General features: G+C 39.4%; 3 protein-coding genes and 1 non-coding gene across 4 annotated transcripts; 3 read left to right on the top strand and 1 right to left on the bottom strand.

Annotated features, from left to right (window-relative positions):
• Positions 1 to 44,268: 44,268 nt before the first annotated feature.
• Positions 44,269 to 45,003, top strand: LOC127094538 (uncharacterized). The gene has a single exon (XM_051033362.1). The coding sequence runs from the start codon at positions 44,269 to 44,271 to the stop codon at positions 45,001 to 45,003; it is 735 nt and encodes a 244-aa protein (XP_050889319.1).
• Positions 45,004 to 55,733: 10,730 nt separating this feature from the next.
• LOC127094537 (uncharacterized) lies at positions 55,734 to 56,468 on the top strand. The gene has a single exon (XM_051033361.1). It carries the CDS (start codon positions 55,734 to 55,736, stop codon positions 56,466 to 56,468), a length of 735 nt encoding a protein of 244 aa, XP_050889318.1.
• A 1,586-nt stretch (positions 56,469 to 58,054) lies between these two features.
• Positions 58,055 to 126,159, bottom strand: LOC127094536 (GTP-binding protein At3g49725, chloroplastic-like). Its single transcript, XM_051033360.1, has 12 exons — positions 126,057 to 126,159; positions 67,487 to 67,630; positions 67,344 to 67,408; positions 67,182 to 67,244; positions 66,440 to 66,529; positions 66,193 to 66,305; positions 65,700 to 65,768; positions 65,004 to 65,148; positions 64,856 to 64,911; positions 64,711 to 64,761; positions 64,555 to 64,609; positions 58,055 to 58,087 (listed from the first exon to the last, which is right to left on the bottom strand). Exons 1-12 carry the CDS (start codon positions 126,157 to 126,159, stop codon positions 58,055 to 58,057), a joined length of 987 nt encoding a protein of 328 aa, XP_050889317.1.
• Positions 114,213 to 114,319, top strand: LOC127099628 (small nucleolar RNA R71). Its single transcript, XR_007794110.1, has one exon. It is a non-coding gene; the product is annotated as a small nucleolar RNA R71 (small nucleolar RNA).
• Positions 126,160 to 144,179: the final 18,020 nt, after the last annotated feature.

Genomic DNA, 144,179 nt, shown 5'->3' with positions numbered 1-144,179 from the left:
CGTCATTCTTTGAGAATTGATCTAGCTCTTCTTGCATGGCTAGAACCCAGTCATCATCTTGAAGTGCCTTATCACAGGAAGTAGGCTCAATCAGAGATACTAGTCCTAGAGGAATTTCTTCAGGTACCTTGAATGTTGACCTAGTTCGGATAGTGTTATACGGTGAACTGGCTTTGTGTGTTTTTGCTTTGGAAAGCAAATGTCGCGGATAGCAAGAGTCGCCACCGACTTTTCTTTTATCCAATAAGGAAAGGTGGAAAAGAACAGGAAAGACCTTGATTAGATTTTGGGTTCGGGAGGTACATTATACAAAGGGAAGGTGTTAGCACCCTTTGTATCCATGGTTATCCATGGGCTCTTAATTGCTGGATCACTTATGTTTTTCTTGTCTGAAAAAAGTGTTTGTGAACTGCTTAGAAAATGTTTTGAAAAGAGAGTTTAGCCTTGTAATGATTCTTGTCCGAATGTATACAAAGTATTTATCTCATTTGATTTTGAAAGTTGTTTAGAAAAATATAACTTGGCAATGATTCTAGTATGAATGTATACCAAGTGGTGATTTTCTAGTAGATGTTTTGCAAAGTGTGATGTATGAAAAATGTTTTAGGTTGTGAGTCAGCAATTAAGAGTTATACCTACCCAAGGTTTTTATGGGTATTTCCTATCCTTATGAGGGTAAAACTGTCCTTACTATTGAGAAGTAAGTAGTTTTATCCTTTGGATGTAAAAGGGACATCGTAGGGTCATCGATTGGTCATTGAAGGCAACATTTGTAAGGATACTTTAGCATTCGAAGGGACAATCATCATTTAACCGTAGGCTACAACGACGGGTCATCGAGGGATAAAATCATATATTCGTAGGCAACATCCAAGGGACGATGATTTATTTTATAGGGACATGATGATTTAATCGAAGGGTCTTTGCTAAATGTATCCCCATATTCGCGGGACATGACCATAATACCGTAATACCGTAAGGCAACAAAGAGAGGTCCAAGATCACATATTCAAAGGCAATATTTTATAATCAATTAGGTAATTAGGATGAATCTCCACATTAAAATCAATTAAGTAATTAGGATGAATCTCCACAAGGGTATCCCACAAATAAAGTGGAATACCTAGCCAGCTACCTTTTCCGGGAATATGGGAACCCTTACAAAATTCAACAAACAGGTCAGAATACCAAATCAGGGTGCAATCGAGAATTGCACCAAACAAAAGGGATCACAACAGTAATGATGTCAGGTAAACAATGCATGGTGATAATAAAACATGTTAGATGAGCAAAGATCAGAACAGAAAAGTCAGCGACTGTCATGTTCGCTGCTGCCTCGCCTAGCGAAGGCCTAGCGAACACTCGCTACATGTTCGCTTAGCGATGTGCTAGCGAACGGCTGCGGGTTTTGAATTTTAGAGCAGTACGATTTCAACAAGCTCCAAACCCTATGGCATTCACTACAACAATTACATGGTTAAACATTCAGGATCTCTATGCATACTTAAATTCACACGCAAAACCTCAAATATACTTATGAATTTAATTATAATATCACATGAAAATTGGGAGCATAAAGCGGTAATAGTAATGCAAACCTGTTTGCAATTGAATTGCAACCTTGAATTGGCAAGTCACTCTTAGGGTTGGCGCCGGATTGAGTTGGGCGAAGGTAACCTTTGTGCAGATGAGTTTCCTTCAGGGTTTCCTTTAGGGTTGCTCTGAATTCTCTGGGTTAGCCTCCAGGGTTTGATGTTCCTTCTCTCTGTCTCCGTCCGTCCGTCCCTTTTTTCTGACTGAAGTTGTGGTATTTATAATGATTTTTTTGTGACCTAATGGGCTCAGAATGAAGCCCAAAATTTCTGGTATTCGCAAGCTTCGCTAGGCGAGTGGTGTAGCGAAGGGTTCGCTAGGCGAAGGATTTTGCTCTCCTAGCGAGCAAGCCAGTTTAAGTCCTTTTCGGGATTGGGCCACCTGTGTGCTGGGCCTTTGTTCCTTTAAGATCAATGTCTTGAAAAATGTGTTGAAAGATTAACGGGCAAATTTTGGGGTATGACAGCTGCCCCTGTTCAGTATTCTTAAACCGAGAGAGTTAGAATGGTATGTATGCCATTCGTGATCTGGAGGTGGAAGATTATTGAACACTTAGAATGCCCAAAAATTTGCGCTTGCTAATTAGAAGTTAGTCCTGATGGAGATGGGCTTAGAGATGCCATCCGGGAAGTTTGATGATGAAAGATCGGAATGTATCATACGCTGCTGGGGATAAAGGATCAGAATGGATCATACGCTAGATCGTATCTGAATAGCAGAATGAGTCGTCCGTTAGGCTGTATCTGGAGAAATAAAGGTCAGAATGGATCGTACGCTAGATCACATCTGAGTAGCAGAATGAGCCGTCCGTTAGGCGGGTGACTTCGCTGGGGATGAAAGATCAGAATGGATCGTACGCTAGATCGTATTTGAGTTGCAGAATGAGCCGTCCATTGGGCTGTATCTGAGGATGAAAGGGTAGTCGTACGCTAGACCACGTTTCAGAATGTACCGTACGCTAGGTAGTATCTGAGGAATAAAGATCAGAATGGATCGTACGCTAGATTGTATCTGAGTGGCAGAATGAGCCGTCCATTAGGCTGTATCTGAGGATGAAAGGGTAGTCGTACGCTAGACTACATTTCAGAATGTACCATACGCTAGGTAGTATCTGAGGAATAAAGACCAGAATGGATCGTACGCTAGATCGTGTCTGAGGGGATGAACATCCAAATGGGTCGTACGCTAGACCGTATTGGAACAGTTGGAGGAACCATACGTTAGGCGGAATCAGAATGAACCGTACGTTAGGCTATATCTGACAATATTTGTATATGTTGTATTTGCAATAAATGTCTGGGATGGGCTTAAAGATGCCATCACTAGGAGGATATCAGAATGCTTGTCAGAATGAATGTTCATATGGATTACATCTGAAAGATGTATCTGAACCTTGAATGTAATCAATAAGAGTATCCGTCTGAATGGATCTTTATTTTGACTGTACCAGGAGGATGATTAACCTGAAAAGTAAAGTTAGCTTCATGCCATGTCATGATGCATGAGATGTGTTATGCTTTCGAAAATAAATGTGAACATTATATGCCTGCATATGCTGTGAAATGATGTAATGAATGAATTATGCGTCTGGGAAGTTCTGCCAGGGGAAAATAAATCCCGAGATTCCGGTTGGAGACATTTGTGTTGATGACCCTTTCTCAGCTGGGGGTATTTGATTTCTGTCTGATGGTAAAAACATTCAACCGGACCTGGCTGGGGATAAACAGATGACCAATTGTCTAGTAATGCGGTAGAATTAGCAACGGATTCATTGGGAAGCATGGTTAGACCTTATCCTCGATCCTGAAGTCTTTTAGTAATTGTGATCTCTATTTTATGTATGTATTTTTGGTAAACATCGATCATATTCAGATGCATATATTAATTCAAATTAAATCAATGGACGTTTACGCAAACAAAACAGAGAAAGTAAAACAAAAGCATCTTTTTGGAAATAAAATTGTATTGATTTTGAAAGAGGGCCTATAAACAGGCAATTTGAATACAAGGAGACAGAAATCCTAGTAAGAGGAAATTTTCAAGAAAGCAAAGAACAAGCTATGAAGGAAAAGTCCCATTGATTTTAATTCTGCTACTGTCATTATGTCTTCAAGCGTCTCATCTCCTGCCGTCGGATAGAAGTGATTGGCTTGTTCAGTCCCTTTGACTTGGGTGAAGCTGACTGAGAACGGGACATAGTCATACGCTTTAATCCCTAATTTTTGCCTGGACCGCCTTTTCAGGTTTTCAGTCCACCAGGATACCCTTTTTTGCCCAAGCCGCCTTTTCAGGTTTTCGACTTGCCGGGTGTACGTTTTTATATGTTTATCCCTAATTTTTGCCCGAACCCTTTTGGTTCGCCGGGATGCCCTTACTTTTGCCTAGATACGTCGACCTAGCGGGTCTCTTTTATGCGTAGTATTTTTTAACTATGTCCGCGTTCACAGGATGCGGGAAGTCTTCGCCGTCCATTGTAGCAAGTATCATGGCTCCACCAGAGAATACCTTCTTAACCACAAATGGCCCTTCGTATGTGGGAGTCCATTTGCCTTTGGGATCACCTTGCGGTAGAATGATACGTTTGATCACCAAGTCGCCAATTTGATACACCTGTCTCTTGACCTTTTTGTTAAATGCCTGGGTCATGCGCTTCTGATATATCTGCCCATGACAAACAGCCGCAAGTCTCTTTTCATCAATCAAATTTATCTGATCGAGTCGAGTCTGAATCCATTCATCCTCATCTAAGCCTGCCTCTTTCACGATTCTTAGAGAGGGAATCTGAACTTCCACTGGTAACACGGCTTCCATTTCGTAGACCAAAGAGAAAGGAGTTGCCCCTGTCGAAGTGCGCACTGAAGTGCGATAACCATGAAGAGCAAAGGGTAACATCTCATGCCAGTCTTTGTATGTTACTGTCATCTTTTGTATGATCTTCTTGATATTCTTATTAGCAGCCTCCACGGCGCCGTTCATCTTCGGCCGGTACGGAGAAGAGTTATGGTGTTTTATTTTGAACTGCGTGCAGAGTAATCATCTTGTTGTTCAAATTGGTGCCATTGTCCGTGATAACTCTTTCAGGGATGCCATATCGACAAATAAGACTATTCTTGATGAACCGTGCCACCACATTCTTGGTGACAGAAGCAAATGAGGCTGCCTCTACCCACTTTGTAAAGTAATCAATAGCAACAAGAATGAAACGATGTCCATTAGAAGCAGTAGGTTTAATCTCTCCGATCATATCAATGCCCCACATTGCAAAGGGCCAAGGGGATGTCAACACGTTCAATGGAGCAGGAGGTATATGTACTTTATCCGCATAGATCTGGCACTTGTGACAAGTTCTGGAGTGAGTGGCAATCAACTTCCATGGTAGACCAATAATACCCTGATCTCAGAATCTTCTTGGCCATTGTATGTCCACTAGAATGAGTCCCAAAGATACCGTCATGCATGTCTTCCATGATCTTTTCTGCTTCCTTTTTATCCACACAGCGAAGCAAAGTCAAATCATGATTACGTTTGTATAATACTCCATTACTCAAAAAGAACTTAGCGGAGAACTTCCTCAGAAATTTTCTGTCATTGATGGATGCCCCTTCCGGGTATTCCTGAGTTTCTAAATATCGTTTTACTTCGTGGAACCAAGGTTTCTCTTCTACTCCCTCAGTATTAAGTTCATAACAATAGGCTGGTTCATCTAATCGTTCAATAGTGATCCTGGGAGCCTCATCATCCCATCTGACTCTGAACATAGATGACATGGTAGCCTGTCATACCCCAAAATTTGCCCGTTGGTATTACAAAGCATTTTCCAAGACCCTCTGACTTGATCTGCAAGGCACTGATATCAAATGGACAAAAGCCCAGCTCACAACAGGCCTAATCCACAAGCGGCCCAAAATAGCTTGCTCGCTAGGCGAGCATTCCCTTCGCCTAGCGAATATCTCAGCATGCCACTCGCCCAGCGAAGAATCAGGTCCAGAAAAAGCCCAAACCTAGCTTGCTCGCTAGGCGAGCAATTCCTTCGCCTAGCGAAGCTTGCGAGAATTTGAATTTTTGGACCTCATTTTAAGCCCATTAGGTCACTACTACCACTACTATAAATACCTGCTCTTCTGCCACGAAAAAGAACACACAGAGACGGACTCACCCACACGGAGACACTCACACAGAGACCCGGAGGAAACCCTAGCACCGAAACCCTGCTGATCCAAAGAGTTCAGAAGGCGGAAACCCTGAAGGCCGCTTACCCGCTCCGAAGCTACCGCCGCCCAACTCAATCCGGCTCGCCAATTCAAGGTTGCAACTCGATTTGCAAACAGGTTTGCATCATTATTATCGCTTTAGTTTCTTAATTGGCATATGATATCACTTTAGGGTCTTAATCTACATATGATTATCACTATGTGTTCTTATTTTGCATGTGGTACCGCTTTAGTGCCTTAATTTGCATGTGATATCGTTTTGTACCCTCATTTGGCATATGGTACCACTCCATGTTCTTAATTTGTGGAGGATATTATAATTGAATTCATAAACATTTTGAAGTTTTGCATGAGAATTTAAATGTGCTTGAATATTGTGAAATTGAACCATATAATTATGTGTTGGATGCCATAAGCCATGCTGCAGGTTGAGGTCATAATGTTCTCAAATTTCAAACCCGTGGCCGCTCGCTAGCTCATCGCTAGGCGAGCCCGCAGCGAGCCTTCGCTAGGCGAAGCAGAGGCGACCGGGCCAGGGGCTGCTTTGCCTTTTTGCTGCCCATTTCATGTTTACCTGATGATGATTCTGCATTATTTGGCTTAAAGTCCTGGCTGTTATATTTATCTTATGGTGCAATTTCCAATTGTATTTTACCTCGATGCTTTAATCAGTGTGTTCATGGTGTAAGGGCTAGCATACTTCCGAAGAAATAGCCGGCTAGGTACTCCGCTTTATGCATGGGAAGCCTTCATGGAGAGGGATTCTAAATTATTTCACTTGAATGTGAAGATTCTTATTGATTGCCTAATTAATTTTAATGTAGTGATCCTTAATGTGTTGATTTTAATGTATCGATTTAATGCGGTATCACCATAATTACCTAATGAACTTAAAACATGGACTTTAAATAAATGATATCGGACCTCTCTTTATTACCCCACGATTACAATATTACGGTCGTGTCCCGCGAATATGGGGATATCCTTAGCAAAGACCCTTCGGTAAAATCATCATAGTCCCTCGGACGTTGCCTTCGAAAATACGATTTTGCCCCTCGATGACCCTTCGGTGTAGCCTACGGTTAAATGATGATAGTCCCTTCGAATGCTAAGGTATCCTCACAACTGTTGCCTTCGATGACCTATCGATGACCCTGCGATGACCCTTCTACATCCCCAGGATAAAACTACTTACTTCTCAATAGTAAGGACAGTTTTACCCTCATAAGAATAGGAAATTCCCGGAAAGACCTCGGACAGGTACAACCCTTAATTGCTCATTCATAACAAAAAAAATATACTATTCACACCTCACACATTTCAAACATCCTTTTTAGAAAATCACCACTTAGCATACATCCGTACTAGGATCATTGCCAAGTTATATTTTTCTAAACTATTTGCAAAATTAAACGAGATAATCACTTTGTATACATTCATGCTAGAATCATTACAAAGTTAAATTCTCATTTTCAAAACCTTTTTATACATTTTTCAACCACCTTTTTCAAACTAAAAAACATAAATGATTGAGCAATTAAGAGCCCATGGATAACCATGGATACAAAGGGTGCTTACCCCTTCCCTTTGTATAAAGTACCTCCCGAACCTAAGAATCTAAATTAAGGTCTTTCCTGTTCTTTTCCGCCTTTCCTTATGGGATAAAAGAAAAGTCGATGGCGACTCTTGCTAACCGCGACATTGCGATTACAAATCCAATAAGGTCCAGTTCACCGTATGACAGAACTGGCGACTCTGCTGGGGACTAAAAAGAGAGGTCCATCTTAAAAAAAAAAAATATCATTTATGTTTTATTATTCCTTCTTTTAAGGGGGGCTTTGAGTGAAAGATCCTACACCCGAATCTAGTGTACCTTAGGTAAGTAGCAATAGATCATCGCGACTATCCGGCGTATACTGGAATGGTTAAAATGATAGCTACGGTTAATGCGACACTTTGGTTGTCCTGATGTTCCTCATGTTACTTGAGGAAAAATTTGGCTTCCGCGTGGTGTCATCAAAGCATTAACCAGACCTTTAGAACCCTAATTGACTCATCCTAGCCATTAGAAAGTAGTGAGATAACTGACTTCGGTTCCGACTGAGGTTGGTTGATACTCGATACTACACTCTTTGAGATTGGACTTTAGGAAAGCTTCGGTCAACCACTTGGTGTTGCACTGAAGTGGACCTAAAGAAAGGTCGATGATCTGAGATCCTTCTAGAACCCGGTTACTATTCTAGGACAGGTTGAACCAACCAAACTTCAGTGGGGAGGGTACTTACCTATGGAACTCATGCAAGCCTTAAAACCTAGGAGGAATTGTTGTGTGACATGCTTGCGCTTGCATAACATCATGACATCATAGCATCATCATACTAACCATTTCAAGGACTTAGGGATTTAGCTTTGCTCTGTTGAACAGGTTATGGCTTCCAGGAAGACTATCCAGATCAATCTTGTAGCAATCTCTCCTCAACTCAAGGATTTGGTGTCAGAACTCCCCGATCATGCTCAGTTCAACAAGAAACATGGTCATCTTCTCAACTTAGTTACCACTGGTTTCAAGGAAGATATGATGAGAGTCCTATTCCAGTTCTTCGATCCTAAACATCATTGCTTCACTTTCCCAAATTATCAGTTGGTACCCACATTAGAAGAATTCTCCCAGCTGCTTGGGATACCTATCCTGGATCAAATACCTTTCAGTGGTCTGGAAAAGATGCCAAAATCTGAAGAAGTTGCCGCAGCTTTACACATGACAAAGTCCGACATTGAAGCTAATTGGGTAACAAGGAGTGGAATGAAAGGTTTACTGGCCAAATTTCTGATAAGTAAGGCCCGAGAATTCCTAAAAGTTATGAATGTCCATGCTTTTGAAGATGTTCTAGCATTGCTGATCTATGGTTTGGTGCTATTCCCTAATCCGGACCAATTCATAGATGTGAATGCTATTAAGATATTCCTCACTCATAACCCTGTGCCTACCGTGCTTGGAGATATTTTGCATTCCCTTCACACTCGTACTATGAAGAGGCAAGGGACTCTCATGTGCTGCATACCTCTATTGTCTAGGTGGTTTATTTCGCACCTTCCTCAATCAGTCTTCAAGAATGATCAAAATCTGAAGTGGTCTCAAAGGATAATGGCACTCTCCCATTCAGACATCCGGTGGTGTTCTAACCTCAGAGAAAATGGTATCATCATCGACCGTTGTGGAGAATTCCCTAATGTACCACTCATGGGGATAAGAGGAGGTATTACTTATAATCCTGCCTTAGCCCTACGTCAGTTTGGGTATGCTCGAAGGGATGGTCCACATGAAATGATTATTCAAGGTACAGCGTTCGATTATGACAATGACCCTCAAGGTCTCCGCCAAAAGTTTGTACGAGCTTGGGGCATGGTGAAAAGAAGCAATTTAGGGAAGAAAAATTCTATTCCTTTGGAACCTTATCTCAGATGGGTGCGCGCCAGAGCTCGCGAACTTGTCATGCCATATCTTGCAGTCGGACCATTGATTGTTGAATCAGAGGTCGAAGGAGGTACTTCCCAGATCATTCCTTATCCAGACATGCCTACTGATGCTGAGGAATTGAAAAGATCCTGGACCCAGTTGAGAGAGGAGAGAGATACTTTCGAAGCTCAGTTCAATGCAGAAAGGAAGAAAGTACTAGAGCTCACCAGTCAGCTTAATGAGGAACGAAGACTCAATGCATATCTTCGCCCAAAAAGAAGTCGCCCCTGGGAGACTTGAGCTTTCATTGTATTTTATTATTATTCCTTTTGTAATGAACATTGATCAACAAAAAAAAATTTAGCAATAAATATTTCTCTCTTGTTGGCAACTTACGCAAAGTTAAATTCCAAAAGTCCTTGAAAACATTTCATGCATTGCATCGCATAACATAACATCGCATAACAGGTATTCCAAAGGACCATATTCTCACGGTCTGCCTCTTAAACAGAAAAATGGATCTCGAACAAACTGTCAAGGATCTCCAGACTCAGAATGCTCAATTCAAGGAGATGATGCTGAGCTTATCCAAGGGGCAGGAGGAACTGAAGGCTCTTTTGGCCGAAAAGAAGAAGGACAAGAGAGCTGTGAGCTTCATTAACCCGGGCAGAAGGCGTAAAGGACAGGCTACGGGAATCAAATTTGGAATCCCGAATGGTCCAGAAGAGGGGGCGGAGAATGATTCAGAGGAGGAGAATGCTGATTTCTCTAACCCTGAGGATGATGATGAAGAGTATGAGAATGAGCAATACTCTCCAAGAGATGATAAGTATAAATTGCTAGAAGAACGCATGCTAGCCATGGAGGGTCAGAAGACACCTGGTCTGGATTTCGAAAGTCTGGGTCTGGTCTCCGATGTGACCATTCCCCGCAAATTCAAAATCCCCACTTTCACTAAGTACGATGGTGCGTCTTGTCCTCAGATGCATCTAAGGGCTTATGTGAGAAAGATTCAGCCGCATACCACTGATAAGAAACTGTGGATCCATTTCTTCCAAGAAAGTCTGTCTGGCACCCAGTTGGAATGGTATTATCAGCTCGAGAGCTCTGACATCCGCACCTGGACTGACTTAGCAACGGCTTTCTATAAGCAGTACCAGTACAATTCTGAATTAGCACCTACTCGGCTACAGTTGCAGAATATGGCTATGGGATCTAAAGAAAGTTTCAAAGAGTATGCCCAGAAATGGAGAGATTTGGCCGGCAGGGTCAAACCCCCTATGACTGACCGAGAATTAGTAGACCTGTTCATGGGTACCCTGACTGGCCCATTCTACAGCCACCTACTGGGGAGTTCTTCATCAGGCTTCACTGAACTTATACTGACAGGTGAACGGGTGGAGAGCGGCATTCGAAGTGGAAAGTTACAAGCGGCTACTTCTACAAGCGGTAAAAAGTCCTACCATGGGAAGAATGAATTGAACGCTGTGTATGGTCAAAAGAATCATAGTAAGAAAAATGGTGACCATGCCGTTGGAGCAGTGACAATCGCAGCCCCGCCAGCTCAAAACTTCCAGCAAAGACAAGACAGACCAAGAAGGCAGTTTACCAAGCTCAATATGACTTTAGCACAAGCACTGCAAAGCATGCTGAAGGTAAATTTAATCACTCTCAGAGGTCCTCCTGCAAATGTCAACATTGCTTCGCCTCGTTATAATCCCAATGCCAGGTGTGCATATCACTCCGATAGCCCCGGGCATGATACAAACGATTGTTGGCTGTTAAAGAATAAAATTCAGGACATGATCGACGCTGGGGAAATTGAGTTCGAGCCTCCGGAGACTCCTAATGTCATCACTGCTCCTATGCCTAATCATGACAAGGCTGTTAATGCTCTCGATGACGATTCTCTCATCACTACTATAGCGGACTTAACATCTCCTCTCCCGATCATAAAGAGGAATTTATTGCGAGCTGGTTTATTTCCAGGTTGTATTGAAGATTGCAATCTCTGCATACTCCGGCCCGAGGACTGTCTGAAGTTGAGGAATGGTATTCAACAGCTGATGGACGATCGTACAATTCTCTTTGAAAGGGTTTCTAAGACGGAAAACCCTGTTGAAGAAGTATCTGTGATTGCAAGGTCCAAGGTGCCAGTGAAGATTACTGCTCCCAGAATACCTGTGAAGATTATTGCTGAGCCCAGAGTAGCTCCCCTGATCATTACTGCACCTGGCCCGATCCCGTATTCCTCAAGCAAAGCTATTCCGTGGAATTATGGAGGTGATGTTTATGTCCATGGCGTAAAGCAAGTTGGTGATCCTGCTAATCCTAATGACATTGTTGGGACTAGTAAAGTTACTCGAAGCGGAAGGATCTTCTCTCCAGAGATCTCACCTCCGGTTCCCGAAAACCGAGGAAAGGAACCAGTCAACCCTTCTCAGTCAGAGACACCGATCGAAGCTACTACTGAAGATGTTGCCAAACGAGAAATGGAAGAAGTGCTGAAAATCATCCGCAAGAGTGATTTTGATGTGGTAGAACAGTTGGGGCATACCCCGTCTAAAATCTCGATGTTGTCCTTGTTGTTATCCTCTGAATCTCATGCCCATGCCTTGATAAGATTCTTGAAGACTGCTCATGTACCTCAAGAGACCTCCGTCGATCAGTTCGAAAACTATGTTGCTAACCTGACTGTTGACGATGGCCTAGGTTTTTCCAATACTGACCTGACATCAGCAGGAAAGAACCACAATAAAGCTCTGCATATCTCCATTGAGTGTAAGGGGATCACCCTGTCTCATGTGTTGATCGATAATGGCTCTTCCTTGAATGTGCTACCGAAAGCCGTGCTCGATAAACTTGACTGCAAGAGCATTGAACTGAAGCCTAGTGACATTGTGGTGCGTGCTTACGATGGTGCAAAGAGTGTTGTCCACGGTGAAGTGGTTCTCCCTATCAAGATAGGGCCTCAAGTCTTCAATACTACCTTTCATGTAATGAACATTCGCCCCGCCTATTCCTGCTTGCTGGGACGCCCTTGGATTCATGGGGCAGGTGCTGTAGCTTCGTCTCTCCATCAAAAGCTGAGATATCCAATAGAGGGAAAGATTGTCACTGTGTGTGGGGAAGAAGAATACATTGTCAGTAGTGTGCATACCTTCAGATATGTCGAGATGGATGGTGAATTCTTCGAGACTCCGTCTCAGTCATTTGAAGTGGTTCCTCCGCCCAATCCTGTCCTTAAGCCGACTCCCCTTGTGCCTGAGGTTATTCGAGCTTCTCCTGCCATGGTTTCCCTGAAGGACGCTCAAGCTGTGGTTGAAGATGGTGGCTGTACTGGCTGGGGTCAACTGATCAACATACCCTACAAGTCTGATAAATCTGGTCTGGGATTTAGCTCTGAAAAGATGGTCAAAGATCAAATCAATGCTGTAGAGGATGCTGACGGTGATTGCGACCTGGATAGCTGGATCTACCCAACAATTGGCGACGGACTCAATAATTGGAGGGCTGAAGACACTATCCCGATCTCCTTTAGTCAGGAGTAATTGTTATTATCCATTTAGTATTGCAAATTTTAATTTTTCAATTGAACTTCTTAAAGCATTGTGTCTACGCCCGGGGCACAATAGCTAATTTGTTAAGGGTTTTGTCATTTCATAAGCATATTCATATTCAATAAATCAATGGACTTTTTCGCATTCAAATATTGCGCTCTTTATTTTTCCTGTCGTCTTTCAAACAAGCTATGCATTCTTACACACACTCACGTCAGAAATCGCAGATCCGTATCCACTCTGGATCCTATTGACAATAATTCCGCTACTGTTCATTATGACTTTGAAAATCCGATCTACCAAGCCGAAGATGGAAGTGAGGAAGATTGTGAAGTCCCTGGAGAGCTTGCCAGACTATTACTGCAAGAGGAAAGGACTATACAGCCGCATGAAGAGTCACTCGAAGTCGTAAATCTAGGTACTGAAGTGGAAAGAAAAGAAGTCAGAATAGGAGCAGGATTGGAAAACAGTGTCAAAGAAAGATTGATTCGGATGTTACATGACTATGTAGAGGTTTTCGCCTGGTCTTATGAAGACATGCCCGGATTGGATACTGACATAGTAGTGCATCGTCTGCCCATGAAGGAAGACTGTCGTCCCGTCAAGCAAAAGGTTCGCCGCATGCGTCCTGAAATGTCTGAGAAAATCAAAGCCGAGGTTATGAAACAATTCAATGCCGGTTTCCTAGCCGTTACTTCTTATCCTCAATGGGTTGCTAATGTGGTGCCAGTGCCAAAGAAGGATGGTAAGGTGCGAATGTGCGTAGATTACAGAGATTTGAATAAAGCGAGTCCCAAAGATGACTTTCCACTCCCGCACATTGATGTTCTGGTAGATAACACCGCTCAACACAAAGTATTCTCATTCATGGATGGATTCTCGGGTTATAATCAGATTAAGATGGCACCTGAGGACATGGAGAAAACTACGTTTGTGACGCAATGGGGCACTTTCTGTTACAAAGTAATGCCATTCGGTCTAAAGAACGCCGGGGCAACGTACTAGCGTGCTATGGTGGTTTTGTTCCATGACATGATTCATCATGAGATAGAAGTATATGTGGATGACATGATAGCCAGATCTCATACTGAAGAGGAACATCTCGATCATTTATACAAACTGTTCGAGAGGTTGAAGAAGTACAAGTTGAGATTGAATCCGAACAAATGCACCTTTGGGGTAAGATTCGGTAAACTCTTGGGCTTTATTGTCAGTGGTAAAGGAATCGAGGTTGACCCAGCTAAAGTAAGAGCTATTCAAGAAATGCCAGTTCCCCATACGGAGAAAGAGGTCAGAGGTTTCTTGGGACGCTTGAACTACATTGCCCGATTTATCTCCCACTTGACCGCTACCTGCAAACCCATCTTCAAATTACTGAGGAAGAATCAAGCGATGATATGGAATGACGAATGCCAAGAAGCTTTTGACAAAATCAAGAAATATCTCCAGGAACCTCCAATTCTGATACCACCAGTTGAAGGAAGACCTCTGATCATGTATTTGACCGTGCTAGAAGGTTCAATGGGGTGCGTGTTGGGGCAACATGAAGAGTCTGGTCGAAAAGAGCATGCCATATACTACCTGAGCAAAAAGTTCACCGACTGTGAAACAAGATACTCACTGCTCGAGAGAACTTGCTGTGCTTTGGCCTGGGCTGCTCGCCGACTAAGACAGTATATGTTGAATCATACCACTTTGTTGATTTCTAGGATGGATCCCATCAAATACATGTTCGAGAAGCCTGCCCTCTCCGGAAGAATAGCGAGATGGCAGATGATCTTAACAGAATACGACATCCAGTATACTACCCAGAAAGCCATCAAAGGAAGCGTGCTCGCTGATCATTTGGCTCATCAAGCGGTGGACGATTATCAATCTATGAATTTTGAGTTCCCAGATGAGGATGTCATGCTTGTTACGGATTACGAAAAGCCTGAACCAGATGAAGGATCTGAATGGGGATCCCGATGGACTATGGTCTTCGATGGATCTTCTAATGCACTGGGCCATGGTGTTGGGGTTGTACTCATTTCTCCCGAGGGTTACCATACGCCTTTCACGGCTAGACTATGTTTTCATTGTACCAATAATATGGCTGAGTATGAAGCATGTATTTTTGGACTCAAAACTGCTATAGATTGGCGAATCAAGTTTTTGAGTGTGTACGGAGACTCAGCATTAGTAATCAGTCAGATCAAAGGAGAATGGGACACCAAACATCCGAATCTCATCCCTTATCGAGAGCGGGTGATGATATTAATCCCATACTTTGAAGAGATTACATTTGAACATATTCCACGAGAAGAGAATCAGTTGGCAGACGCATTAGCTACCATGTCATCTATGTTCAGAGTCAGATGGGACGGTGAAGCTCCCAGGATTACCATTGAGCGACTAGATGAACCGGCATACTGTTATGAACTTAACACTGAGGGAGTACGGGAAAAACCTTGGTTCCACGACGTAAAAAGATACTTAGAAGCTCAGGAATACCCTGAAGGGGCATCCATCAATGACAGAAAATTCCTGAGGAAGTTCTCCGCTAAATTCTTTCTGAGTAATGGAGTATTATACAAACGTAATCATGACTCGACTCTGCTTCGCTGTGTGGATAAAAAGGAAGCAGAAAGGATTATGGAAGATATGCATGACGATATTTTTGGGACTCATTCTAGTGGACATACAATGGCCAAGAAGATCCTGAGATCAGGGTATTATTGGTCTACCATGGAAGCTGATTGCCACCATCACTCCAGAACCTGTCACAAGTGCCAGATCTATGCGGACAAAGTACATGTGTCTCCTGCTCCATTGAACGTGTTGACAGCACCTTGGCCCTTTGCAATGTGGGGCATCGATATGATTGGAGAAATTAAACCTACGGCTTCTAATGGACATCGCTTCATCCTCGTCGCTATTGATTACTTCACCAAGTGGGTAGAGGCAGCCTCATTCGCTTCTGTCACCAAGAATGTGGTGGCACGGTTCGTCAAAAATAGCCTTATTTGTCGATACGGCATCCCTGAAAGGATTATCACTGACAATGGTACTAATTTGAACAACAAGATGATTACTGAACTCTGCACGCAGTTCAAAATTAAGCACCATAACTCTTCTCCGTACCGGCCAAAGATGAATGGCGCCGTGGAGGCTGCTAATAAGAACATTAAGAAGATCATACAAAAGATGACAGTAACGTACAAAGACTGGCACGAGATGTTACCATTTGCTCTTCATGGTTATCGTACTTCCGTGCGAACTTCGACAGGGGCAACTCCTTTCTCTTTAGTCTACGGAATGGAAGCCGTTTCACCAGTGGAAGTTCAGATTCCCTCTCTAAGGATCATGAAAGAGGCGAGCTTAGATGAAGATGAATGGATTCAGACTCGACTCGATCAGATAAACTTGATTGATGAGAAGAGACTTGCGGCTGTTTGTCACAGACAGATATATCAGAAGCGCATGACCCAGGCATTTAACAAAAGAGTCAAGAGACAGGTGTATCAAGTTGGTGACTTGGTGATCAAGCGTATCATTCTACCACAAGGGGATCCCAGAGGCAAGTGGACTCCCACGTACGAAGGTCCATTTGTGGTTAAGAAGGTATTCTCTGGTGGAGCCATGATACTCGCTACAATGGATGGTGAAGACTTCCCACATCCCGTGAACGCGGACACAGTTAAAAAATACTACGCATAAAAGAGACCCGCTAGATCGACGTATCTAGGCAAAAGTAAGGGCATCCCGGCGAACCAAAAGGGTTCGGGCAAAAATTAGGGATATATAAAAAAAAATGTACACCCGGCAAGTCGAAAACCTGAAAAGGCGGCTTGGGCAAAAAAGGGTATCCTGGTGGACTGAAAACCTGAAAAGGCGGTCCAGGCAAAAATTAGGGATTCAAGCGTATGACTATGTCCCGTTCTCTGTCAGCTTCAACCAAGTTCAAGGGACTGAACAAGCCAATCACCTCTATCCGACAGCAGGAGATGAGATGCTTGAAGACATAATGACAGTAGTGGAATTAAAATCAATAGGACTTTTTCTGCATAGCTGTCTCTTTGTTGTTTTGACAATTTCCTCTTATTAGGATTTCTGTCTCTTTGTACACAGATTGCCTATTTATAGGCCCTCTTTCAAAATCAATACAATTTCATTCCAAAAAGATGCTTTTGTTTTACTTTCTCTGTTTTGTTTGCGTAAACGTCCATTGATTTAACTTGAATTGATATATGCATTTGAATATGATCAATGTTTACAAAAAAAATGCATGCCTAAAATGGCAATAGCAATTACGAAAAGACTTTAGGATCGAGGAGAAGGTCTAATCACGCTTTCCAATGGATCCGTTGCTAATTCTATTCCCCAACAAGAACCAGCTATTTCCCAGCAGAGGTCGGCATCATCAGACATATTGGGCATCTCTTCTATCCCCCAGCCAGGCTTCTGTTGAACATTTCTACCATCAGACAGAAATCAAGAATCCCCCAGCTGAGACAGGGTCATCAATACAAATATCTCCGACCCGAAGACTGAGATTTGTTTCCCCAGTAGAGTCCCCTGGAAGAACGTTTCAGACACATAGTGCATTCATTACATCATTTCACATCGCATACCTACATACAATTTTCGTTCCGCATCACATTCATTACATCATTTCACATCACATACCTACATACAATTTTTGTTCCGCATCATATACATTACATCATTTCATAACATATACATGTATACAATGCTCTCATTCATTCCAGACGCATAATTCACTCATTACATCATTTCACAGCCCACGCATGCATACAACATTTGCATCTCATGCATCATGACACGGCATGAAGCTAACTTTATTTTTCAGGTCAGTTATCCTCCTGACACAGTCAAAACAAAGGTCCATTCAGACGGGCATCTTTATCCATTACATTCAAGATTTAACTATATCCCTCAGATACTGCCTAGCGTACGGTATATTCCGAGGTGCAGTCTAGCGTACGACTACTTTCTTCTTCAGATACATCTTTCAGATACACTCCATGACAACATTCATTCAGACATCCTCCTAACGATGGCATCTATAAGCCCATCCCAGACATTTATTGCAAATACAGCATACACAAATACTATCAGATATAGCCTAGCGTACGGTTCATTCTGATTCAGCCCAACATATGACTCCTTCCACTCAGATACGATCTAACGGACGATCCATTCTGATCTTCAACTACTCCCAACACGGTCTAATGTACGACCCAGTTGGACCTTCATTTCCTCAGATGCTACCTTCGGACAGGTACATTTCTGAATGGTAGTCTAGTATACGACTACTCCCTTGCTCAGGTGCTACCTTCGGACAGGTACATTCCTGAATGGTAGTCTAGTATACGGCTACTCCCTTTCTCAGGTGCTACCTTCGGACAGGTACATTCCTGAATGGTAGTCTAGTATACGGCTACTCCCTTTCTCAGGTGCTACCTTCGGACAGGTACATTCCTGAATGGTAGTCTAGTATACGGCTGCTCCCTTACTCAGGTGCTACCTTCGGACAGGTACATTCCTGAATAGTAGTCGGGTATACGGCTACTCCCTTGCTCAGGTGCTACCTTCGGACAGGTACATTCCTGAATGGTAGTCCGGTATACGGCTACTCCCTTGCTCAGGTGCTACCTTCGGACAGGTACATTCCTGAATGGTAGTCTGGTATATGGCTACTCCCTTGCTCAGGTGCTACCTTTGGACAGGTACATTCCTGAATGGTAGTCTAGTATACGACTACTCCCTTTTCAGCAAATTCAGCCTAACTGACGGCTCATTCTGCTCAGATATGGTTTAATGTACGACCAAGTTAGACCTTCATCCCCTCAGATGCTACCTTCGGACAGGTACATTTCTGAATGGTAGTCTAGTATACGACTACTCCCTTTTCAGCAGCTTCAGCCTAACGTACGGCTCATTCTGCAACTCAGATACGATCTAGCGTACGATCCATTCTGATCTTTCATCCCCAGCAAAGTCATCCGCCTAATGAATAACTCACTCTGGTATTCAGACACGGTCTAATATACGGTCCATTCTGATCCCTTATCCCCAGCAGTATATAACATACTCTGACTCCCCAACGAAGTCAACAGCAGGATAGATGATTCACTATACGGTCTGATGTACGACCCGGTGTGACACCCATGTCTCCAGATATCGTCTAACGTACGACGCAATCTGGTAATCTCCTCATCAAGTTTCCCGGATGGCATCTCTAAGCCCATCTCCATCAAGACTAGCTCCTAATGGACAAGCGCAAATTTTTGGGGCATTCTAGTGTTCAATAATCTTTCACCTCCAGATCACGAACAGCACATACCATTCTATTCTCTCGGTTCAAGAATATTGAACAGGGGCAGCTGTCATACCCCAAAATTTGCCCGTTGGTATTACAAAGCATTTTCCAAGACCCTCTGACTTGATCTGCAAGGCACTGATATCAAATGGACAAAAGCCCAGCTCACAACAGGCCTAATCCACAAGCGGCCCAAAATAGCTTGCTCGCTAGGCGAGCATTCCCTTCGCCTAGCGAATATCTCAGCATGCCACTCGCCCAGCGAAGAATCAGGTCCAGAAAAAGCCCAAACCTAGCTTGCTCGCTAGGCGAGCAATTCCTTCGCCTAGCGAAGCTTGCGAGAATTTGAATTTTTGGACCTCATTTTAAGCCCATTAGGTCACTACTACCACTACTATAAATACCTGCTCTTCTGCCACGAAAAAGAACACACAGAGACGGACTCACCCACACGGAGACACTCACACAGAGACCCGGAGGAAACCCTAGCACCGAAACCCTGCTGATCCAAAGAGTTCAGAAGGCGGAAACCCTGAAGGCCGCTTACCCGCTCCGAAGCTACCGCCGCCCAACTCAATCCGGCTCGCCAATTCAAGGTTGCAACTCGATTTGCAAACAGGTTTGCATCATTATTATCGCTTTAGTTTCTTAATTGGCATATGATATCACTTTAGGGTCTTAATCTACATATGATTATCACTATGTGTTCTTATTTTGCATGTGGTACCGCTTTAGTGCCTTAATTTGCATGTGATATCGTTTTGTACCCTCATTTGGCATATGGTACCACTCCATGTTCTTAATTTGTGGAGGATATTATAATTGAATTCATAAACATTTTGAAGTTTTGCATGAGAATTTAAATGTGCTTGAATATTGTGAAATTGAACCATATAATTATGTGTTGGATGCCATAAGCCATGCTGCAGGTTGAGGTCATAATGTTCTCAAATTTCAAACCCGTGGCCGCTCGCTAGCTCATCGCTAGGCGAGCCCGCAGCGAGCCTTCGCTGAGCCTTCGCTAGGCGAAGCAGAGGCGACCGGGCCAGGGGCTGCTTTGCCTTTTTGCTGCCCATTTCATGTTTACCTGATGATGATTCTGCATTATTTGGCTTAAAGTCCTGGCTGTTATATTTATCTTATGGTGCAATTTCCAATTGTATTTTACCTCGATGCTTTAATCCGTGTGTTCATGGTGTAAGGGCTAGCATACTTCCGAAGAAATAGCCGGCTAGGTACTCCGCTTTATGCATGGGAAGCCTTCATGGAGAGGGATTCTAAATTATTTCACTTGAATGTGAAGATTCTTATTGATTGCCTAATTAATTTTAATGTAGTGATCCTTAATGTGTTGATTTTAATGTATCGATTTAATGCGGTATCACCATAATTACCTAATGAACTTAAAACATGGACTTTAAATAAATGATATCGGACCTCTCTTTATTACCCCACGATTACAATATTACGGTCGTGTCCCGCGAATATGGGGATATCCTTAGCAAAGACCCTTCGGTAAAATCATCATAGTCCCTCGGACGTTGCCTTCGAAAATACGATTTTGCCCCTCGATGACCTATCGATGACCCTGCGATGACCCTTCTACATCCCCAGGATAAAACTACTTACTTCTCAATAGTAAGGACAGTTTTACCCTCATAAGAATAGGAAATGCCCGGAAAGACCTCGGACAGGTACAACCCTTAATTGCTCATTCATAACAAAAAAAATATACTATTCAGACCTCACACATTTCAAACATCCTTTTTAGAAAATCACCACTTAGCATACATCCGTACTAGGATCATTGCCAAGTTATATTTTTCTAAACTATTTGCAAAATTAAACGAGATAATCACTTTGTATACATTCATGCTAGAATCATTACAAAGTTAAATTCTCATTTTCAAAACCTTTTTATACATTTTTCAACCACCTTTTTCAAACTAAAAAACATAAATGATTGAGCAATTAAGAGCCCATGGATAACCATGGATACAAAGGGTGCTTACCCCTTCCCTTTGTATAAAGTACCTCCCGAACCTAAGAATCTAAATTAAGGTCTTTCCTGTTCTTTTCCGCCTTTCCTTATGGGATAAAAGAAAAGTCGGTGGCGACTCTTGCTAACCGCGACATTGCGATTACAAATCCAATAAGGTCCAGTTCACCGTATGACATAGCCAATGCGTCCGCCAACTGATTCTCTTCTCGTGGAATATGTTCGAATGTAATCTCTTCAAAGTATGGGATTAATGTCAACACCCGCTCTCGATAAGGGATGAGATTCGGATGTTTAGTGTCCCATTCTCCTTTGATCTGACTGATTACTAAGGCTGAGTCTCCGTACACACTCAAAAACTTGATTCTTAGGTCTATAGCAGCTCTGAGTCCCAAAATACATGCTTCATACTCAGCCATATTATTGGTACAATCAAAACATAGTCTAGCAGTGAAAGGTGTATGGCAACCCTCGGGGGAAATGATTACAACACCAACACCATTGCCTAATGCATTAGAAGATCCATCAAAAACCATAGTCCATCGGGATCCCAGTTCGGGTCCTTCATCCGGTCCAGGTTGCTCATAATCAGTAACAAGCATGACATTCTCATCTGGGAACTCAAAATTCATAGATTGGTAATCATCAACTGCTTGATGAGCCAAATGATCGGCTAACACGCTTCCTTTGATTGCTTTCTGAGTAGTGTTTTGGATATCATACTCTGTTAAAATCATCTGCCATCTTGCTATTCTTCCGGAGAGGGCAGGTTTCTCAAATATGTATTTGATAGGATCCATCTTAGAAATCAATAAGGTGGTACGATTCAACATATACTGTCTTAGTCGACGAGCAGCCCAAGCCAAAGCACAACAAGTTTTCTCGAGCAATGAGTATCTTGTTTCATAGTCGGTAAACTTTTTGCTAAGGTAGTATATGGCATGCTCTTTTCGACCAGACTCGTCATGTTGCCCCAACACACACCCCATTGAATTTTCTAACACGGTCAAATACATGATTAGAGGTCTTCCTCCGACTGGTGGCATCAGAATTGGAGGTTCTTGGAGATACTTCTTGATTTTGTCAAAAGCTTCTTGACATTCATCATTCCATATCATCTCTTGATTTTTCCTCAGTAATTTGAAGATGGGTTTGCAAGTAGCAGTGAAATGGGAGATAAATTGGGCAATGTAATTCAAACGTCCCAAGAAACCTCTGACTTCTTTATCTGTACTGGGAACTGGCATTTCTTGAATAGCTCTCACCTTAGCCGGGTCAACCTCAATTCCTTTACTACTGACAATAAAGCCCAAGAGTTTACCGGATCTTACTCCAAAGGTGCATTTGTTCGGGTTCAATCTCAACTTGTATTTCTTCAACCTCTCAAACAGTTTATATAAATGATCGAGATGTTCTTCTTCAGTATGAGATCTAGCTATCATGTCATCCACATATACCTCTATTTCATGATGGATCATATCATGGAACAAAACCACCATAGCACGCTGGTATGTTGCCCCTGCATTCTTTAGACCGAATGGCATTACTTTGTAACAGAAAGTGCCCCATTGCGTCACAAACGTAGTTTTCTCCATGTCTTCGGGCGCCATCTTAATCTGGTTATAACCCGAGAATCCATCCATGAATGAGAATACCTTATGTTGAGCGGTGTTATCTACCAGAACATCAATGTGCAGAAGTGGAAAGTCATCTTTGGGACTCGCTTTATTCAAATCTCTGTAATCTACACACATTCGCACCTTACCATCCTTCTTTGGCATCGGGACCACATTAGCAACCCATTGAGGATAAGAAGTAACAGCCAGAAAACCTGCATCGAATTGTTTCATAACCTCGACTTTGATTTTCTCAGACATTTCAGGACGCATGCGACGAACCTTTTGCTTAACAGGACGACAATCTTCCTTCATCGGCAAACGATGCACTACTATATCAGTATCCAGTCCTGGCATGTCTTCATATGACCAAGCAAAAATCTCTACATAATCATGTAACATAAGAATCAATCTTTCTTTGATACTGTTTTCCAAGCCTGCTCCTATTTTGACTTCTTTCTTGTCTACTTCAGTACCCAGATTTACAATTTCAATTGATTCCTCATGCGGCTGTATAGTCTTTTCTTCTTGCAGTAACAGTCTGGCAAGCTCTCCAGGTACTTCACAATCTTCCTCACTTCCATCCTCGGCTTGGTAGATCGGATTTTCAAAGTCATAATGAACAGTAGCAGAATTATTATCAACAGGATCCAGAGTGGATAAGGATCTGCAATTTGTTACCTGAGTGTGTGTAAGAAAGCATAGCTTGTTTAAAAGATGACAGGAAAGATAAAGAGCGCAATATTTGAATGCAAAAAGTCCATTGATTTATTGAATGTGGATATGCTTATGAAAATGACAAAACCCTTAACAAATTAGCTATTTGTGCCCCGGGTATAGGCACAATGCTTTAAGAAGTTCAATTGTAAAAAATTAAAAATTTGCAACACTAAAATAGACAATAGCAATTACTCCTGACTAAAGGAAATCGAAATAGTGTCTTCAGCCTTCCAATTTTTGAGTCCGTCACCAATTGTTGGGAAAATCCAGCTATCCAGGTCGCAATCGCTATCAGCATCTTCTACAGCATTAATCTGATCTTTGACTATGTTTTCAGAGCTAAACCCCAGGCCAAATCTATCAGACTTGTACGGTACATTGATCAGTTGACCCCAGCCAGTACGACTACCATCTTCAACCACGGTTTGAGCGTCTTTCAGAGAAATCATAGCAGGAGGAGCACGAATAACCTTGGGCACACGGGAGGTTGGCTTAAGGACAGGACTAGTCGGAGGAACTACTTCGAATGACTGAGAAGGAGTCTCAAAGAACTCTTCATCCATCTCGACGTATCTGAAGGTATGCACACTACTGACAATATACTCCTCTTCCCCACACACAGTGACGATCTTACCCTCTATTGGATACCTCAGCTTTTGATGGAGAGACGAAGCTACAACACTTGCCCCATGAATCCAAGGGCGTCCCAGCAAGCAGGAATAGGCAGGACGAATGTTCATTACGTGAAAGGTAGTGTTGAAGACTTGAGGTCCTATCTTGATAGGGAGAACCACTTCACCATGGACAACACTCTTCGCACCATCGTAAGCACGCACCACAACGTCACTAGGTTTCAGTTCAATGCTTTTACAGTCCAGTTTACTGAGCACAGCCTTCGGTAGCACATTTAAAGAAGAGCCATTATCGATCAATACATGAGATAAGGTGATCCCCTTACACTCAATGGAGATATTCAGAGCTTTATTGTGATTCTTTCCTGCTGGTGTCAGGTCAGCATCGGAAAAGCCTAGGCCATTGTCAACAGTCAGGTTAGCAACATAGTTTTCGAACTGATCGACAGATGTCTCCTGAGGTACATGAGCGGTCTTCAGGAATTTTATCAATGCATTGGCATGAGATTCAGAAGATAACAACAAGGATAACATCGAGATCTTAGACGGAGTATGCCCCAACTGTTTTACCACATCAAAATCACTCTTGCGGATGATTTTCAACACTTCTTCCATTTCTTGTTTGGCAACATCTTCGGTAGTAACTTCGACCGGTGTCTCTGACTAAGAAGGGTTGACTGGTTCCTTTCCTCGAGTTTCAGGGGCGGGAGATGAGATTTCTGGAGAGAAGATCCTTCCACTTCGAGTAATTTTACTAGTCCCAACAATGTCAACGTCATTAGGATTAGCAGAATTATCATCTTGCTTTGTGTCGTGGATGTAAACATCACCTCCATAATTCCACGGAATGGCTTTGCTTGAGGAATACGGTATTGGGCCAGGTGCAGTAATAACTAGGGGAGCTACCTTGGGCTCAGCAGTAATCTTCACAGGCACTCTAGTAGCGGTAATCTTCACCAGAATTTTGGACCTAGCGATCACGGATATTTCTTCAACAGGGTTTTCCACCTTAGGAATCTTTTCAAAGAGAATTGCACGATCATCCATCAACCGTTGAATACCATTCCTCAACTTCAAGCAATCATTGGGTCGGAGTATACAGAGATCGCAATTTTCAGTGCAACCTGGAAATAAACCAGCTTGCAATAAACTCTTCTTGATGATCAGGAGAGGAGATGCTAAGTCAGCTATATTAGAAATGTGGGAATTGTCATCCGCAGCATTAACAGTCTTGTCATGATTAGGCATGGGAGCAGTGATGACATTAGGAGTCTCCGGAGGATCAAATTCAATTTCTCCAGCGTCGATCATATCCTGGATCTTATTCTTCAACAACCAACAATCGTTTGTATCATGCCCGGGGCTATCGGAGTGATATGCACACCTGGCATTGGGATTATAACGAGGAGAAGTAGTGTTGGGATTTGCAGGAGGATCTCTGAGGGTAATTAAATTTGCTTTTAGCATACCCTGCAGTGCTTGTGCTAAAGTCATATTGATCTTCGTAAACTGTCTTCTTGGCCTGTCTTGTCTGTGTTGGAAGTTTTGAGATGGCGGTGCTGCAATCGTAACTGCTCCAATGGTATGGTCACGGTTTTTCTTGTTGTGACCCCTTTGACCATACACAACATTTGATTCGCTCTTCCCCTGATAGGACTTTTTGGAGCTTGCAGAGGTAGCCACCTGTATCTTTCCACTCCGAATGCCGCTTTCAACACGTTCACCTGTCAATATAAGTTCAGTGAAACCCGATGAAGAACTTCCTAGTAGATGGCTGTAGAATGGGCCAGTCAGTGTACCCATGAACATGTCCACTAATTCTCGATCAGTCATAGGGGGTTTGACTCTGCCAGCCAAATCTCTCCATTTTTGAGCATATTCTTTGAAGCTTTCTTTAGATCCCATAGTCATACTCTGCAATTGTAGCCGAGTAGGCGCCAATTCAGAATTATACTGGTAGTGTTTGTAGAAAGCTGTCGCTAAGTCAGTCCAGGTGCGGATGTTAGAGCTCTCGAGCTGATAATACCACTCTAACTGTGTGCCAGACAGACTCTCTTGGAAGAAATGGATCCATAGCTTCCTATCAGTGGTATACGGCTGAATCTTTCTCACATAAGCTCTCAGATGCATCTGAGGACAAGACGCACCATAAAACTTAGTGAAAGCGGGGACCTTGAATTTGCGGGGAATGACCACATCAGAGACCAGACCTAAGCTTTCAAAATCCAGACCGGGCGCCTTATGACCCTCCATAGCTAGCATACGTTCTTCCAGCAACTTATACTTGTCATCTTTTGGAGAGTACTGTTCGTTTTCATAATCTTCATCGTCGTCCTCAGGGTTGAAGGGATCAACATTCTCATCTTCCAAATCATTTTCTGTCTCGTCTTCTTTATCCTTCAGAATTCCAATCCTGGCTCCTGCGGCCTGTCCTTTTAGTCTTCTTCCCGAGTTAATGTAACTCACAGCTTTCTTGTCTTTCTTCTTCTCGAGCAAGAGAGCCTTCAGTTCATCCTGCCCCTTGGATGAGTTCATGATCATCTCTTGGAATTGAGCATTTTGAGCCTGGAGATCTTTGACAGTTTGTTCGAGGTCCATTTTTCTGTTTAGAAGGAAGACCGTGAGAACAATGATCCTTTAGAATACCTGTTATGCAATGTTATGTTATGTTATGCAATGTATGAAATGTTTTCAAGGACTTTTGGGATTTAACTTTGCGTAAACCACCAAAAGGGGAACTTTTATTAATAATTTCTTTAATCGATGTTCATTACAAAAAGAATAATAAAAATACAATGAAAGTTCAAGTCTCCCAGGGACGGCTTCTTTTTGGACGAAGGTATGCATTGAGTCTTCGTTCCTCATTAAGCTGGTTGGTGAGCTCTAACACTTTCTTCCTTTCAGCACAGAACTGGGCTTCAAAAGTATCCCTTTCCTCTCTCAACTGGATCCAAGATCTCTTCAATTCTTCAACATTGGTAGGCATATCTGGATAAGGAATGATCTGAGGAGTACCTCCTTCAACTCCTGGTTCAACAATCAGCGGTCCGACTGCAAGATATGGCATGACAAGTTCACGAGCTCTGGCGCGTACCCATCTGAGATAAGGTTCCATAGGAATAGAGTTTTTCTGTCCTAAAGTGCTTCTTTTCACCATGCTCCAAGCTCGTACAAATCTTTGACGGAGACCTTGGGAATCGTTGTCATAGTCAAACACAGTGCCTTGGATAATTATCTCATGTGGGCCATCTCTTCGAGCATAACCAAACTGACGTAGGGCTAAAGCGGGGTTATAAGTAATACCTCCTCTTATCCCTAGGAGTGGTATGTTAGAGAATTCTCCGCAACGGTCAATGATGATAACGTTTTCCTCGAGATGAGGACACCAACGGATGTCTGAATGGGAAAGCGACATTATCCTTTGAGACCATTTCAAATTTTGCTCATTCTTCAAGACTGATGGAGGAAGGTGCGAAATAAACCACCTGGATAATAAAGGTACGCAGCACATGAGAGTCCCTTGCCTTTTCATAGTACGAGTGTGAAGGGAATGCAAAATGTCTCCAAGCAAGGTAGGCACAGGGTTATGAGTGAGAAATATCTTAATAGCATTCATGTCTATGAATTGGTCTGGATTAGGGAATAACTCCAAACCATAGATTAGTAATGCTAGGACATCTTCGAAAGCATGGACATCCATAACTTTTAAGAATTCTCGGGCCTTATTTATCAGAAATTTGGCAAGTAAACCCTTAATTCCACTTCTTGTTACCCAATTGGTTTCAATGTCGGACTTCGTCATGTGTAAAGCTGCGGCAACTTTTTCAGACTTCGGAATCATTTCTAAACCACTGAAAGGTGTTTGATCAAGGATAGGTATCCCAAGCAGCCTGGAGAATTCTTCTAATGTGGGTACCAACTGATAATCTGGGAATGTGAAGCAATGATGTTTAGGATCGAAGAACTGGAATAGGACTCTCATCATATCTTCTTTGAAACCAGTGGTAACCAAATTGAGGAGAGAACCATGTTTCTTGATGAACTGAGCATGATCGGGAAGTTCTGACACTAAATCCTTGAGTTGAGGAGAGATCGCTACAAGATTGATCCGGATGGTCTTCCTGGAAGCCATAGCCCTGTTACAGAGCAAAGTTAAATCCCTAAGTCCTTGAAATGGTTAGTACAATGCCATGATGTTATGATGTCATGATGTTATGTAAGTAACAAACACAAGCAAGTCGCACAACCATCATTCCTAAGTTTTAAGGCTTGCATGAGTTCCATAGGTAAGTACCCTCCCCACTGCAGTTTGGTTGGTTCAACCTGTCCTAGAATAGTAATCGGGTTCTAAAAGGATCTCCAATCATTGACCTTCCCTTAAGTCCACTTCAGTGCAACACCAAGTGGCTGACCAAAGCTTCCCTAAAGTCCAATCTCAAAGAGTGTAGTATCGAGTATCAACCATCCCCAGTCGGAACCGAAGTCAGTTATCTCACTACTTTCTAATGGCTAGGATGAGTCAATTAGGGTTCTAAAGGCCTGGTTAATGCTTTGATGACACCACGCGCACGCCACATTTTTCCTCAAGTAAACATGAGGAACATCAGGACATCCAAAGTGTCACATTAACCGTAGCCATCATTTTGACCATTCCAGTATACGCCGGATAGTCGCGATGATCTCTTGCTACTTACCTAAGGTACACTAGATCCGGGTGTAAGATCTTTCACTCAAGCACAAAATACCCAAGCAATCCCTTAAAAGTAAATCAGACAATTCAAATAAGTGATCTTGTTTTTAAGGTAACCTCTCTTTTTAAGGCATCTCCCCAGCAGAGTCGCCAGTTCTGTTATACGGTGAACTGACTTTGTGTGTTTTTGCTTTGGAAAGCAAATGTCGCGGATAGCAAGAGTCGCCACCGACTTTTCTTTTATCCAATAAGGAAAGGTGGATAAGGAAAGGTGGAAAAGAACAGGAAAGACCTTGATTAGATTTTGGGTTCGGGAGGTACATTATACAAAGGGAAGGTGTTAGCACCCTTTGTATCCATGGTTATCCATGGGCTCTTAATTGCTGGATCACTTATGTTTTTCTTGTCTGAAAAAAGTGTTTGTGAACTGCTTAGAAAATGTTTTGAAAAGAGAGTTTAGCCTTGTAATGATTCTTGTTCGAATGTATACAAAGTATTTATCTCATTTGATTTTGAAAGTTGTTTAGAAAAATATAACTTGGCAATGATTCTAGTATGAATGTATACCAAGTGGTGATTTTCTAGTAGATGTTTTGCAAAGTGTGATGTATGAAAAATGTTTTAGGTTGTGAGTCAGCAATTAAGAGTTATACCTACCCAAGGTTTTTATGGGTATTTCCTATCCTTATGAGGGTAAAACTGTCCTTACTATTGAGAAGTAAGTAGTTTTATCCTTTGGATGTAAAAGGGACATCGTAGGGTCATCGATTGGTCATTGAAGGCAACATTTGTAAGGATACTTTAGCATTCGAAGGGACAATCATCATTTAACCGTAGGCTACAACGACGGGTCATCGAGGGATAAAATCATATATTCGTAGGCAACATCCGAGGGACGATGATTTATTTTATAGGGACATGATGATTTAATCGAAGGGTCTTTGCTAAATGTATCCCCACATTCGCGGGACATGACCATAATACCGTAATACCGTAAGGCAACAAAGAGAGGTCCAAGATCACATATTCAAAGGCAATATTTTATAATCAATTAGGTAATTAGGATGAATCTCCACATTAAAATCAATTAAGTAATTAGGATGAATCTCCACAAGGGTATCCCACAAATAAAGTGGAATACCTAGCCAGCTACCTTTTCCGGGAATATGGGAACCCTTACAAAATTCAGCAAACAGGTCAGAATACCAAATCAGGGTGTGTCATACCCCAAAATTTGCCCGTTAATTTTGCAAGACATTTTTTAAGGCACCCCAACTTATTTTCCAAGGCATTGACCTTAAAGGAACCAAGACCCAGCTCACAGATGGCCAAATCCAGAAAATGGCCCAAACTGGCATGCTCGCTAGGCGAGCAAATCCTTCGCCTAGCGAACCCTTCGCTACAATACTCGCCTAGCGAAGCTTGCGAATACCAGAAAATTCTGGGCTTCATTCTGAGCCCATTAGGTCACAAAAACTATTATAAATACCAAGGACTTCATTCAGAAAAGGGGAACGAAAACGGAAGGAAAACCGAAGATAGAAAGAAGGCACAACAAACCCTGGAGGCTAACCCAGAGAATTCAGCGCAACCCTAAAGGAAACCCTGAAAGAAACTCATCCGCACCGAGGTTACCGCCGCCCAACTCAATCCGACTTGCCAATTCAAGGTTGCAATTCAATTGCAAACAGGTTTGCATTACTATTACCGCTTTATGTTCTTAATTTACATGTGATATTATAATTGAATTCATAAACATATCTGAGGCTTTGCATGTGAATTTAAGTGTGCCTGAATATCCTGAATGTTTGACCATGTTATTTCTGTAATTGAATGCCATAGGGCGTGCAGCATGCTAAGATCGTACTGTTCTGAAATTCAAAACCCGCAGCCGCTCGCTAGCACATCGCTAAGCGAGCATGTAGCGAGTATTCGCTAAGCCTTCGCTAGGCGAGGCAGAGGCGAACGTGACAGTCGCTAATATTTTGGCTGTTCCGTTCTATGCTTGTCTGATCTGTTCTATTTTAATCATGCGTTATTTTGCCTGACATTCCTACTGCTGTGTTTCTTTTGCAGTGTAATCCTCGATTGCACCCCCATTTGGTATTCTGACCTGTTTGCTGAATATTGTAAGGACTCACATACTCCCGAAGAGGATAGCTTGCTAGGTATCCCACTTTATTTGTGGGATACCCTTGTGGAGATTCATCCTATTTACTTAATTGATTTTAATGTGGAGATTCATCCTAATTACTTAATTAATATGGACCTAATTACCTAATTGATTACAACTACCTAATCGATTGTAGAATATTGCCTTTGAATATGTGATCTTGGACCTCTCTTTGTTGCCTTACGGTATTATGGTCATGTCCCGCGAATGTGGGGATACACTTAGCAAAGGCCCTTCGGTTAAATCATCACGTCCCTATAAAATAAATCATAGTCCCTCGGATGTTGCCTTCGAATATATGATTTTGCCCCTCGATGATCCTTCGTTGTAGCCTACGGTTAAATGATGATCGTCCCTTCGAATGCTAAGGTATCCTTACAAATGTTGCCTTTAATGACCAATCGATGACCCTACGATGACCCTTTTTACATCCAAAGGATAAAACTACTTACTTCTCAATAGTAAGAACAGTTTTACCCTCATAAGGATAGGAAATGCCCATAAAGACCTTGGGTAGGTATAACCCTTAATTGCTTACTCACAACTTGAAATGCTTTTCACACCTTTTCAAAACATCTTTTAGAAAATCACTACTTGGTATACATTCGTACTAGAATCATTACTGAGTTATATTTTTCTAAACAACTTTCAAAACTAAACGAGATAACCACTTTGTATACATTCGTGCAAGAATCATTACAAAGTTAAATTCTCCTTTCAAAACATTTTCTAAACAATTCACAAACACCTTTTTTCAGATAAACATAAGTGATCAAGCAATTAAGAGCCCATGGATAACCATGGATACAAAGGGTGCTAACACCTTCCCTTTGTATAATGTACCTCCCGAACCCAAAATCTAATTAAGGTCTTTCCTGTTCTTTTCCACCTTTCCTTATTGGATAAAAGAAAAGTCGGTGGCGACTCTTGCTATCCGCGACATTTGCTTTCCAAAGCAAAAACACACAAAGTTAGTTTACCGTATGACAGAACTGGCAACTCTGCTGGGGATCCTTAAAAAGAGAGGTTGCCTTAAAAACAAGATCACTTATTCAAACTGTCTGATTTACTTTTAAAGGATCTGCTTGGGTATTTTACGCTTGAGTGAAAGATCCTACACCCGGATCTAGTGTACCTTAGGTAAGTAGCAAAAGATCATCGCGACTATCCGGCGTATACTGGAATGGTCAAAATGATGGCTACGGTTAATGTGACACTTTGGATGTCCTGATGTTCCTCATGTTTACTTGAGGAAAAATTTGGCTTCCGCGTGGTGTCATCAAAGCATTAACCAGACCTTTAGAACCCTAATTGACTCATCCTAGCCATTAGAAAGTAGTGAGATAACCGACTTCGGTTCCGACTGGGGTTGGTTGAGACTCGATACTACACTCTTTGAGATTGGACTTTAGGGAAGCTTTGGTCAACCACTTGGTGTTGCACTGAGGTGGACTTAAAGGAAGGTCAATGATTTGAGATCCTTCTAGAACCCGGTTACTATTCTAGGACAGGTTGAACCAACCAAACTTCAGTGGGGAGGGTACTTACCTATGGAACTCATGCAAGCCTTAAAACCTAAGAATGATCGTTGTGTGACTTGTTTGTGCTTGTTATTTATTTAACATCATAACATCATAACATCATAACACCATAACATTGTACTAACCATTTCAAGGACTTAGGGATTTAGCTTTGCTCTGTTAAACAGGTTATGGTTTCCAGGAAGACCATCCGGATCAATTTTGTAGCCATCTCTCCTCAACTCAAGGATTTAGTGTCAGAACTTCCTGATCAGACTCAGTTCATCAAGAAACATGGTTCTCTCCTCAATTTGGTTACCACTGGTTTCAGAGAGGATATGATGAGGGTTCTATTCCAGTTCTTCGATCCTAAACATCATTGCTTCACATTCCCAGATTATTAGCTGGTACCCACATTAGAAGAATTCTCCAGGATGCTTGGGATACCTATCCTTGATCAAACACCTTTCAGTGGTTTAGAAAAGATTCCGAAGTCTGAAGAAGTTGCCGCGGCTTTACACATGACAAAGTCCGATATTGAAACCAATTGGGTAACAAGAAGTGGAGTTAAGGGTTTACTTGCCAAGTTTCTGATAAATAAGGCCCGAGAATTCTTAAAGGTTATGAATGTCCATGCTTTCGAAGACGTTCTAGCATTACTAATCTATGGTTTGGTGTTATTTCCTAATCCAGACCAATTCGTAGACGTGAATGCCATTAAGATATTCCTCACTCATAACCCTGTGCCTACCTTGCTCGGAGACATTTTGCATTCCCTTCACACTCGTACTATTAAAAGGAAAGGGACTCTCATGTGCTGCATACCTTTATTGTCTAGGTGGTTTATTTCACACCTTCCTCAATCAGTCTTGAAGAATGAGCAAAATCTGAAATGGTCTCAAAGGATAATGTCACTCTCCCATTCAGACATCCGTTGGTGTCCTCATCTCGAAGAAAATGTTATCCTCATTGACCGTTGTGGAGAATTCTCTAACGTACCACTCCTGGGGATGAGGGGAGGTATTACTTATAATCCTGCTTTAGCCCTACGCCAGTTTGGTTATGCTCGAAGAGATGGTCCACATGAAATGATTATCAAGGGCACTGTGTTTGACTATGATAACGATTCCCAAGGTCTCCGTCAAAGATTTGTACGAGCCTGGGGCATGGTGAAAAGAAGCACTTTAGGACAGAAAAACTCTATTCCTATGGAACCTTATCTCAGATGGGTACGCGCCAGAGCTCGTGAACTTGTCATGCCATACCTTGCAGTCGGACCGCTGATTGTTGAACCATAAGTTGAAGGAGGTACTCCTCAGATCATTCCTTATCCAGATATGCCTACCGATGTTGAAGAATTAAAGAGATCCTGGATCCAGTTGAGAGAGGAAAGGGATACTTTTGAGACTCAGTTCGTTGCAGAAAGGAAGAAAGTATTAGAGCTCACCAGCCAGCTTAATGAGGAACGAAGACTCAATACATATCTTCGCCCAAAAAGAAGCCGTCCCTGGGAGACTTGAGCTTTCATTGTATTTTTATTATTTCCTTTTTGTAATGAACATTGATTAAAGAAATTATTAATAAAAGTTTCCCTCTTTTTGGTGGTTTACGCAAAGTTAAATTCCAGGAGTCCTTGAAAACATTTCATACATTGCATAGCATGACATAACATTGCATAACAGGTATCCCAAAAGATCAATATTCTCACGATCTTCCTTCCAAACAGAAAAATGGCTCTCGAACAAACTGTCAAAGATCTCCAGGCTCAGAATGCTCAATTCCAGGAGATGATGCTGAGCTTATCCAAGGGGCAGGAAGAACTGAAGGCTCTCTTGCTCGAGAAGAAGAAAGACCAGAAACCTGTGAGTTACATTAACCCGGGAAGGAGGCGTAAAGGACAGGTTGCAGGAGTCAAGATTAGACTTCCGAAGGATCAAGAAGAGGAGACAGAAAATGATTCGGAAGATGAGAATGTTGATCTCTTCAACTCTGAGGACGACGATGAAGATTATGAGAAGGAACAGTACTCTCCAAGAGATGGCAAGTACAAGTCGCTGGAAGAACGTATGCTAGCTATGGAGGGTCAGAAGGCGCCCGGTCTGGATTTCGAAAGCTTGGGACTGGTCTCAGATGTAGTCATTCCTCGCAAATTCAAGATCCCCACTTTCACTAAGTACGATGGTGCGTCTTGCCCACAGATGCATCTGAGAGCTTATGTGAGAAAGATTCAGCCGTATACCACTGATAGGAAGCTATGGATCCATTTCTTCCAAGAGAGTCTATTTGGCACACAGTTGGAATGGTATTATCAGCTCGAAAGCTCTAACATCCGCACCTGGACCGATTTAGCGACAACTTTCTACAAACACTACCAGTACAATTCTGAATTGGCGCCTACTCAGCTACAGTTGCAGAATATGACTATGGGATCTAAAGAAAGCTTCAAAGAGTATGCTCAAAAATGGAGAGATTTGGCTGGCAGAGTCAAACCCCCTATGACTGATCGAGAATTAGTGGACATGTTCATGAGTACATTGACTGGCCCGTTCTACAGCCATCTACTGGGAAGTTCTTCATCGGGTTTCACTGAACTTATATTGACAGGTGAACGTGTTGAAAACGGAATTCGAAGTGGAAAGATACAGGCGACTACCTCTGCAAGCACCAAAAGGTCCTACCAGGGGAGGAACGAATCAAATGCTGTGTATGGTCAAAAGAGTCGTAACAAGAAAAATCGTGACCATACCATTGGAGCAGTTACGATTGCAGCACCGCCATCTCAAAACTTCCAGCACAGACAAGACAGGCCAAGAAGGCAGTTTACCAAGATCAATATGACTTTAGCACAGGCACTGCAGGGTATGTTAAAAGCAAATTTGATTACCCTCAGAGATCCTCCTACGAATCCCAACACTACTTCTTCTCGTTATAATCCCAATGCCAGGTGTGCATATCACTCCGATAGCCCCGGGCATGACACAAACGATTGTTGGTCGTTGAAGAATAAGATTCAGGATATGATCGACGCTGGTGAAATTGAATTTGATCCTCCAGAGACTCCTAATGTCATCACGGCACCTATGCCTAACCATGACAAGACGGTTAATGCTGTGGATGACAATTCTCACATTGCTAATGTAGCTGATTTAACATCTCCTCTCCTGATCATCAAGAAGAATTTATTGCAAGCTGGTTTATTTCCAGGTTGTGCTGAAAATTGCGATCGCTGTGTACTCCGACCCAACGAGTGCTTGAAGTTGAGGAACGGTATTCAACGGCTGATGGATGATCACACAATTCTCTTCGAAAAGGTTCCTAAGGTGGAAAACCCTACTGAAGAAATATCTGTGATTGCTAGGTCCAAAGTTCCAGTGAAGATTACCGCTACTAGAGTGCCTGTGAAAATTACTGCTGAGCCCAAGGTAGCTCCCCTAATCATTATTGCACCTGGCCCAGTACCGTATTCCTCAAGCAAAGCCATTCCATGGAATTATGGAGGTGATGTCTACATCCATGGCGTAAAGCAAGTTGGTGCTCCTGCTAATCCTAATGACATTGTTGGGACTAGTAAAGTTACTCGAAGTGGAAGGATTTTCTCTCCAGAAATCTCACCTCCCGCCCCTGAAACCCGAGGCAAGGAACCAGCCAACCCTTCTCTGTCAAAGACACCGGTCGAAGTTACTGCTGAAGATGTTGCCAAGCAGGAAGTGGAAGAAATGCTGAAAATCATCCGTAAGAGTGATTTTGATGTGGTAGAACAGCTGGGGCATACTCCGTCTAAGATCTCGATGTTATCCTTGTTATTATCTTCTGAATCTCATGCCAAGGCATTGATAAAATTCTTGAAGACTGCTCATGTACCCCAGGAGACATCCGTCGATCAATTCGAAAACTATGTGGCCAATTTAATGGTTGACAATGGCCTAGGCTTTTCCGATGCTGACCTGACACCAGCAGGAAAGAATCACAATAGAGCTCTGCATATCTCCATTGAGTGTGAGGGGATCACCTTATCTCACGTATTGATCGACAACGACCCTTCTTTGAACGTACTGCTGACAGCTGTGCTCGATAAGCTTGATTGTAAGAGCATCGAATTGAAACCTAGTGATACTGTGGTGCGTGCGTACGACGGTGCAAAAAGTGTTGTCCATGGTGAAGTGGTTCTCCCTATCAAGATAGGACCTCAAGTCTTCAACACTATCTTTCACGTGATGAACATCCGTCCTGCCTATTCGTGTTTGCTGGGACGCCCTTGGATTCATGGGGCAAGTGCCGTAGCTTCATCTCTCCATCAAAAGCTGAAGTATCCAATAGAGGGTAAGATTGTCACTGTGTGTGGGGAAGAAGAGTATATTGTCAGTAGTGTGCATACCTTCAGATACGTCGAGATGGATGGTGAATTCTTTGAGACTCCTTCTCAGTCATTTGAAGTGGTTCCTCCGTCCAGTCCTGTCTGTAACACCCTTCTAAAATACCCCAAATATTTAATTAAAATAGCAATATGTCAATCAGAGTAATTATGCAACTAAGGGTGTCACACAATCATTTCACACCAATTGACAAAATATCCTGTCATGCTCATTTATTTACTCAAAATAAAACATTCGCATAATACGCAGCGGATACAAACTAACAATATTCAAACCATGTAATACATTACATGTAAAGTTGTTCAACAATCAAATGAAAACATAATAAAACATCCCGTCCCGATGTTACATCTACCAGAGCATGACCCACTAAGGAAATTACACTAGACTCCAAGGACTAGCTTCTACTCAATCACTGCTCGCTACCTGAAAAATAGTTGTAAGGGTGAGTTCCTCAATCGATATAATAAGCATTATAAAACATCATGTAATGCTAAGTAATTTAACACATTAATCACCCTAATCACATCACACGTTCGGTAACGGCACATCAATTCAAATATCATACTCAATACCAATACAATTCATGCTCATACTCAATATCAACACAAACACACGTATAATATCGGAATACATCCATTCATATTATACGCCATACACATATTATGCAATGAGACTCCATGCATGCGGTACCGACTATTTGTGAACATATAGTTCACCTCACCGTCCAAATCCAGGCACGGCTACCAAGCCCACTAGTCCCACTCATTTGAGACCTAGTGACTCACTCACTAATTCCTCACCATGGGAATTAGCTACCACCCCAAGGGCTATGATATGCACGCTAATTCACCTAGCATGCAAACATCAACAACAGTCCAAAATGACTAACTCACTAATTCCTCACCATGGGAATTAGCTACCACCATAAAGGCCACAATATGCATGCTAATCACCTAGCAATGCTAAATCATCAACCACAATTCAAGAATAGACATATGCTCACACTCTAAGCCATAAAACAGTCTATTCACAAATGCACACATAACTGATTCATTCACAGCATCATGCATACCATCACACATAATCAATATTTTATCACATAAGCATATCATATCATGCCAAATAACAACCACAGTATTAGCACACTCTACTAATACCTATACTACTCAAAACAACGGGAAATGATCCCTAATATATCATACATCAGCTGAATTACGTTACCCAGCTGAACAGTGAAAAACTGCACAACAACAGCTCAGGAAAATCACAATCCTGCCCATACGCGTAACACCATCTCATACGCGTATGCTACGCGTACTACTTCCTCATACGCGTACCAACAGAGACCAAACCACGTTCAAAACCTCATCTTCCTCATCCATACGCGTATTGCCTAGTGCCATACGCGTACCAGGCCATCTCATACGCATATTGCCTAGTGCCATACGCGTATGACCAGAAACCAGAATTTCCAGATCTGCAATGGCTTTCTCTGCTACGAAATCTATCCAATTCAACCTTCCACAGTCCAATTTTACACATTATTCGTTATATCATCTAACACGAATCATACTCTATTCGATTTCACAAATCCTAACACTATTACCTCTAATTCCTACGAATTTCCTTCGATTATGATCCAATTTCGTTCATCCCAAAAGTTCACAATTTTCAGCACAATTACTCCAATCAGAGGTAAATCAATGGTTTATCACTACCCATGACATATTATCCCATAATACCTATTAAACGATGATAAACCCCCCTTACCTGAGTTAATCCGGCAATCTCTGAGCTCCAAGCTTTTCCTTCCTTCAACCTTCGTTCTCTGGCTCTTTGCCCTTTTCCCTTTTCCACTTTTCTGTCTCTTTTCCCTTTTCACGTGAAAATACTCTTTTTACCAAATGGAACCCTTTTTACTGATTTCTACTTTTATTCCAATAATAATAATAATTCCAATTATTTAAGTAAATTAATAAATATATTATTAACTCAATTTAAATAATTATCTTATTTTATCGAGGTGTTACAACTCTCCCCCACTAAAAGAGTTTTCGTCCTCGAAAACATACCTCAAGCGAACAACTCAGGATAAGACTCCTTCATCTGACTCTCAAGTTCCCAAGTCACATTGCCACCTGCTGGTCCTCCCCAAGCTACCTTCACCAAGGCAATCTCTTTACCCCGCAATTGCTTCAACTCTCGATCCTCTATCCTCATAGGTGATGTTTCAACCGTCAGGTTATCTCTCACCTGGACATCATCTACTTGGACCACATGCGACGGATCATGAATGTACCTCCTCAACTGAGACACATGAAAAACCTCATGCAAATTCGCAAGTGACGGCGGTAGAGCGATACGATAGGCTACCTCTCCTATCCTCTCCAAAATCTGATAAGGACCAATAAATCGAGGTGTCAACTTCTTCAACTTCAAAGCTCGACCAACACCAGTTATCGGAGTAACACGGAGAAACACATGGTCTCCCTCTTGAAACTCAAGTGACTTCCTCCTCTTATCGTGATAACTCTTCTGACGACTCTGAGCAATTCTCATCTTCTCCTGAATCATCTTAATCTTTTCCGTAGTTTATTGAACAATCTCCGGTCCAATCACAGCACTCTCACCGGACTCATACCAACATAAAGGTGTCCGACATCTCCTACCATACAAAGCTTCAAACGGTGCCATACCAATGATCGAATGAAAACTATTGTTGTAGGTAAACTCAATCAAAGGTAAATAACTATCCCAAGCACCTCCCTTTTCCAAAACACAAGCCCTCAAAAGATCCTCTAGTGACTGAATCGTCCTCTCAGTCTGACCATCAGTCTGCGGATGATATGCAGAACTCAATCTCAGCTTAGTTCCCAAAGCCTTCTGCAAACCTTCCCAGAATTTCGATGTAAATCTAGGATCTCGGTCCGAAACAATACTCGACGGAATACCATGCAAACTTACAATCTTCTCAATATACAGCTCGGCTAATCTCTCTAACGGATAATCCATTCTGATCGGAATGAAGTGAGCTGATTTTGTCAATCTGTCTACAATCACCCAAATGGCTTCAAAATTCTTATTTGTCCTCGGTAACCCAGACACAAAATCCATACTGATACTATCCCACTTCCACTCTGGAATAGTCAACGGTTGCATTAGCCCAGACGGCTTCTGATGCTCAATCTTTGACTTCTGACAAGTCAAACAGGAATAAACAAAACTCGCAATTTCTCTTTTCATTCCCGGCCACCAAAATAACTTTTTCAGATCATGATACATCTTCGTAGCTCCCGGATGAATACTCAGGCCACTACGATGTCCTTCCTCCAGAATACTCTCCTTAAGTTCGGTAACATCCGGAATACACACCCGATTACCAAATTTCAGAACACCCTTCTCATCAACTCTGAACTCACCACCTTGACCTTGATTTACTAAAGTCAACTTATCAACCAAAAGCACATCGGATTTCTGACCCTCTCTAATCTCATCCAGAATACCACTCGTTAACTTCAACATTCCCAATTTAACACTATTGTGAGTACTCTCACACACCAAACTCAAGTCTCTAAACTGCTCAATTAAATCCAATTCCTTAACCATTAACATAGACATATGCAATGATTTCCGGCTCAATGCATCAGCCACTACGTTTGCTTTACCCGGATGGTAGTTCAAACCAAAGTCGTAATCCTTCAGAAACTCTAACCATCTCCTCTGTCTCATATTCAGCTCTTTCTGATCAAACAAATACCTTAAACTTTTATGGTCACTGAAAACCTCAAATCTTGATCCATACAAGTAATGCCTCCATAACTTCAGAACAAATACCACAGCTGCCAACTCTAAATCGTGTGTCGGATAGTTCCTCTCATGAACCCTCAGCTGTCTCGAAGCATAAGCTATAACCTGCTTATTCTGCATCAAAACACCACCTAACCCCAACAATGAAGCATCACAGAAAACCTCAAATGATTCCGACGAACTCGGTAATATCAGAATAGGAGCAGTAGTTAACTTTCTCTTTAACTCTTGAAAACTTTCTTCACACTTTGAGTCCCAAACAAACGCTTGCCCCTTTCTAGTCAACATCGTCAACGGTAACGCCAACTTAGAAAATCCCTCAATGAACTTCCTATAATAACCAGCCAATCCAAGGAAACTTCGAATCTCAGCAACAGACTTCGGAGCTTCCCACTTAGACACCGCTTCTATCTTAGAAGGATCAACAGCAACACCGCCTCTTGAAATCACATGACCAAGGAAACTAACCTCTTCTAACCAAAATTCACATTTGGACAGTTTAGCAAATAACTTCTTTTCTCTTAGAACTTCTAAAACCACTCTCAAATGCTCAGCATGCTCTTCTTCAGATTTCGAATACACCAAAATATCGTCAATAAACACCACAACAAACTGGTCTAGATACGGATGGAAAATCCTATTCATATACTCCATAAATACTCCAGGCGCATTAGTCACACCAAAAGGCATTACAGAATACTCATAATGTCCATACCTTGTTCTGAAAGCAGTCTTCTAAATATCCTCAGTCTTCACACGTATCTGATGATACCCAGATCTCAAGTCTATTTTGCTGAACACACTCGCACCAACCAACTGATCCATCAAATCATCAATCCTCGGCAAAGGATACCGATTCTTGATCGTCACTTTATTCAGTTGCCTGTAGTCCACACACAACCTCATAGTACCTTCTTTCTTCTTAACCAACAACACTGGTGCACCCCACGGTGACACACTCGGACGAATAAATTTCTTATCCAACAGATCTTCCAACTGACTCTTCAATTCAGTTAACTCAACAGCAGACATACGGTACGGAGTCATCGATATCGGCCTAGTACCAGGTACCAAATCAATCGAGAACTCAACTTCACGCTCTGGCGGTAATTCGTTCACTTCTTCCGGAAACACATCAGGAAAATCACACACCACAGCTAGATCGCCAATCACCAGTTTCTCTTTAGCCTCCAAAGTCGCTAACAGCATAAACAACACTGCCCCATCTGCTACTTCCTCATTCACCTGCTGTCATACCCCGATTTTGACCCTGAATTTTTTCCATTTTTTCTTTTATTTTTGCATTTTGCATACATTCATCAGTATAAAATGGATTTTAATATCTTGACTCTTTTTTATTTTTAATTTGATTTTAATTTCAAATTAAGTTTAATTCCAATTGTCAATTTAATCTTAATTGTTTATTTTTACTAATGATTAAAACTCTAATCGATTTTTATTTCCAAATGAATGTTAGAGTTGATATCCAAGTAATTTTAAATGAATTATAGATTATTTTGTTTTGGTTTTTTGCTTATTTGTTATTAGTAATTAAACTGATATTCAAACTAATATAGGATTATTCCTAAAAAAATCCACATCCATTTTTATAATTAAAATTCAAAATCCAAAATCCAAAAAATCCATTTTGTATCCATAATGCATTTCAAATCAAAACAATACATACACACATTTCATGGCATTCAGTAACATTAAATTTTCAATTATTTCCGAACTCATTTTCATACATACATTTTCATTCAACATTCAAGCATAACAATGCAAAATCCACATCCATTGGAACCAAAATCCATTTCATATCCATTTCATATCCAAAATCCATTCAATCCTAATAAGCTAACGGATGAGAATACATCAAATTCCATTCAATACAATTTAGTAAACATTCATTCATAATCCAAAGAAATTCCATACATGCTTCTTCATTCATGCGCATATTTTACTATTTCATATTTTTTTTCATTTGTCACATTTTTAAATTTGCATTTCATATTTTCTCCATTTCACATTGAGATTCTCCATTCATTCATGCTTAAAGATTCCCACACTATCATTCATATTCCAAATCATTCATTCATTTAATCATTATCATCCATGCATATGGCACATAAATAAATTATAATAAAAAAAACAAATATCATCATCATCAAAACCATGTTTGACAAGAGGTTGTTGCACAAAGCTGTCCATCACCATTTCAACCACAAGTTTTAACATCAACATGTTATATTTCTCCAACAATAATAATACAAACTTGAGATATCCACCACCAGATCTATTCTCTAATTGCAACAACACTGCATCTTGTGGGGGAAATAAGAAAAAGAGAGAAGAGCTAGAGTTCATCAAGCTACAACTCAATCAACCTTCAAAGGAGAAATTAGGCAGCATGATTGTTGCTTCTAGCCGCTGCAATTGATGCCCGGATTTTCCATGAATCAGCTCAACGAGATAAAGCTCTTTTCAACCGGTTATGCCCTGCAAATAAAGAAGAAAAAAGAGCTTTAATGATTTCATGTTTAGGCGTCTCAAAGAAGTTGACACTTAAATTTTAATTACAAGAAGGAATTGCTGCCGTTGGTGCGATCTAGAAACCTTACTTTGTCTTTCTCTTCGGAAAGTTCAATTAAGGAAGAGTTAAAGAGAGAAAACATTGCTGATGTCATTACAATACTCATGTTGTTAAACGACAACCCTCTGATATATCAAAAGAAGAACAAATAAGCGATGCCATGGGGGAGGTTGGACCATCCATAACACCCGCCAGCTTATCAAGGTTCTAGCTTTTGCTGCAGGATCATTTGTTTCTATGCCAGCATGCCGGCCATCCAATATTTCAAAACCTGCAAGAAAAAACCGAAACAGCAACAACTAGAATATCAACCTCAGAAGGAAACCTCTAAAGAAGGCATTAGAAAGACAATTGCATTTTGCACTACTTACTTTAGAGAGGTTGTTGTTTTGTCCAAAACGGATACATGCTATTAACAGAGAGTTTCCGCCGCCGAATGAGCAATTCATCTTAGATTCTGAGTAACTTCAGAGTCAGTTTCGAGCCATGCAGCATACCTCAATCCTACAGGTTTTGTCTCCAAACAAGACAAATGAATATGCACATCAGTCTAATAACAAATAACCATTAAACCATGTTATTGAACCACTACAATCATGTCAAGATTTGGAACATGAGAAATGACAAACATCTGAAACCAATGTCGAAGCCTTACGCGTTAACAGGAGAACAACAAATGCATTGCTCTTGCTAACCCTTTTGCCAGAGAGGTTTTCTTTCTCTTGTATCATCATGTGTATGTTAACTACATGTTCCTATGCTATTATGGTGTGACGAAACCAAAACCTGTTTTAATCGCTCAAGTTTGCTCTAGCTAAAAGCCTCCAAGACAAATTCAGCCCGGTCATCTCGTTTCTTCACCGCAGGGTATACCTATGCCATAAAAAAAAAACAGGCCGTCAACATCTATTCCACAACAATATTAGCAGCAAGGACAATAGATAAGACATTCAAACACCGATACGCTATGTTGACGACATGCATTAGACGTCTCAAATGCTGGCACACTATGCTAATGAGAAGCATTTTCCACATCAAACTCTGGTAGCACCCCCTTCTGATGCTCGCTTCAAAAACTGGTATACTGGATCTTATCTGTTAGATGCAGTTGACTCACTACAACCTCCTACTAGAGAATTCGCCAAACCTCTGCTAATGCCAATATGTGATGCCATCAAATCAACTGCACAAGGACATGCGTCTGCTTGTGGTAAACTGGAAGCAGGAGCTCTTCGAAATGGAACAAAGGTACTAGTTATGCCTTCAGATGTTGTTGGAACAGTACGCACATTGGAGCGTGACTCTAATGCCTGCTCTGTTGCAAGAGCTGGAGATAACGTAGCTGTAACGTTGCATGGTGTTGATGGAAGTCATGTATTGGCTGGAGTTGTATTATGCCATCCCGACTTTCCTGTTGCTGTTGCAAAGCATTTAGAGTTGAAATTGCTTGTTTTGGATGGTGCAAGTCCCATATTGGTTGGCGCTCAGTTAGAGTTTCATATTCATCATGCAAAGGAACCTGCTAGAGTTTCAAGAATATTGTTGATGCTTGATCCCAAGACTGGTAAGGTGACCAAAAAGTCCCCTCGCTGTCTCGTGTCAAAACAAAGTGCAGTAATTGAGGTGATTTTGAATGAGCCATGTAGGAAGTGCAACAAATTCCCATTGAAGTCGCACCAACAGGGTCGTGCAAAGAATCGAAACAGATGTTCAAAATTTTCACTGCGGTAAAAGTTGAAATAATCAGTCAAAGTGTTAAAATCCAGAAAATACCCAAATTTGGAATTAGGACGAAAGAGATTAGAAAAAGCTAAAGTGCAGATTACCTTTCCGGAAGATAGCATCAAACAGGATAACTCGGTTCTGAGCACAAAAAAACACTTCTGGAATTTTTCCTCTTTGAACTTTTGAGTACCGTTTGAAACCCTAGGCTGCAGGGATAAAAAGAGAGAGCGATTCAGAGAGAGGGGGCTTGAAAAAAAAAACGAAAACCCTAGAGAGTTCGACGGCTACTGAAAAACAGAAAAAACCCAAAACCGGAGAATCAAAGATAAACCTGTTTTGGAGAGTTGAAAGAGTTGGAAGCTTCATCATTGCCGTCTTTACCGCCGGAGGTGAGCGTTTTTTTTGCTTCAGCCGTTGATTTCTTTTATGATTCGGAAGCGATTAAGAAAAAACGCACGTTTGAGAGAGGGTTATGATGTGAGAGACGTGAGTTGGAGAACGATTTTGTGAAGTGAAATTGTGAGAGAGAGCCTGAGAGGTGATGAATGAGGACGGAGAGAGTAAAGGTTTAGGGACGAGCGATTTTGAGATTGAGGGAGTGAGAACGATGAGTTTACTATTCCTCCCATTTTTATTTTTTTTTATTATTTTCTTTTCTTTTATTTATTTAAACCACATAAAAGCCATTTAAAAAAATTTATACTTGTAGTCTTTCTTTGTTTTTTTAGTTAATAGTGTACATTAATGTCTTGTTTGTTTGTCTTTTTTTAGTTAATAGTGTACATTAATATTTTGTTTGTTTGTCTTCCCTATTAATTTACTAGTTATTAGTCTATAGAAACCCAACAGCCATGCGGCTGGGTTTAATCACTAGTAGACTAACAGTTCTTTTTCTATTTAGTTTTTTTAATTTTTTTATTTTAACCCTTTTTTATTTTACCTTAGTTTATATATTTAAGTCAGTATTAAAATATCAGTTAGTTAGTAAGTGGTCTGGTGGAGGGGAGTTGGTTTCTAGATCTTTAGTGTAGTGGGTTCGATACTCTTAGGCATAGTTTTTCATTCTTTTAATATTTCTTTTATATTTATGCTTTATTATTCATTTTTTTTATTATTATTCTTTGTTTAATACTATGATTTGTTTTTTTTCTTTTAATTGCATCATGCATTCGAAACCATTTTTTAACTTATAAAAATCATATTTTCTCGATTTAATATCGAGCCCCTTTTTCACACCCTTGTAAGTCGATTGCTTTTTAAGCATCGCCATCAACCTCACATAGCTTACTCTTGGGCTTTCTTACAATGAGCCGGTTCTCTTGCACTTACACCCATACTTTGCATTATTTATTTATTTCACGATTTTAATCCCCATTTGACAAAATGTACCCCACTCCCCCGATGTGTAATAATTTTGTACTGTTTAGTTCTTTATTTGTTTGACTGTTTAGTTAGCTACTAATAGAAGAATAAAATCAACAAATTTCAAAAAATACAAAAATAAATGACTCGATCCAACGTCGAGTATTTTCTCAATAAACAAATCAATTCATTTCTCCCCCCAATTCTATTCCACTTATTTTTCAAACTTTCATCAAACACTTGATTTAATGTCAAGCCATTTTTCCTGATAAAAACTCAAAAAAAAAATATATTAATTCATAGTCAAGACTTTTTCAATAAAGATGGAAGTGGAACGTGGTGTATACCACGCACTCCTGAGACTAGGATTCGAGATGTATATCTCGCCAATCCTAGCTCTCGCCATCATCTAAATTTATCCATTTTGCTCTCTCAAACACTCATTCAAATTTCTCTTAAACGTCCATCAATACTTGATCTAGGTCAAGTCATTTTCACAACAAAACTCAAGATACATAATTCTTATTTAACACTTTTCCAATAAATGTGGAAATGGAACATGGTGTATACCATGCACTCCTGAGGTTAAGATTCGAGACGTATGCCTCGCCAATCTTAACTCTCGCCATCGTCTAAAATTGTCAATGCGGTTTCTTCAAACCCTTTTTCTCAATCAAATTCCAAAATACTTAATTCCTATCTTAACTTTTTTTTAATAAAGATGGAAATGGAACATGGTGTATACCATGCACTCCTGAGGCTAGGATTCGAGATGTATATCTCGCTCATCCAAGTTCTCGCCATCACTCAAAATACCTCCAACCAATCAAACTCTTTTCTCGCCGCCGTGCGATTAATCAAAAATCTTTTTCATAAATGAAAGATATATTGTCTTAAGTGATACAAAACAATGTTTCGGCCACGATTGTTGAGTAGAGATAAATGACGCTTTTCCGAATGTAGATTTATAAATCCGTTCGATGTGTGGTATGCGTCCACTCCTCATCTGTTTTGGGTAAAACGATGTTTTTGTCGATTAATACAATATAGCTTTCGCTAAAATCGACCAACAAACAAACATTTTTCTACCCAGAACTACGTAAGCCTTGATTTCTCTTTTGAGATACGTAGGAGCAGGATTTTTAAATCTTGTCAGGCCCACTAATAAAAAACTTAGGTTTAGTCCTTCGTCAAAAATCCAAAAACATTTTCCTTTCTTCTATTCTTTCTTTCCCACCTAATAACTTGAAAAGCCTAACATTTCAAACTAACATTAACGCACACAACTGACCTAATGGTTCCCGTTGAGTACAACGGACGTGAGGGGTGCTAATACCTTCCCCTTGCGTAATCGACTCCCGAACCCTGATATTGGTTGCGATGACCATATCTTATCCTTTCTTTTGTCCTGGGTTTTATCGATATTTCCCCTTTCCTTTTTAGGAATAAATAAAGTTCAGTGGCGACTCTGTTCAGTCCATCATTGCGAGCGTGCGATCGCGCTTCGCTTTGAAGTCGTATCCCCATTTTTTCGAGGTGCGACAGATGGCGACTCTGCTGGGGATACCCAAATCCCTAAGCGAGTCAAGCCTAGTTAGGACGTTTGTGTGCCTTTGTTTGTTTAATTTTATGGCTTTTCCCTTATTTATTACTTTTAATATCTTTATTGTTATATTGATATATGTTGTATATTGGTTCTATTGCGATTGTTGGTACTTGGGTATTTGATTGCAAACCATGTGGGAAAGACTCTACACCCGAGTCTAGAGTAAAAAAACATAAGATAGGGCAATGGTTGAGTAGTACGGACTCCCGAGGTGTATACTTCATAAGAGTCAGTACGAGAACCTCACTTAGAGTAGATTCTTTTGTAAATATTGTCGCGCGAGGTGTATACCTCGTAAGCGCCGATGTTTCAAAGGGGTCCATGACTCTAAGGACCTTTTAGAACATTAAACCTTTGGCCAACTAGAAATGATGGTTGCGTAGTATGGATTCCCGAGGTGGATACCTCGTAAGGATCGATACGAGAACCTCGCTCAGAATAGATTCTCCAGATGGAGTTGATGACCGGAAAGTATTTTCCGTAAGCGTCAAACAGTCTTTTGAATCCATGACTCTGAGTATCCTGTCTAGAACCCAGTCGATGGTTGCGTAGTACGGACTCCCGAGGTGAATACTTCGTAAGGGTCGGTACGAGAACCTCACCCAGAATAGATTCCCTTGATGGAGTTGACGACCGGGAAGTATTTCCCGTAAGCGTCATACAGTCTTGTGAATCAATGACTCTGGGGATCCTTTGTAACAAAGCCCTAGATCATACCCGGTGAGAACCCCGTTTTGGAAAAGCAATCAAATTTATCAGTACCTCAGACTTTTGAACCCGTGTATGAAAAAAAAACAAATATGCATGCTTGCATTGCATTCATTCATTGCATTCATTCATTGCATTTGCATCTCATCATAACGCATGTCATTTTCCAGACAAAATAAAAAACTCATCCATACTTTGTCCGTGAAGCAAAGTGATTCTCAACACGCGTTTAGAACAAAGAACCATGTCTCAGGAGATGATGGACGAGCTAAGGAAAAGCCAAGAAGCGCTGAAGGAGGAACTTAATCTTTTGAAGAGCCAAATGAGATGGGTCTTGGAAACCCTACAAGTCTTGTTGAGAAAAGAGGGTCACCCAATATACACTGTTGCAACAAAGAGAGCTATTACCCCGCATCTATCCGGTGTTACTCCAAGTCAAGGGAAATTCTATGTGGCAACTCCTCATTTACCAGTATATGGACCTCCCTCAAGGCGTCATCATTAACATCCTCTGGCTATTGCTCCTCAAAGTCACCAAAACCAGGTTCAAAACAAAAATCAGAATCAGAACAAGAGGAACAAGGATCACAATGACTCTATTCCGGTGCCATATAGCAAGCTCTACCCGCTACTGATCCAGAATGCTTTGGTGACCCCTCGAGCTCTCACGCCCGTGTCACCATACCTACCATGGTACAATCCAAATGCAACGTGTGAATTCCATAAAGGGGCATTGGGACATGACCTAGATTCTTGCTGTGCGCTAAAAGCCTTGGTACGAGGACTGATTAACAAGAAGAGCTTAGTCTTTGAAGAAGATCACCCGAAGATCAAGTGCGAATACCATACTGGAACAATGGGGCACTCCATCGAGGAATGCAAGAGTTTTAAGCTCAAGCTGCAAAGATTGATTGACATAAGGTCACCAACACTCAAGGAGGAAGGCTCAGGTATATATGCCTTGATTTCTGAGCCAGGTAATGGGAAAGGGAAAGGACCCTTGAAACCCCTCAAGGTTTTGTACCACAAGGAAGATGTCAGGGATGTGGCTAAGGAGCTATCATTATTTCCTGGTAAGAGCATTGAGATACCGCCTTGGATTTCCAATGTCACGACCCATACCAATGAAAGTAAAGGAGAAGTGAGTAGTGGATCCAAGAAGGTTGCGTTCAACGATGAGATTGAAGGAAAAGAATTTGAAGATCATCATGTCAACGTCAAAAAGTTTATTGATCCCAACCTTCAAGTTTGAAGAAGTCAATTCCCTAAAGTTGGCAATCATTTGGCTGTCTCAGCATTTCTTTGTAGTTTCCTTGCATGTTGATTGTTAATTGCTTTTAAGCATTGTTGTTATTTGAATTGGTAAGATTAATGAAAGGTTTATGCATCTTTTGAATTAATCCATTCGTATTCACTCGTTTTTTAAAAAAACAAAAACAAATACTCCTCTCATTCACTTTTGTTTATCAAACCGTTGTGTTAACAAAGATTGGAGGGAGGATGATGAAAACGAAACACCTGAAATTGTTGTGGTATGCTTTTGAGTAAAACCTTGTCGATGATGTAAGGCATTGTTTCAAATCCCCAAACACTGGAGTGATAAGGATGTTAATCCCTAGACAACCACTTTGAGCCTAGAAGTTGGTGTTTATTTCGGATCTAAAACCCTTAATCTTAACCTGGGGCAGGGTAGTTGTGTTCAGATAGTTTGACTGTGCATTCGATCTTTTAAACAAAACCGTCCATATGAACACCCTCAAATTAGGTTCAACCACATGTCATCCTTCGTGCACATGTTGAAGTGTCGAAGAAGTTGAGAAAAGATAAAATTAGTGTTGGTTGATCCTCATCCACCAATAATGTGGCAGTCAATACCTTTAAAAAAAAAAAAAAAAAAAAAAAAGCCCGCTAAGTCAAAAACCACAAAATGACTTGGGCAAAAGTTGGGGGCATCCCGATGGACCGAAAGCTTAAAAAAAACGGTCCAGGCAAAATTAGGGATAAAGAAAATCAATCAAAAGAGGTCACCAAAATCCTCGACAAAAACAAAACAAGGTGACTGCCATTTCAAGAAAAATTTGTCTTGAACCCTCATCACACCTTCGAACCATCTTGGAAGTCGGATGCGTGTATCGAATTAACTGAACGTAGGAACTGGAGATCATCAAGAAGAAGGGATGGGTAAAAACAAATTTTGAGCCTTATATCCTTTTGTTTCAAGAAACCGCGAACCAGACCACGTTACAACCCTTAAAAGACCTAATTGAGGCAGGGTTTATTTTGAAAGCATACTATAACAAGGTTATGTTAACTTGACTCCAAACGATTTTTGTTAATCATTTGATAGCACCAACTTGTATACTGTGAATGACTTGATCACCATTGTGTTCTTATCAACGACTCGTTCACTGTATTTTACCCGTTCATATCAATAAATTTTGATTTCAAATTTTTGCATAAGCATTGAATTAAAATTACCATTTTTGAATGAACAATCTTATTTGCGAGTCAACACTCAGCATCAAAGAAATTCCAACAATACACAGTTGAGGAACTTGGTGGAGTGAAAGAAGTCTAGTCAGGGGCAAATTACTTTGAGCATCAGTTAATTCGAGCTAGTCACCTTAAGGGTCATCTAGCCAAGAGTAATCTGCTTCAAGAATCAGACCGGGGCAAGCCACCTCAGAGCTCAGTAAGTCCAATCACTCCATGGTTCAGTTAGCCAAGAGTAATTTGCTTCAAGACTTAGACTGGGGAAAGCCACCTCAGAGCTCAATGAGTCCAACTATCCAAAGGAAAGTCGACCAAGAGTCTACCATTCCAACATTTGGTTAGCCAAGTTCAGACCATTGCAAGTTTCAAACACTTGGGGCAAACCATCTCGAGGTAGTCTCATGGCAAGTTGTTTTCAAACCCACTTTCAAGGTGAACATTTTCAATTAACCCAACAAACTGGGGCAAGATGAGCCACAGAGGGGCAGAACTTCTTTCTTCGTGCTTTCAAACTGCTCAAACAAATTCTGCCATACGTCAACAACTATTGAGTTTAAGACGAGTGCCCGAAAACTATGCTAGCACGATTCGTTGATCCTTAAAAAGGATCTCATTGGCTAAGTTGTGGCTATCAAGCTGGATAGAATTCTCCTTTGACAACATCTATCACAAATATTTGGTTGAGTTCTCGGTGTTGAGGAATCATGAGCTTCCATAAAAAGCCTTTACAAACTCCCAGTCTGCCCAGTGTCAGCATTCTCATAATCATGATCATTCATATATCATGCATAAAAGGAAATTCAAATCATGCATAGCCGAAATGTACTTCGTGCTCATTTTGCATTGGCCCAGGTCTTGTTGTCGATCCTAGATCCTTTGACCTTTGATTCTAGTTTGTATTTGGTGCCCTTAAACCCACATCCGGTTTTCGCAGTCATTTTCAAATCTAAGTTTTGTTCAATACGATTCAGGTCATATATGAACCTGTTGTTGAACTTTTATTCCGGGGTCAGGTCATACTTGAACTTGCTCTGAAGAGTTTTTCCAATTTTTGTTCAATACCATTCAGGTCATGTATGAACCTGTTGTTGAGCTTTTATTCCGGGGTCAGGTCATACTTGAACCTGCTCTGAAGAGTTTTTCCAGTTTTGTTCAATACTATTCAGGTCATGTTTGAACCTGTTGTTGAGCTTTATTCCGGTGTCAGGTCATACTTGAACCTGCTCTGAAGTTTTTCCTTCTGTTCAATACTATTCAGGTCATATCTGAACCTGTTGTTGAGCCTTATTCCGGTGTCAGGTCATACTTGAACCTGTACTGAAGTTTTGTTTTTCCTTTTGTTCAATACTATTCAGGTCATGTTTGAACCTGTTGTTGAACCCTTATTCCGGTGTCAGGTCATACTTGAACCTGTTCTGAAGATCTTTCCCTATTTGTTCAATACCATTCAGGTCATGTATGAACCTGTTGTTGAACCCTTATTCCGGTGTCAGGTCATACTTGAACCTGCTCTGAAGATTTTTCTCTGTTTGTTCAATACCATTCAGGTCATGTATGAACCTGTTGTTGAACCCTTATTCCGGTGTCAGGTCATACTTGAACCTGCTCTGAAGATTTTTTCTCTGTTTGTTCAATACCATTCAGGTCATGTATGAACCTGTTGTTGAACCCTTATTCCGGTGTCAGGTCATACATGAACCTGTTCTGAAGAGTTTTTCTCCATGATTATTCCCCAGCGTTGTCAGGTCATATGTGAACTGGTTGTAGCATCTTTTCCTTGATTCGGGTTAGTAAGTCATATGTGAACTTACTACCGAAACCTCTTGTATCCCAAGTATCGATTAATCAAATCTCATTTTGATTACTCCCCAGTGTGTGCCTGATTCTCCAGCAGGACTGTCTCCCCAGCAAGTTGTTCCTTACCATTTGTCTATCTTCCTGTGGACCATCAGCATTCCCCACAGTTTGGTCTGTCTAGTAGCGTCTCCTGTTAAGGGTCCACCATATCCCTAGCAGATAAAAAAAAATTTACAAAAAAAAAAAGAATCATGCATCCATGCATATCATATCATATCATATCATATCATATCATATCATATCACATCATGTCATAGGGATTCAGGATCAAAATCCGGGTCTTCTTAGTATTTAACCATCTCCCACTATAATCATATGAAGAGTGTCCTGCTTCATATTCTCTAGTTGAAGATACTTAAATAGGGGCAACTGTCATACCCCGATTTTGACCCTGAATTTTTTCCATTTTTTCTTTTATTTTTGCATTTTGCATACATTCATCAGTATAAAATGGATTTTAATATCTTGACTCTTTTTTATTTTTAATTTGATTTTAATTTCAAATTAAGTTTAATTCCAATTGTCAATTTAATCTTAATTGTTTATTTTTACTAATGATTAAAACTCTAATCGATTTTTATTTCCAAATGAATGTTAGAGTTGATATCCAAGTAATTTTAAATGAATTATAGATTATTTTGTTTTGGTTTTTTGCTGATTTGTTATTAGTAATTAAACTGATATTCAAACTAATATAGGATTATTCCTAAAAAAATCCACATCCATTTTTATAATTAAAATTCAAAATCCAAAATCCAAAAAATCCATTTTGTATCCATAATGCATTTCAAATCAAAACAATACATACACACATTTCATGGCATTCAGTAACATTAAATTTTCAATTATTTCCGAACTCATTTTCATACATACATTTTCATTCAACATTCAAGCATAACAATGCAAAATCCACATCCATTGGAACCAAAATCCATTTCATATCCATTTCATATCCAAAATCCATTCAATCCTAATAAGCTAACGGATGAGAATACATCAAATTCCATTCAATACAATTTAGTAAACATTCATTCATAATCCAAAGAAATTCCATACATGCTTCTTCATTCATGCGCATATTTTACTATTTCATATTTTTTTTCATTTGTCACATTTTTAAATTTGCATTTCATATTTTCTCCATTTCACATTGAGATTCTCCATTCATTCATGCTTAAAGATTCCCACACTATCATTCATATTCCAAATCATTCATTCATTTAATCATTATCATCCATGCATATGGCACATAAATAAATTATAATAAAAAAAAACAAATATCATCATCATCAAAACCATGTTTGACAAGAGGTTGTTGCACAAAGCTGTCCATCACCATTTCAACCACAAGTTTTAACATCAACATGTTATATTTCTCCAACAATAATAATACAAATTTGAGATATCCACCACCAGATCTATTCTCTAATTGCAACAACACTGCATCTTGTGGGGGAAATAAGAAAAAGAGAGAAGAGCTAGAGTTCATCAAGCTACAACTCAATCAACCTTCAAAGGAGAAATTAGGCAGCATGATTGTTGCTTCTAGCCGCTGCAATTGATGCCCGGATTTTCCATGAATCAGCTCAACGAGATAAAGCTCTTTTCAACCGGTTATGCCCTGCAAATAAAGAAGAAAAAAGAGCTTTAATGATTTCATGTTTAGGCGTCTCAAAGAAGTTGACACTTAAATTTTAATTACAAGAAGGAATTGCTGCCGTTGGTGCGATCTAGAAACCTTACTTTGTCTTTCTCTTCGGAAAGTTCAATTAAGGAAGAGTTAAAGAGAGAAAACATTGCTGATGTCATTACAATACTCATGTTGTTAAACGACAACCCTCTGATATATCAAAAGAAGAACAAATAAGCGATGCCATGGGGGAGGTTGGACCATCCATAACACCCGCCAGCTTATCAAGGTTCTAGCTTTTGCTGCAGGATCATTTGTTTCTATGCCAGCATGCCGGCCATCCAATATTTCAAAACCTGCAAGAAAAAACCGAAACAGCAACAACTAGAATATCAACCTCAGAAGGAAACCTCTAAAGAAGGCATTAGAAAGACAATTGCATTTTGCACTACTTACTTTAGAGAGGTTGTTGTTTTGTCCAAAACGGATACATGCTATTAACAGAGAGTTTCCGCCGCCGAATGAGCAATTCATCTTAGATTCTGAGCAACTTCAGAGTCAGTTTCGAGCCATGCAGCATACCTCAATCCTACAGGTTTTGTCTCCAAACAAGACAAATGAATATGCACATCAGTCTAATAACAAATAACCATTAAACCATGTTATTGAACCACTACAATCATGTCAAGATTTGGAACATGAGAAATGACAAACATCTGAAACCAATGTCGAAGCCTTACGCGTTAACAGGAGAACAACAAATGCATTGCTCTTGCTAACCCTTTTGCCAGAGAGGTTTTCTTTCTCTTGTATCATCATGTGTATGTTAACTACATGTTCCTATGCTATTATGGTGTGACGAAACCAAAACCTGTTTTAATCGCTCAAGTTTGCTCTAGCTAAAAGCCTCCAAGACAAATTCAGCCCGGTCATCTCGTTTCTTCACCGCAGGGTATACCTATGCCATAAAAAAAAATAGGCCGTCAACATCTATTCCACAACAATATTAGCAGCAAGGACAATAGATAAGACATTCAAACACCGATACGCTATGTTGACGACATGCATTAGACGTCTCAAATGCTGGCACACTATGCTAATGAGAAGCATTTTCCACATCAAACTCTGGTAGCACCCCCTTCTGATGCTCGCTTCAAAAACTGGTATACTGGATCTTATCTGTTAGATGCAGTTGACTCACTACAACCTCCTACTAGAGAATTCGCCAAACCTCTGCTAATGCCAATATGTGATGCCATCAAATCAACTGCACAAGGACATGCGTCTGCTTGTGGTAAACTGGAAGCAGGAGCTCTTCGAAATGGAACAAAGGTACTAGTTATGCCTTCAGATGTTGTTGGAACAGTACGCACATTGGAGCGTGACTCTAATGCCTGCTCTGTTGCAAGAGCTGGAGATAACGTAGCTGTAACGTTGCATGGTGTTGATGGAAGTCATGTATTGGCTGGAGTTGTATTATGCCATCCCGACTTTCCTGTTGCTGTTGCAAAGCATTTAGAGTTGAAATTGCTTGTTTTGGATGGTGCAAGTCCCATATTGGTTGGCGCTCAGTTAGAGTTTCATATTCATCATGCAAAGGAACCTGCTAGAGTTTCAAGAATATTGTTGATGCTTGATCCCAAGACTGGTAAGGTGACCAAAAAGTCCCCTCGCTGTCTCGTGTCAAAACAAAGTGCAGTAATTGAGGTGATTTTGAATGAGCCATGTAGGAAGTGCAACAAATTCCCATTGAAGTCGCACCAACAGGGTCGTGCAAAGAATCGAAACAGATGTTCAAAATTTTCACTGCGGTAAAAGTTGAAATAATCAGTCAAAGTGTTAAAATCCAGAAAATACCCAAATTTGGAATTAGGACGAAAGAGATTAGAAAAAGCTAAAGTGCAGATTACCTTTCCGGAAGATAGCATCAAACAGGATAACTCGGTTCTGAGCACAAAAAAACACTTCTGGAATTTTTCCTCTTTGAACTTTTGAGTACCGTTTGAAACCCTAGGCTGCAGGGATAAAAAGAGAGAGCGATTCAGAGAGAGGGGGCTTGAAAAAAAAAACGAAAACCCTAGAGAGTTCGACGGCTACTGAAAAACAGAAAAAACCCAAAACCGGAGAATCAAAGATAAACCTGTTTTGGAGAGTTGAAAGAGTTGGAAGCTTCATCATTGCCGTCTTTACCGCCGGAGGTGAGCGTTTTTTTTGCTTCAGCCGTTGATTTCTTTTATGATTCGGAAGCGATTAAGAAAAAACGCACGTTTGAGAGAGGGTTATGATGTGAGAGACGTGAGTTGGAGAACGATTTTGTGAAGTGAAATTGTGAGAGAGAGCCTGAGAGGTGATGAATGAGGACGGAGAGAGTAAAGGTTTAGGGACGAGCGATTTTGAGATTGAGGGAGTGAGAACGATGAGTTTACTATTCCTCCCATTTTTATTTTTTATTATTTTCTTTTCTTTTATTTATTTAAACCACATAAAAGCCATTTAAAAAAATTTATACTTGTAGTCTTTCTTTGTTTTTTTAGTTAATAGTGTACATTAATGTCTTGCTTGTTTGTCTTTTTTTAGTTAATAGTGTACATTAATATTTTGTTTGTTTGTCTTCCCTATTAATTTACTAGTTATTAGTCTATAGAAACCCAACAGCCATGCGGCTGGGTTTAATCACTAGTAGACTAACAGTTCTTTTTCTATTTAGTTTTTTTAATTTTTTTATTTTAACCCTTTTTTATTTTACCTTAGTTTATATATTTAAGTCAGTATTAAAATATCAGTTAGTTAGTAAGTGGTCTGGTGGAGGGGAGTTGGTTTCTAGATCTTTAGTGTAGTGGGTTCGATACTCTTAGGCATAGTTTTTCATTCTTTTAATATTTCTTTTATATTTATGCTTTATTATTCATTTTTTTTATTATTATTCTTTGTTTAATACTATGATTTGTTTTTTTTCTTTTAATTGCATCATGCATTCGAAACCATTTTTTTAACTTATAAAAATCATATTTTCTCGATTTAATATCGAGCCCCTTTTTCACACCCTTGTAAGTCGATTGCTTTTTAAGCATCGCCATCAACCTCACATAGCTTACTCTTGGGCTTTCTTACAATGAGCCGGTTCTCTTGCACTTACACCCATACTTTGCATTATTTATTTATTTCACGATTTTAATCCCCATTTGACAAAATGTACCCCACTCCCCCGATGTGTAATAATTTTGTACTGTTTAGTTCTTTATTTGTTTGACTGTTTAGTTAGCTACTAATAGAAGAATAAAATCAACAAATTTCAAAAAATACAAAAATAAATGACTCGATCCAACGTCGAGTATTTTCTCAATAAACAAATCAATTCATTTCTCCCCCCAATTCTATTCCACTTATTTTTCAAACTTTCATCAAACACTTGATTTAATGTCAAGCCATTTTTCCTGATAAAAACTCAAAAAAAAATATATTAATTCATAGTCAAGACTTTTTCAATAAAGATGGAAGTGGAACGTGGTGTATACCACGCACTCCTGAGACTAGGATTCGAGATGTATATCTCGCCAATCCTAGCTCTCGCCATCATCTAAATTTATCCATTTTGCTCTCTCAAACACTCATTCAAATTTCTCTTAAACGTCCATCAATACTTGATCTAGGTCAAGTCATTTTCACAACAAAACTCAAGATACATAATTCTTATTTAACACTTTTCCAATAAATGTGGAAATGGAACATGGTGTATACCATGCACTCCTGAGGTTAAGATTCGAGACGTATGCCTCGCCAATCTTAACTCTCGCCATCGTCTAAAATTGTCAATGCGGTTTCTTCAAACCCTTTTTCTCAATCAAATTCCAAAATACTTAATTCCTATCTTAACTTTTTTTTAATAAAGATGGAAATGGAACATGGTGTATACCATGCACTCCTGAGGCTAGGATTCGAGATGTATATCTCGCTCATCCAAGTTCTCGCCATCACTCAAAATACCTCCAACCAATCAAACTCTTTTCTCGCCGCCGTGCGATTAATCAAAAATCTTTTTCATAAATGAAAGATATATTGTCTTAAGTGATACAAAACAATGTTTCGGCCACGATTGTTGAGTAGAGATAAATGACGCTTTTCCGAATGTAGATTTATAAATCCGTTCGATGTGTGGTATGCGTCCACTCCTCATCTGTTTTGGGTAAAACGATGTTTTTGTCGATTAATACAATATAGCTTTCGCTAAAATCGACCAACAAACAAACATTTTTCTACCCAGAACTACGTAAGCCTTGATTTCTCTTTTGAGATACGTAGGAGCAGGATTTTTAAATCTTGTCAGGCCCACTAATAAAAAACTTAGGTTTAGTCCTTCGTCAAAAATCCAAAAACATTTTCCTTTCTTCTATTCTTTCTTTCCCACCTAATAACTTGAAAAGCCTAACATTTCAAACTAACATTAACGCACACAACTGACCTAATGGTTCCCGTTGAGTACAACGGACGTGAGGGGTGCTAATACCTTCCCCTTGCGTAATCGACTCCCGAACCCTGATATTGGTTGCGATGACCATATCTTATCCTTTCTTTTGTCCTGGGTTTTATCGATATTTCCCCTTTCCTTTTTAGGAATAAATAAAGTTCGGTGGCGACTCTGTTCAGTCCATCATTGCGAGCGTGCGATCGCGCTTCGCTTTGAAGTCGTATCCCCATTTTTTCGAGGTGCGACACCTGCCTTGCTGATAGAAACAAACTCTTTCCTTCCTCAATCTCAGGAAAAATCACAGTCTTATCAAAACAATTGATATAGACTCGGTTAAACACCAACCAGTTCATACCCAGAATAACATCAATCTGCACTAGTGGAAGACACACAAGGTCCATCCCAAAGTCTCTACCAAAAATACTCAAAGGACAATCCAAACAAACCGAAGTAGTAGTCACTGAACCCTTCGCAGGAGTATCAATCACCATACTACCACGCATCTCAGATATCTCTAACTTAAGTTTCACAGCACAATCCAAAGATATAAAGGAATGAGTAGCACCTGTGTCAATAATAGCTACAAGAGGAAAGCCATTAATATAACACGTACCTCGGATCAAACGATCATCTGCAGAAGTCTCAGAACCCGATAAAGCAAAGACCTTGCCTCCCGACTGGTTCTCTTTCTTCGGCTTAGGACACTGTGGACTGATATGACCCAACTCTCCACAGTTGAAACAAGTCACAGTCTTCGACCGGCACTCTGCAGCCAAATGACCACCTTTTCCACACTTGAAACACTTCTTCTCATTACTGGTACACTCATGGATACGATGTCCAGCCTGACCACATCTGAAACACTTAGCAGGGGCACTAGAGTCTCCCCCACTAGGCCTCTTCATCCCACTCTGCCTCTGGAAACCTTTGCCAGCTGCATACGGTTTCCCACGATCATTCTGATTCTTGCCTTTCCTATCAACCCTTTGCTGATAGCTCTCTGCTCTAGCCTTGGTATCCTGTTCAAAAATCCTGCAACAGTCAACCAAATCAGAAAACACTCTGATCCGCTGATATCCTATAGCCTGCTTGATTTCGGGACGTAACCCGTTCTCAAACTTCACACACTTTGAAAATTCCCCAGTAGCCTCGTTATAGGGAGTGTAATACTTCGACAGCTCTGTGAACTTAGCAGCATACTCAGTAACAGACCGGTTACCCTGCTTCAATTCCAAGAACTCTATCTCTTTCTTTCCTCTGACATCCTCTGGAAAATACTTCCTCAGGAATCTCTCTCTGAACACAGCCCAAGTGATCTCAGCATTCCCAGCAGATTCCAACTCAGTGCGGGTAGCAACCCACCAATCATCTGCTTCCTCTGACAGCATATGCGTACCGAACCTTACCTTCTGGTTATCGGCACACTCAGTCACTCGGAAGATCCTCTCAATCTCCTTCAACCACTTCTGAGCACCATCTGGATCGTATGCTCCCTTGAACATTGGAGGATTGTTCTTCTGGAACTCACTCAATTGACGAGCAGCTCCCATTCCCAAAACATTCGGATTCCCTCCAAGTACTCCAGCTAGCATACCCAGAGCCTCAGCAATCGCAGCATCGTCTCTACCTCTTCCAGCCATCTCTATTCTGAAAACCCAACAAGCTAAACAATAAGTACTGATAGGGTTACACAACACCTATCCCGTACAGGGGAACAGAATAATTACGACTCGACTCGACCGACTATGCTCTGATACCACTAATGTAACACCCTTCTAAAATACCCCAAATATTTAATTAAAATAGCAATATGTCAATCAGAGTAATTATGCAACTAAGGGTGTCACACAATCATTTCACACCAATTGACAAAATATCCTGTCATGCTCATTTATTTACTCAAAATAAAACATTCGCATAATACGCAGCGGATACAAACTAACAATATTCAAACCATGTAATACATTACATGTAAAGTTGTTCAACAATCAAATGAAAACATAATAAAACATCCCGTCCCGATGTTACATCTACCAGAGCATGACCCACTAAGGAAATTACACTAGACTCCAAGGACTAGCTTCTACTCAATCACTGCTCGCTACCTGAAAAATAGTGGTAAGGGTGAGTTCCTCAATCGATATAATAAGCATTATAAAACATCATGTAATGCTAAGTAATTTAACACATTAATCACCCTAATCACATCACACGTTCGGTAACGGCACATCAATTCAAATATCATACTCAATACCAATACAATTCATGCTCATACTCAATATCAACACAAACACACGTATAATATCGGAATACATCCATTCATATTATACGCCATACACATATTATGCAATGAGACTCCATGCATGCGGTACCGACTATTTGTGAACATATAGTTCACCTCACCGTCCAAATCCAGGCACGGCTACCAAGCCCACTAGTCCCACTCATTTGAGACCTAGTGACTCACTCACTAATTCCTCACCATGGGAATTAGCTACCACCCCAAGGGCTATGATATGCACGCTAATTCACCTAGCATGCAAACATCAACAACAGTCCAAAATGACTAACTCACTAATTCCTCACCATGGGAATTAGCTACCACCATAAAGGCCACAATATGCATGCTAATCACCTAGCAATGCTAAATCATCAACCACAATTCAAGAATAGACATATGCTCACACTCTAAGCCATAAAACAGTCTATTCACAAATGCACACATAACTGATTCATTCACAGCATCATGCATACCATCACACATAATCAATATTTTATCACATAAGCATATCATATCATGCCAAATAACAACCACAGTATTAGCACACTCTACTAATACCTATACTACTCAAAACAACGGGAAATGATCCCTAATATATCATACATCAGCTGAATTACGTTACCCAGCTGAACAGTGAAAAACTGCACAACAACAGCTCAGGAAAATCACAATCCTGCCCATACGCGTAACACCATCTCATACGCGTATGCTACGCGTACTACTTCCTCATACGCGTACCAACAGAGACCAAACCACGTTCAAAACCTCATCTTCCTCATCCATATGCGTATTGCCTAGTGCCATACGCGTACCAGGCCATCTCATACGCGTATTTCCTAGTGCCGTACGCGTATGACCAGAAACCAGAATTTCCAGATCTGCAATGGCTTTCTCTGCTACGAAATCTATCCAATTCAACCTTCCACAGTCCAATTTTACACATTATTCGTTATATCATCTAACACGAATCATACTCTATTCGATTTCACAAATCCTAACACTATTACCTCTAATTCCTACGAATTTCCTTCGATTATGATCCAATTTCGTTCATCCCAAAAGTTCACAATTTACAGCACAATTACTCCAATCAGAGGTAAATCAATGGTTTATCACTACCCATGACATATTATCCCATAATACCCATTAAACGATGATAAACCCCCCTTACCTGAGTTAATCCGACAATCTCTGAGCTCCAAGCTTTTCCTTCCTTCAACCTTCGTTCTCTGGCTCTTTGCCCTTTTCCCTTTTCTACTTTTCTGTCTCTTTTCCCTTTTCACGTGAAAATACTCTTTTTACCAAATGGAACCCTTTTTACTGATTTCTACTTTTATTCCAATAATAATAATAATTCCAATTATTTAAGTAAATTAATAAATATATTATTAACTCAATTTAAATAATTATCTTATTTTATCGGGGTGTTACACTGTCCTTAAGCTAACTCCCCTTGTGCCCAAGGCTATTCGTGCTCCTCCTGCCATGATTTCTCTGAAAGATGCTCAAGCCGTGGTTGAAAACGATGGTCGTACTGGTTGGGGTCAACTGATCAACGTACCATACAAGTCTGACAAGTCTGGTCTGGGATTTAACTCTGAAAGGATGGTCAAAGATCAGGTTAATGCTGTAGAAGATGCTGATAGCGATTGCGACCTGGATAGCTGGATTTTTCCAACAATCGGTGACGGACTCAATAATTGGAAGGCTGAAGACACTATCCCGATTTCCTTTAGTCAGGAGTAATTGTTATTGTCTATTTTAGTGTTGCAATTTTTTTTTTTAGTTTTTACAATTGAACTTCTTAAAGCATTGTGTCTATGCCCGGGGCACAATAGCTAATTTGTTAAGGGTTTTGTCGTCTTCATAAGCATATTCACATTCAATAAATCAATGGACTTTTTGCATTCAAATATTGCGCTCTTTATCTTTCCTGCCATCTTCCAAAAAAGCTATGTTTCTTACACACACCCACGTAACAAATTGCAGATCCATACCCACTCTGGATCCTATTGATAATAGTTCTACTACTGTTCATTATGACTTTGAAAATCCGATCTACCAAGCCGAGGACGGAAGTGAGGAAGATTGTGAAGTACCTGGAGAACTTGCCCGACTGTTACTGCAAGAAGAAAGGATTATACAGCCGCATGAAGAGTCAATTGAAATTGTAAATCTGGGTACTGAATTGGACAAGAAAGAAGTCAAAATAGGAGCAGGCTTGGAAAACAGTGTCAAAGGAAGATTGATTCAGATGTTACATGACTATACGGAGATTTTTGCTTGGTCGTATGAAGACATGCCAGGACTGGATACTGATATATAGTAGTGCATCGTTCACTACAACAAACAAGACTTTAGACAGCGCTTTTTTTAGCCTTAGACAGCGCTTTAAAGCGCTGTCTAAACCTCCGCTGCTAAAGGTTTAGACAGCGCTTTTTTAAATCTTAAAAGCGCTGTCTAAGCCCCCCCCCTTAGACAGCGCTTTGGCCAAAAGCGCTTTATAAGACCCTCTTATTTTAAATTTTTTAGGTATACCTTAGACAGCGCTTTTGAAAAGCGCTGTCTAAGCCCCACCCCCTTAGACAGCGCTTTGGCCAAAAGCGCTTTCTAAGACCCTCATATTTTAATTTTTTTAGGTATACCTTAGACAGCGCTTTTCAAAAAGCGCTGTCTAAGCCCCCCCCTTAGACAGCGCTTTTGCCTAAAGCGCTTTCTAATCCCCCCCTTAGACAGCGCTTTTTACAAAAGCGCTGTCTAAGGTATACGAAAATTTTTGAAGCTTTTGTTTTAAACCACATTTTTTCCAGGTTTATAAACCAGAATTTCTACCTGTTTTCAACCAGATTTTGACAGACAATTATCACATTTTATATATGCCATTTTGGCCTTTTTTCTACCAATTTTTGGCTAACCCCACTCTCGTACTCTTTGGTCATTCGATCGGCACAGATCCATGTTTTATCCATGGTTTTCCTACTTATTAAAGTAAACAATTAATCCAGACGAAAATACATAACTAAGGTAGTATCTTTGAATATCCTAACAATTATAAAGTTCAATTCATTTTAAACTTCAAAAACCTATACATAACCAATGTTAATATAAACTTCAATAACGTATCCGATACGCCAATATACCAACTTTGTCATTACCTGAACAGGCAAATCAGATATAAATCCTACAGTGTCGCTAAAAAGCACTTTCCTCCTATAAATAAAATTAGAACAGTGACGTAACGCATGTATAACCAATGTTACCAACCAGTGTATGAAAAAAAATAGAATATTTGGATTTACTGGTCACATTACCCTGAAGGAAGAGCTGCACTTCTTAACCTAGGATCCACGGTAGCAAATAGTCTGCAATACATGTAACACCACAAAAAGTTGAAATTTATAAAGTCAAATTATAACTTTTGAGGATGCAAACAAATACAAGTAAAGGTGGTTTTACCGACAATCACTATACAGATCACTGTCCGTTAGATTACTAACTAATGTAGATTTTCCCTAATAAAAGCAAAGAAAGGCATATATCAGTGATGCTGTTTAATTACAATATATAGCAAACATATATGTACTTATACAGGTAGACGACTTACAGCATTTGTATACCCAACGACAGCAACGGTGGCTAAGCGATGACCAGACGAACCCCCATGCCTCTTCCGACCAGCACGTTGCACAGCACGGGTACGACGAACCTCATCAATTTGCGTTAGTAAATAATTCCTCCTTTCTAAGACTCTAAGAGAGTTTCACAATTCAGTGACCAAATTATGTAATAAGAGGTGATCACAAAAAAATATTGTAATATTATGCAATTAGTAATAGTAATTGCATATTAACTAGTGGTTCATACATCATGGACAGGAGAAATATCCGGCGAAACTACATATAAGTGCAAAGAACAGGTTAATCTCAAATAAACCTGCATGCATGGAAGTTTGAAACACCACAAAACTCCTAACAATGCTGTTCATTAAATCTAACGAGAATCAATTAGGACCAGAGTTTGGTGTGATCAAATCTTAATTTAGAGCGAATATAGGTTTCATAGCCTATAACATACACTTTCTCTTAACATCTCTGCCATCCAATCCAAATACTATTGTGGCCACAAACACAATTACAGTGAATGTTTGCAATGACTTGATGCAATGAGAATGTCAAAAACAACTTTAAAAATAATATGAATTTATGAGGAAACCATAAGCTATGCCAAGAAAAAGCAGGAATAGATTACTTGAGGATAAATGTATGTATCTTGCAAATTTAGTATTACAGTTATATATTACCTTCGCCGCCGAAGCTGGAGTTCAGTTTCTCCAGCACCGCTCACAAAACCTTGGCCCCCACCTCCTCTCCTGATATTGACAAGTATCAAGGTAAGATGTTATTCTTCTAATCAACAATTTACTAATTATTGATACTATAGATTAGGCAAGACATGCATAGATTCACAGAATTACACATTCTTCCAGAAATATATGCATAAGAGAAAGGGAACGTGAAGAAAAGGGATATAAATTATAATCTGTTTTCAATCACAGTTGTACTTCATAACAAACAACAATGTAAACAGAAAACTAAACCGTTATGACAAGTAATACTTGGCAACCAAACAATTTTCCCAAGCAAAAAAGTAATAGATTCCCATAAGAGTTCAAATTTCCTATATTGCAATTTAACCCGCTCACCAATAAAAGTTTTCAATATAATGTTATTTCCACTTCAAAAATGGCATCAAAATCATAAAAACAGGGGAATGAAGTAATAATAAAAGACAACCCTCGAGCACTAACAACTTCAGCTTCTCCAGAAGCACCAAATGTGTAGCGACCACCAGGGCCAAGAACACGAACGAGTCTCGACTTCTTGTACGACAGAGCTGCAAGTTCAGCCTACAAAGATGACAAAGTATAACTCTAAGTTAAAAAGCAACAAGAGCTTCAACTCAATTAAATCCAATTTGGTTCAAGAGACAATACCCTCAGGCATAAACCATTGAACAGCCCAATGAAACCACATTACTAACCTGGAGCCTATCTTCCTTAGTGTATGCATGAGCATTGAAAATCTCAATTATAAGACCAACACGGTCCACCACAGGTTTACTCCAAGCCCTCTAGCAGTAACAGAAACAACCCCAAGTGTGTCTTGTTAGTAGTAATTTTATGGACCAAACAACATACTAACAGAAAACACGATGGAGGACCAAACTAGCAAACAAACAGAAGATACGGTTGAACACCAAATTGACCATCAAAATGCATTTGGGTATGTTTTTATAGTTTTGATAGGTTCAATGACTAATGTTTTTTCTTTTGAAACTTGGTATCCGGCCGTGAGACTGACTAATCCAACGAGGACAATCCCACCGTCCACTAGCGAGAGGCCCATTTTTTTAAAAACCAAATTGCATTAAAAGAAATAAAGAGCAGAAGGTGTGCTAACAGTTACAATATATTACAGACTGCAAGTTGACTCAAGCACCACCATAGCTACAGCACCTAAATAAATTACAGAAACTCAAACTAATATAATAACATTGATAACCATATTTACTACCATATCTACTAGCTCTAAACATCAAATGAGTTGCCACAACAGACCCAACGCAAAGATTAGTATCGAACAGGATTCAAATCTGAGACCTTGAAAAGAGCACACTCTCAGGACCCAAGTCTTCAGCAACATGCCAACCCTTGGAGGTTATTCAATGACTAACGCGACAGCGCCTCACACATTCAATTACAAATTACACAAACAAAATTTACCTCCATATTTCGAAGCTGAATACCAGACAGTGTTGCATTAACAAAAACAGCATCCACTTCACCCTGTTACACACAAATCAAAATCAAAATCAAAATCAAAATGCAAATCAATACCCTAAATAACCAATCACATGAAAAAACAACAAAAGCACACTTTTTCACCTTCGTTTCAGCAGAATTTAGATGGCATTTGATAGTATCAACCGTTCCAGGTCCAAAATAAGTATCTAAAAACCATAAAACAAAATCAAAAACCAGAAAATAGCGTTTCAAAAAAGAGAGAAACTCCAAGTTAGAAACCGAACCTGCACGAGGCTTATGACCTTTAAGCGAAGGATTCTGAACAAGTACATGAGGGGGTAAAGGCTTATCGAAGAAATCGGTATGGAAATAACCATCGCGTTGGTCTTCAAGTGAATTGGCGAGACACAGTGCTTCGTTGAGCTTCGCTTTGTTCAAATAAAAATTAACTTATATATATATATATATATATATATATATATATATATATATATATATATATATATATATATATATATATATATATATATATATATATATATATATATATATATATCAACATTTTTCTGTTATGGTTTTCGCTGTTAGGGTTTCAACGTTCGCAGGAGGGAAAACAAAAGAACAGAGAATGAAAATTGAAATGGAGTCTGAAATTTTATTTTAATTAGACCTTAGACAGCGCTTTTGTGGAAAGCGCTTTCTAAGGTATGCCTTAGACAGCGCTTTCCAAAAGCGCTTTCTAAACCCCCCCTTAGACAGCGCTTTTGGTTTTAATTTTTTTTTTAATTTAAAGACTTTAGACAGCGCTTTATCAAAAGCGCTGACTAAGGTCTATATTTAAAAGCGCTTTCTAAAAGCGCTGTCTAAGGGGGGGTCTTAGACAGCGCTTTTAGAAAGCGCTGTCTAAGACCCCCCCTTAGACAGCGCTTTCATTATTTTTTTGGAACATTTTCCGTGTTTTATTTTAATTTTAACCTTAGACAGCGCTTTCTTTTAAAAGCGCTGTCTAAGATGCGCTGTTAAAAGTCATTTTTGGCGTAGTGGTTTGCCGATGAAGGAAGATTGTCCTTCTGTTAAGCAAAAGGTTCGTCGCATGCGTCCTGAAATGTCCGAGAAAATCAAAGCCGAAGTTATGAAACAATTTAACGCCGGTTTCCTAGCCGTTACTTCTTATCCTCAATGGGTTGCTAATGTGGTACCAGTGCCGAAGAAGGATGGTAAGGTGCGAATGTGCATAGATTACAGAGATCTGAATAAAGCGAGTCCCAAAGATGACTTTCCACTCCCGCACATTGATGTTCTGGTGGACAATACCGCTCAACACAAAGTATTCTCCTTCATGGATGGATTCTCGGGTTATAACCAGATTAAGATGGCACCTGAAGACATGGAGAAAACTACGTTTGTGACGCAATGGGGCACTTTCTGTTACAAAGTAATGCCATTCGGTTTAAAGAACGCTGGGGCAACGTACCAGCGTGCTATGGTGGTTTTGTTCCATGACATGATCCATCATGAAATAGAAGTGTATGTGGATGACATGATAGCCAGATCTCATACCGAAGAAGAACATCTTGATCATTTATACAAACTGTTTGAAAGGTTGAAGAAATACAAGCTGAGATTGAACCCGAACAAATGCACCTTTGGAGTAAGATCCGGTAAACTCTTGGGATTTATTGTCAGTGGTAAAGGAATTGAGGTTGACCCGGCTAAGGTGAGAGCTATTCAAGAAATGCCAGTGCCCCGTACAGATAAAGAAGTCAGAGGTTTCTTGGGACGTTTGAATTACATCGCCCGGTTTATCTCCCATTTAACTGCTACCTGCAAACCCATCTTCAAACTACTGAGGAAAAATCAAGAGATGATATGGAATGACGAGTGTCAAGAAGCTTTTGACAAAATCAAGAAGTATCTCCAGGAACCTCCGATCCTGATACCACCAGTTGAAGGAAGACCTCTAATCATGTATTTGACCGTGTTAGAAAATTCAATGGGGTGCGTGTTGGGGCAACATGACGAGTCTGGTCAAAAAGAGCATGCCATATACTACCTTAGCAAAAAGTTTACCGACTGTGAAACAAGATACTCACTGCTCGAGAGAACTTGCTGTGCTTTGGCCTGGGCTGCTCGCCGACTAAGACAGTATATGTTGAATCATACCACTTTGTTGATTTCTAAGATGGATCCCATCAAATACATATTTGAGAAACCTGCCCTCTCCGGAAGAATAGCGAGATGGCAGATGATTTTAACAGAGTATGATATCCAGTATACTACCCAGAAAGTAATCAAAGGAAGCGTGTTAGCTGATCATTTGGCTCATCAAGCAGTGGATGATTACCAATCTATGAATTTTGAGTTCCCAGATGAGGATGTCATGCTTGTTACTGATTACGAAGAACCTGGACCGGATGAAGGACCCGAACCGGGATCCCGATGGACTATGGTTTTTGATGGATCTTCTAATGCATTGGGCAATGGTGTTGGTGTTGTAATCGTTTCCCCCAAGGGTTGTCATACGCCTTTCACTGCTAGACTATGTTTCGATTGTACCAATAATATGGCTGAGTATGAAGCATGTATTTTGGGACTCAGAGCTGCTATAGACCTGAGAATCAAGTTTTTGAGTGTGTACGGAGACTCAGCTTTGGTAATCAGTCAGATCAAAGGAGCATGGGACACTAAACATCCGAATCTCATCCCTTATCGAGAGCGGGTGTTGACATTAATCCCATACTTTGAAGAGATTACATTCAAACATATTCCACGAGAGGAGAATCAGTTGGCAGACGCCTTGGCCACCATGTCATCTATGTTCAGGGTCAGATGGGACAATGAAGCTCCCAGGATCACCATTGAACGACTAGATGAACTGGCATATTGTTATGAACTTAACGCTGCTGAAGTAGAAGAGAAACCTTGGTTCCACGAAGTAAAAAGATATTTAGAAGCTCAGGAATACCCTGAAGGGGCGTCCATCAATGACAGAAAATTTCTGAGGAAGTTCTCCGCTAAATTCTTTTTGAGTAATGGAATATTATACAAACGTAATCATGATTCGACTTTGCTTCGTTGTGTGGATAAAAAGGAAGCAAAAAAGATTATGGAAGACATGCATGACGGTATTTTTGGGACTCACTCTAGTGGACATACAATGGCCAAGAAGATTCTGAGATCAGGGTATTATTGGTCTACCATGGAAGCTGATTGCCACCATCACTCCAGAACTTGTCACAAGTGCCAGATCTATGCGGATAAAGTACATGTGCCTCCTGCTCCATTAAACGTGTTGACAACCCCTTGGCCTTTTGCAATGTGGGGCATTGATATGATTGGAGAGATTAAACCTACTGCTTCCAACGGACATCGTTTCATTCTGGTTGCTATTGATTACTTTACAAAGTGGGTAGAGGCAGCCTCATTTGCTTCTGTCACCAAGAATGTGGTGGCACGGTTCATCAAGAATAGTCTTATTTGTCGATATGGCGTCCCTGAAAGAGTTATCACTGACAATGGCACCAATTTGAACAACAAAATGATTACTGAACTCTGCACGCAATTCAAAATAAAACACCATAACTCTTCTCCATACCGGCCAAAGATGAACGGCACCGTGGAGGCTGCTAATAAGAATATTAAGAAGATTATACAAAAGATGACAGTAACATACAAAGACTGGCATGAGATGTTACCATTTGCTCTTCATGGTTATCGCACTTCAGTACGCACTTCGACAGGGGCAACTCCCTTCTCTTTAGTCTACGGAATGGAAGCCGTTTTACCAGTGGAAGTTCAGATTCCCTCTCTAAGAATTATGAAGGAGGCAGGCTTAGATGAAGATGAATGGATTCAGACTCGACTCGATCAGATAAATCTGATTGATGAAAAGAGACTTGCGGCTGTTTGTCATGGGCAGATATATCAGAAGCGCATGACCCAGGCATTTAACAAAAAGGTCAAAAGACAGGTATATCAAGTCGGCGACTTGGTGATCAAGCGTATCATTCTACCACAAGGTGATCCTAGAGGCAAATGGACTCCCACATACGAAGGGCCATTTGTAGTTAAGAAGGTATTCTCTGGTGGAGCCATGATACTTGCTACGATGGACGGCGAAGACTTCCCGCATCCCGTGAACGCAGACATAGTCAAAAAATACTACGCATAAAAGAGACCCGCTAGGTCGACGTACCTAGGCAAAAGTAAGGGCATCCCGGCGAACCAAAAGGGTTCGGGCAAAAATTAGGGATAAACATATAAAAATGTACACCCGACGAGTCGAAAACCTGAAAAGGCGGCTTGGGCAAAAAAGGGTATCCTGGTGGATTGAAAACCTGAAAAGGTGGTCCAGGCAAAAATTAGGGATTAAAAGCATATGACTATGTCCCGTTCTCAGTCAGCTTCACCCAAGTCAAAGGGACTGAACAAGCCAATCACTTCTATCCGACAGCAGGAGATGAGATGCTTGAAGACATAATGACAGTAGCAGAATTAGAATCGATAGGACTTTTCCTTCATAGCTTTTTCTTTATGTTCTCGACAATTTCCTCTTACTAGGATTTCTGTCTCTTTGTACACAAATTGCCTGCTTATAGGCCCTCTTTCAAAATCAATACAATTTTATTTCCAAAAAAAAAAGATGCTTTTGTTTTACTTTTTCTGTTTTGTTTGCGTAAACGTCCATTGAGTTAATTTGAATTAATATGTGCATTTGAATATGATCGATGTTTGTCAAAAATACATGCATAAAACGGCAATAGCGATTACAAAAGACTTCAGGATCGAGGAGAAGGTCTAACCATTCGTTCCAATGAATCCGGTTGCTAATTCTATTCCCCAGCATAAACCAGCTGTTCCCCAGAAGAGGTTGGCATCACCAGACAGACTGGTCATCTCTTCCACCCCCAGCCAGGCTTCTGTTAAATATTTCTACCATCAGACGGAAATCAAGTATCCCTAGCTAAGAAAAGGTCATCAATACAAGTATCTCCAACCAGAAGATGGGGATTTATTTTCCCCAGGGAGTCGCCAAGAAAAACTTTTCAAACGCATAATTCATTCATTACATCATTTCACAGGATACGCATGCATACATTGTTCGCATTTATTTTCATAGGCATAAAACATCTCATGCATCATGACATGGCATGAAGCTAACTTTATTTTTCAGGTTAATTATCCTCCTGATACAGTCAAAACAAAGGTCCATTCAGACGGACATCTTTATCAATTACATTCAAGATTCGACTACATCTCAGATATTCGTTGCAAATACAACATATATGAATACTATCAGATATAGCCTGGCGTACGGTTCACTCTGATTCAACTCAAAATATGACTCCTTCAACTCAGATACGATCTAACGTACGATCCATTCTGACCTTCAACTACTCCAATACGGTCTAAGGTACGACCCAGTTGGACCCTCAAATCCTCAGATGCCGCCCAGCGCATGGTACATTCCGGGGTGTAGTCTAGCGTACGACTACTGTCTTCTTCAGATACAGCCTAACGTACGGCTCATTATGCAACTCAGATACGATCTAGCGTACGATCCATTCTGATTCTACCTTCGTCAGATACAGCCTAACGAACGGCTCATTCCGCAACTTAGATACGATCTAGCGTACGATCCATTCTGATTTTTCCTCCCCAGCGAAGTCATCCGCCTAATGAACAACTCACTCTGCTATTCAGATATGGTCTAGCGTATGATCTATTCTGATCCCTTATCCCCAGCAGCGTATAACACACTCTGACTCCCCGGCGAAGTCGACAGCCTAATGGATGACTCACTATATGGTCTAGCGTATGACCCGGTATGACACCCATGTCTTCAGATATCATCTAATGAACAACGCACTCTGAAGCTTTCATCATCAAACTTCCTGGATGGCATCTTTAAGCCCATCTTCATCAAGACAAACTGTTGATTAACAAGTAAAAAATTTGGGGCATTCTAAGTGTTCAATAATCTTCCACCTCCAGACCACGAATGGCATACATACCATCATAATTCTCTCGGTTCAAGAAAATTGAACAGGGGCAGCTGTCATACCCCAAAATTTGCCCGTTAATTTTGCAAGACATTTTTTAAGGCACCCCAACTTATTTTCCAAGGCATTGACCTTAAAGGAACCAAGACCCAGCTCACAGATGGCCAAATCCAGAAAATGGCCCAAACTGGCATGCTCGCTAGGCGAGCAAATCCTTCGCCTAGCGAACCCTTCGCTACAATACTCGCCTAGCGAAGCTTGCGAATACCAGAAAATTCTGGGCTTCATTCTGAGCCCATTAGGTCACAAAAACTATTATAAATACCAAGGACTTCATTCAGAAAAGGGGAACGAAAACGAAAGGAAAATCGGAGATAGAAAGAAGGCACAACAAACCCTGGAGGCTAACCCAGAGAATTCAGCGCAACCCTAAAGGAAACCCTGAAAGAAACTCATCCGCACCGAGGTTACCGCCGCCCAACTCAATCCGACTTGCCAATTCAAGGTTGCAATTCAATTGCAAACAGGTTTGCATTACTATTACCGCTTTATGTTCTTAATTTGCATGTGATATTATAATTGAATTCATAAACATATCTGAGGCTTTGCATGTGAATTTAAGTGTGCCTGAATATCCTGAATGTTTGACCATGTTATTTCTGTAATTGAATGCCATAGGGCGTGCAACATGCTAAGATCGTACTGTTCTGAAATTCAAAACCCGCAGCCGCTCGCTAGCACATCGCTAAGCGAGCATGTAGCGAGTATTCGCTAAGCCTTCGCTAGGCGAGGCAGAGGCGAACGTGACAGTCGCTAATATTTTGGCTGTTCCGTTCTATGCTTGTCTGATCTGTTCTATTTTAATCATGCGTTATTTTGCCTGACATTCCTACTGCTGTGTTTCTTTTGCAGTGTAATCCTCGATTGCACCCCCATTTGGTATTCTGACCTGTTTGCTGAATATTGTAAGGACTCACATACTCCCGAAGAGGATAGCTTGCTAGGTATCCCACTTTATTTGTGGGATACCCTTGTGGAGATTCATCCTATTTACTTAATTGATTTTAATGTGGAGATTCATCCTAATTACTTAATTAATATGGACCTAATTACCTAATTGATTACAACTACCTAATCGATTATAGAATATTGCCTTTGAATATGTGATCTTGGACCTCTCTTTGTTGCCTTACGGTATTATGGTCATGTCCCGCGAATGTGGGGATACACTTAGCAAAGGCCCTTCGGTTAAATCATCACGTCCCTATAAAATAAATCATAGTCCCTCGGATGTTGCCTTCGAATATATGATTTTGCCCCTCGATGACCCTTCGTTGTAGCCTACGGTTAAATGATGATCGTCCCTTCGAATGCTAAGGTATCCTTACAAATGTTGCCTTTAATGACCAATCGATGACCCTACGATGACCCTTTTTACATCCAAAGGATAAAACTACTTACTTCTCAATAGTAAGGACAGTTTTACCCTCATAAGGATAGGAAATGCCCATAAAGACCTTGGGTAGGTATAACCCTTAATTGCTTACTCACAACTTGAAATGCTTTTCACACCTTTTCAAAACATCTTTTAGAAAATCACTACTTGGTATACATTCGTACTAGAATCATTAATGAGTTATATTTTTCTAAACAACTTTCAAAACTAAACGAGATAACCACTTTGTATACATTCGTGCAAGAATCATTACAAAGTTAAATTCTCCTTTCAAAACATTTTCTAAACAATTCACAAACACCTTTTTTCAGATAAACATAAGTGATCAAGCAATTAAGAGCCCATGGATAACCATGGATACAAAGGGTGCTAACACCTTCCCTTTGTATAATGTACCTCCCGAACCCAAAATCTAATTAAGGTCTTTCCTATTCTTTTCCACCTTTCCTTATTGGATAAAAGAAAAGTCGGTGGCGACTCTTGCTATCCGCGACATTTGCTTTCCAAAGCAAAAACACACAAAGTCAGTTTACCGTATGACAGGGTGCAATCGAGAATTGCACCAAACAAAAGGGATCACAACAGTAATGATGTCAGGTAAACAATGCATGGTGATAATAAAACATGTTAGATGAGCAAAGATCAGAACAGAAAAGTCAGCGACTGTCATGTTCGCTGCTGCCTCGCCTAGCGAAGGCCTAGCGAACGCTCGCTACATGTTCGCTTAGCGATGTGCTAGCGAACGGCTGCGGGTTTTGAATTTTAGAGCAGTACGATTTCAGCAAGCTCCAAACCCTATGGCATTCACTACAGAAATTACATGGTTAAACATTCAGGATCTCTATGCATACTTAAATTCACACGCAAAACCTCAAATATACTTATGAATTTAATTATAATATCACATGAAAATTGGGAGCATAAAGCGGTAACAGTAATGCAAACCTGTTTGCAATTGAATTGCAACCTTGAATTGGCAAGTCACTCTTAGGGTTGGCGCTGGATTGAGTTGGGCGGAGGTAACCTTTGTGCAGATGAGTTTCCTTCAGGGTTTCCTTTAGGGTTGCTCTGAATTCTCTGGGTTAGCCTCCAGGGTTTGATGTTCCTTCTCTCTGTCTCCGTCCGTCCATCCCTTTCTTCTGACTGAAGTTGTGGTATTTATAATGATTTTTTTGTGACCTAATAGGCTCAGAATGAAGCCCAAAATTTCTGGTATTCGCAAGCTTCGCTAGGCGAGTGGTGTAGCGAAGGGTTCGCTAGGCGAAGGATTTTGCTCGCCTAGCGAGCAAGCCAGTTTATGTCCTTTTCGGGATTGGGCCACCTGTGTGCTGGGCCTTTGTTCCTTTAAGATCAATGTCTTGAAAAATGTGTTGAAAGATTAACGGGCAAATTTTGGGGTATGACAGATAGGTTCATCTTTGTTTCCCATAATCAACTCTTCAGATATGTTAGGGCGATTTTTTGATTTCTTTTGGATCGCTGGGGCTTTAGTTCCTTCTGAACTTTTATATCAGATACTTCTGGTGCTTTGATCTTTTCGGCAGAACCTGCAAGGGTAATCTCCAGATCTGCAAGTTAAACTAGCTTTGACTTTTCAGGGGCAAGCTTATCATCAAATCTGGCATGAATTGATTCTTCCATAATTTTGGTTTTGGTGTTGTATACTCTATAGCCTTTAGAGCGTTCTGAGTATCCTAACATAATACCTTTTTGTGCTTTTGAATCAAACTTGTTCAGATGTTCTTTAGTATTCAAAATAAAGCAAGAGCATCCAAAAGGATGAAAATAAGAAATGTTGGGTTTTCTTCCTTTACATAGTTCATAGGGAGTCTTTTCCATAATAGGTCTTATGGAGATTCTATTCTGAGTATAACACGCTGTATTTACTACTTCAGTCCAAAAGTGCTTAGCCACATTTGTTTCATTGATCATGGTTCTGGCCATCTCTTGGAGTGTCCTATTCTTCCTTTCTACAACTCCATTTTGTTGTGGAGTTCTAGGACAAGAGAAATCATGGGATATTCCATTAGAGTCAAATAATTCTTCAAAAAATTTATTTTCAAATTCTCCACCATGATCACTTCTGACTCTGATAATTTTAGAGTCAAATTCATTTTGCACTTTGGAACAGAAGCTAGTGAATACAGAGTGAGACTCACTCTTGTGCTTTAAGAATGTTACCCATGTCCAGCGACTAAAATCATCAACAATAACTAGTTCATATTTCTTCCCATTGACTGATGCCGTTTTAACAGGACCAAACAAATAAATGTGAAGAAGTTCCAGAGGCTTAGAGGTAGAAATAATATTTTTCTTTTTAAAAGATGATTTTGAAAATTTTCCTTTCTGACATGCTTCACATAGAGCATCTGAAGAAAACTTCAGCTTGGGTAGACCTCTGACTAACTCGAGTTTATTTAGCTGGGATAGCTTTCTCATGCTAATGTGGCCCAAGCGTCTATGCCATACCCATTGCTCTTCATGAACAGACATTAAACATTTTACATTTTGTTCTTTTAAGTCTGAAAGATTTATTTTATAAATATTGTTTTTCCTCTTGCCAGTGAATATGACTATTCCATTATTCTGATTAATTGCTTTACTATTTTCTTATTGAAGATTACATCATACCCGTTATCACTCAATTGACTTATTGATAACAAACTATGCATTAATACTTCTACATAGAGAATATCAGATATAGAGGGAATAGTACCATTACCAAAGTTCCAGAGCCTCTGATCCTTCCTTTCTGATTCCCTCTAAAACCTACGAAGCCTGCATCTTTAAGTTCCAGGTTTTGGAACATATACTTTCTTCCCGTCATGTGTCGCGAGCATCCAGAGTCCAGGTACCGTGACTGGTGTCTTAACTCTGCTGCATAAGATATCTGCAACATAAACAATCTTATCCTTTGGTACCCAGAATCTTTTGGGTCCTTTGTGATTAGTTTTCCCAGAGTTTCTTAACACTTTGGGTTTTCCAGCATTATCAAAGCGTTGTGCTTATGTATGTGTATAGTGATAGGAAAACGGAGATTTAGGTTTTTCATTAGTAGAAGTTTTATCTTCACTAGGATCATACCCAATTCCTCTTCTATTGTTCTGACTGACCCCATAAATCATGGATGCCATTTTGCTTCTCTCTATCCCATTCTTCAGAAACTTTTGAAAAGATTTTTCATATTCATAAATTACTATGTTTGAAGTTTGTGGAGCTTGAGATAACGCTTCTTCAAGTTTTGAACATTGTTTATTTGTGGAATCTCTTTCTAATGTCAAAATTCGGTTTTCATCTTTTAGATCTTAAACTGTTATCTCAAGTTTACCACATTCTTCGAGGGTTTCTTCAAGCACCTCTTTTACAACTTTAAATTTTTGTTTAAGTTTCTGATATGAGTTTAGAGTTTCAGATAGGCATGATTCAAGGTCAGAGCGAGAAAGATCAGAAAATACCTCTTCGGATTCAGATTCTCCATCTGAAGTATTCCTGGAGGTGGTAGCCATGAGTGCCACATTTGCCTGTTCATCAGAGTCTGATTCTGATGAGTCAGATCCACTGTCATCCCAGGTAGCCATCAGTCCCTTTTTGGTTCTGAAGGAACTTTTCTTGAAGTTCTCTTTTCTGGAGCTTTCTTTCTTCAACTTGGGACGTTCGTTTCTATAATGACCTGTTTCCTTACATTCATAACAAGTTATACCTTTGCTAGATTTACCTTTTGAAATTGGTTCTGATTGGTCTCCTTTGGATCTTGGTTTTCTGAAGTTATTATTCCTTTTTCTCCAAAGTTGTTTTACTCTTCTGGTTAAAAGGGATAATTCTTCCTCATCTTCAGAGTCTTCCTTTTCAGAGTTATCAATGTCTTCTTCTTCAGTCTGGACGACTTTGTTTCTATCAGACTTGCGTCTTTCTGATCTGGACTTTAGTGCTACATACTTGATCTTCTTCTAAGGCTCATCTTCCTCCAGTTCTATCTCGTGACTTCTGAGTGAACTAATGAGTTCTTCAAGGCTGATGTTGTTCAGATCCTTTGATAGTTTTAAGGCTGTGACCATAGGTCTCCATTTCTTTGGTAAGCTTCTGATGATCTTTTTGACATGGTCCTCAGTTGTATATCCTTTATCTATCACTTTGAGTCCTGCAATTAAAGTTTGGAATCTAGAAAACATTACCTCTATAGCTTCATCGTCCTCCATTTTGAAGGCTTCATATTTATGGATTAGAGCCAGAGCCTTTGTTTCTTTGACTTGAGAATTTCCTTCGTGAGTCATCCTCGGGGAGTCAAGTATTTCTTTAGCTGTTTCCCTGTTGGTGATTTTTTCATACTCATTGTAGGAAATAGCATTGAGAAGTATCGTTCTGGCTTTGTTATGATTCTTGAATTCACGCTTCTGATCATCTGACATTTTGCTTTTGGGAACAGTAACTCCAGCATCTGTCACAGGTGGTGTGTAGCCAATTGTGACAATGTCCCAGAGATTAGCGTCGTAGCCTAGAAAGAAACTTTCAATTTTGTCTTTCTAATAATCAAATTTCTCTCCATCAAAGACTGGAGGTTTAGCGTTATAACTATCTCTTTCATTGGTGTTGGCCATAGTTTCTCACTCTGGATCTCTCTACACTGTTAAGTGTTTGATTAGAAAATCAATAATAGAGCTGAAGCTCTGATACCAACTGAAGGTGAGAAAAACAAGAAAGGGGGGGGGGGGGGTTGAATTGTTTTGGAAATAAAAGCTTTTTCAAAGAATAAGAACACACAAAATTTTATACTAGTTCGCTTGAAAAAAACAAAGCTACTCCAATCCACCCAACCAAGGTGATGTCGCCTTCAAAAAGGACTTAATCCACTAATCTTGAAAGATTACACAACCAATCGTCTAAAAGAATAATCTCTTAGCCCTCTCAAGTATACAGACTGCACAGAGTCACTTGAGGAACAAAAATAATTTAAGCAAAAAACAGAGTTGTAATGTAAAGTGCTTCTAACAATAAGCAAGTATTACAGAAAAATATTAGAGCAAGAGATTTTCACGCAAGAGCAGCAGCTCGTGAAAAATTGAGAGAGAATGTGAATAATGTTTCTGTGCGTCTCAGGTGTGTCTCTCTAGAGAAGTAATTTGTCCTTTATATAGTAGTTGAGAAGGACCGTTAGAGTGATGACAGAATCTTGGTCTTTGATGAGTATTCAATGTCATTACTTCTGTTGTTTCTTTCTATAACCATTTTGTCCACCTTTTAAATTCTTTCTGAAAATACTTCCTTTCCATAGTGAGAATTATTTCCTTTACACTTTCTGGACTTGTGAATCTTCATCAGAGTCTTGATGTACCAGAGTTATTCTTCAGAGGATGATCACGTCCGACTTCATCAGAGCTTCTCAGAGTACTAGTCTTCTTAAGTATCAGAGTCTAAGACCAGTAGTTTGTTGAAGCTTCTGGTTCTTTTTGCTATCTTTCTTTGATCAGAATCAGAGCTTCTTAGATGTACTCCTTTCTTAGCGGCGTTTGATCCTCTAATACTTTGTATCTAACATACGTTTGTATCTGATATATGATCAGAGTCCTTCGTAACTGTTCAGGGTCCTGCATGAATGTTCAGAGTCCTGCATACTTAGAAAAAATATCGTTAGAGTGCCATTTTTGGTTTCATCCTTTGTTATCATCAAAATCTTAGAAATCTATTGTAGAACCAGTTTTGTTCTTACAGAAGTCACAATTATTTGAGGTCGGGCAATAGAATTTTGGTGTTAATGCATGTTAGAGACATAGTATAATGGACTATGCTCATGAAACATACCACACAAAAAAAAAATGCAAAAGGTATGGCCTAATCTCATCCATACTCATGTTAATTTTTCAATCAACTAGCATTAGGACTTTGAGATGTCATAGGCCAAATGGAATGAATGAATGAAGAAGAGGAATGAGATGAAGCGGGAGGGGGATGGATCAAAATACAAATTGGTCAAAGGAGGAATTTTACCAAATTAATATCATCCATTCATTTTGGGAGATGGAATGTACATTCCATCCATCCCCTAAATCCAATAATCTTAACCTAGCAAAGTCAAATCAACATTTACCAAGGCTCAACAACACAAGTCAAACTCACAAAGTCAACCAAAATGGGTCTACACAATAAATTTGGCATTTAGACAATTAAAAATAATAAAAATATGCATTAAATTAGATTATGGTTGGTCAATTTCCTAAAATCTCATCAAAACACCAAAGAAATGGCCATGAGATTTATCATAGGTCAAACAAGGTCAAAGGACCTTGGAGAAAAAATTTCATAATTTTTGGACATTTAAAAATATTTTTAAACAATTAAAAACAAAATAAAAATCAATTAATTCATGAAAAATATTAATAATGATCCAAAAAATAATTTTAATTCAGAATATGAAAGAGAAAAATATTTGAATTTTTTTGGTGAAAGTCCAATCTTTTTTGGATCAATATTGAATTTAATATGAATTATTGAAAATAATGCAATTAAAATGAAAATTAAAATATCAGAAAAAACGTGGACCACTTGATCTCCCTCATTAATTAAGGTGGCAGATCAAGTGGCCAGAAATACACGTTCCACCGTACACATGAGTCAGCGCGCCATAACATTGGTATTCAAAAGGAACGATCATGATTAAAACAAATTACATGGATCTTGTGGCTGTGAGACATGCCAGCGCATGGTCGAAGCTGTAGCTCCGGTCTTCTTCTCCGGTGAATCTCACCGGACTGGTCCACCATCAACCATCACTAAAATTAAAAACAAGGACATGATCTCAAAGTAAAAATGGCACTGATTTCGAATCTGGCCTCAATTGACTCTAACTCCAAGTATATTGAGAGATACATGGAGTTGAAATTTGAGGTACATGAACTGAGTTGCTTCGGTTTAACCTCAAAGCAACTCAATCTTCTTTCCTATATTGGTAGGACTTCAGACAACCAAAGAATCAATAGAATTGAGCAAGAATCTGAGAGAATCGAAGAGATCAAAATTTATGGAAAATACCTTCAATAGAGGTTTGGATTCAACTGATTTTGATCTTGCTCGTGCTTTTTCTCACTCCAAATGCTTACAGAAGGAGGATTGAATGCCTAAAAGGTTGTGGATTCCTGGAGATTTGAATTTCAAAACAGTGGAAATTCAACCTCAAATTCAAATGAATTTCTCAGGTTTATCCTTTGAAAAGTGAGGGTTAGAGATGGGGGATTAAAGTTGGCGTGAATGTGTGTTGATTGTTGAGCATATGTGGCTCTATTTATAGCTGAAACCATTGATATTTACACACATGAAATCACTTTCCAAATTTGGTCATTGAAGATGCATGGGTGCATGGGCACGCCTAGGCCCATAAAATCATTGTCATAAGTCCACAAATGAATGTTAGATAGTCTGAATTCAGCTTGGATTTCAAGGCAAGTGTACCTTTGGATTTGAAGTTTGATCTTTGCCAAGTGATGACACCATGTTCATGCCATGCACAACCTATGCATTCCTTGTCCAAAATTAATGAATTTGATCTATTTGGAAAGGTGAGATCAAGAGGAACAACTTTCATGTTCAACACTTTTCCATTTGGAGCTTGCAACTTGGAGAAATTTGAGGTGAAAGTTTGGAAATTTTTGACATATCAAAATTTTTCTAAGTGTCAAGCCATATGTCTCAATATTTCACCTTGGTTAACTTTTTATATGAGCTTCAAATGAGAAACGTGTCTTCATAAAAGTTGTATCTCTCTCAAAGACCTTCAAAATGGTCATAAATTTCATGTAATTTGGATTTAAAATGGTAGAGTTGTGCAATTTTGAAGTTTAGAAAAATCACTTGATCAATGGTATAGGTCAAAAGTGACCTATAATGTAACCTCATATCACATGCTCAAAAAAGTTGAATTAGCTCCCACTACAAACATAAAAGTTGAAGTAGACACGTTGAATTTGATTTTTCAACTTGGAAATCTTTCATCTCATAAAAATTGAGCAAGTAATGGCCTTGGGACGTCGACTTTCAAATTAGGGTTTAGACAAAATGACCTATAATGTTTCAACAAAGAAAATGATTTTCCAAGAAAAACTAGCTCTAGGTCTCAACATGAAAGTTGTTTGGAATGTCATTTAGAGTAAGTTTTCTCTTGGAATCATTTTCATATGGTGAAAATTATAGGAGATAGGGTCTAGGGAGACCCAGTTCGGATCAGATGAATTCATCTGGCCAACCACCATCAACCAACTTGCTAACCTTCAATTCTCCTGACTTTATAGGATCATGGTAGATCATATATGCATAATATGATGAAATTTGAAGTTTCCCTTAAGAAATTTGATCAATTGGTAAGATAGCTTGTTGGAGAAGTTACTCAAGATCCCCAGTCAAACTAGGGTTTCCAAGGCAAATCACCCTCAAACTCTTAAAGAAAACTTGATCAATATAACATGTAGAAATCATTGGGACTCATATATGATGCTCATAACCATTCTTGGATCAATTCATGGTTGTGCTCTTTGTCATGGGGGTCTCAAACCCTAGATATGAAATTGATAGATCAATGGAGATCATGTCCTGCCTACAAAAGAGTTAGGCAAATGCAAAGACATATTTTTGGTATTTTAGTTAGTAAAATAATAATATACAAGTATGATACAATCACAAAGTGCTTGGTGATATCTCCCAAAACAAACCCAATGAAAGACGGGTAAGGAGGATGCCAAGGTATGATCCCAATGCTAATGCTTATGATGAAATTGCATGAGGGATCTTAGGGTCAAATTTGGGGTCTTACATGTTGATTACCAAGATTTGAATAAAGCCAGTCCAAAAGATGATTTCTCCCTACCACACATTGATATGTCGGTAGACAATACAACTAAATTCAAAGTCTTTTCGTTTATGGATGGATTTTCCAGTAATAATCAGATTAAGATGGCACCCGAAGATATGGAAAAGACAACGTTAATTACACCTTAGGGAACATTCTGTTATAGAGTGATGCCTTTCGGTTTGAAGAATGCTGGTGCAACTTACCAAAGAGCAATGACTACTCTTTTTCCTGATATGATGCATAAAGAGATCGAAGTCTATGTTGATGATATGATTGCTAAATCTATTGATGAGGAAGAACATGTTGAGCATTTGCTGAAGCTATTCTAGCGTTTGAGGAAGTATAAAATCCGCTTGAATCCCAATAAGTGTACATTTGGTGTTCGTTCTGGTAAGTTGTTGGGCTTTATTGTCAACAAGGGTATTGAAGTTGATCATGCCAAGGTCAAAGCAATACAAGAGATGCCTGCGCCCAAAACTGAGAAGCAAGTTAGAGGTTTTCTCGACCGTTTGAATTATATCTCAAGATTCATTTCACACATGACTGCCACATGTGCGCCTATATTCAAGATTCTTCAGAAAGATCAGTCTTGTGATTGGACCGAGGATTTCTAGAAAGCTTTTGACAGTATCAAATAATATCTGCTTGAGCCTCCGATTTTGTCTCCGCCTGTTGAAGGAAGACCATTGATAATGTATTTAACTGTGCTTGAAGATAGTATGGGTTGTGTTCTTGGTCAGCAAGATGAGACTAGAAAGAAAGAATTTGAAATTTACTACCTCAATAAGATGTTCATCGACTGTGAGACTCGGTATTCTATGCTAGAGAAAACCTGTTGCGCATTGGCTTGGGTTGCTAAGCGTCTACGTCAATATATGTTGAATCATACCACTTGGTTGATATCCAATATGGTGTTGCTCAGATGCGTGGATAGACACGAAGCAAACCTGTTGATGACTGAAGTCCATGAAGGTTCCTTTGGTACTCATTCCAATGGACATGCGATGACAAAGAAGATGTTACGAGCAGGTTACTATTGGCTGACAATGGAATCTGACTGTTGCAAGTTTGTGAAGGAATGCCACAAATGCCAAATATATGCGGATAAGATTCATGTTCCTCCGAAATTGTTGAATGTTATTTCTTCCCCATGGCCTTTCTCCAAGTGGGGAATTGACATGATTGAGCCCAAAGCTTCGAACGGACATCATTTCATTTTAGTGGCTATTGACTACTTCACAAAATGGGTTGAAGCGGCATCGTATGCAAATGTAACCAAGCAAGTTATTGTGAGGTTTATCAAGAATCAGATCATATGCCGTTACGGTGTGCCAAGTAAGATCATTACTGATAATGGATCAAACTTAAACAATAATATGGTGGAAGCTCTTTAGAAAGACTTCAAGATCGCACATCATAATTCTTCTCCCTACAGACCCAAGATGAATGGTGGTGTTGAAGCTGCAAACAAGAACATCAAGAAGATTATTCAGAAGATGGTTGTAACATATAAGGATTGGCATGAGATGTTCCCATTTGCTTTGCACGGGTATCGTACGTCCATCCGCACTTCAACAGGGGCAACCCCTTTCTCTCTTATATATGGTATGGAAGCAGTTCTCCCAGTAGAGGTGGAGATCCCATCATTGCGTGTGCTCATGGAAGCCAAGTTGACTGAGGTTGAATGGTGTCAGACTAGGTTTGATCAATTGAATTTAATAGAAGAGAAGAGATTGACTGCCATGTGTCATGGTCAGTTGTATCAACAGAGAATGAAGAAAGCTTTTGATAAGAAGGTCAGACCTCGCGTGTTCAGAGAAGGTGACCTTGTGCTCAAGAAGATTTTATCTTTCAAACCAGATTCTATGGGCAAATGGACTCCTAATGATGAAGGCCCATATGTTGTTAAGAGAGCCTTACGGTGCATTGATTCTTACAACTATGGATGGTGAAGAGTTCACTCGTCCGTGAACGCAGATGCATTTAAGAAATACTTCTCCTAAAAAGAAAAGAAAAAAAGAACAACTCGCTAAGTTGAAAACCCGAAAGGGCGGCTTAGGCAAAAATGAGCGTCTCGGTGGATTGAAAACCCAAAAGGGCGATCCAGGCAAAAGTTAGAGACATCAAATTGAAAAGAATTATCCCGATAATTTGAGTACCCCACCTTGGGGAAATTTATGAAAAAATTAGGGATTGTGGCAAGTAACTGCATCCTGCTAATTTTCAGTGTTGAAGTCGGTTTGAGCACAACGATCAATGATGATTCATTATGCCCAGCAATAGCCAAGAGCACAGTGGATATCAAGAGTTGGTAGAAGGATTAGTGATCATTGTATGAAATGTAACCATTTTCCATGTAAATTACCATTTTCAACTTTGTAAAGATCTATGGAGTCTTGTCATTCACAGACTACCATTCTATTAAATAAAGTTAAGCTTTTATCCAATTGCTTCTACTCTTATTTACTTCAGCCAATAGATTTAAATTTTATTATGATCATTTTTTAAATTTAATTTTTTAAATCAAAATCATTTTTATTAACCATATAAAAGCATGAATTTTAAGCAATCGATTTCATTTAAAAGGAATATCAACAGTGGTTCAAAAGCAGTAAGCCCTAAGTGTGGAGCATTATTGGTTCTCCCCAAGCAGTAGGTGCATTTCTCTTTCGTCCCCGACAACATTTTTCAGCATTCGGTGTTTGTTGATCACTATTCACCATATTCCCCAGTAAGTAGCCAACTGAGTTGATTGATTAGTCCCCTCTGGAGTTCAGTGTTCATTCCTAGCCGATTTTGGTCTCCAAGAAAGCAAGAACGAGTTTCCTCAATAGTTCGCGTGGTTGCGGCAGAACTTAGGTTTCCCCATGAATCGCCATTAGACTCGCTCCCATTCAGAGTTTCCTCCTGGTTTCTAAGCAGCTATTTGTGTTTATCCCCTGCCTGGTTGTCTCCCATTTGATATGGTGTTGACCTAAAATTCCCCGCAAGTTCGATAACGATTTTTCTCAGCAGATCTCCTCTTTCCCCAGCTAGGTTTGAGCCTTTTGGGATGTTGACCTCTCTCCTTTCTCCAACAACTATCTCCCTCTTTTGTGGATTGATCGAGAATTATATCGATGATTGAAATATGCGTCACCTTTATATCCTTTGCGATTATTTTGTCAGCATAATCATCATATATACATATACATATACGTATATACACTCATATAACTTCATTATTGCATCATTGCACTTGTTGATTCATTCCTGTAATTTTAATTCTCTGTTATGGTGGTACTTTACCCCCATACGAGTTTGGTGTCTGTCCTCCCTCAATTGTAGAGTGCCATCCCCTTAAGCAGAAAGACTCTAACCTTTCTCCTTTCCCCACTGAGTTAGTTCCTCATGGATGATGATTATTTCAACTTCCTCCTCGGTTGATTCTCTGGATGGAACCACTCCCCTTGAGTTATATCCTCATTGAGTTGAGTCTTTATTGACTGTTTCTTTCTAGATCTTACCTAGATAGATGCTTTGAGTCCCCTAAGAGTTTATTACCCAGTAACTGGTAATATTCTTCTTAGTTAGCAGTTTTTTAATTCTTGTCCAATACCCGATAAAAAGCAACCCTTTTCACCCCAGCGGATTCATTTTCATGTCTCCCCAGGAAGTATATCCTTGATATGTTCATCCTAACCGATGACGGATATTTTCTTCCCCTGTTTGAGTTTATCCTTGATATGTTCATCCTAACCGATGACGAATACTCTCATCTTTGGTATTCTACCCAGTAAAAAGGTAGTTGTAATCCCTATTTCGCTCCCTAGAGAGTTAATCCTTGATATGTTCATCTTAACCGTTGACGGGTTTTCTTCTCTTTGCGGTCTTCTGCCCAGTAATTGACAATTATAAATCCTGCTTTTCAGTCCCCTTGCAGAGCTTATCCATGATATGTTCACTTTAACCAGTGACGGATATTCTCTTTGTTGGTATTATATCCAGTAACTGATAGATGTAATTCCTATCTTTTCCTCGCAGAGTTTATCCTTGATATGTTCATCCTAACGGGTGACGGGTATTCTCTTTGATGGTATTCTATCCAGCATTCGATAGATGTAATTCCTACTTTTTGTTCAGGTGGTTTATCCTTGATATGTTCATCTTAACCGATGACGAATATCCTCCTTAACATCCCCAGGCAAGTCTATCCTTGATATGTTCATCTTAACCGATGACGGATTTTCTTTCCTTTGAGTCTATCCTTGACATGTTCATCTTAACCGATGACGGATATTCTCATCTTTGGTCTTCTGCCCAGTAACTGGTAGTTGTAAATCCTATTTCTGCAGTTTTTCCCCAGCAAGGCTATTCTTACCTAGTAACCGGTATTGAATACTCCTTCCTGGAGATTCCCGGCGAATCACCCTTGATATGTTCATCCTAACCGATGACGGGTGTTCTCTTTGTCAGATCTTTATTATCTCATTACCCAGTAACCAGTAGTGGGTAATAAATTCCTGCTCCTCCTGTGTTGAAGTTTATTTCTTCCCTAGTTGAGTTGAGTGTGTATTTCCTTAGTGAATTCACTTTTCCTACATGATTCAGGTATGTCAATTTTATAATGATCTACTTGTTTACCTTGTAGAGGTTCTTTTCTCTCCCCGGCTGAGTCTTTCCATTTTTATGGAATTCCTCTAGTCTCCCAGCAGTTTTAAGTCGTAGCCTGACCTACGCATAACCCCTTTTATCTCCTCAGAGTCTCTGTCTCCCTAGTGAGTTTTCCTTACGGAATGCATTATGCGGACCTTCGGTCTCTCTGATTTCTTTTCCTTGCGGCAACATTTCCCCGCAGAGAATTCACTTTTACATTCATATCATATGCATCATAAGGTATCTTAGGGACCAAAATTTGTTTCTATATGTTGTTATTTAAGCCCATTCTACTGAGTCGATATGAAGATTTTAACCTTCACCTCCTCAGTTAGAATATCCTTAAATAGGGGCAGTTGTAAGACCCCAATTTTGACCCTAAGATCCCTCATGCAATTTCATCATATGCATTAGCATTGGGAAAATACCTTGGCATCCTCCTTACCCCTCTTTAATTGGGTTTGTTTTGGGAGAGATCACCAAGCACCATATGATTGTATCTTGTATATTATAATTTTTACTAACCAAAATACCAAAAATATGTCTTTGCTTTTGCCTAACTCTTTTGTAGGCAGGGCATGATCCCCATTGATCTATCAAGTTCACATCTAGGGTTTAAGACCCTCATTGCTAAGAGCACAACCAAGCAATGATCCACAATGTCTCTAAGTATCATATATGAGTCCCATTGAACTTTACACCTTATTTTGATCAAATTTCTCAAGGTAAACTTCAAAATTAATTATATTATGCATATATGATCTACCATGAGCCTAAAAAGTCAAGAGAATTGCAAGTTAGCAAGTTGGTTGATGGTGGTTGGCCAGATGAATTCATCTGATCAAAACTAGGTCTCCCTAGACCCTATATCCTAAACTTTTCATCATATGAAAATGATTCCAAGAGAAAAGTTACTCTAAATAACATTCCAAACAACTTTCATGTTGAGGTCTAGATCTAATTTTGCTTGGAAAGTCATATTCTATGTTGAAACATTATAGGTCATTTTGTCTAAACCCTAATTTGAAAGTTAACTTCCCAAGACCATAACTAGCTCAATTTTTATGTGATGAAATATTTCCAAGTTACACAATCAAATTCAAGATTCCTACTTCAACTTTGATGTTTGGAGTGAGAGCTGAATCAACTTTTATGAGCATGTGATATGAGGATACATTATAGGTCATTTTGGACCAATACCATTGAACAAGTGATTTTCCTCAACTTCAAAAATGCATAACTCACTCATTCTAAATCCAAATGATGTCAAATTGATTACCATTTTGAATTTTTTTTGAAATATCTACAACTTTGATGAATGCACTTTTCTCATTTGGACCTTACATAAAAAGTTAAGCAAGGTGGAATAATGAAGTATATGGCTTGACACTTAGAAATTTTTTAACATGTTGAAATTTCCAAACTTACACCTTAAAATTCACCATGATACAAGTCCCAAATGGAAAAGTGTTCAACATAAGAGTTGTTACTCTTGATGTAAGCTTTCCAAAGAGTCCTAATTCATTCATTTTGGATGAAGTTTGAGGGGTCTGCGTATGGTGTAAACACAATTGTATCAGTTGGAAAGATTCAAACTTCAAGTGATCACATAACTTTGCCTTGCCATTCAAGCTTCATTCAGACCTCAACATAGTTGATTTTGGACTTAATTGAGTTACTTCATGGGCCTGTACACGCCCATGAAAGCATCAACATAACATTGCTAAATTTGGACAAAATTTCAAGTGTGCAAATAACATTCCATTTTGCTATAAATAGAGACCCTCTGTGCTCATTTCAAAGGATCCTTGCGCGCCAGCTTTGCCTCCACTCTTCAAACCCTCACATTTGAAAGGAAAACCTGATAATTTTCATTTGAAATTTGAGTTTGAATCTCACTATTTGGAGATTCAAAAACTCCAGGATCCAAAGCTTTGTACCAATCCTAAGCCACTTTTGCAAGCTATTAGAGCAAGATCAAACACGAATTAAAGCAAAAGAGATCAAGTTCAACACAACATTGAAGGTATTTTCTAGATTTTTCCTTCTCTTTGATTCTCACTCAATTCTCTTGGATCTTTGGTTGTCTGAAGTCTTACCAATGTAGGCAAGAAGATTGAGTTGCTTTGAGGTCAAATCGAAGCAACTCAGTTGACACACCTCAAAATTCAACTCCACATATCTCTCTATATATTTGGAGTTAGTTAAAATTGAGGTGATATTCGTGATCTATGCCATTTTATCTTTCAGATCATGTCCTCCTTTTTCATTTAAGTCATGGTGATGATTGAACCAGTCCGGCCAGGGTCATCGGAGAAGATGATCGGCCTTTGGCTCCGGTAGTGATGTGGCATGGTTCAGAACCATTGATTTGGTTTAAAATGTCTTAATCATAAGCGCTGGTTTGGATGACCATTGTTGTGGCACGCTGACTAAGGACCATCGTGGATTGCGCGTTTCAGACCACTTGATCTGCCACCTCAATTAATGAGGGAGATCAAGTGGTCCACATTTTTTTGATTTTATGATTTTAGTTTTTATTTCTTCGATTTTCATTAATTCATATTAATTTTAGTATTGATCCAAAAAATATGAGAGTCTCACCAAATTTTTAAAAATAAAATCCTCTTTCATATTTGGAATTAAAATTATTTTTTGGATCATTATTAATATTTTTCATGATTTAATTGATTTTGTGAATATTTTTAATTATTTAAAAATACTTTTAAGTTTCCAAAAATTCTGAAAGCTTTTCTCTAAGGTCCTTTGACCTTGTTTGACCTATGATAAATCTCATGGCCAATTATTTGGTGTTTTGATGAGGTTTTAGGAAATTAACCAACCATATTTAATTTAATGTATTATTTTTAGTATTTTTAATTGAATAAATGCCAAATAAATTGTGTAGAGCCATTTTGATTGACTTTGGAAGTTTGACTTGTGTTGTTGGGCCTTGGTCAAGGTTGATTTGACTTTGTTAAGTTAAGATCATTAGATTTAGGGGATTGATGGAATGTACATTCCATCTCCCAAAATGAATGAATGATCTTAATTTGGTAAAAGTCCTCCTTTGTCTAATTTGAGTTTGATCCATTTCCCTTCCCTCTTCATCTCATTCCCTTTCTTTATGCATTCATGTCATGTGTAACACCCTTCTAAATACCCCAAATATTTAATTAAAACAACAGCAAATAAATCATACATATCAGAGTAAATACTGCAACTCAAGGGTGTCACATAACAACTTCTTTACAAAATTCAACATAAAATCAGTCATACTCATTATTTAATTCGACATCAACACTTCTTTAAAATTACGCAGCGGATAGAATTATTTCAACATCTGTAATTCATCAAAATTAACATTTATTCGACAATTCAAACATCCCGTCCCGATGTTACATCTATCAGAGCATGACCCTCTAACCACACTAGACTTCAAGCACTAGCTCCTACTCAACTCACTGCTCGTTACCTGAAAAATATTGTAAGGGTGAGTTCCTCAATCGATATAACAAATATTATAAATCATCATGTTATGTTAAGTAATTCTACACGTTAATCACCCAAATCATATCATGCATTCGGTAACGGCACATTCAACTCAATTATCATACGCAAATACAACGTAAGTACAACTCAATAACAACATAAAATGCAACTCAATGAGACTCGACTCTTTATGCATGTGGTACCATTTGGAGTAAAACTCCCAACTTAAAATCATTGCCAGTTTAGTGGGCATCAAGGCATAAGCCTTCAACTTTCAACTTAAAATTTTGCCAATCCAGGCCAACGTGGTGTGAGCAAAAGCCCCATAATTTTTGCCAATCCAGGCCAACGTGGTGTGAGCAAAAGCCCCATAATTTTTGCCAATCCAGGCCAACGTGGTGTGAGCAAAAGCCCCGACTTAATGCATATGAATGTCTATGGCATGTACGACTTGAACTCAACAACATAAGAATAACAGCAACATAACAGCTTTTCTTTCAACAAAACAACTTATAATCAACTTTGGCTCATCAGCCTACAACTCAGTAATTTTCAACAAAGCAACTTAAAATCAACTTTGGCTCATCAGCCTACAACTTAATATTTTCAGCAAAACAACTTATAATCAACTTTTCAACATATTTGCATCGGCATTTCACAACATAAACTCAACAATTTTATTCATCACAATTAACTGCAATAGGCCAACTACCAATTGCATTTACAACATAAAAATCAACTATTTTTCCACACTGCAACAGTGTTAACCGGTTAACGCCCTGGGTTAACCGGTTAACGCAGGACAAAAATACATTTTCTGGCAACACGCAACAGTGTTAACCGGTTAACACCCTGGGTTAACCGGTTAACGCAGGCGAAACAGCAGTTCCTGCGCTAACACAAGGCAGAATGCAGAGTTTCCGCATTTTCCGCCGTTGGAGGACTTCCGGACCTCCGATTCCAAATCCGTAAAAAGCGATACGTTCAGAATCTCACAACTCACACAGCTACCGATCTAATTTCAGCTTAAATTCAACTTATTCATCATAATATTCTCAGCATTCTAAATCCCAATTAGGGTCAATTCAACGGTTTATCACTACCCATTACATGTTAATCTATAATACCCATTAAACGACGATAAACCCCACTTACCTTAACAATCCGGCAACTCTTCGAGCTTCAAGCTTTTCCGTTCTCCAACCTTTGCTCTACAGCTCTTTGCCCTTTTCCTCTTCTCTGCAGCTTCTCAGTTTTCACGTAAAAACCTTTTCCACAAAATGAAAACCTTTTCTCTTATTCCACTTATATATTTTCCAATAATAATTATTATTCCAAAATAATAATAATAATCCAATAATTCAATTTATTTAATTAAATTATTAAATATATTATTAACTTAATTAAATAATTCTTTTACTTTATTTGGGGTGTTACAACTCTCCCCCACTAAAGAGTTTTCGTCCTCGAAAACATACCTCAAACAAATAACTCTGGATAGGACTCCTTCATCTGACTCTCCAGTTCCCAAGTCACATTGCCACCTGCTGGTCCTCCCCAAGCTACCTTCACTAAGGCAATCTCTTTACCCCGCAACTGCTTCAACTCTCGATCCTCGATCCTCATAGGCGATGTTTCAACAGTCAGGTTATCTCTCACCTGTACATCATCCACTTGGACTACATGCGACGGATCATGAATGTACCTCCTCAACTGAGACACATGAAAAACCTCATGCAAATTCGCAAGTGACGGCGGTAAAGCGATACGATAGGCTACCTCTCCTATCCTCTCTAAAATCTGATAAGGACCAATAAATCGAGGTGTCAACTTCTTCGACTTCAAAGCCCGACCAACACCTGTTATCGGAGTAACACGAAGAAACACATGATCTCCCTCTTGAAACTCAAGTGACTTCCTCCTCTTATCATGATAACTCTTCTGACGACTCTGAGCAATTCTCATCTTCTCCTGAATCATCTTAATCTTTTCTGTAGTCTGTTGAACAATCTCCGGTCCAACCACAGCACTCTCACCGGACTCACACCAACATAACGGTGTCCGACATCTCCTACCATACAAAGCTTCAAACGGCGCCATACCAATGCTCGAATGAAAACTATTGTTGTAGGTAAACTCAATCAAAGGTAAATAACAATCCCAAGCACCTCCCTTCTCCAAAACACAAGCTCTCAAAAGATCCTCTAGTGACTGAATCGTCCTCTCAGTCTGACCATCAGTCTGCGGATGATATGCAGAACTCAATCTCAGCTTAGTTCCCAAAGCCTTCTGCAAACCTTCCCAGAACTTCGATGTAAATCTAGGATCTCTGTCCGAAACAATACTCGACGGAATACCATGCAGACTTACAATCTTCTCAATATACAACTCAGCCAATTTTTCTAACGGATAATCCATTCTAATCGGAATGAAATGAGCCGACTTTGTTAATCTATCAACAATCACCCAAATAGCTTCAAAATTCTTACTTGTCCTCGGTAAACCAGAAACAAAATCCATACTGATACTATCCCACTTCCACTCTGGAATAGCCAACGGTTGCATTAGCCCAGACGGCTTCTGATGCTCAATCTTTGACTTCTGACAAGTCAAACAAGAATAAACGAAACTCGCGATATCTCTTTTCATTCCCGGCCACCAAAATAACTTCTTTAAATCATGATACATCTTCGTAGCTCCAGGATGAATACTCAACCCACTACGATGTCCTTCTTCAAGAATACTCTTCTTAAGTTCAGTAACATCCGGAACACACACCCGACTACCAAATTTCAAAATACCATTCTCATCAATTCTGAATTCGCCACCTTGACCTTGATTCACTAGAGTCAACTTATCAACCAAAAGCATATCAGATTTCTGACCCTCTCTGATCCCCTCCAGAATACCACTTGTTAACTTCAACATTCCCAATTTAACACTGTTGTGAGTACTCTCACACACCAAGCTCAAGTCTCTAAACTGCTCAATTAAATCCAATTCCTTAACCATTAGCATAGACATATGTAATGATTTCCGACTCAATGCATCAGCCACTACGTTTGCTTTACCCGGATGGTAATTCAAACCAAAGTCATAATCCTTCAGAAACTCTAACCATCTTCTCTGCCTCATATTCAGCTCTTTCTGATCAAACAAATACTTTAAACTTTTGTGGTCACTGAAAACCTCAAATCTTGACCCGTACAAGTAATGCCTCCACAACTTCAGAACAAAACCCACAGCTGCCAACTCTAAATCATGCGTCGGATAGTTCCTCTCATGAACTCTCAGTTGTCTCGAAGCATAAGCTATAACCTGCTTATTCTGCATCAACACACCACCCAAACCCAACAATGAAGCATCACAGTAAACCTCGAATGATTCCGACGAACTCGGTAATATCAGAATAGGAGCACTAGTTAACCTTCTCTTTAACTCTTGGAAACCTTCTTCACATTTTGAGTCCCAAACAAACGCTTGCCCCTTTCTAGTCAACATCGTCAACGGTAACGCCAACTTAGAAAATCCCTCAATGAACTTCCTATAATAACCAGCCAAACCAAGGAAACTTCGAATCTCAGCAACAGACTTCGGAGCTTCCCACTTAGATACCGCTTCTATCTTAGAAGGATCAACAGCAACTCCACCTCTTGAAATCACATGACCAAGAAAACTCACTTCTCCTAACCAAAATTCACACTTGGACAATTTAGCAAATAACTTCTTTTCTCGTAGGACTTCTAAAACCACTCTCAAATGCTCAGCATGCTCTTCTTCAGATTTCGAATACACCAAAATATCATCAATAAACACCACAACAAACTTGTCTAGGTACGGATGGAAAATCCTATTCATATACTCCATAAATACTCCAGGCGCATTAGTCACACCAAAAGGCATTACAGAATACTCATAATGTCCATACCTTGTCCTGAAAGCAGTCTTCTGAATATCCTCAGTCTTCACACGTATCTGATGATACCCAGATCTCAAATCTATCTTGCTGAACACACTCGCACCAACCAATTGATCCATCAAATCATCAATCCTCGGCAAAGGATACCGATTCTTGATCGTCACTTTATTCAGTTGTCTGTAATCCACACACAACCTCATAGTACCTTCTTTCTTCTTAACCAACAGCACTGGCGCACCCCACGGTGACACACTCGGACGAATAAATTTCTTATCCAACAGATCTTCCAACTGACTCTTCAATTCAGTTAACTCAACAGCAGACATACGGTACGGAGCCATCGATATCAGCCTAGTACCAGGTACCAAGTCAATAGAGAACTCCACTTCACGCTCTGGCGGCAATTCATTCACTTCTTCCGGAAACACATCAGGAAAATCACACACCACAGCTAGATCGCAAATCATCAGTTTATCTTTAGCCTCCAAAGTCGCTAACAGTATAAACAACTCTGCCCCATCAGCTACTTCCTCATCTACCTGTCTGGCTGATAGAAATAAACTTTTTCCTTCTTCCATCCCAGGAAAAATCACAGTCTTATCAAAACAGTTGATAGAAACTCGGTTAAACACCAACCAGTTCATTCCCAAGATAACATCAATCTGCACTAACGGAAGACACACAAGGTCTATCCCAAAGTCTCTACCAAAAATACTCAAAGGACAATTTAAACAAACCGAAGTAGTAGTCACTGAACCCTTCGCAGGAGTATCAATTACCATACCACCAAACAGCTCAGATATCTCTAACTTAAGTTTCACAGCACAATCCAAAGATATAAAGGAATGAGTCGCACCTGTGTCAATAATAGCTACAAGAGGAAAGCCATTAATATAACACGTACCTCGGATCAACCGATCATCTGCAGAAGTCTCAGAACCCGATAAAGCAAAGACCTTGCCTCCAGACTGATTCCCTTTCTTCGGCTTCTGACACTGACTTCCAATATGCCCTTCTTCACCACAATTAAAACAAATCACTTCCTTGTGCTTGCAATCAGCTATTGCATGCCCAGTCTTACCACAGCGAAAACACCTCTTTACTTCAGCAGTGCATACATTACTCTTATGACCAGCCTGACCACATCTGAAGCAAACTATACCAGTAGGAGCACCTCCCCCACTAGCTCTCTGAGTCGGAGCAGCTCTTTGTTTCCCTTTCCCAGCTGGAACATCATACGGCTTGCCACGGTTTTGATGTTGCTTGCCTCTGCGATCACTGACAATCTTGTAATGAGCATTATTGTCTTCTTCAAATATCCTGCAGCTATCAACCAATTCAGTAAAAATGCGTATCTTCTGATACCCAACAGCTTTCTTAATTTCAGAGCGCAATCCGTTTTCAAACTTGATGCACTTTGAAAATTCAGCACCCGCACCAGTGTAATGAGGATAAAATTTGGACAGCTCCACAAATTTCGCAGCATAATCGGTGACAGACATGTTTCCTTGCTTCAGCTCAAGGAATTCAATTTCCTTCTTACCACGGACATCTTCCGGATAATACTTTCTCAGGAATTCCCTACGGAATACATCCCAAGTAACGTCTTCACCCGCCACGGTCAACCTCTCGTGAGTCTCTAGCCACCAGTCATCAGCTTCGACTGCTAGCATGTGAGTACCATACCGAACCTTCTGAGCTGGAGTGCAATCCATAACACGGAAGATTCTCTCAATCTCTTTCAACCATCCCAAAGCTGCATCTGGATCATGCTTCCCTTTAAACACCGGCGGATTCTCTCTCTGAAAAGTCGCCAAGCTACGTGATCCAGCATCTCCACCAGCATTTGGCAAGTTCTGCACAGCTTGTGCCATTGCTTGCATTGCGGCAGCCATTGCAGCGTCATTCCTTCCAGCCATTTCAACTTATCAATACAACACAACTTAACGTTAGATTAATAACAATTACACAATTGTTAGACAGTAACGACACGACAACTGGCCGGACAGACCGACCTGCTCTGATACCACTAATGTAACACCCTTCTAAATACCCCAAATATTTAATTAAAACAACAGCAAATAAATCATACATATCAGAGTAAATACTGCAACTCAAGGGTGTCACATAACAACTTCTTTACAAAATTCAACATAAAATCAGTCATACTCATTATTTAATTCGACATCAACACTTCTTTAAAATTACGCAGCGGATAGAATTATTTCAACATCTGTAATTCATCAAAATTAACATTTATTCGACAATTCAAACATCCCGTCCCGATGTTACATCTATCAGAGCATGACCCTCTAACCACACTAGACTTCAAGCACTAGCTCCTACTCAACTCACTGCTCGTTACCTGAAAAATATTGTAAGGGTGAGTTCCTCAATCGATATAACAAATATTATAAATCATCATGTTATGTTAAGTAATTCTACACGTTAATCACCCAAATCATATCATGCATTCGGTAACGGCACATTCAACTCAATTATCATACGCAAATACAACGTAAGTACAACTCAATAACAACATAAAATGCAACTCAATGAGACTCGACTCTTTATGCATGTGGTACCATTTGGAGTAAAACTCCCAACTTAAAATCATTGCCAGTTTAGTGGGCATCAAGGCATAAGCCTTCAACTTTCAACTTAAAATTTTGCCAATCCAGGCCAACGTGGTGTGAGCAAAAGCCCCATAATTTTTGCCAATCCAGGCCAACGTGGTGTGAGCAAAAGCCCCATAATTTTTGCCAATCCAGGCCAACGTGGTGTGAGCAAAAGCCCCGACTTAATGCATATGAATGTCTATGGCATGTACGACTTGAACTCAACAACATAAGAATAACAGCAACATAACAGCTTTTCTTTCAACAAAACAACTTATAATCAACTTTGGCTCATCAGCCTACAACTCAGTAATTTTCAACAAAGCAACTTAAAATCAACTTTGGCTCATCAGCCTACAACTTAATATTTTCAGCAAAACAACTTATAATCAACTTTTCAACATATTTGCATCGGCATTTCACAACATAAACTCAACAATTTTATTCATCACAATTAACTGCAATAGGCCAACTACCAATTGCATTTACAACATAAAAATCAACTATTTTTCCACACTGCAACAGTGTTAACCGGTTAACGCCCTGGGTTAACCGGTTAACGCAGGACAAAAATACATTTTCTGGCAACACGCAACAGTGTTAACCGGTTAACACCCTGGGTTAACCGGTTAACGCAGGCGAAACAGCAGTTCCTGCGCTAACACAAGGCAGAATGCAGAGTTTCCGCATTTTCCGCCGTTGGAGGACTTCCGGACCTCCGATTCCAAATCCGTAAAAAGCGATACGTTCAGAATCTCACAACTCACACAGCTACCGATCTAATTTCAGCTTAAATTCAACTTATTCATCATAATATTCTCAGCATTCTAAATCCCAATTAGGGTCAATTCAACGGTTTATCACTACCCATTACATGTTAATCTATAATACCCATTAAACGACGATAAACCCCCCTTACCTTAACAATCCGGCAACTCTTCGAGCTTCAAGCTTTTCCGTTCTCCAACCTTTGCTCTACAGCTCTTTGCCCTTTTCCTCTTCTCTGCAGCTTCTCAGTTTTCACGTAAAAACCTTTTCCACAAAATGAAAACCTTTTCTCTTATTCCACTTATATATTTTCCAATAATAATTATTATTCCAAAATAATAATAATAATCCAATAATTCAATTTATTTAATTAAATTATTAAATATATTATTAACTTAATTAAATAATTCTTTTACTTTATTTGGGGTGTTACATCATGGACCTATGATTTCTCTATATCCTAAGGCTAGTTAATTGCAAAATCAACATAAGTATAAATGAGATTAGGCCCCCATTTTTGCATATTCTTTTTGTGTGTGGTATGTTTCATGAGCATAGTTCATTATACTATGTCTCTAACATGCATTAACACCAAAATTCTATTGCCCGACCTCAAATAGTTGTGACTTCTACATAAGTCCAATTATGATTGCTTAACATAGCGCTAAATTTTGACATAAAAGGCATAGCATTCTAGTTAGTGAGATTGTAAGTCTCCCATCTTTCATGTTATTGTGTGGAAACTTGGCATTTTTTCCTTCCTTTGGAAGATGTCTTGGTTTAAGGATCCATGCTTGTGATAAGTGGGTTGAGTGTTCTCCAAAGAATGACTTCAAATAAAAAAAATCAAAAGCAATACTAACTTCTAATTCATTAACAACTAACATTTAATTTCAAGTCATTTACTTTCAATGCACTTAATTTTTAAGCCTTATTCATTTGTCATATTTCATATCATTCTAATTGTTTATGTTAATGTCATTTTTACTTTGTCCATTTGAGCCATATTTTCTGATATATTGTGATTGTGCATTTTGTGTTTGTTTGTGTGGTCTTTGACCATTAATGTACATAATAAGAACAAAACCCCTAAAAAATATCTTGTGTGGACTGTTGGTTTGATCTGAGACAATTGGACTTAGAATTTAGGCAACACTCCCTATGAAAAGGACTTGGCCAATGTCAACTTTCATGTGACCAAGTGCTTGCAATTTGAGACTTCATCTGATACATCATGGAAGATCCATTTGAGTTCATCTGCAACATGGTCATTGTGAAGCTGTTACTTTGAACCTGTGACTTATGCATTGTGAAATTCATCTACTACATGGGTAAATTTTAAGAAGATCATGGAGTTGCTAAGCTTGGATGTGGCTATCTTTATTTGATGCCTTTCTCTTCAAGTTGGTATTTTGTGCATTGTTTGTTGCTTGATTCTAATGTCCAAGGGAATTTGGGTTTCTATATGACATTCTTGTCTATTGGATTGCAACCCATTGGTCAGATCTTTTCAACTCTCAACTTTTAAATTTATGCTTAGGATTAGTCTCTTCATCTCCTCCCCATTTATTTAATTTCAAAAATCTCTCCCTCCTTTCAAAAAACTTCTTTGCTTGTGTCTGTTTTCTAAACTTTGACCATTTTTGCAAACTAGAAATTGTGGCCTTATGCCATTGCATTTTCAAACTCATTTTCTTAATCAAATTTATAAGTAAACTTAACCATAATTGACTTAAAATTTTCAAAAGTCAAAAAAGAACTAACTCATTCAAACCATTTTAGGCCTTTGTGCCTTTCAAACTTAAATTTTTTGTTAAAAGCAATGCATCCATTTTGAAATTTATACCACGAACTACGAGGTTTTAATCCCTCATTTTTTATGTTGGTACGTAGGCATAAGTCTGAAGGTCTTGTCAAACACAAAAATATAATTAATGAATTCTTTTCTCATATCCCCATTCTATTTGTTTGCAAACATCATTTGTACAAAACACATATGCACACAAGAAAGGGCTCCCTAGGAGTACCTAGGACACTTTGGGTGCTAACACCTTCCCTCTGTGTAATCAACCCCCTTATCTGTAATCTCTGGCATTTTATTAGTTTTGATTTGAAAACTTCTTATTTGTGGGTTTTGTTTGTACTTTTCCCTTTTCCCTTGGAAACAATAAAAGTGCGGTGGCGACTCTTGTTATTTGATGTCTTACTTATCCATAGCTTGATGATCATGAATTTACCGCTACAAACATGACAACATTGTTTGGTAAGCTTCAAGAGCATGAGAAAGAGCTCATGAACCTTGAGAAACTTTAAAAGAGTGAAAAGAAGGAAAAGAAGGAGAACGCAAAGGACACCGAAAAGAAATTTATCGCTTTAAAGGCTTCAAGTTCTAAGTCATTAACCAATGATACGTGTGAGAGTGAATCAAGTGATGATGATAAAGATTAGAATGAAGACATGGGGTTGTTTGTAAGGAGGTATAATCGATACCTTAGAAATAATGAAGTTCAACATTCGGATAAAAATCTAGTCAACTATAGAAGACAATCAAAATTCTCAAATCAAGAAGAGAGTAAGACAACTAAGTAAAGAGGCTCATGTTACAATTGCGAAAAGGCCGTTTACTATAGGCCAGATTATCCATTGTTGGAAAGACAAAGGAAAAGACAAACGTCACAAGAAATCTAGCAAATCTAGAAGAGCATACATTGCATGGGAGAGCGATAGTAAGCCCTCAAGCAATGGAAACTCAAGTGATAAAGAAGAAAAGGTCAATCTTTGTCTTATGGCTAATAAAAATAAGTAAAAGAATGTAAGTCATTCTAAATATGATCATGTTGATAAAATATCTTATTTTGATTTGCAAAAAGCCTTTAGTACTCTACACAATAAGGCCAAGGAAACTTTTAAACGTTTAGCCTTAAATAAGAAGAATTTCTGGTATTTAGAAAAGAAGGTTTTTTTATTCCTAAAAGGAATTAGAAACTCTTAAGAAATCTATGATAGAGGCTACTAAAGGCAAAACAGAAGATGATAGGGGATTTTGGTTTAGATGGTCTGGATGTGAAACTTATCACATTTGGCAAAGAGAGGTTAGAACTTTTCAAGCTAAATTAGACAAGGCTTTAAAACCTAAAGTTTGCTATTGATCAATCACATTTTAGAAGTAACATGAATAATCCTTATAAAAAATACACTTATGTAGTAAAAAATCAAGTTAGCAAAAGCAACTCTCATTCAAACTTAAATTGTCTATATTGTTGCAAGAGGGGACACACTATTGCTAAATGCCGATTTAGGAGATTTTTGGTTCCTAAAGGCATTTTCCAATGGTTTCCCAAATGCAACCAAAGTTTCACTCACAATCAAGGACCCAACGAAAATTGGGTACCTCCTTCCTTTGTTTAATTTGTAGGTGGAATGTCTTGAGGCTATGGAGAGAAGATGGTTTCTTGATAGTGGATGCTCAAGACATATGACAGGTGAAATTTCCTTATTCTTTGACGTTGTGGATAAAAATAAAGGATTTGTAACCTACGGTGATAATAACAAGGGAGCTATACTCGGAAAAGGAAGTGTATGTAATCCCTCTTCTACTACTATCTCAGACGTCCTTTTAGTTGAAGGCCTTAAGCACAATCTTATTAGCATTAGCCAATTATGTGACAAAGGATATAAAGTATCATTTTCAAAAGATTGTTGCATGATTGAACATAATGATAAAAAGAATGATGTGTTTAAGGGCTTGAGGGTAAATAACGTATACATGCTTGACTTGAATGAAGTATCTTTGACTAGCGCTAAATTTCTTGTCTCCATGAGTGAAGACTCTTGGCTTTGGCATAGGCGATTAATGCATGTCAACTTTGACTTGCTAAATAAAGTAGTTGCAAAAGACTTAGTAGTTGGTCTACCCAAAATCAAATTTTCAAAAGATCATTTATGTGATGCGTGCCAAATGGGAAAGAAAACAAGGATCTCTTTTAAATCTAAAAACATTGTCTCTATAACAAGACCCCTTGAACTTCTCCATCTGGACCTTTTTGGGCCATCTAGAATTAAAAGTCTAGGTGGAAACTACTATGGTTTTGTTATTGTAGATGACTACTGATGCGTTGGAAAACTTGGTGTTCGCAAGTGTACGAACGCGTCAGAGTAATATAAAAGATTATCGAACCACAGAGACCAAGTGTCAATCTATCGTTATCTGTTGTTATGGTGTTTATCAAAGGCAGTCAAAATAGGTGTTTTTGTAGTGTGCAATGAAAAGTAAAGTATTGAAATAGAATATAATTAATAAAGACAGGGTCGAATGTAATTCACGTAATCAATTGATAATCCAAGTACTTGCTAATAGAACTACTTATGGGCAATGTTTCCTACTTTGAAAAGAACTAATTTAACAGGAACTGTCGCTTTCGCGTATTCAGAACCGAGTTGTACTCCCTAATCAAACCCTCTTATTGTCACTTATAAAAAGGCGCGCATTGCGTTAGAGTAGTAAACTTATTTTTAAGAAATATAGTATCTTGACTAAGTTGAAAAGTATTATAACCTGGATTTCTTAACCAAAAGAGGTTCTTACGAACCAGACTCTAAACTTATAAACGCGTCCGAAAATATTTTTAAAATCTCTTTTCTTCTTAATGTTAAAAACTCCTAATGAACTAAACAAAGCGCTTTCGCTGTTTTTGAAATAGTTAAAAACAATTAAGTTTAAAAAGACGTTGGACGGCTTTCGATCTTACCCAACGGAATTGAAGTGCGGGAAAACTTAATTTGAAAGTTAAAATAGCCCTTAAGCGTTTCTACGAACAATTGTACGGATTACTGGTTTAATTACGATCCTTACATTCTAGCCTTATAAATTTAGCTAGACATGGTAAAGTAAAAGTGCATTAAAATAAATAAAAGTAGTGCGAGTGCGGAAAGTAAATAATTTAAAGCGAGTGCGAAATATAAATGAAAGTAGTGCGAGTGTGGAAAGTAAATAATTTAAAGCGAGTGCGAGGAAATAAATAAAAGTAGTGCGAGTGCGAGGAAATAAATAAAGTAAAAGCGAGTGCGGGAAATAAATAAAGTAAAAGCGAGTGCGGGAAATAAATAAAATAAAAGCGAGTGCGGGAAATAAATAAAGTAAAGGCGAGTAATAAAAACCTGCTCCAATCGGAGGGCTGAGTAAATTGCAATGCGGAAAAGAAAATGACGGCAGGATTAACTTCCTTCCAAAGTGCTCCAAACTCGAGTACAGACTCTATCACAGACTCAATTACACAATTGTGGTAACACTCCAATGCGAAGCGATTACCACTTTATAAAACTGAATATATGCCTAAATGAAACAAAGTTGCTTCTGATTTCGCCTTGTTCCGACGTTCGGATCTTCGTCTGCTCTAAGTTTGGGTGATTGTAAAACTGAATTCGCGTTTCTATTTATAAGCAAATAAAAAAAGGTGGAATTGACTTGGATGCCCTTTAACTTGAAAATAGAGGAAATCGTTTTCCTCTTGTGGCGCCCGCCACAAGCACAAAGTGGGGCGCCTTAGTGGAAGTGGTGGGAAAACGTGGGAGTTGATGGAAGTTTGAATTGGACACGTCATGGCTTGGACTGTGGCGCCCGCCATTGGGTAGGCCATAAGAGCAAAATGTTGATTTTTAGGGTTTTTGGCTCTTTTTCGCTCCTTTTCTCGATCGGGGCTCATATTAAGGTAAAAACCTGAAAACAAAGGAAAACACAGTAATAACACAACAAAATGACAATAAAATAACTAGAATGCATGTGAAATCGGAGTCGAAAATACGTAAATTTTAGTGTGATCGAACTCTCTCACACTTAAACCTTTGCTTGTCCTCAAGCAAAACATTATAAAACTCATAAAAGAAAAACTGGTGTAAACGAGTGCTTCAGGTAGAAGTTCTAAGTTCAAGTCGGGATGCAGTGATAGGTACTAACTGAGTGAACTAAGGGTATCATGATGACACTAATCCGCAAATACGGACATAAAATTCATTCCTATATTAACCAACCCATATTATCCCACAATACCTAGGCCTGCCTCTTCATCTCTTTTGTGTCCTTTTCATTCAGGTGCAATCACATTAAGCCCGTTATCCGTACATGCTTCATAGTAGAGTGGCCTGTTAGTGATTATGATCAGAGCTTGGGGTTTCTGGCACATAAACATGTGTAAACCCTTTTATTGGACCCAACTGTAGTTGTGGGGGATCGGATCGTAATCCGCCCTACCGAGTTCAGTGCCAGATACCTCTGAACCAACCAACAGTGGGTACTGCTTTTCTTTTTCTTTTTCTTTTTGTAGCAATTTTTTACAATCCTTTGGTTTAAACGACTTTCTGAGGGTCACCTATACCGGAGTTGCCTTTTTGCTTTATTTTATTTTTTGTTTTTTCTGGATCATTCACTTATTTGCATCGGTCCCCTACATAGAGGATGCGTAGGCCGGAGCTGACTGCTAGGATAAACTACTGAGGACTTATACGGAAATGATGATTAAGGCCATGGTATATGGGGTTTCGGGAATGATTCCTATATTTACGAAGTTTATGGTGCTAAAACAGATACTGATGTTTCGCAAAGTTCTCCCAAGTCACCGCATCCTTACTCAAAACATGTCCTTAAAACCTGAAAACTTTCGAAATAACACCTATTTTCTTTTGCAAAAATTTTTGGTGAGGCTAAAGGTATGGGGAGGTAGGATTGTACTAAGGATCTACTATATTTGGTGACTCGTCAGACTCATGAATTATACTAGAAAGGAAATTAAACAACTAAAAGGGAAATTAAACAACTAAAAGGAAATAAATAGTCTAAAAACAACAAATAAAACTGAAAATAAAAGGAAAATGATAAATGCTCCTCCCACACTTAAATCGAACATTGTCCCCAATGTTTCGAAATAAGATAAGGGAAGAGTTACCTGGCAACCTATTGCTGGCCACTAGTGCCCTCGCCATCCTGAGGTGGACGACGGGATCGGGTACGACGACGGTCTCTCTGATCCATCCTCGCCTGCAGGGCATCCTGAGCGGTCCTCACCTCTCGAAGGTTACCAATAATGGAACCTTGGGTGGCTTCAATTAGTGCCATGTGTCTCTGGTTGTATTGTTGTTGACGGGCTTGTGTATCGATGATCACTTGCAGAGACTGTAGAACAGTGTCATAGGACCTCTCTGTCCTCCGCTGCGATTCTTGCATGAAGTTCATATTACCCGTTATTTGTTGCTGGAGGGTAGAGAGTAGGTCATCACGCCTTTTCTCTCTAGCCAGGTGGTCACGCCACATCTCCTCTGTAATATAGAAGCCAGGAGTGATACCTGCAGAAGAAGAAGATGGTGCGGTGTGTGGTGGTGGTGGATGACGGGGGGACACATGTGGTACGGGAGATCTCTCTCTCCGATCATATTCATCATCTGTGTCTGGTCCCGCCTCATCAGGAATGTTAGGAGGAAGAGGACCCAAAACAGGTGGAGCATTTAAATCATAGGTCCAATTCCTCTCATCACGTATATTTGTACGTCTAGTGCAAGGTAGAATAATAGATGGGATGGCTACACCATGAACCATAAGTGTATAACCTCCTTCTCTCCTTGAACGACACAATTTCATGTCTCTCAGAAATTTTAAATTAATTGTGCGAGGAGGTAAGGGGTTTAGGGTAGCCATCTCATTGTTCAGGTTAAGTGCCCGAGCAATAGACGTAATCAAACCACCAAAAGAAATCGGTCCCGCCTTATTCAGAGTTAAAATCATATGGGCGAGCATAAACGGAACCGAATTAATTTTCTTATTTATGAGGCTTCCTTGCAAAAATAGAAGCTCTCTAGCGTTAACCTTATTTGGATTCTCCTGGCCAAAAACAGTGCATGCCAACAGATATCTAAAAACTCTGATGGTCGGGTTATGGATGGTTGAGGCAAGAACTCCTTCAAAAGAGTTAATGGAAGTGTTTGATAGACGCTCCCAGAAGGAAAATACCTCAACAGCCCATTCGGAATCCAAAGGGGCCTTACAAATAGCACCCTCCCCATGAGGGATCCCTAACAGATTGGCTAGTTCATCGGTACTGAATTGGTATTCAACAGCAAACATTCTAAATTGAACAGTACCGACTGTGCTAGCAGTGTTAGGGCGGACAACATAAATTAAAGAACTTAAAAATTCAATTGTCAGCCGCTCATAGGTGGGTTCTTTGTTGATAAAGAAATTATGCAAACCTAGGAAGTCTAATAAATGGAAAATGCTATGATAGATGCCTAAAGTATATAGACAATCTTCGTCAACATACCTTGTCGGGAGAAGTTCCCGATTTTGCAACCGTTCAATGATTTTTCTTTGTCTCTCCCCTGGTTTCCCTCCTCGAAGAACGAATCTATTGAACTCCATTTTAATGTTCTTGAAATTGTGGATGAAGAAGGTGAAGTGGATGGTGAAAAGGTTGGATTTTTACAAAATCCGGCGGATGAAATCAAAAACGGAAAGTGGATTAATGATTTGTGTGGTATGATGGTTAGGAAAGTATGAGCTTTTTGGGGGTTCAAGGACTTTTTTCCAAGCTGAAAAAATGGGTTTTGGAGGTTGTGAGTTGCAAAAATAGTGAAGAAGAGAGGTTTGCCCCAACCATTTACAGACGCTGTGGCGGGCGCCACAGGTCCTATGGCGGGCGCCACAAGGCAAAATCCGGCTGGGCCAGATTTCGGTCCTTTGGTTTGGGCTTCGCTTGTCTTTTGACTTTGAGGGGTCTGGATAGCATTTGTCTTGTGATTCTCCTAGTTTCTTTGACTTGCATAATTATAAAAGTAAAAACAAAAAATAAAAAGTGAAACTGAAACAAAAACAAGAACGTAAATTAAATGTAAATATAAATAAATAACTGAAAAAAATTAAAATGCAAAATAAGATAAATATAAAACATATATAGGTAAAAATAGAAATACTAATGTACGACAGTAGTTTATATAATATTCAAATGCGATAATGTAAAATGAGAAATGCAAATACGATAAATATATGAAAGAAAACTAAAGTGAAATGAAATGGTGAGATCAGGTATCAGGGGAGTCGTCTGCCTGAGTGGATTCACGGAGCACGGCTATCTCCTGCCTGAGCTCGGCGATCTCCTGATATAGACAATCGGCTTCAGTAGCATGGGTGAGATCAGACACTCCAATCTGTAAAGTTAGGTCCGCCACTTCCTGTCTAAGCGCTGCAATCTCTCTACGGCACTCAGCAATCTGGGTGCGTATGTCGGGTGTCTGTAATGAATGATTATTAGAGAGAACAGTGATTCTAGGAGATGGTGGTGCAGGTGTGTATTCAGTAACTGGGGGCGATATCGGCTCCTCAACGGTCTCTCCCTGGCCCTCTAGAGCATAACTCCAATTCGCTGGATCATGCACACTGGTCATCATAGGGTCTGGCAATGTGAAGTAATGGATGGCCTCGCTGTTGACTAGTAGTCAGAACTGACATGGATGGAAAGAGGCTCTCCTCATCAATCCTCTGGTCAAACAGAAATCGATGTCCATGGTAGTATATCCACAGTAGGTCTGAAGATGCAACAACTTGTGAGACAGACCCAAAGCGACAACAATCTGTGTGACGATTCCACCAACATGGATGACTCCTTCGGTGGATCTAGAGATACCACTGAGATTATTCAATAAAACATTCCCACATGCTACTGGGCGAGACTGGGATGCGCAAAATAGTAGGAAGATCTCCTCTTCACTCAGTAGTGTCTCTGCATCCTGTCTTCCCAAGAAGGAATGTGCTAATATCATCTGAAAATACCTGAAGGCTGGGTTATGTATGACATAAGATAACTGTGTAGATGGATCCTGGCTTTCGCCACCTGATATATCACTCCAAAACTTCTCCACTTCCTTACCCAGGAAATATCCCAAAGGTGTCTCCGGGATAGCATCAGGAGTAGTCTGAAAACCTAATAAGTCGCTGAACTCTTTCTGCCTGAAAGAGTACTCAACTCCAAAAAGCCTGAAAGCAGCATACCCATCTGGTCCAGAATATGGGTCGTAGTCGAATGAATTCAGGAACTCCAAAGTCAGGTTCCTATATGTGTTACTCAAGTCATCAGCAAATTCATCCCAGTGGAGTTGGTGGCTAAGGAATCAGATACTAGGCTCGATACCCAGTGCCTCCATACAATGCTGATCAGGGTAATGTGTGGGTGCCATAGGGCGCTGGTATAAAGCAATGTAGCGCTCCCTCTGAGCATTGTCTCTATAGGCAACATGCATGTCATCAAAACCCTGCATCCTGTAAAAGTTAGGAAAGTGATCCTGAAAATACAAACCATTCAAACTTTAGTCTCAATGCAAAATAAGACAAAATAAAATAAAAATAAAAAAGAAATGTAAATAAATGCGAAAAAAAAGTAAAATGAAAAGAAAAACCATGGGTTGCCTCCCACGCAGCGCTTGTTTAACGTCATTAGCTTGACGGTTAGAATTTATACACCTGTAGTAGTGGTAATCGGTGGATCAATCAGGGTGTGGCTCGAGTAGTATGTTGGAATGTCTCCTCCTTCGTAGAGCTTCAGTCTTTGTCCATTTACAAGGAATGGACTACAGGTATCGTTCTTGATTTCTACGGCTCCGAATCTCAGAATCTTGGATACTTCGAAAGGACCAGTCCATCTTGAACATAGCTTTCCAGGGAAAAGTCGTAACCTAGTGTTGAAAAGGAGAACAAAATCGCCTATATTGAAGTTTTTCTTTACTATTCTTTTGTCATGATAGACCTTTGTCCTCTCTTTATATATTTTTGCATTTTCGTAGGCAGATTGCCTAAGTTCTTCTAATTTATGAATGTCCAGGATACGCTTTTCTCCAACGGCTAAGTAGTCTAAATTCAAAGTTTTAATGGCCCAATAGGCCTTATGCTCTAACTCGAATGGTAAGTGACATGATTTTCCATAAACTAGTTGGTAAGGAGTAGTTCCTATAAGGGTTTTGAAAGCGGTTCTATAGGCCCATAATGCTTCTTGAAGCTTCTGAGACCAGTCTCTCCTAGAAATAGAAACAGTTTTCTCTAGGATCTATTTTATCTCCCTATTAGATACTTCTACTTGGCCACTAGTTTGTGGATGGTATGGTGTTGCTACTCTATGCCTAACTCCATATTTTCTTAAAAGTTTGTCAAATATTCTCGATATAAAGTGTGATCCTCCATCGCTTATGACTAAACGTGGTGTTCCAAATCTAGGGAATATATAGTTTTTAAATAATTTGATTACTACCCTAGTGTCGTTTGTGGGTGCAGCTATAGCTTCAATCCACTTAGACACATAGTCTACGGCTACTAAGATATACCTGTTTCCTAAGGATGGTGGAAAAGGTCCCATGAAATCTATATCCCATACGTCAAAGAGTTCTACTTCCTGAATGTTTCTTAAGGGCATTTCATCACGTCTTGAAATGTTTCCAGTGCGTTGGCATCTATCACACTTGACAATGAAAGCATAGACATCACGCCACATGGTAGGCCAGAATAGGCCAGCTTGAAGAATCTTGGCGTATGTCTTAGAGGTGCTCGCATGTCCACCATAAGGTGCAGAATGACAATGCTCGATAATATTATTTACCTCTTCTTCTGGGATGCAACGGCGAAAGATGCCATCTTTACCCCTTTTGAAAAGGAGCGGTTTGTCCCAATAGAAGTTTCTTACATCGTGGAAGAATTTCTTCTTGTGGTGGTAGTCAAGATCAGGGGGTACTATATCAGCAGCTAGGTAATTAACGAAATCTGCATACCAGGGTACGTTACTTATTGCTAAGGAATTTTGGGAATGCTCATAAGGATCTAGGTTATTGTCTTCAATGGTTTCTATTTTAGCTATCAGTCTAGCGTAGGCGAAATCATCATTTATGGGTACTCGTTCAAGTTTTAGATGTTCTAGCCTAGAAAGGTGATCGGCTACTACATTTTCAGTGCCTTTTTTATCTCTTATATCTAAATCAAATTCTTGTAGTAATAGAATCCATCGGAGTAACCTGGGCTTGGCATCTTTTTTACTTAATAGGTAACGAATGGCAGCATGATCGGTGTAAACAATAATTTTTGCTCCTACTAGATAAGATCTAAATTTGTCTATAGCGAAAACTACAGCGAGTAATTCTTTTTCAGTTGTTGCGTAGTTAAGTTGGGCAGCATCTAGGGTTCTACTGGCATAATAAATGGCATGTAACTTTTTATCTTTTCTTTGTCCTAGAACGGCTCCAACTGCATAATCACTAGCATCGCACATTATCTCGAAAGGTTCCGACCAATCAGGCGGTTTCATAATGGGTGATGAGATTAATGCTTGCTTTAAAAGATTAAATGCGTCATTACATTTTTCGTCGAAAATGAATTCAGCATCTTTCATTAAAAGTCCAGTTAACGGTTTAGTTATTTTGGAGAAGTCCTTAATAAAACGCCGGTAGAATCCAGCGTGTCCAAGAAAGCTTTGGACTTCTCTGATTGTTTTTGGTGGTTTTAGGTTTTCTATAACTTCTATTTTAGCTTTATCTACCTCTATACCTTTTTCGGAAACTATATGTCCTAAAACTGTTCCTTTGGTCACCATGAAATGACATTTTTCCCAATTTAGCACGAGGTTCACCTCCATGCATTTCTCCAGGATTTTCTCAAGGTTAGCAAGACAATTGTGGAAATCGAATCCGCGAACCGAGAAATCATCCATAAACACTTCCATGATACCATCAAGGTAATCTGCGAAGATTGACATCATGCAGCGTTAGAAAGTAGCTGGAGCGTTACAGAGGCCGAAAGGCATTCGTCTGTAGGCAAAAGTTCCATAAGGGCATGTAAAGTAGTTTTTTCTTGATCTTCTGGGTGAATAGGTATTTGGAAGAATCCAGAGTATCCATCTAAATAACAGAAGTAAGAGTGTCTGGCTAGACGCTCCAACATCTGGTCAATAAATGGTAAAGGGAAATGGTCATTCCTAGTTGCTTTATTTAATTTTCTATAATCTATACACATCCGCCATCCTCCTTCTAAATGTTTTTCTACATGTTCGCCTTTATCGTTTTGCACAACTGCGATGCCTCCCTTTTTAGGTACTACATGCACAAGGCTCACCCACTTACTATCCGAGATCTGATAGATTATACCTGCCTCAAGTAACTTAAGAACTTCCTTCTTAACAACATCACTCATTATAGGGTTTATTCTTCTCTGATGCTCCCTAGAGGGTTTTGAATCTTCTTTGAGCGAAATCCAATGCATGCATATAGATGGGCTTATACCTTTCAGGTCAGAGATATTATATCCTAAGGCTGAGGGATATCTTCGTAAAACGTCTAAAAGTTGGTTCGTCTCCTCTTGGCTCAAGGTAGCACTAACTATAACTGGACGGTTCATCTTTTCATCGAGGAACTCATATCTCAGGTTCTTAGGCAGTTCCTTAAGTTCTAAGGTTTGTTTCTTAGGGCATGACATAGGATCTGGGGTAAGGGATAAACATTCGTAAAGGTTATCATCGATGTAAGGTTCTTTAAAGTCATCATCTTCCTTTATGGGGGTCGATGGTAACTTAATAATTTATTTTTGTTCTAATTCTCTAACACATTCATCAATGATATCTAAGGCATAACACGAGTCTCCCATCACAGGTGCCATAAGAAATTTCGAAAGTATAAATTCTATTTTCTCGTCACCTACCTCAAATGTCAACTTTCCTTTCTTGACATCTATTATGGCTCCTGCAGTCGATAAGAACGGTCTACCTAGAAGAATTGGTATATCATTGTCTTCTTTGATGTCCATGATGACAAAATCAGTAGGGATAAATAGTTGACCTATCCTAACAGGAACATCTTCTAAAATGCCTATCGGATATTTGACAGATCTATCGGCTAACTGAAGTGACATCTTAGTGGGTTGTAATTCTCCTAAATTTAATCTCTCACAAACTGCTAGAGGCATTAAGCTCACACTAGCTCCTAAGTCTAGAAAAGCTTTTTCGATGACATGATTACCCAAAAGGCAAGGAATGGAGAAATTTCCAGGATCTTTATCTTTCTTTGCTAATTTGTCCTCGGAAATTGCATTACATTCCAAAGGCTTCGGATCGTCAAGTCTACGTTTGTTGGTAAGGATGTCTTTCAGAAACTTTGCATAAGAAGGTATTTGGGTGATGGCTTCTGTGAAAGGGATTTCTACATGAAGTTTTTCTATAACTTTAATAAATTTTTGGTACTGTTTATTGATCTGGGTTTGTTTGAGTCTTTGGGGATATGGTATAGGTGGTTTATATGGCGGGGGCGGTACGTAAATTTTATCTTTAGGTTCTTCTCCTTTATCTCGACCTTCCTGGTTTTCAGATTCCTCTGGTTCCTTTACTTCGTCCGGGGGTTTGGTACATTCCTTAGAAGTTTCGGGTTCACTTAATCTTGGGTTTGGTGGCTCATCATAAGCGTTCCCACTTCGTAGGGTAATGGCATTGGCTTGTCCTCTCGGATTTTGTTGAGGTTGTCCAGGGAATTGTCCTCCAGGTGTAGTCTGAGGGGCTTGGTTTAAAGCTACCTGAGAGATCTGGGTTTCAAGCATCTTGGTATGAGTAACTATTTGGTCAACCTTGGTTCCTAACTGAGTAATCAATTCGTTAACATGAATGTTTTGGTTCATGAACTCCTTGTTTTGTTGGGTTTGAGCGGTGATAAAATTTTCCATAATTTTCTCAAGGCTCGGCTTTGGTGGTACAGGTTGCATAGGTTGATTTGATCTAGGGGCTTGATAACTAGGTCTCGGAGGTGCATTATTTTGAATAGGGTTATTGTTTTTATAGGAGAAGTTAGGGTGATTCCTCCATTCAGGGTTATAGGTATTCGAATATGGGTTCCCTTGGGTGTAGTTCACTTGCTCGGAGTGGGTTTCGTTTAATAGACTGCATTCTGCGGATTGGTGTCCTTGGGTTCCACATATCTCATAATCCGACGAAACTGCGGCTACAGTATTCGGGTTTATGCACATATGCTCGACTTTAAGGGCTAATGCGTCCATTTTAGCTTGCATCATGTCTATAGAGCTTAGTTCATGCAATCCTCCTTGGGCTTCCTTCTTCTCAACTGTCGCTCGTTCGACTTCCCATGATTGATGGTTTTGAGCCATATCTTCGATGAGGGCACTAGCTTCAGGGTAAGGTTTGTTCATCAAAGCACCGCCTGCGGCAGCGTCGATGGTCATCTTTGTGTTGTAATGAAGTCCATTATAGAAGGTTTGAATGATTAACCAATTTTCTAAACCATGATGTGGGCATGCTCGTAACAACTCTTTATATCTCTCCCAAGCTTCGAACAACGATTCTCCTTGGTTTTGAGTAAATCTAGTTATATGGTTTCGAAGAACGGCGGTCTTACTCGGGGGAAAATATCTAGCAAGGAAAACTCTTCTAAGGTTATCCCAAGTCGTAATGGAATTGGGTGGAAGGGAATCTAACCATGATAGAGCTTTATCTCTGAGGGAAAAAGGAAATAATCTTAAACGTATTGCCTCAGGAGAAGCTCCATTGGTTTTAAAAGTATCTGCTAATTGAAGAAATATTTTTAAATGTTGGTTTGGGTTCTCGGTAGCGAGACCTACGAATTGTCTCTATTGCACTAGTTGCAACAGGGACGGTTTAAGTTCAAAATTATTGGCTGGTATGATTGGGTTTACTATACTAGAACTAGGTTCTTCATTAGATGGTTGAGCGAAGTCCTTAAGAGGTCTTTGGTTTTGATCTTCGGCCTTAGCTCTCTTAATTCTATGCAAGAATAAACGTGCGCGAGCGTAACGTTCAGGTTCCGCCAAAGGGTTTACTAAGCTTAAACTTCCGGTGCTGCGAGTTCTTCGCATTGACCGGCGGGAAATAACCTAAGTCTAAACGATATAACAACAAGAAAATGAAATTTGACGAAATTGGTCCCCGGCAACGGCGCCAAAAACTTGATGCGTTGGAAAACTTGGTGTTCACAAGTGTACGAACGCGTCAGAGTAATATAAAAGATTATCGAACCACAGAGACCAAGTGTCAATCTATCGTTATCTGTTGTTATGGTGTTTATCAAAGGCAGTCAAAATAGGTGTTTTTGTAGTGTGCAATGAAAAGTAAAGTATTGAAATAGAATATAATTAATAAAGACAGGGTCGAATGTAATTCACGTAATCAATTGATAATCCAAGTACTTGCTAATAGAACTACTTATGGGCAATGTTTCCTACTTTGAAAAGAACTAATTTAACAGGAACTGTCGCTTTCGCGTATTCAGAACCGAGTTGTACTCCCTAATCAAACCCTCTTATTGTCACTTATAAAAAGGCGCGCATTGCGTTAGAGTAGTAAACTTATTTTTAAGAAATATAGTATCTTGACTAAGTTGAAAAGTATTATAACCTGGATTTCTTAACCAAAAGAGGTTCTTACGAACCAGACTCTAAACTTATAAACGCGTTCGAAAATAGTTTTAAAATCTCTTTTCTTCTTAATGTTAAAAACTCCTAATGAACTAAACAAAGTGCTTTCGCTGTTTTTGAAATAGTTAAAAACAATTAAGTTTAAAAAGACGTTGGACGGCTTTCGATCTTACCCAATGGAATTGAAGTGCGGGAAAACTTAATTTGAAAGTTAAAATAGCCCTTAAGCGTTTCTACGAACAATTGTACGGATTACTGGTTTAATTACGATCCTTACATTCTAGCCTTATAAATTTAGCTAGACATGGTAAAGTAAAAGTGCATTAAAATAAATAAAAGTAGTGTGAGTGCGGAAAGTAAATAATTTAAAGCGAGTGCGAAATATAAATGAAAGTAGTGCGAGTGTGGAAAGTAAATAATTTAAAGCGAGTGCGAGGAAATAAATAAAAGTAGTGCGAGTGCGAGGAAATAAATAAAGTAAAAGCGAGTGCGGGAAATAAATAAAGTAAAAGCGAGTGCGGGAAATAAATAAAATAAAAGCGAGTGCGGGAAATAAATAAAGTAAAGGCGAGTAATAAAAACCTGCTCCAATCGGAGGGCTGAGTAAATTGCAATGCGGAAAAGAAAATGACGGCAGGATTAACTTCCTTCCAAAGTGCTCCAAACTCGAGTACAGACTCTATCACAGACTCAATTACACAATTGTGGTAACACTCCAATGCGAAGCGATTACCACTTTATAAAACTGAATATATGCCTAAATGAAACAAAGTTGCTTCTGATTTCGCCTTGTTCCGACGTTCGGATCTTCGTCTGCTCTAAGTTTGGGTGATTGTAAAACTGAATTCGCGTTTCTATTTATAAGCAAATAAAAAAAGGTGGAATTGACTTGGATGCCCTTCAACTTGAAAATAGAGGAAATCGTTTTCCTCTTGTGGCGCCCGCCACAAGCACAAAGTGGGGCGCCTTAGTGGAAGTGGTGGGAAAACGTGGGAGTTGATGGAAGTTTGAATTGGACACGTCATGGCTTGGACTGTGGCGCCCGCCACTGGGTAGGCCATAAGAGCAAAATGTTGATTTTTAGGGTTTTTGGCTCTTTTTCGCTCCTTTTCTCGATCGGGGCTCATATTAAGGTAAAAACCTGAAAACAAAGGAAAACACAGTAATAACACAACAAAATGACAATAAAATAACTAGAATGCATGTGAAATCGGAGTCGAAAATACGTAAATTTTAGTGTGATCAAACTCTCCCACACTTAAATCTTTGCTTGTCCTCAAGCAAAACATTATAAAACTCATAAAAGAAAAACTGGTGTAAACGAGTGCTTCAGGTAGAAGTTCTAAGTTCAAGTCGGGATGCAGTGATAGGTACTAACTGAGTGAACTAAGGGTATCATGATGACACTAATCCGCAAATACGGACATAAAATTCATTCCTATATTAACCAACCCATATTATCCCACAATACCTAGGCCTGCCTCTTCATCTCTTTTGTGTCCTTTTCATTCAGGTGCAATCACATTAAGCCCGTTATCCGTACATGCTTCATAGTAGAGTGGCCTGTTAGTGATTATGATCAGAGCTTGGGGTTTCTGGCACATAAACATGTGTAAACCCTTTTATTGGACCCAACTGTAGTTGTGGGGGATCGGATCGTAATCCGCCCTACCGAGTTCAGTGCCAGATACCTCTGAACCAACCAACAGTGGGTACTGCTTTTCTTTTTCTTTTTCTTTTTGTAGCAATTTTTTACAATCCTTTGGTTTAAACAACTTTCTGAGGGTCACCTATACCGGAGTTGCCTTTTTGCTTTATTTTATTTTTTGTTTTTTCTGGATCACTCACTTATTTGCATCGGTCCCCTACATAGAGGATGTGTAGGCCGGAGCTGACTGCTAGGATAAACTACTGAGGACTTATACGGAAATGATGATTAAGGCCATGGTATATGGGGTTTCTAGAATGATTCCTATATTTACGAAGTTTATGGTGCTAAAATAGATACTGATGTTTCGCAAAGTTCTCCCAAGTCACCGCATCCTTACTCAAAACATGTCCTTAAAACCTGAAAACTTTCGAAATAACACCTATTTTCTTTTGCAAAAATTTTTGGTGAGGCTAAAGGTATGGGGAGGTAGGATTGTACTAAGGATCTACTATATTTGGTGACTCGTCAGACTCATGAATTATACTAGAAAGGAAATTAAACAACTAAAAGGGAAATTAAACAACTAAAAGGAAATAAACAGTCTAAAAACAACAAATAAAACTGAAAATAAAAGGAAAATGATAAATGCTCCTCCCACACTTAAATCGAACATTGTCCCCAATGTTTCGAAATAAGATAAGGGAAGAGTTACCTGGCAACCTATTGCTTGCCACTAGTGCCCTCGCCATCCTGAGGTGGACGACGGGATCGGGTACGACGACGGTCTCTCTGATCCATCCTCGCCTGCAGGGCATCCTGAGCGGTCCTCACCTCTCGAAGGTTACCAATAATGGAACCTTGGGTGGCTTCAATTAGTGCCATGTGTCTCTGGTTGTATTGTTGTTGACGGGCTTGTGTATCGGTGATCACTTGCAGAGACTGTAGAACAGTGTCATAGGACCTCTCTGTCCTCCGCTGCGATTCTTGCATGAAGTTCATATTACCCGTTATTTGTTGCTGGAGGGTAGAGAGTAGGTCATCACGCCTTTTCTCTCTAGCCAGATGGTCACGCCACATCTCCTCTGTAATATAGAAGCCAAGAGTGATACCTGCAAAAGAAGAAGATGGTGCGGTGTGTGGTGGTGGTGGATGACGGGGGGACACATGTGGTACGGGAGATCTCTCTCTCCGATCATATTCATCATCTGTGTCTGGTCCCGCCTCATCAGGAATGTTAGGAGGAAGAGGACCCAAAACAGGTGGAGCATTTAAATCATAGGTCCAATTCCTCTCATCACGTATATTTGTACGTCTAGTGCACGGTAGAATAATAGATGGGATGGCTACACCATGAACCATAAGTGTATAACCTCCTTCTCTCCTTGAACGACACAATTTCATGTCTCTCAGAAATTTTAAATTAATTGTGCGAGGAGGTAAGGGGTTTAGGGTAGCCATCTCATTGTTCAGGTTAAGTGCCCGAGCAATAGACGTAATCAAACCACCAAAAGAAATCGGTCCCGCCTTATTCAGAGTTAAAATCATATGGGCGAGCATAAACGGAACCGAATTAATTTTCCTATTTGTGAGGCTTCCTTGCAAAAATAGAAGCTCTCTAGCGTTAACCTTATTTGGATTCTCCTGGCCAAAAACAGTGCATGCCAACAGATATCTAAAAACTCTGATGGTCGGGTTATGGATGGTTGAGGCAAGAACTCCTTCAAAAGAGTTAATGGAAGTGTTTGATAGACGCTCCCAGAAGGAAAATACCTCAACAGCCCATTCGGAATCCAAAGGGGCCTTACAAATAGCACCCTCCCCATGAGGGATCCCTAACAGACTGGCTAGTTCATCGGTACTGAATTGGTATTCAACAGCAAACATTCTAAATTGAACAGTACCGACTGTGCTAGCAGTGTTAGGGCGGATAACATAAATTAAAGAACTTAAAAATTCAATTGTCAGCCGCTCATAGGTGGGTTCTTTGTTGATAAAGAAATTATGCAAACCTAGGAAGTCTAATAAATGGAAAATGCTATGATAGATGCCTAAAGTATATAGACAATCTTCGTCAACATACCTTGTCGGGAGAAGTTCCCGATTTTGCAACCGTTCAATGATTTTTCTTTGTCTCTCCCCTGGTTTCCCTCCTCGAAGAACGAATCTATTGAACTCTATTTTAATGCTCTTGAAATTGTGGATGAAGAAGGTGAAGTGGATGGTGAAAAGGTTGGATTTTTACAAAATCCGGCGGATGAAATCAAAAACGGAAAGTGGATTAATGATTTGTGTGGTATGATGGTTAGGAAAGTATGAGCTTTTTGGGGGTTCAAGGACTTTTTTCCAAGCTGAAAAAATGGGTTTTGGAGGTTGTGAGTTGCAAAAATAGTGAAGAAGAGAGGTTTGCCCCGACCATTTACAGACGCTGTGGCGGGCGCCACAGGTCCTATGGCGGGCGCCACAAGGCAAAATCCGGCTGGGCCAGATTTCGGTCCTTTGGTTTGGGCTTCGCTTGTCTTTTGGCTTTGAGGGGTCTGGATAGCATTTGTCTTGTGATTCTCCTAGTTTCTTTGACTTGCATAATTATAAAAGTAAAAACGAAAAATAAAAAGTGAAACTGAAACAAAAACAAGAACGTAAATTAAATGTAAATATAAATAAATAACTGAAAAAAATTAAAATGCAAAATAAGATAAATATAAAACATATATAGGTAAAAATAGAAATACTAATGTACGACAGTAGTTTATATAATATTCAAATGCGATAATGTAAAATGAGAAATGCAAATACGATAAATATATGAAAGAAAACTAAAGTGAAATGAAATGGTGAGATCAGGTATCAGGGGAGTCGTCTGCCTGAGTGGATTCACGGAGCACGGCTATCTCCTGCTTGAGCTCGGCGATCTCCTGATATAGACAATCGGCTTCAGTAGCATGGGTACGACGACGGTCTCTCTGATCCATCCTCGCCTGCAGAGCATCCTGAGCGGTCCTCACCTCTCGAAGGTTACCAATAATGGAACCTTGGGTGGCTTCAATTAGTGCCATGTATCTCTGGTTGTATTGTTGTTGACGGGCTTATGTATCGGTGATCACTTGCAGAGACTGTAGAACAGTGTCATATGACCTGTCTGTCCTCCGCTGCGATTCTTGCATGAAGTTCATATTACCCGTTATTTGTTGCTGGAGGGTAGAGAGTAGGTCGTCACGCCTTTGCTCTCTAGCTAGGTGGTCACGCCACATCTCCTTTGTAATATATAAGTCAGGAGTGATACCTGCAGAAGAAGAAGATGGTGCGGTGTGTGGTGGTGGAGGATGATGGGGGGACACATGTGGTACAGGAGATCTCTCTCTCCGATCATATTCATCATCTGTGTCTGGTCCCGAAGTGATCATGGAGGTGAATTTGAAATCCACCTTTTTGAGGAGTTTTGCGAAACAAATGACATTGATCATAATTTTTCCGCTCCAAGAACTCCACAACAAAATGGAGTAGTGGAACGTAAAAACCGAGTTCTAGAAGAGCTTGGAAGGACTATGATCAATGAAAATGGCCTTCCTAAATATTTTTGGGCCAATTCCATAAATACGGCTTGTTATGTCTTGAATAGGATACTCATTCGTCCTATTCTCAACAAAACTTCTTATAAATTGTTAAAGGGAAGGAAACTTAATGTTTCACATTTTCATGTTTTTGGATGTAAATGCTTTGTGTTAAATAATGGTAAAGAAAACCTTGGTAAATTTGACTCGAAAGTCGATGAAGGTATCTTTCTCGGATACTCTCAATCTAGTAAAGCATATAGGGTATACAACAAAAGGTTACGTATCATTGAAAAATACGTGCATGTTTCCTTTGATGAATCTTATCCGAAAATTGTCAGAGAAGGTATTTTTGTTGATGGTTCAGGTGTTCCTTCGGAAAACATAATAAAATATCAAGAAGAAAATAATGTTGAACCCAATCCGGAAAAAGTTGAGGAGAAGGCGAATCATGTATTTGAAAAAAGAGAGGAGGATAATCCAATCAATAATAATGATCTTCCTTTGGAATGGAAATCTTCTAAGGATCATCCCATCGATAATATTCTAGGAGATATCTCAAAGGGAGTCACCACACGGTCAAAGATAAGTAACTTTTGTTATCATATGGCTTTCGTCTCTCAAATTGAGCCTAAAAACTCTAAAGACGCATTACTCGATGAACATTGGTTTTTAGCAATGCAAGAGGAACTTAATCAGTTCAAGAGAAATGAGGTGTGGGATCTTGTCCCCCCTCCGCGAGGTCATCGAGTAATTGGTACTAAATGGGTGTTTAGGAATAAGTTAGACAAAAACAGAGTTAAAACTCGCAACAAGGCTCGCCTTGTTTCCCAAGGGTATAACCAAGAGGAAGGCATCAACTATGAGGAGACTTATGCTCCGGTCGCCCGACTCTAGGCTATACGCCTTTTGATTGCCTATGCTTGTTCTCAAAACTTCAAATTATTTCAAATGGATGTTAAGAGCACTTTTCTAAACATATACATTAATGAAGATGTTTATGTATCTCAACCTCCCGGTTTTGAAAACTATGAGCATCCTAACTATGTTTATAAGCTTAAGCATGCTTTGTAAGGTCTCAAACAAGCCCCTAGGGCTTGGTATGAGCGTCTTAGCAAGTTTATACTAGAACAAGGATTATCAAAAGGGAAGGTTGATACAACCCTTTTTATTAAGCGTTAAGTAAAACACTCTATTTTAGTTCAAGTTTACGTAGATGACATTATTTTTGGATCTACTAACATAAATTTGGTCAAGGAATTCTCTAAGTTGATGCAGGGAGCATTTGAGATGAGGATGATGGGGGAGTTAAATTACTTCCTCGGACTTCAAATCAAGCAACTTGAAGAAGTAAGTTTTGTGAGCCAAACCAAATATTGCAATGAGTTACTCAAGCGCTTCGATATGGCAAACTCCAAATTAATCGACACTCCAATGCCTACTGCGGTAAATATGGACCAGGATGAAAATGGTAAGGCTGTAGAGATAAAAAAAAGTTATAGAGGTATGATAGGTTCCCTCCTCTATCTTACCGCATCTCTTCCAGATATTATGTTTAGTGTATGTATGTGTGCTAGGTATCAATCATATCCCAAAGAATCACACTTAAAGTCCATCAAGCGCATACTTAGATACCTTTGTGGTACTTCAAAGTATGGGCTTTGGTTTTCTAAGGGAAGTGATTGTTCTTTGGTTGGCTACTCTGATTATGACTTTGCTGGTTGCAAATCGGATAGGAAAAACACTAGTGGCACTTGTCAGTTTTATTCAAGTTTTAGCTACTTTGTCAAAAGCCGAGGCGGAATATGTTGTAGTAGGTACTTGTTGTGCCCAAATCTTATGGCTCAAACAACAATTACTCGACTTCAATGTTCAACTTGAACGTATTCTCATTTTGTGTGACAATACAAGCGCCATTAATCTAACCAAAAATCCTATACTATATTCACGCACTAAACATATTGAAATTCGGAATCACTTCCTTAGGGATCATATTGATAAAGGTGATGTCGTTTTCGAGCACGTTGATAGCAAAAATCAACTTGCTGATATTTTCACAAAACCACTTACAACAAAACCTTTCTTCTACATCCATAGGGAACTTGGTGTTCTCGATATCTCGGATCGCTTTTAAATTTATATATGATGATTGCTCTATATCTATGCTTGTTTATTCTTTGATTAATCACATTGATAAGTGCGAGCTATGTGAGAGCATTCATCGTTTATCGTCATTGGAGGTAATATCGTTCATATCTATTTGAACTATATTGATCATTTATATATGTATGTACTTGTTCTCTATAATGCACTTTCTTTATTTTTATTTTATGGTTTGGTCTAAGATTAATCCATTTCTATGTTTGAAATATGTGTAAACTTGCTTAGGAATCATATTTAACATGCATTCATCATTAGGACCATTGTTGCATTTCATGTTTGCATGTTATTGTGTTTAGTTTATTTATCTTGGAACTTATGTTAAACAAACTTGGCTATGTAGTGTACTAAATTTCTTTTTCTAGTTCCGTGTCTTATTTATGATTATATTTCTTACATTAACTTCATTTTATGTGAATGGTTGTTGATATAAATTTGTTGCAAAGTGGTTGATTACGTGCTTATGAATATATTTTGATTCTGGTTGACCTTGTCCTTGTCTCTTTTTGATATTGTCAAAGAGGGAGAAGTAATGGAAACATAACCTATGATTATGATAGCAGATTTTTTCAAAGAAATGCATAAAATCAGGGGGAGGATGTCTATCAAAGTATGTGATATAGGAAAGATTGTGCCACAGTTTTCCATCATAAAAAAGGGGGAGTATGTGAGGGAAAAGGTTCTTAGTCCTTGTTTTAATGATGTCAAACCTTTTAGTAGCTCATACCATGTACTTTGGACGGTGTCATCATATCGTAGAGTGAATTCATTCTTTAACATGCTCAAAGTATCAATTCAATGTGTCTATGCATATAAGAGCATGATCGCGTGACTTAGTAAGTCTATATGAATCGTGACTGCAAGTGCACAGTTGTATCGCGTAGTTTTAAAGATTATCGAACCCACAAAGACTAATAATCAAATGTATCATTATATAATGTTACAGTGTAAATCTAAGGCTGATGATCATTCTAATATTGGAGGGATGAAGAGAAATAACTATAACGTAAATAGAAGATTAATAAAGATATTTCATAAAGGGATATTGGCATGTAACACATCAAACTTCGGGGATTCAATAGATAGTTGGTGTAATCTTATTGATCAAAATATTCTTCAGTAGAAATTATTTATAAAAAGGACTTAGTCTCACACTCTCGTTTTTATTGACTCTGATCATACTCTTAAACCAGAATGCTTGGCTCTCGCGGTCTCATTGTGAATTTAAAAGTATTTTTTGAATATGAATAAAGTCTAATTAATCCTAAAGCACTCTCGTTGTGTTTAGGATTAATGCCTAGTTTCAACTATCCGGTTAAAGTCTCACACTCTCGTTCTTATTGACTGTAACCTTTGTTTGCTTTGTACTCTCATACGAAAAACAGTTTTGAATAAAACAAGAAACTAAAACCGAAAAATAATATTTTATAAAAGCCAACACAAATTATTTACGAATCTCTTCGTTTTGACGGTCTTTACATACCGATACCCAGAGGTTTAGCCGGACATGGATCCGGTAACATACATGGTATTCAGACAATCAAGCATACAATAAGGCATAAATAATTTAAAATGGAAATTAAAATAAAACCTGGAATATAAATCGAGAACTTGAAAGAAATCCAGATTCTTCAAATTAAACAATGTCTACAAGCTTTGGCAATCGAGTACACCATTACACTCAAATTCATATGCATAAACAATAAGTTGCAATAGTCCCTAATGTGGAGAATCTATTGCTTTTACAGAGTAAGAAACTTCCTAAGAAAACTATCCAAAAGAATCTGACTGAAAAAATGCACCCTTGAAAAGAAAACTAACCCTCATTTATATACTTTTCACTTCCCATAATTGTAGCATTCGTTGGTTGAAAAGGTAAGTGGAAATCATGGCTAAAATTGTGGAGATCGTGGCTAAAAATGTGGAGAGAAAATAGGAGAGACCGGGTTGATGGCAGTTGCCACAACCCTAGTATGATCTTCGTGGTGAGCACCACCTTTTGAGGGATGGGCGCCACCATTTTCTTGCTTTGTGGCGGGCGCCACCACTCCTTTTACGTCATGTGGCGGGCGCCACACATCCAAGTGGTGGGTGCCACATGTCCATTTGGTATGGTGGGCCCCATGCTCTCTATTTTTCTCCATTTTCTTCTCTTTTTCTTTCCTTTTTGATATTTTCCCCTTTGCTTTCTTATACATCTCTTATTCGATAAATACCTGCGATAAACATAAAATACTGTGTAATAATAAGTGTTAATCAAGTAAAAAGCAATGCATATGAAGCCAAATATACGATACATTCTCGCGTTATCAAACTCCCCCATACTTAAACCTTTGCTTGTCCCCAAGCAAATGCTGCGTACATGAATAAAAAGTTTAGTAATATCTTTGCAGCATAAAGTATCAAGACTCGTAAAAGACACAATTGCATTTGGATACTCATTCTAGTCTACAAAATCTACTTTGGTCAAAAATGGCATCAACAGGTACTAACTTCCACACTAAGGGTATCGTTGGAACACATAGTCACAATAGTGCAACCATAAGTCTCCCTCCTATACAAACCAATCTGAATCATGTCGTCATGCCTAAGCTTAGCTTACTAATCCTTCTCATTATCCTTTTTCATTCTAGCGCAATCACATTAAGCCAGTTATCCTTTCACATTCGTAGCAAGATAATCTGTTAGTGACTATGATCTCATCATTATTTCTTTCTTTCTTTTTCGCACTTTGGCTCAAATAATAGTTAAAGATGGTTATACCGTTGGGCTAAATGACCGGGTGAGGGTCACCTAACTTAGAAGGAACAACATTTTTCATACATTTCGTAATCTTTTCCTCTTTTAAGCCTAAGATCATACACTTATTTGCATAGACTTTTCGCGTAGTGTGTGCTTAGGATGGTGTTGATTGCTAGATAAACTACTTAAGGAATATTAAAGTATGGAATTTAAGGCTATGGCATGACAAATACTCAAATCGATCTTATACTTGGGAGATTTAAGGTGTTAAAACGATACCGATCTTGTAAAGTTTTTCCAAATCTCTAAAATTCAACCTCAATTTTATTTATAGGTTAGAATTTTCAAAAGATGTATTGTATCTCTAAGTCTAGATTTTTGCAAAAAAAATTGTATGTCTTAAGAAAATAGGAGAATTAGTAAATAACGGAAACCACGCATAAAGACTCGACAGCACGTTGATATTTGACTCGACTGACACTTAAGTAAAGTAAAACAGAAATAAATAACAAAAGGAAATAAAAATAATTTAAATCTACCTAGAAAGCGATAAATAAAAGTGGTAAAGCTTCCTCCCCCATACTTAAACCTTGCATTGTCTCCAATGCAACGAGATAAGATAGGAAAGAAAGGTAGAACCTGGGTAGCCTGCTACTGGTGCCTTCTGCCACGTGTTCGTGCGCGTCCACCATTCCCAGGATAGTGAGGTGGCGCGTAGTCTTGTAGATCTTCCACACGCACTGTCAATGATGTCATTTCATCGATCAAGCCAGACATGTTCTGTTCGGTTTTGAAAGCGTAGTCGTGCTAATCATTCTGCATCTGGCGGAGTATTTGTAGCATTTCTGTTTGCTGAGATTCCATGTTTTGGATTTGTAGGTCGTTCTGAGCGTCTAGTTCCATACACCGCAGTAGTTTAGCATAAATCTCATCAAGAGTGGCAGGTGCCACATTTCTTCTTCTAGGTCTTTGGATGGATGATGTACCTGCAACATTTTCAGATAACATGTGTGTGGTGTGTGGGTGTGTGTCAGTAGCGGGAGCAACTTTCTCCGGAATATAATCCTCATCGGTGTCCCCGCCAGCAACTACATTCTTAGGAATGTTCAGAGGGAGCAGATCATTAATATAACAAAAAATTTCATGGTTACGCACATCTGTGCGAGTTGGATTTGAGAGGACAAAATATAACACATTGTTTGTAATTATTAGATTAAACTTACCGTCTCTCCTTCGTTTTACGAATTTCATGCTCCTCGCCATGTCAATGTCAATGGCATGATGCGGGAGCGGGGTTAGCCGAGAGAATTTTTCTTCGAGTCCTGGGACTCTGGCTATGAAGGTTATTAAACCTCCAAAAATAATCGGCCCTCTATTTGCATTGACAATGGCCTGCATGTGAGAGAACATAAAAAGGACGGTGTTCACCTTTGGTGGCAAAAAAGTGACGAACAAATAAAAGAGTTCTTTTTCGTTCACCTTGTTAGAGTTTGCTCGGCCAAAAATGGTGGATGCCAATATTTGGCAGAAATATCGAATAGCCAGGTTGTGAATTAAAGTGGCTCTTTTGTCCTCAAAACTATGGGTTACTGTACCTGTTATTGCCCTCCAAAATGGTTGAAAGGCGCGTTGACAACCCTCAGTATCTGGGACCTCACTTACTACGCCGTTCCTATGGGGAAATTGTAGCAGGTCCGCTAGTTGGGAAAATGTAAAGGCATATTCAATGTTGAACAAATGAAACCGGACAGTCCCACTGGAACAGTTTGTGTTGGGTGTGGGACTAAAAATTAACGAACTTAGGAATTCTAGTGTTAATTGAGCATAGATAGGGTCCTCAAAAGATAGGAAATAATTTAAATTTAAAGTGTCTAGCATGTAGTTAACACTATCTAGAATTCCTAAGGCTAATAAGCAGGGTTCATTGGCATACCTTGTTGATTCAAATTTTCTTGCGCTTAGAGTCGTGTACGTCTTTTCCTGCAATTCACCTGGTTCATCGTTTCTGAACACTATTTCATATTCCCTTATTTGTGCCATGACTGAATTTCACACTGCTTGAATGCCATTTCCTACAATGAATATGAAAAGATCACCAATAGGGAAACAACTAAAGAAATACTTGACTCCCTGAGGATGACTCACGAAGGAAATTCTCAAGTCAAAGAGACAAAGGCTCTGGCTCTAATTCATAAGCATGAAGCATTCAAGATGAAGGACGATGAAGCTATAGAGGTAATGTTTTCTAGATTTCAAACTTTAATTGTAGGACTCAAAGTTCTGGACAAGGGCTACACAACTGCATATCATGTCAAAAAGATAGTCAGAAGCTTGCCAAAGAAGTGGAGACCAATGGTCACAACTTTAAAGCTATCAAAATATCTGAACAATATCAGCCTTGAGGAACTCACCAGTTCTCTCAGAAGTCATGAGATAGATCAAGTCGGTAGCACAGAAGTCCAGATCTGAAAGACGCAAGCCAGAAAGAAACAAAGCCTTCCAAGCCGAAGAGGAAGACAATGACGACTCTGAAAAAGAAGACTCTGTCGACGAAGAAGTGTTATCCCTTTTGACAAGAAGAGTAAAACAACTCTAGCGAAAAATGAATAATAGCTTCAGAAGACCAAGACCCAAGGGGGATCGCTCAGAATCAACTTCCAGAGGTAAGTCAAACAAAGAAATAACATGCTATGAATGCAAGGAAACAGGTCATTACAGAAACGAATGTCCCAAGCTGAAGAAATAAAGCTCCAGAAGAGAAGGTTTCAAGAAAAGCTCATTCAGAACCAAAAAGGGACTGATGGCCACCTGGGACGACAGTGGATCCGATCCTCCGAAACAGACTCTGAAGAACAGGAAAATGTTACACTCATGGCTACCACCTCCAGAAATACATCAGATGGAGAATCTGATTCTGAAGAGGTATTTTCTGATCTTTCTCGCTCTGACCTTGAATCATGCCTTTCTGAAACTCTAAACTCATATCATAAACTTAAACAAAAATTTAAAGCTTTAAAAGAATTTCTTGAAGGAACCATCGAAGAATGTGATAAGCTTGAGATAACTGTTTCAGAATTAAAAGATGAAAACCAAATCTTGATAAAAGAAAGAGACTCCACAAATAAACAATGTTTAAAACTTGAAGAAGCATTATCTCAAGCCCCACAAACTTCTAACACAATGATATATGAATATGAAAAATCTTTTCAAAAGTTTCTGAAAAATGGGATAGAGAGGAGTAGAATAGCATCCATGATCTATGGAGTAAGTCAGAATAATAAAATAGGACTAGGGTATGTCCCTAGTGAAGATAAATCTTTTACAGATGACAAACCTAAATCACCTTTTTCTTATCACTACACACATACACAAGCACAATGTTTTGATAATGCTAGAAAACCCAAAGTTCTAAGAAACTATGGGAAAACTAACCACAAAAGACCCAAAAGATTCTGGGTACCAAAGGATAAGATTGTTTATGTTGCAGATATCTTATGCAGCAGAGTTAAGACACCAATCATGGTACCTGGACTCTGGATGCTCACGACACATGACGGGAAGAAAGTATATGTTCCAAAGCCTGGAACTTAAAGATGTTGGCTTCGTAGGTTTCGGAGGAAATCAGAAAGGAAGAATCAAAGGCTCTGGAACTATTGGTAATGGAACTCTTCCATCTATATCTGATATTCTCAATGTAGAAGGATTAATTCATAACCTGTTATCAATAAGTCAATTAAGTGATAACGGTTATGATGTAATCTTCAATCAAAAAACATGTAAAGCAATTAATCAGAACCATGGAACAGTCCTATTCACTGGCAAGAGGAAAAACAATATTTACCAGATAAATCTTTCAGACCTAAAAGAACAAAATGTAAAATTCATGATGTTTGTTCATGAAGAGCAATGGGTCTGGCATAGACGCTTGGGCCATATTAGCATGAGAAAAATCTCTCAGCTAAATAAAATCGAGTTAGTCAGAGGCCTACCTAAACTGAAGTATTCTTCAGAAGCTCTATGTGAGGCATGTCAGAAAGGTAAATTCTCAAAAACATATTTTAAAAATAAAAGTATTGTTTCTACCTCTAAGCCTCTGAAACTTCTTCACATTGACCTGTTTGGACCTGTTAAGACAGCTTCAGTCAATGGAAAGAAGTATGGACTAGTTATTGTTGATGATTTTAGTCGCTGGACATGGGTAAAATTCCTAAAGCACAAGAGTGAGTCTCATTCTGTATTCACTAGCTTCTGTTCCAAAGTGCAAAACGAATTTGACTCTAAAATCATTAGAGTCAGAAGTAATCATGGTGGTGAATTCGAGATAAAATTCTTTGAGGAACTATTTGATTCTAATGGAATATCACATGATTTCTCCTGTCCTAGAACTCCACAACAAAATAGAGTTGTAGAGATGAATAATAGGACATTCCAAGAGATGGCCAGAACCATGATCAATGAAACAAATGTGGCTAAGCACTTTTGGGCTGAAGCAGTAAATACAGTGTGTTATATTCAGAATAGAATCTCTATAAGACCTATTCTAGAGAAGACTCCCTATGAACTGTGTAAGGGAAGAAAACCCAACATTGCTTATTTCCATCCTTTTGGATGCTCTTGTTTTATTCTCAATACTAAAGAACATCTGAACAAGTTTGATTCAAAAGCACAAAAGGTATTATGTTAGGATACTCAGAACACTCTAAAGGTTACAGAGTATACAACATAGAAACCAAAATTATGGAAGAATCAATACATGTCAGATTTGATGATAAGCTTGGCCCTAAAAAGTCAAAGCTAGTTGAGAAACTTGCAGATTTGGAAATCACTCTTGCAGGTTCTGACAAAACGACTAAAGCACCAGAAGTATCTGATAAACAAAGTCCAGATGCAATTGAAGCCTCAACTATTCAGAAAATATCAAGAAGTCGCCCCAACATCTCTGAAGATTTGATTCTGGGAAACAAGGATGAACATGACAGAACTAGGTTAACATTCAAAGTATCTGAAGAAAATCCTTTAGGACTAGTATCTCTGATTGAGCCTATTTCCTGTGATGAGGCACTTCAAGACAACGCCTGGTTTCTAGCTATAAAAGAAGAGCTAGATCAATTCTCAAAGAATGACGTCTAGGATCTTGTTCCAAAACCTAAAGGAACTCACATTATTGGAACCAGATGGGTGTTCAGAAACAAACTGAACAAAAAGGGAGAAGTAGTCAGAAACAAAGCACGACTGGTAGAATAAGGGTACAGACAACAAGAAGGTATTGACTACAACGAAACTTTTGCCCCCGTCGCCAGGTTAGAATGGATTCGCTTACTTGTTTCATTTGCTGTGAATCATTCAATCAAACTATCTCAAATGGATGTCAAGAGTGCATTTCTTAATGGTTATATATCAGAAGAAGTTTATGTCAATCAACCTCTAGGTTTTGAAAACTCTAAATGTCCATAACACGTTTTTAAACTTAAGAAATCACTGTATGGTTTAAAACAAGCTCCTAGAGCTTGGTATGAAAGACTAAGTAACTTTCTTATGGAACATAATTTTATTAGAGGAAAGGTTGACTCTACACTCATCTGTAAAAACATTAAAAGTGATCTCATGATATGCCAAATATATGTTGATGACATTATTTTTGGTTCAGCTAACCCCTCTGTATGTCAAGAATTCTCTGAGATAATGTAGGCAGAATTTGAAATGAGCTTGATGCAAGAACTAAAGTTCTTTCTAGGAATTCAAATCAATCAAGCTTCAGAAGCTACCTACGTTTATCAAAGTAAGTACATAAAAGACATTTTTAAGAAGTTCGAAATGGTTGAATGCAAACCTACTAAGACACTAATGCATCCAACATGCATTCTGGAAAAAGAAGAAACTAGCCAGAAGGTTTGTCAGAAGCTCTATCGTGGTATGATAGGATCTCTTCTCTATCTGATGGCTACACGCCCTGATATTTTGTTTAGTGTATGTCTCTGTGCCAGATTCCAATCAGATCCTAGAGAATATCATTTAACAGTTGTTAAAAGAATCCTTAGGTATCTGAAAGGGACCCCTAACCTTGGCCTGATGTATGAGAAAACATCAGAGTATAGGCTCTTTGGTTATTGTGATGCAGATTGTAACAACCCAATTTTTAGTATTTATTTCTTATATTATTATTATATTTTATTTTATTAATTTGGTGTGTTAATCAATTATTTAGTTGATATGAGATATAAATGAATAATTGAATTAATTGACTTGGTGTGTATATTGTATTAGTTTAATTTATTTGAACTAAATAGAGATACTATAATACTCTGTCTTTTTGGGCCTAATAATTAATTTAGAAGTATCATTCCTTAAGCCCAAATATAATAATAAGATAGTAAGAGGTGAGGAGAGTGGGAGGTAACACTCTTTTGGTATTTTCAAGGCAACAGAGAAAGAAAGGCAACAGAGAAAGAAAGAGGAAAAAGTAAGGAGAAGAGGGGAAGAACAAGGGAGAAGCAAGGATTTCCAGAAAATTGAAGAGGTAAGGGGGAGAATCCTTATTATTATGGGTTAGTATAATTGGGTCAACCGATAGAAATATGTTTAGGTTGAAATCCCTAATTTTTATGGTTTTGGAATTGTTAGGTTTTGATGAGTAATCTTTGATTTGTGATGATTAATTGTGTTTGGAACTGATAAATGGGTGAAATTGAGGGATAGATTGAGAATCCAATTTAATATTTTCTACTGTAGCACCACTTCTCTCGTTAAGAAAATTTCAGATTTTAACCCGTGTTAACCGGTTACCATGATAGCGTTAACCGGTTACTCACTAAAAAGTTTGCCTAGGAATTGAATTATGTTTTCGTATTAACGGGTTACCCAAAATGTGTTAACGGGTTACATGCTGAAAATCTGCCTAGGAATTGAATTATCTTTTCGTGTTAATGGGTTAACCAAAATGTGTTAACGGGTTACTTGTTGAAAATCTGCCTAGGAATTGAATTTTGTTTTCTGGTTAACGGATTAACCAAAATGTGTTAATCGATTACATGCTGGAAAATCTGCCTAGCAATTGATTTTTGGTTTCTGGTTAATGGATTACCCCAAATGTGTTAACCGGTTACCACTATTAAAAAATGAAAAATTGAGACTTTAAAAGTTGTATTCATTTTGAGTGCTAATTGGAAATTGCGTGCGTCTTAATGATTAGCTTATATATGTGAATGGTGTATTTGTTATGAATGTGTATATGTACCATTGGTGGATAATTCATAGAGTTGAATTATGGTGATATGCGGAATGTTAAGATGGTAGAGATGATCTTAATTGCATATGTTATTGGTATTTGTACATTCATTCATGGCATGGTTGGCTTTATGGTGGAAGTGGTGAAACCGTGGCTTCACATGGTAGTAGACGTTGATCCTTAATTGGAAATAGGCGTAGCAGACTGTAAGACCCTAATTTTGTCCCTAAGATCCCTCATGGCATCATAGCATTTCATTGCATAGCCTCAAGGATCTTTGAGCATCTTGGATTCCTTTCCCCTTTGGGTAGGGATCTCTTTTGAGTGGTTTTGATCACCAGGCATACTTGCATTGTATATCATTGCTTTTATCATTTCATTTACTAACCAATAGTACAAAAATATGTCATTAATATTTGTTACTTGCAGCTTAAGCAAACACATGTCAAGCACTTCCCGAGCATCCTTTGTGCAAGAGATGATGGTATTTTCTTGAGATGTGGACCACATGATCATTTTGATGAGCTTATATGAGTTATGGTTCCGTTTTGGAGCATTTTTCCCAAGTGGTGGAGATTCAAATTCATCAAAGCATTTTCAGGTCATCTGAAGACCCAGACAGTCAACTGAGGACTTTGAGGTTAGGGAGGTGATTGAGACACTTCATTCATGTTCAAACAAGGTACATTTGACATTTCAAACATCCATATTGAATATTTTGAGGTCATATCAAAAGTTTCCCAAAATGGAAAGGGACCTATAATTTCAAGTTTCCAAAAATGGCAAGTTTTTGGTTCACATTCAACTTAACTTTCCAACATCAAAAATGCTTCAAATGAAATTTTGTTGAACATGAAAGTTGAAGATATTTCTCTCCCATTTCCAAAAAGTCTAAGATCATGAGCATCTGATGAATGGTTGAAGAATTATGATCAAATGATTGCCAAGTGTTCCTGGAAGTTCAACATGGCATAACTTTTGATCCAAAACTCCAAATTGGTCCACTCTTTTTGCAACATACTCCTTATGACCAATATTTTCCAAATCAAACATTGCATTGCATGAAATTAGCTCACATGATCATTTGTCCATGCATGAACATTTTGGAGGGAAAATCAAGAAGTTAAATTTTGTTGATCATACATGCAAAATACCAATTCCATGTTGATTATTGGCTGATTTTAAGTGATTTCAAGGCCCAACATGGCACTGTTCACGTGTAGCATGTACATGCTAAGCTCACTTGCATTTTTTGCACTACACCTCCTATTTCACTAATCATGTTTAGCTTTGGCTTAATCATTGTTTCAGCATCATTAACAGACCATATAAAAGCAAAACCCTAATTTCATTTGAGGGGATAACAGAATTCAGATCTCAAAATTTCCAAATTCCTTCCAAATTTTTTCCCTTCGAAAATCCAAATTTCTTGACACAAACCTTCAATCTCTTTGCATATTCATGACCCCTGTGTAATTCTGAGCAAGAATCATCATCTGGATTGTTCGTTTGAGCTGGATTTCGAGCCACACAAAGCTTGAACATGAAGATGGATTTTGAAAATTGAGCTTCAATTTGGTGGATTCAAGTATCAATTCGTGCATAAAGCTTCATATCAAGGTTGGAGGAGAAGATCTGGAAGTGTTGGAGCCTTGAACACACGATTTCAACTCACTGCTCTCCAAAAAGGTTGGAATTCGAATCTCATTATTCTTCATTTTATGAACATAAACATATAGATCTTGTTGTGTTGGTGATTCTGATAGTCTTAGAATTTAATTTGGTTAAGTTTTGTGCAAGTTATGTTGAATTCAAGTTTGAATGTGTGAGATGTTTTCCTTCGATTTGCTTGATCCATGAGGAATTAGGCTTAGATAACATGATATTTGTGATTTACTCATCAAGCCCTTTCCAATGATATGCGTGGTTTTGAATTCTGCAAAAAAAATTGTGTCTTCTCCGCCTGGCTGGCCGGAGAAGACGGTGGAAACCTCCACCAGTCGCCGTCTGCAATTATTGCTTAGGGTTTGTTCCTAGCTGGCACCACGCATGCGCCTGTTGGCGTAACCATTGGTCCGCATCCTTTGACTAGCGCCTTGTGGCATTTGACTGGCTGACTGGCGTGCCACTTCATTAAGTGGTACGTAGTGTTTTACTGTGAACGCACCTTGCAACCTTGGCTTCCTCGGTTCGATCCCTGGCTGTGTGTTGTTTTGATTTAATTTTCATGCGCTTGCTTGGACCTTTACTACCTCTGTTCGATCCTTCACCTGGCATGTTTATTTGATTAATTTTGAGCGCCTCTTTTACCATGCAAACACTGCTTCGATCCTTGCCATGACAATTTCTGAATTTATTTTCCATGCGCTTCTATGACCTTAATGTCTTGTGTTCAACTCTTACTTCCAGCATTATTTCAAATTTCATCAAACATTTTCCATTTCCCTCCATATTTTGCCATGCATTTGTTCATTAATTCATTATATTTTCATCAACTTGCAAAAATCATTAAAAATAGTATATTAATCCAAATTGCTCCCAATTTTTTTTCACTTGATTTTGTTGATGTCTATTATCTTTAGATGTCATTTGTGTGAATTGAATGTTGCTGGATTTTTAATTGTGATTGTATGTTTGAACATGTATGCAAATGTACCATGCTTCATTCAATTGATTGTGAAATGCTCATTGTTGGTCCAATTGCTTTGAAATTTGATATGCTTAATCCTAACATGCTACATGTTTTTTGAGATTTGGTTTGGCATTTTTATCATTTTCCATCTCTGTTTTGGACACATGGATATATGTTGTAACATTTGGTGTCACATTCTTGACCTTGTACTTGTGCATTTTCATTCACACACCATTTGTTATCTTCTGGACCCAATTTTTGGTATGATGCTTGTTCATAACATGTTAAGTGCACATAAAAATTTTCATGATCATTGGATTCATTTCTGTTTTAATGTGGATTTTCTATGTTTGATGTCCAATTTGGATCACATTGTTTGCCTTTGCCTTATCTTGATTATGTGATGGCTTTGCTTATTGATTTGGCTTTGATCCTTTTGAGGCCTTATTCTTGTTTGATTGAACATGCTTCATGTGATTTGTTGGCTGCTGTTTTGACTATTTGCCTTGCCTTTGACCCTAGTCTTTGTACTAGTGGTTTGTACTCACCAATTGTGTTTATGTTTCAGGTTTAGCACTAATGATTGGTTTGGCATCATTGCTTGAGATGCCAATTGCTTTGATCACTAACCCTTGCTGTTTTGTAGGTCATTTGATAAGATGAAACAATTTGAGTGCTTGCACTCATGCCTTGCTTTGTGTAACACTGTTGATTGGTTTCTCTGTTTTCTGATTAGTTATCTGAGTTACTAACTGATTAGCCTTTTGCACAGGTACATTAGTAGCTTGCTAGCTTTACTTTTGCATAAGCCTTGGATTATGGTTGAGACACCACTGAGGTAGTTTAGCCTCCTTCTCCATGTAGTCTGGAAGTCCTGCCACCTTTTTGGCAGGCATTTGGCTGAAGTCCTCCTTATGAGGCCATGTTTGTGATTGTTTACTTTTGTGCCAAAGACCTCTAAATGAGGCATTGTTACTTGATAAGTCCTCCTAAGTGAAGAGGCAATTGATAGATAAAAGGGATTTGTAATCAATCCCATATTATTCGGTGAGTCTTTCATTATGCTCGCACTACGTGCTGATGCTCTTGAATAACACCCAAGATCTTTATATAGAGTCAGTCAAGTGGAATAGGGTCCCTCATTCTGGATCCCCACACTTTCATTTTCTTGAGCTCACCCAGGCCAGGGTTAAGAGCATGAGGTCTAATCCTCATTTCCTTTTCATCAGCCTCACCCTAACTCTCAATGTTAGTGGTTAAGAGCTTCTGTTTACACTTATACAGCTGGCTTGTTTGTCGAGGTTGATATGACCCCTTGACTAAAGCCCACCCTTGTGTGAAGCCTCTTGTCTGTGCATAGTGTGTGATTGTTTGTTCATCTGTGCATTGATGTTTTGTGTGTGCCTCTGTGCATTGTTTTCATTTTTTGAGCATTACTTGTATGTCATTACCATGATCATTGCTCATACTTTGTGACAGTTACCTTGTCCTTTTGAGGAGTCAATGTAAGTCCAACTAGTGGTATTTGTTTCCTTTGTGTTGTTAGGAGTTGGATGTAAGACCATTGATTGGCATTCTATTTCCTTGGAGTCGAGTGTAAGACCATCTATTGGCATCTTGTTTCCTCTTGCTGTTGTTATCTCTGATACTTGCATTATCTTGCTTTGGCCCTGTGCTTGACTATTCCAAAGGAACTTACTTGGATCATTTCTATGATCTTGAGAAAGCAACCCTGTTTGTGGCTTTGTCCCTTAACCCTCACCTTTTGCATGCTTAACCTTGATCCATATTTTCATCCTTAACCCAAAACCAAAAAACTATTGTGCAAACATTTGACTTGTTTTCAAAACTAGAAACCTAAGCCTTAGGCTTTTGATTTTCAAACTTTCTTTTCATAATACTCATTTTGAATTGAATCTTTAAGTCAACTTTGACCATTTTTGCACATACTTCTAATTGGTTAATTCAACCCATTCAAATCTCTTTTTTGGTCCCAATGTCCACTTCTTAATCAAACTTTTCATAACCATTTGCTATTAGGTTTGAGTTATCTTTGTGGTAGATATAATACTCACCTTTGTCCTTAGTGATTGAATTGTAAGACTTCCATGCTTATTATAGGGTTAACCCCTCACTAGCATGTTGAAGCTATTCTCACATGGTGGACTTGTGGTTTTTCAGGTCGAGTTTTCTCCCTTTGATAACAAAAGACCTTAAGGCTTTTGGACCAATCAATCCACTCACTTTTTAGAAATCTTTTAGCCGAACTACGAGGTTTTGATACTTATCTTTCATGAAAAGGTACGTAGGCAATGGGTTCATCCATCCAAACACAAAATGTAAATAAACTTGTATATTCTTCTCTCATCTCTTCAATCATGTTTGCACATAAATAATTTCATAAACAATAACCTTTACAACAAGTTGTGAAAAGGGCTCCCTAGGAGTACCTAGGATGTTGTGGGTGCCTAACACCTTCCCATGACATAACCAACCCCCTTACCCAGATCTCTGACCTTCTTTTACTAGTTTTGTTTGTAAAACTTTTAGGCTTTTGTTCGCTTTCTAGCCATTCCTTTGGATAAGTAGAAGTGTCGTGGCGACTCGACTTTGTATGCTTTGCTTTTGATTTAGTCAATAAATCTAAAGGTAATGAATACACCGCTACAGAAAAGTGGCGACTCTGCTGGGGAACGAATCATCCCTGGTGGGTTTGCCTACTTTTCACACTTGTTGTGTTATATTTGTTTATGACATATTTTTGGTGCAATTTGGGATTACTGTATTGATTGTAATGTTTGAATTGCTTGATATATCAATTGCTTTCTTGCTTGGTGATCTCTGTGAGATGAGTTCTATACCCGAACTCGAGTGCACCTTAGGATAGGAGAATGGCATAGTCTCGTCGACTTGTGTGGAGTTATTCCTTAGCAAGTTGACTTGCGAGTCCGTTCACTTGGTGGAGGTGATGTTGGGATAATAATGTCACACAAGTCATTTGTGGTTAGACATTATCTTTCCAATATGTGCCATAGAAGCCAAGGACCTTAGTTTACCAAGCCCATCTTGGCCTATTTTTAGGACGTAGTGCGGAGGTCGTTCAAATGTCAGATTTGATACGATTGTTACGCGATACTACACTCATAAGAGTCTCTCTTGAGAATATTGTTGGAATACGAGTATTCGTTCCTTCGATAATATTCGAAAGATGGGATGATGACTATGGGAACCTCTGATAGAACATGTTCGGCAGGTTTAAACCCTAGTACACTCCCTTTGGGTGGTTCTTAACCGAGACTCCATGCTCATGACTCACAACAAACCCGTGATTCATGGTTGATCCGTTCATCCATCCTTAATATCAATGGAACTTGGGTGTCGATAAGGTGTAAACCATAATCCACCAAAATGGATGATTGATATTAAGGAGGGTTGAACCGTTCAGATATCGTTAATATCAATGGAACTTGGATGTTGATAAGGTGTAAACCATAATCCACCAAAATAGATGATTGATATTAAGGATAATATGAGCCATCCCATGACCTTTGTCTGGTGTGCTTTGCTTGATCCTTGAGTGTGATTGTTGCATTCATGCATTCATGCATTCATTTGCATCCATATCATCAAAAAATGAGAATTTTTTTTTTCAAGGAACTTAAGGGGTTTCTTTGCAAAAAATTTCAGACATGGAAAGACAAAAGAGGCATACAAAGAAGTACAGCTTCAGACAACCCGATCTGAAAGAGTTAAGGAATCTGACATCCTATGTATTAGATCCCTTGGGTTTCAAAACTCGTTTCGGGAAGCTTCTGCCTCTTCTGACTACTCAGGTTGATGAAGGGTTGATGGGTACTTTGGTGCAGTTCTATGATCCTCTGTATCACTGCTTCACTTTTCCAGACTTTCAGCTATTGCATACCCTTGAGGAGTATGCTCATCTTGTGGGTATTCCTATTCTGGACCAGTTACCGTTCAGTGGCTTGGAGAGTATTCCTACTTCTCAAGAGATAGATGACATATTGCACATAGATGAATCCTTGGTTAAAGCTCATATGACTACCAAAGGTGGAATTCAAGGTCTTCCTTCTGAGTTCCTCATCGCTCAAGTTACCGTTTATGGGAAGGCCATGAGTGAGGATGCCTTTGAAGCCATATTCGTGCTTCTCATTTATGGATTGGTATTGTTCCCCAACATCAACAAGTTTATGGATGTGAACTCTATTAGGATCTTCTCTGCTCTTAATCCCGTTCCGATTCTGTTGGGTGATACCTATTTCTCTTTGCATCTGAGGAATGCAAAGGGTGGTGGCGCCATTGTGTGCTGTTTGCCTCTATTGTATAAGTGGTTTATTTCTCACATACCTCAGACGGTCGCTTTCAAGGAGAACAAGGGATGTCTACGGTGGTCCACGAGACTCATGTCTCTCACTAATGATGATATCTCTTGGTATAACCGTGTATATGATGGTGTGCAGATTATCGACTCTTGTGGTGAATTCTCCAATGTGCCTCTTCTTGGTACATGTGGTGGAATTAGCTACAACCCTGTGTTAGCACGTCGTCAGCTTGGGTTCCCCCTAAAGGATAAACCTAATAACATTCTGTTAGAAGGTGTGTTCTTTCAGGAGGGTAAAGATCCCCAAGGCTTGAAAGCCAGGATGGTTCGCGCTTGGCGCAAGGTTCACAAGAAGGGTAGGAATGAGTTGGGTCCTAAGAATTGCATTGCTTTGGAGCCGTATACTGCTTGGGTAAGGAAGAGGGCTTCTGAGTATCTCATGTCTTACGACTATCTGAGACCTACACCTATGATTATGGCTGGGCCTTCAACCCTCCCTAATCAAGGAGTAGAGGAGTTGAGAGATGAAGACCGTTCGCGTGCCTGGATCCGTGAACATGAAGAGTTGCTGCAACAGATCAAGGAGAAGGATGCTCTGATTGAGTTCCTCGAGCATCAAGTCATTGATGATCCTGATGATGCATGGACTTCTCTACTTCCTCAATCTTCCAAATTCTGGAAGAGGAAGTATGATCGACTCGCCAAAGAGAACGCAGACATGGAAGCAGCCTACGAGAGAGAGGTGAAGAGGCTTCGTGCAGCTTATCTTCCTGTGTCTTGAGCTTCTAGGAATCCATAGGATGTTTATTTTCTTTTTCCCTTGTATATGATTGACAATGTTGTACTTCTTTGTCTTGAGTGATATTTGATGAGATATTTCCATTGAATTCAAAATGTTTAATATTTCAAAACTTGCAAATAATACCCTAAAAGTTCCTTTGAAATATAAAAACAAATCATATGCACAAGCATTGCATGCATCATGCGCATAAGCAGATTTTGTTCCGGTCTTCTTGTCTGTGGCCTAACTCTGTGCTCTTCATTTATTTTGAAGACAAGCTGACTCATCGGTACTACACCAGAGCCAACTCTGCAAGATTGATGGATCACCTCGAGCAAGAGAACCGTGAGTTGAAGGAAGAAGTTGCCAGATTGAGCGCTTTGATGGAGCAGTTCTTGGCTGCCCAGAGCCAGTCTTCTCCTCCGCCTTCAACTCCTCCCCAGAGGACTGTTGTTTCTGAGATTGTCTCCTTAACGGTGCCTGCTGCTAGTACGCATTTCACCCTGAATACCATGCCAACCGGGTTTCCGTGGGGCATGCCTCCTCATTTCATGCCTGAGGGCCCTGCTCCGACCTTCGCTTCTTTGTCGGCATCTAGCCCGGTCCTTGCTATTCCTCCTCCAGTCGTGCATACCGTGCCTAGGGTAGATGACACCATCTATCATTATGAGTCGTCTGAGGGCCCAGATGTTCAAGAGAAGATGGACGCTATGAATGATCAATTTCTTGAGCTGCGCAAGGAATTGAAAAATCTTCGAGGAAAGGACCTCTTTGGCAAGTCTGCTTCCGAACTTTGTCTGGTTCCCAATGTCAAAACTCCTGTGAAATTCAAAGTTCCTGACTTTGAGAAATACAAAGGGAACACCTGTCCTCTCAGCCACCTGGTCATGTATGCCAGGAAGATGTCAACTCAGACTGAAAATGATCAGTTGCTCATCCATTATTTTCAGGACAGTTTGTCCGGTGCTGCTCTTAGATGGTATATGGGTCTTGACAGTGCGAACATCCGATCCTTCAATGATCTTGGCGAAGCTTTCGTCAAGCAATATAAATATAATGTGGATATGGTGAAGGAGAATTGCGGTCCAAAACGCAGCGGAAATTAAAAATTTCTCCTTTAGAGATCCTTACGAATGGTCATGATCAGTGATAGAATATTTACCTCTTGTGACGGTTGAATCCTTTGGTGCAGATCTCTTGTGACGATCAAACCCTTTGATGCAGATCCACTAAACGATCACGAACGTTGAACGATGACAACGTCTCTACTCAGTCCACACGAACGGGTTCCTTCAATCTCAGTGCTAGCTGGTATGAATGAAGGCTTTGAGTGAGAGAGAGAGAGAGAGAGAAAACGAAAATAATGCAACCGCTAATTTTTGCTTCTGCACAAGGGTTCTATTTATAGAACCACTTGTGTGGGCTTCAAGCTAAAAGCCCACTTAAGTGTATTTTGGCCCATATCTTATAACATGCCCAAAATCACTTAAGCTCATGGTACCTTACCATATTTCGTATTCTACTCAAGTACATCGTACCTTACGATGTTCTATAACTCACTTAAGGGCACCGTACCTTACGGTATTCCTTAGTTACTCTATCTCTCATCAATCCGTCCTTTGTGTGTGACCCTGTAGGTTTTCGTGACGTTGGCAATTATATTAAATCACGCATTTAACATAATAAACAGTGAGCGGTATCTAGCAACACATCACTGCTACCCAAGACACGAAAATGTCATGTGATCTGACAATTCCTTCTGTGATAATACTTATGTGTATAATTACCCTTTTGCCCTTATGTCTATATTGAACACAAGGTATAGACCGTGTCATCCTTGTCCAGTTCAATATTGGGCCCATAGACATTTATCCTGTTACGCAGGATGGGCAAATTCCATCTAGGACACTCATGTCCCTCAGCATGCTTTGTGGAGTACCCATCAACTGTCTTTATGGTTATCCAGTTACGGACAACGTTTGATCAGCAATAAAGCACTCGACTCTACATCTAGGATCCATAGTGGTTTCAGGTCGAAGAGTGGAATACACTATTATCACCATGAGAATAACTTATGACACCTTGCATAACTTTCTATATAGTATTCTCATAGCGGGTCAATCCGGTATAAATATTACTCCTAATATTCATACCTATGTTTAAGACTTGATAACTCTTTATCCATGATCCATGAGATGTGATCATCAGTCTACAAACATAATAGTCTTAATGCTTTAATGTTATCCCACTTCACACTAAAGCTCGACTACGGATACTTTAAGAATAATGTCCTTATGTTTAATGTGTTCTCATGATTAAGTCACACTTAATACATTAAACGGACTATCTATTCCAGGGACTTTACTAAACAAACGTAATAAAGAAAAAGCCTTTTATTATTAATAAATAATTCGATACAAGTACCAAAAGTATTGGCCTCTAGGGCTTACACCAACAATCTCCCACTAGCACTAGAGCCAATCAGGCATACCCTTAATACCCATAGATCTAGTATGGCCATCATGCTTCTGCTGCGCAAGAGGCTTTGTCAGTGGGTCAGCAATATTGTCAAGTGTAGGTACTCTGCATATTTTCACATCTCCTCTATCTATTATCTCTCGAATGAGATGATAACGCCTAAGTATGTGTTTGGATCGTTGGTGAGATCTAGGCTCCTTGGCTTGTGCGATAGCACCATTGTTATCACAGTAGAGACCAATGGGATCCACAATGCTAGGAACTATGTCAAGTTCACTAATGAACTTTTTGATCCAAACAGCTTCCTTTGCTGCACTTGAGGCAGCAATATACTCGGCCTCGGTTGTAGAATCAGCAACTGTATCTTGCTTTGAACTTTTCCAGCTCACAGCGCCACCGTCTAAGCAAAACACATAACCAGATTGCGATCTAAAGTCATCCTTATCTGTCTGGAAGCTAGCATCGGTGTATCCAATTACAGCCAACTCTTCCTGACCTCCATATATCAAGAATGAGTCCTTAGTCCTTCTTAAATACTTAAGGATATTCTTGACAGCTACCCAGTGAGCATCACCAGGATCAGATTGGTACCTACTCGTTGCACTTAAAGCATACGAGACATCTGGTCGAGTACATAACATGACATACATGATAGATCCTATTGCAGATGCATATGGAATCTTATTCATGCGATCCCTTTCTTCCTTAGTTAAAGGGGATTGTGTTTTTGATAGACACAGGCCATGTTGCATAGGTATGAATCCTTTCTTGGAATCATGCATATTAAAGCGTCTCAACACTTTGTCTATGTATGTACTCTGACTTAGGCCAAGCAGTTTTTGTGATCTATCTCTATAGATTCTGATTCCTAATATATAGGCTGCTTCACCTAGGTCCTTCATAGAAAAACATTTCCCCAACCAAGACTTTACTTGTTGTAGGGTAGGGATATCATTTCCAATGAGTAATATGTCATCTACATATAATACCAGGAAAACGATCATGCTCCCACTAACCTTCTTGTAGACACAAGGCTCATCTTCGTTCTTGATGAATCCATATTGTTTTACTGTTTCATCAAAACGAAGATTCCAGCTTCTGGAAGCTTGCTTCAATCCATAGATTGATCTTTGTAACTTACATATCTTTTGGGCTTCCTCTGGTATGTCAAATCCTTCAGGCTGTGTCATGTACACATCCTCAAGAAGATTCCCATTAAGGAAAGCAGTTTTGACATCCATCTGCCATATTTCATAA

Source organism: Lathyrus oleraceus, chromosome 6 (assembly GCF_024323335.1).
Source record: "Lathyrus oleraceus cultivar Zhongwan6 chromosome 6, CAAS_Psat_ZW6_1.0, whole genome shotgun sequence".
In the NCBI taxonomy this organism is placed as follows: Eukaryota; Viridiplantae; Streptophyta; class Magnoliopsida; order Fabales; family Fabaceae; genus Lathyrus; species Lathyrus oleraceus.
Note: the sequence above shows the minus strand (reverse complement) of the source record. Positions and strands in the feature narration are given on the sequence as shown.

Coding starts and splice junctions, on each gene's coding strand:
- LOC127094536 (XM_051033360.1), bottom strand. CDS start 126,159: ATGGTGGACGCGCACGAACACGTGGCAGAAGGCACCAGTAGCAGGCTA. Junction 67,245..67,343: donor TAAATTCTGCTGAAACGAAG/GTGAAAAAGTGT, acceptor TGTGTGTAACAG/GGTGAAGTGGATGCTGTTTT. Junction 64,610..64,710: donor AGTGCAGCTCTTCCTTCAGG/GTAATGTGACCA, acceptor TTTTATTTATAG/GAGGAAAGTGCTTTTTAGCG.
- LOC127094538 (XM_051033362.1), top strand. CDS start 44,269: ATGCTGGCACACTATGCTAATGAGAAGCATTTTCCACATCAAACTCTG.
- LOC127094537 (XM_051033361.1), top strand. CDS start 55,734: ATGCTGGCACACTATGCTAATGAGAAGCATTTTCCACATCAAACTCTG.